A 144,179-nucleotide genomic window follows, 5' to 3' on the forward strand; every position below is an offset into this window, starting at 1 on the left:
TGTATTGAAAGACTCAATATTGTTCCGTATATTTGCCCCTAACTTCATCTATAACTTCAGTGGAATTTCAAACAAGAGCCCAGCAGGCTGGCCAAGGCAGTCTGTCTTGGTCTGTGTGGTGCATGGGGGTGCTTCAGCCTCACCCCATATTCTAGGATTCTCTCAGTGGCATCTTGTTCTTCAATAGTTGTTAGTTGTTCCCCTTATGAGGGAGAGCAAAGTCAGGAACAACCTCTGCCTCCCTCTTGGTTACCTTCTTTAGGAAACTTTCTCTGAAAACTCAGTTTGGGTCGTCTGTCCTTTCTGTGCTGTCTTTTCTTAAATTCTCATTTCTGGCATCAAAGTGCTTAAACCACTTCATTGAACTGCCAGTTGACTTGACATCATCCTCCCCAAGATCATAAACTTTGTGAAATCAGCCTCTTATCTATCCCCTGTCCCCAGGCAGCCTTCTTTCATTGTCACGAGCAACCCCTTGGGTTTGTTGCCACTGCGCCCCACTTTTTCTTGTCCTTCCATCATGGCTGACTCTTCTGACTTCTTTATCTCTTTATGGGGGGCAGCCTCCCCAGCCCATCTGGGGAGCTGGTTCTTCGTGAGATACTCAACTAGAGCAGTCAGGGGCCTCTTAGTGTGCCTGGGTCACAATACTTTTAACAATTGCATAATGGTGATCATGCCCCTTTGTTGTCTAAACCAAGAATAATGAATAAGGAGGGGGAGGAAGAGAAGTAAGCATCTTGAGAACTGCAGCTAACAAAACTAATCACAGGGTGAAGGGCATAGTTAAATGGTATTACTTTTTCTTCTCCTGGTCTCTGAATCTATGCTTTGGCTCTTTCTTCTTATTAAATCTTGACATTCCCAAGGGTATCATGGAAAGCGTGTCCCATAGGGAATTTCCAGCCTCCATCCACATAGTCCTTGTCACCATAGCAGCTTCTGGGCAGGTCTCCTATGTTCCCAAAGCCCGTGTACAGCTGTGATGAGGGGCTAGAAACGCCACTTGTGGAAGGCGTTCCTCCCCATGGTTCCGCTCACCCACAGCTGATGCCCCTTCTGTAGTCCGGGGCAGCTCGGGTCAGAGATTCCTGCCTGAGAGCACCACAGAGCAGGATTTTAAAGCACCCAGGTCACCATTACCCACCTACAAACATTGGACTCCATTCCCTATGCATCTTGGAGCAAACTTCTTTTTTCTACTCGCAGCACTAGAAAAAGATAATTTTCCCCTGAAAGGCCATGTTGCTTATAGAAAAACTTCTCAGAAACATGAAAAAGTTACAAGAAAATTAAGTGACCATTAACTTGTTTTGGAAAATCAATCTCAAATGCTTTGGGGTAAAGTTTATGATGTGTTTTTTAAAAAACACATCACCAAAATTTCACAGGAAGTCATGCATAGCTTTCGTTCTCCCACTGGCTCCCAGTGTCTATACTTCCTAGGGGGAACATCCCTTGAAATAACTTTGAAGTCTTTGACTAATTTACTAGATAAATCCACTGTGTATAAAATGGCATCTTTATGAGATAATGAATTAATCTCTAGGTTCCACTGGGGCCTGGAACCTTGAGCTTTGCTATAAATTATGGCACCTGCTGTAATTCTGTATCACACACACAGGATGGAAACATTTTTTTCTGAACTGATGAACTGGGACTGAACTAACTGCCTGAAATATCTTTTTTTTTTTTTTTTTTTTTTTAAAGATTTTATTTATTTGACAGAGAGAGACACAGCGAGAGAGGGAACACAAGCAGGGGGAAGGGGAGAGGGAGAAGCAGGCTTCCTGCTGAGCAGGGAGCCCGATGTGGGGCTCGATCCCAGGACCCTGGGATCATGACCCGAGCCGAAGGCAGACGCTTAACGACTGAGCCACCCAGGCGCCCCGCCTGAAATATCTTCTTAAGGTTTTAAACCAATTATTTCTTAATATACCGAATATAAAATTATTTTTATGTTAGGTCATTTATACAAACATAAATTGAAAATAAAAAACCAAACTTTGCCACTGAAGTTTGATAAAAGATGAACTTGGAAAGAAAAATTTTCAGTATCAGACATTGGTAACCTACTGTCATTAAAATTTGCAAGTCAAAAAATTAGCTACAAAGAAAAATATGGACAAATTATGACCTCTGTATAAAATGACACATAAATTGTTAGATGATAGCTGATCTAATTCTGGATTAGCAAAGACACATTAATTTTGCTGTTTCACTCCATAAAGGAGGGTTGATCAGCACATCATCAAAAATAATAGGCTATGTTAACAGTGTGGGGAAAAAAAAAAAAAAAGGAAAAGAATAGTAGTTTTAGACCAAAACAGAAGCAACAGAGAGAGCTTGCTTTATTTTGGCATCTATTTAGTTAATGAAACATATAGAATAAAAAAATTAATCATGTTGGAGAAAAATCAGATGATAATCTTTATCCTGGGAAGTGTCTAAGATATTTTCATTAAGAGACACTATCTTCTACTTCACAAGATTTACAATGTGCTTTCCTCTTCAGAATTATGGGTTTTGCTGTCTTCTGGGAGAGGGAGGAAAGCCCATTCAATGCCCCCAATATTTCTACTGCATTATCTAATTTATAGCAGTAGGCCTGTGTGTGATTGCTGCCTACTATTTCATTTCCTAGGATTTCTCCAAACTCCTTTGAGGGTATGACCACAATCCATTATATTTTAGCCCCATCTTGATGACTGTTGCCCATAGGTATGGGGTTAGAGGACATTCATGCCCCCAAAAATGACTTTGCCAAGTCTTACCACTTGCAGCTTGAACAGCATCTTCTCATGGTTCCCTGTGTTCAGTCCCAGCTACCTAGTCAACCCTGTAGAGATGGATCATGTCTTCACATGTGTCCTCTGCTCCCCAACGTGAAATCTCTCATCATTACTGAAACATGCCTCTCTTTTACCCCCAAGGAGCTGTTCCCAGAATGTTCTTCTCCATTTGTTCCATTGGCAAACTTCTACTCATGCTTCAACACCCAAGTAATGCCGGCTCCTCAGTGATGCCTTCCCCAGCCACCCCAGGCAAACCTGCTTCTCTGGCCTGCCACTTCCTTTTGCTTGCCTGTATCCCAACACATATGCTGCCGTGCAGCCTGGCCCCACAGGCTCCCTGTGAACCTGCGTCATCCTGTGGCCCACTGCTCACAGCATCTGGCACACGGGGTGCTCTGTAAATGTTTGTCCTTCAAATGAGTGGTTGAAAAGAGACGGAGGGCCTATAGGTCTAAGTTTTTATAATATTAGAAAATATTTTTAAAATAATTAAAATATTTCCAACTATTTCCTTACCATAAATGTTGTGATATTTAAGGCAGTCCGAGTTTGAATGACAGCATTTACCGCTGTTTATATCGTAACTCATATTGCGTGCTAAAATTTTAATTATTGTTAAGCAGTGAATTCAATTCTTTAGATGCATGCACCCTCCCCACCTGGAGTGTTTCTTTTGAGTTTCTGTGTAATCATTTCATGGATGGTACATTTTGTTGAGTAGTAATTCTGCCAGATCCTATTTCTACCTTGACTTGGTCACATGTGGGCATGTGACTCTGTGCGGGTGTGTTAGTAGGTGGGGGCTGTGAAGGTGATGAGGGAAAATGGTGGGTGTAGACGAAATGTACATACAAAAGGCAAGGTGCTGGAAGACAGGGGAGCCTAGGGGCACATATTCCTTCCAGGTTGGCAAACCCACTCTGTACTCTCATAGCGACCTCTCGACCTCCTGCACCCCACCTGACACTACAGAGAGGGGTTTCTCATCCTTTACCCCTTTTTGTTTCTAGTGAGTTGATGTGAATACAAGGGTGTACACTAATTAGAAGGGCAGACTTGCTAAATACAGAGCAATGATCATCTAGTCTGTGTCTAAGTCTCTTTGTCCAGTATTTATAATGAGATGCTCTGAACAGTACCTACAATTATTCTCCATTAAACGTGCTGTTGTTGATGACTCCTCTTGGTGATTGAACAGTCCAGGACAAACATGAACACTTGTGGGGTACAAATAATGGATTGCTTCTTTGACAGCAGATTGACATTCCTGGTGTCTCTATTACATGTTCTGCTCCGATCCCATTCTGAGAGACAGAGACCGGATTTATACCCAGTGCCTCACCCAGGATTGTGCTCATTAATATAGATTAAAACAAATGACATCTAGGGGCTCCTAGGTGGCTCAGTAGGTTCAGTGTCTGGCTCTTGGTTTCGACTTAGGTCATGATCTCATGGGTCATGGGATAGAGCCCTGCATTGGGCTCTGTTGGGCTCCGGGCTCAGTGGGAAGTCTGCTTGAAGATTCTCTCCCTCTGCCCCTCCCCCATTCGTGCATTCTGTCTCTCTCTAAAATAAAACTTTAAAAACAAAAACAATATATAGAATGAGCATGTGTAACACTCTCGCTTCCTACATCTGCCCCTAAACAGTAGTTGTTTTCCTTCTTCTGTGACCTCTGGACTCCTTCCCATTTTTGCAAATGATCACGTCCTTAACTCCTTTGTGACAGTTGCTTAACTGGGAAAATATTATTTCAAGTACTGGTGGGATTCGCTATGTTGGAATCACAGTGCTACCTATTCACATTAACTATTCTGTTTTCATCATTCAGAGGTCATTTTTAGAAAATAGAATGTAAAGCATTTTATTTCATATGCTTTAAAATCTAATCACCAATTACTTCAAATGACTTACATGTTCAACTCATGTTTCTAAGGAAAGCATGACTGCCTGCCTCTTCATTTGTTCTGTCATTGCTCATTAAACTGTGCCATTTCCCTCCATTAGGAAGACTAAGGGGGAAAATCTCCAGGTGCCACTAGTTAGGAAACTATTCCTGGGGAATCAATAGCCTCATTTTTCTTTTGCTCCTTTCATTTAAAAAATACTTATCTAGGGGCACCTGGGTGGCTCAGTCGTTAAGCGTCTGCCTTCGGCTCAGGTCACGGTCCCGGGGTCCTGGGATCGAGCCCCACATCGGGCTCCCTGCTCCGCGGGAAGCCTGCTTCTCCCTCTCCCACTCCCCCTGCTTGTGTTCCCTCTCTCGCTGTGTCTCTCTTTCTCTGTCAAATAAATGGATAAAATCTTTAAAAAAAAAAAAATACTTATCTAGTGAAAGAGAAACATTTCTCGCTGCTGGTGAATATAGTTCCCAGGACTTCATTAAACCAAGTAATAGGATCAGTGTTTAAATGATTAAGTAGATACATAAGCTTTTACAAAAAAGAAAATCTAATTAAGATAGGGCTCACAGAAATCAAGACACTAATAATTAACCTAAATGACTACATAGGTCTATAAGAGTGTTATGCAAATGTGAGGCCGTATTAATATACACAAGCAATGATGCAACGTTTTGGTGAGTTTTTGGGCTAGAGGTACCCAGTGTGCCCTGCCTACTTGTATGTAATACAAGTACGTCATACATACTGGAATAAAACTACTTTTTTCCACTCATCTTTAACTTTTAATAAACTCTCTGTACTGTTTCAGAAGCTAGAAAACAGGCCAACATTCCTAGAGCTTGCATTCCTGGTGACAGATTATTTCAACCCAGCAAAAAAGTCCCACTCACATTTGCCAATAAGCACGAGGCACACAGAGGACCAGTACACAGCACTGCATTGCCAGTGGGCACTTTGGCATCTGCCCACAGCATTCTAAACTCTTTCCCATTCGTAACATGCCTGAAAAACTACACATGGAGCAAAAAGTTTGATAAAAATATATTTAAAACAAGCAAGAAAAAATAGTTTCAGCCTTAAGGATAACTTTCATCATTCTTTTAACCAAGTAGAGTTAAATTATACGTAAAATGATTTCAAGTACCAACTTATAAAAGATGTGATAAATCAAAAAACAAAGAACCAGAGAACTCTTTTTTTTTCAGAAAAATGTATTTGCAATTCAAATGTTCATATAAAAAGCATAAATTTTAAAAAGTTCATAGATGTGTGTTTTTAGAAGTGCTATGGTTTCCCCATTCATTGCAATTACATTCCAAAATGTGCAGGGTGGTCTACTCCATGCTGCCTTACACTTGGGTCACACAGAAGTCACTCTCATCACAACCTCCCCTGAGCTGTTATCTTCTGACAGATCTTCGTGGGGCCTCATCCGATTGAACAGATGCAATAACACGTAGCCACACTGAAACCTCGGGGAAGTTAACTGCGTTGGGTGGACCAAGTTCCTGTTCCGCAGAGCTGTCAATGGCAACCATAAAGTCCTGCTTGTGGAAGACTCTCCCCGGCTACTTTCTTCGATGTCTGTGGCTTTATCATAATTTAGTACATCCCAGTGTAAGTTAACAGCTCGCCAGCGCTTAAATACTCTGTAAACTGCAGCTCCTTCATGGACAATGAGACCTAAAATTCAAGGAAAAATAAAAAAAAGGCCGGTCATAATCAAAAAAGTTAAAAATGTTATTTTGTATACAAGTAAGGGATTGAAAAAAAATAGTCAATTCTCTGTTACTCGTCATCGTCAAAAAACATGGTATCCTGACTTCTCAAATATTATGGCTAATGGTAAGCTACTTTCCAGATTACACAGGAATAATCAATATCCAAAGAATAAGAATACACTAACATGCACAAAGCAAAGTTCTCATGAATATAATTAACTTGCCCCATCACGGCTGAGAACATACCTTGGGCACTTATATTGCCTTAAGAGAATCATTAAGTTTATTGATTCTTTCATCATCTCTGAGTGCCCACCATGGGCCACGCAATGTATTGGGGACTTTGGTCTCAACTGGTAACTTAGTTTAGGAAAGAGACAGATATTAAAATCATTACCATCTTCCCAGTTCCTAAAACAATGTCTGACACATAGGAGGTATGATACACCTTTTTCTTACTTTTACTCTCTTCAACAATCCAACAAAAATGTATTTAGCACCCACTTGAGAGTTTCATGTATATTACCTCATTGAGTTTTCATTATGAACACATCCAGCATTTTACAAACAAGGAAGGAGCTCAAGAGCAGACAACTAGTAGCGGGGGAGAAGGGTTTCAGACCCAGGCAGGCTGGCTCCAGAGTCCTTGTTCTTTGCTCCTATATAGTAAATTGAATGATTACACATTTCTGAGACAGACTCTCGGGAAAATAAACAAGGTAATGCAAGAACCTCAGGGACCATAAACTGGCAGTGTGTAACTAGGATACATGGCTCCATCTCTACCATCCAGCCCAGATCCCGCCACACCCTGCATTTTTCACACAGTTACATTTCAGCATGTGGTCCAAGAGCTTTTGAATTGGTGACTGCTCACAAAAAGAAATTCCTTGGGGGAGGTCCCCTTCATTTGAGAAGTGAGAAGAAACTCTTCTCCTTCAGGAGGCTGAAATTCCATTGAAAGTCGGTAGAGAGATCAATAAGAGTCTTTTTTTAGATGGAATATGGTTTCAGCTCAAGTAGTGATCTCAGGATCGTGAGATTGAGCCCTGCGTCAGGCTCTGTGCTTGGGTGGGGTGGGGGGGATCTGCTTAAGATTCTCTCTTGCCCTCTCCCTATGCCCCTACCCCCCTTCTCTCTCTCTCTCAAATAAATAAATCTTTAAAAAAAATGTTTATTACGTAGTTGTTCATATTCGAGGGGGAAAATCCCAAACAATCTTAAAGTGCATTCTGAGAAGAATGGATAAACTGCATTGTGTGGATCAATGATCACAGCAACACAATTGAAGGGAACAAAGTCACATGCACTAAGATGGATAAATCTTAAAAGAGCAGAAATCTCAAAGCCACATTAAAAAAAAAAAAGTTTCAGAAAGAAATGATTGGGGTAAATCATTATTAATTAAAAAGTCAATAGTGAATCTATGTAAAAAGTATAAAAACATGCATAAAAATAATAACCATGAAAGGCATGATAGTGGGGAGCAAAGAAAAGAAACAAGGTCCAGGAGAGGCTTCAAATAGGCCATTTGACTGTATCTCTGATGTCACATTTTTTTATGCTGGGGGTGAAGATGTGGCTGTTCAACATATTCTGCATACTTTTTTGTGCCTGAATAATTCCTATGTTAAAAAATTACAGAGAATTAGGAAAATTTACCTAAGATGTATTGAGGCATAGACAACTCAGGTCGTGGAGACAAGTAGGGAGGTTACCACGTTGCATGTGGAGAGCAGAGCGGAAACAGTAATGAGAATATAGAGGGACAAAGTAATACACTTGACAGATTAAAAAAAATTGACAGAAATAGAAATGCAAGAGGCAGAAAGAATCAGTCTCATATTTTTAAGGCTGCATGAAGGGGTGATTGAAAGGATGATAGTTACCTTCCCATAGGCACAATGAGTAAGGGTTTTGAACATGGTTTTGTTGGGAGGATTACTTCATTTTTTTGTCAGCTAAAACAATGGCAGGTAGGTGATGGAGATACCAGTTTTTTAGAAGTCACAACTACCTAATACCAGAATTTAAGTTTTATATCACTCCCTTCCCAGGGGATAAACTTCTGACACTTGTGACCTAAAAGCATTCCAAGGATGTGAACATAGGCCACTAAAACATGCATGTGGTCCAATAAATAAAAATAGATAATAATTGTGGAACACCACCAAAATAATGAGAAGGAATGTAAACTTCTGTTAATCATAGCAATTGCAAATAATTGTTTTGATCAACTTCGTTTTCCTAAGGAATAATTGACACAACTGATCAGATATTTTTGGGAAATGGCCAAAATAAGTAAAGACTACCAGATTTTAATTGATGATTCTATTATTAGCCTTCTGAAATCTCTGTGGGCCATGATTTAACTTTTCTGGCTCTATTTTTCCTTATTAAAACACAACCAGAATACCTAATCTATACGTTCAGCAAGATAGTATAAAGATAAATTGAAATTCATCAATTAGAAAGCACTCAAATTTCCTTGAGATGGTGGTTCTATAAGCACAGGACATTATTATTAATTAAAAAGTCAATAGTGAATCCATGTGGTGAGAAACATTCATTCACACTAATCACAAAACCATTACAGCTTGCAACAGGTTCATTCTGGAGAAGTGCAGTGATGGGGGATGGCTTCACCCCAGGAAACCACTCATTTCACAGGATCCTATTCTTTTTTTTATCCATTTCCTTTAAGAGGCCAGAAATCAGATCATTTACTAGAGCTTAAAGTCACTTTCTGGGAATACATTCCTGGTAGCCCTTTTCTAAATACATAAATCTACCCAATGTGCACAAATAAATCCCACAGGTCTTTATAGTACATTTTGAACGGAATTTAGAGAGAGAGCTACTTGAAGTTTTCATAAAGACAGAGTCCTCTCGAATTTCCAGCTCCGTGTGCTGCTTAATTGCATTTCAAGTTACGAATGATGCTTAGATTTTGTTTTATTCCCCAGGAGCGTTCAGAATTACTCCTTGCCCTTTAGAAGCTTAAATTTTCCTGAAATAGGAGAATGCCACTCCACCCCAACGTTGTCCTCTGGAAGGTGCATTTTCCCCTTTCTTCTCTAAATCTTCTAGAATCGTAGCAAATGCCTTTTGTACTTGAGGTAATGAGAACATGTGGCTACACCCATCATTGAAATCCAAGAGTAAGGATTCATTTGACTTTAGCCCACATGCTGAAAATCCAACAATTAAAAATCATACTGCCATACTTTCTTACTGATGATCTTGTCTCCTCTTGTTTCACAACTGAAAAACTCACTTCCTCCAGTGGCTTCACTCTCTGAGTAATACCTCAAATTAAGCATTAAATGAATTTGTCACCTTGACATTTCAGGTCATATAAGAACAGGCTTAGATTTATTCTGAAATTTTTTTTTTTCATCTGAGTCACTAGACCTGAAAGGAAAAGCAATGATAATTTCTATAAAATGTAAATATTAAAGGATACTTTTAGGATACTTGCTACATTATTAATTGCATGGGTGTCAACAAGGTATGATTCATAGGAATTTGGGGTTTTGAGAGTTCAGTAAGTATGTGTGTATATGTGTGGTTGGCTGCTTTTTATCATTTCCCTGCTTTTTATCATTTAACATTTAATTGGAGCATCCCCTTATTGATGTGCAAAGGAACATTTTTGTTAGGGAACAATCTTCTTAAAAAAGAGCAAGTTTAAATGTTTCTGGTTTCACTGAAATAAAAGCACAGTGTACATGTATAGGTAAAATATATCCCAAGTTTGTAAGTGATGTGTTGGTTGAAATTCTTATATGATAGCAGAAAATGAATTAATTACCCAAAGAAATGATGGGGGAGATTATCAAGGTACAGATGCTCACAAGTGGGTGCACACACACATGCCACTTGTCCATGTCTATTTCAATACAAACAAATGATGTGTTATAATGAACAGAGAACTGTAAAATTTATAGTGAAATACAAACAAATTTTGATATTAACAACCAAACTACTGATCAAATAATTTCATTTCTTGTGTTACCAGTCTCAGCTCTTGTTCAAATAGATTTGGTTGTTTTTCAAAACTTAAATTTTTATCAAGGTTCTATTTTGTGCCAAGCACTGCACTAAGTGGTTTATTTGCATGATTTTCACTTAATCTTGACAGAGACTCTACAAATAGATACCATGATTGAACAATTTCATGGTTGAGGAAATTGAGACATGGAGAGATTTAATAACTGTCCAACATCATGAAGATATAAGAATAAGACTACAGATTGGAGCTCAAATGTGTCTACTTATAAACCTTGAGTCCTACAGTTGTATTCATGTTAAATTTTCAATGGTAAGGCAGTTTCTCCTAGTCATAGAATTAAGACCAACTAAAAGAGTCCTTGCTATGGACTGAATGTTTGTCTCTCCAAAATTCGTATGTTGAAGCCCTAATCCCTAACGTGATGGTATTTGGAGGTGGGACCTTTGGGAGGGTAATTAGGGCTATTTCAAGTCACGAGGGGGAGGCTCTCATGATAGGATTAATGCCTCTATATAAAGTGGAAGAGACACCAAGGAAAGGCCATCCGGGGACACATGAGAATGACAACCATCCACAAACCAAAATGAGAGACCCAACTAGACTGAACATGCTGGCACCCTGACCTTGGATTTCCCAGCCTCCAGAACTGTAAAAAATATATGTCCTTTGTTTAAGCCACCCAGTCTGTGGTATTTTGCTATAGAGGCTCGAACAGATGAAGACAGACCATGTAGATCTACATCACCCTCATTGAAAATATGAGTAAATTAAGCCCTGGAGACTGTCATTTGGGCAAAGTTAGATCATTAGCTGCCATTTTTAATATCCTTGTGTGTCACTGACACTATTATATCTCTAAGAGGCCCAGTGAAACAGCCCCTTCCTCCTCTCCCTACCCACAAGAAGAAAGTTGTTGAAGGCAACACTACAAGTGGTGAGAGCCTCATCCGGGAAGCTGCACCCACCCTGAGCTTTCCCAAGAAGTGCAAGGTCCACAAAGGAATAAAGACTGAAGCCCTGTGTGCTGTTCAATCAAAACGACTTTGGGAGAGCTAAAGAACTTGCAACGCACAGCAGATATTTGGATAGAAAAGGCTCTTGACTGTGAAAATGTACAAGATTTCAAGATTAAATTTCACCACTGTCCATTGTCAAGAGTTCTTTCTGTCTCTCTCCCTCTCTCCCCACCCCGCTCAGTGAAATTTACACATATTCTATAAAATACAACTGATGTCATTCAGAGAAGTCAATGTGCACCAGAAGCAGAACAGGGACTTTGGGTCCCATTTAATCCCACTTAAGAACAGTTTAGAGTCAATCTCATAAAGTGGACCCATTTTTGACTCCTTAATTTCTATTACTTGAAGACCAGAGCATGGTTGTTCAACGAGTATTAACTAAATAAGACTGTGGTCCAAGATACCCTTTGTAGTATGAGCTTTGCTAGAGTGTCATAAAATGCATTAATCTTCCTGGCGTATTTTCCCAATCTACCCCAAATTTAAATGCTCATGGACACTTAGATGTGACAGTAGACGTAAACACTTTAAAAGTCACTCCCCCATGGGCCATCTGGGTGGCTGTTGGTTAAGTGTCTGCCTTCGGCTCAGGTCATGACCCTGGGATCAAGCCCCACGTGGGGCTCCCTGCTGAGTGGGGAGCTGGCTTCTCCCTCTCCCTCTGCTCCTCCCCCCGCTTGTTCTCTCTTTCTTTCAAATAAATAAAATCTTTAAAAAAAAAAAGTCACTACTCTATTGTTGAATCTTGTTAATATGAACCTTGAAGAAATAAACATGAGTGATTCCTTCTTTGTATACTGAATGCTTTTTGTTGAACTGAACTATATGTGGAGCTTAGAGAAAAAAAATGCAAAAATATAAAACTTACAGAGATGAAAACTGAAAGACAATATAATATATACCGTCGCTGAAGTCACTAGACTCACAAGACAAAGCCATCATAAATTGATATCTCAAAAGCCAGGTCTCTGGGAACTACATGCCCTGATTATATACGGGGATTTTTGTGAAAATGTAACTTCCAGTGTTGCCCGTATCAGAACAAATAATGTAAAGAAATATCCCACATAAAATGCACTTATGTCTATAAAAGATGAGTTGATTTTTCCATTGCTGAATATAAATTATATATATATACATATATATATGTATTAATTCACAGATTTGAGAATGGCAGGCTAATCATGAGAGCATAAAGTTCAGGGGCTCAAACACTCAAACTATTGGTAAGAAAATCTTCTGTGCCAGAAATGTAATAAGAATAAGAATTATTCACGAACTTCCCACAGCACAGAAGCCCTTGCAACAAGAGGCTGGCTAATTTCCAAATACTGATGATCTGACCCACCCAGCCCCAAAGTAGAGTACGTAACAGTACACATGAAGAAAAGATTATTACAAATAGTGAAGACCCTAAGTGACTGTTCCTCTGAGAGTACACAGAAGAAAATTCACAGTGTCTGTCTTATGACGCTGCCACTCTCTCCGTCCTCCCGTCTGCTCAGTGAAGTCCACAGTCATCAGCCTGGATGCAAAGAGCACACAGGTGCTGGATCTTCCATATTGATGACGTCACTGCCTGGCGACTGAACGAGATGGCAAAACTGAATTTTAATAAGGAGTATAATAGTTTACTAACTGGCAGGGAGGGAAGCACACTCTTTTCCAAAAAGTCCTGACATAGGTTGAATTTGCTTCTTGACCTACCATCCCTATTTCAGTTAATGACTGTTCCCCAAGTCAATTAAGCTAAAACCTTGGAATCACCTAGACTCCTCTATCCTCTTGCACTAAATTCTGCTAATTTTATCTTCTTAGCAAATCTGTGATAAACCTGTAAGACAGAGACTTCTCCGGAATGATCACTCTCCTATATTTTCACAATGAACTATTATTAAACATGCTTCAAGATCCAGATTCTCTCATAATTTCTTCTCTGACCCACTCAAAATTAATCCCTCTCTCCTACCTTCTACCTCACCACAAGGAAATACCTGCACTATTTTCCTTATTACCTGTACTAGAATAATTTTTTTCTATGCCTGTGACCTCACTCAGCTGTGTGCCCCCAGAGGACAGGAGCCCTACTCCTACTTCAATGCTTGAAACACAGTAGAAACTCAATAAATCTTCACTAAATGAGAGGGAATGAGAAAGAGGAGAGTAGCCATCACTGGAATCTAAGGGATGACAAGGGTCTAGTCGTGACGGTGCCACAAACACAAAGATCTCAAGTATTGTTCTTTAAAATGGTAGAGTACTATCTTAAGATACCAAACGGAGACATTGAAACATGCGACAAGGACTCCAAGACTAGAGATGGAAGGGGTTTAGGAATCGGGACCTATGTTTCATACATATATGAGCATATGTATGTGTACACACACACACACACACACGAACGGGCACAGGATAGAAGAGCTAAAATTCTTTACAAGGACTTATTTTCAGTCCCAGTAAACTGTAGCCGACTCCTCCATGGTCTTTTTGGCCTGGTCATCAAATATCTCCCTGCATCCAACAATCATGAACCCAGCTAGTCACAAAATGACTACGCTCAGGTCATAAAGCCTAAGAGGCTGATATGGATTCTTCTCTGCTATTTCCAGGCGAAACAGGGAGTATAAAAGAGATTGTCCATTCATCTGACTACTTGCTGTTCTAAGAAGCCAATCCATCAATCAATCATTTTAATGATTTTATTCCTTAGTAGATAGGAGACTTCTGATCTTTCAATTACTAGCCCTGCCTCTCAAATCTGCCTTTGGCATAGTCACAGAACATTCCTCAAAAGCTGTAGACCTTGTTACACGTTATAAAACACATGATACACTGATTTTTTAAAGGATTAAGAGAATTCACTGGAGAGAAGAATTGTTATATCATCTAAGCTTCTGCCCAGAAGTACCTGTGAGAAAAGCCACCTATGGATATGATTATTTCAATAAAAGAAATGAAGGAATAAGCCCAATGCCCTTAGAGATGACAAAGATATCCTAGAGCCCTCCTATAACTGGGAGCATGGATTAGAACTAGTTTAATTTCAGCTGAATACAACTTCAAGTCTGTCCTTCAATTCATGAGCAGATGAAACACCTTCAGCAAAAGGGTGACGTCATATCACACAGCGACTAGCAGTGGACATAGTCACTGAATTTCAAAATCAGAAAATACTGGGTATGATTTCATCTAACCCCTTTGCTTTGGGGGATGAGGACTCTGAGGCCCAGAGAAGTGACATGGCTTGCCCAACGGTCCACAGTTAGTGCTAGAGCCCAGGATCAGAGTCAGACCTTTGATGCCTGGTCCAGTGTGCTTTATACTCTGCAAGAACTCAGACCTCAGGAGCCATCGTTGGCCAAAGTCAGCCCACACTAGTGTCTTCTTGGCCCAAGGGATATCTACCGTGAGCACAGTCTCTTCAGTAACACCCGAGGCTGGGATGGTAAGTTCTCCTCTGGTCTTCATCTTCAAGGGTACACTGCAGCATTGGGAAGGATTACAGTGACCCTCACAATTTATAGAAGTAACTCCGCAAACCCCAGTGAAACAGTATTGGGTTAAAAAACCCTATCAATGTCCACTTTCTGTGTTAAAGTTTTTAGAACTGGGACTCTACTTTGGTGGGTTTCCATTTGTTTCCCACATTCCAGTATATGGACTAAAAACAGTTCTTTTTTTCCTTTCCTAAGTAGGCTCCACCCCAACGTGGAGCTCAACGCAGGGCCCGAACTCACAATGCTGAGATCAAGAGTCAGATGCTGAACCGACTGAGCCACCCAGGTGCCGTGGACCAAAAAGAGTTCTTAGAAGAAGACTGTTACGGGCTTTTCCTAGTGGCAAGTAGAAACAAACACAATGTCTTTCTCCAATGGACAAACTGTCTACTGCAAACTCACAGAACACGATTTTATTAATCTCTAGAGTAAAGCATATATGTATTGGTTGTTCTATTTTTCAGGATGAGAATAACACTTAAAAAGATCTAACCTGAAACATCTAAAGCCTGTTTATCTTTATGACTGTAATAGGCTATCTCATCTTTGTTGGCTTTGTTTTTCATTTCTCTTAAATCATACAAGCAGTGGGTAAAAATTCCAAATAGAAGTGACCACCTAAACATAAATAAAATTTCTAACTCTTTGATTTCATTCACACAACCTCAGTAAGATTTTTTTAATTGAAAATATTAATGGAATTTTTAACCTGAAAATTAAAATGCTCAGACCTTAGCTTTCCTTAATATTCTAGTCTATGACCTAGCAACAAAATTCAAGGTTTAGATGTGATTCTTTACATACATAATTCTTTTTTTTTTTTTTAAGATTTTATTTATTTATTTGACAGAGAGAGACACAGCAAGAGAGGGAACATAAGCAGGGAGAGTGGGAGAGGGAGAAGCAGACTTCCCGCTGAGCAGAGAGCCCAATGCGGGGCTCCATCCCAGGACCCTGGGATCATGACCCGAGCCGAAGGCAGACGCTTAATGACTGAGCCACCCAGGCGCCCCTACATACATAATTCTTATTAGGAAATTGTGTCACCCAGATCAATGGAAAGAGATTGCTCTTGGGATGCTGAATTAAATCTTGCCCATTCTCTACTAATATTTCTGTATGTTCTGTATGGCTCTATTAATTTAGAATACATGAGTAAAGACTTCACAAAGTGGCTATATTACTTTGGGTTTGGGGGGAATTTTTTTTTCTCCATTTCTGATCTAAATTCAGCTCCCCCATCCCTCCAAAAAGTATTTATTCCTGTTGTTATGCCTTAGGTGTTTGAGACACCAACTGACGTGGTTTCACTTCATGAATAAACATCTTGTAAATGAGCCATTCGAGCTCAGCATATAAGAAGGGGTATTTACTAAATAATAAATAGAATTAACTGAATCACATAAATATTCTGTCACAGGGTCTGGCGCGACAAGGTCTGGATTCCAATCTCGGGTCCCTCTTCCAATCTGTGAGACCCTGGGGGGACTACTTAATGGTGCCTCATCTCCGAGATGAGAACAGCAACCTATACCCAGTAAGGTGTTGAGGATTAAATAGGAAATCTGAGGAAAATCGCTTCGCATAGTACCTGGATTAGAAAACATAATCTGAGATATTACTGCAGTATGGTCTTTAAAACCTTATTTCTACATATCTGGAATAAGATACGAGCTCCATTTCTGTGCTCATCTCTGTGCCTCCTGAGTTGTCTCCGGCTCCCCTCCAGCACCCCCACAGTCCCCAGGCCTCTGTGTTGAGCACTGACGCATCATCAGAAGAGTGATCATGTTCACGTTCTCTTCGGTAAATAAAGTTCTTGGCTGCAAAATAGTCTGAAGCCAGGAGATCCCCAGAGAGGCAGGTGTTGGTTCTGAAGAACAATGTCCAGGATTTTAGGTTAAGGGGCCGCCTCTTCATGTCACGGTTCCCTCTATCACACAATCGACTCTGATCTCTCCTCCCAGGAAGACTTCCCGCTCCGAGCCGGTGGCCTCAGTACTCACCCATCTCCGACTGGCCTAGGGACACACTCAGATCTCTCAAAGGCTGCTCAACTGTGCGTGAGCCTCGCGTATTTAAATTCCCACAACTAGGAATTCCCGCATGTGTGATCCCATGAGCATATGGTGCAGCCACAAGAGATAGCCATCCTGGCCCCTCAGCCACTCTCAACCATCACCCATGATCTGTCCCCTGGTTCCTGGCTCCCCTCAGCCCTCTCGACACACACGACTTCATGTTTCGGGCCAGTGTGGATGACCCGACCATGACCTGAGGTGCATGACCCTTGCCCTCTGCTGTCCCTCCTTCACTCCAGTCTGGGCCCTTCCCTTCCAGAAACCATTCCAGCTGCAAGCTTCGAAACTCTCCCACCTGGTGTGGACAACCACCGCCTCCTGGGCTTCTTACCCACTTTCTTAGTCTCAACGCACCCTCCTCCACCTGCTGAAGGCCAAGCCCCTGGACCGCACATTCCTTCCCAGTTGGCCACTTCTTTCTGGCTCTGGTTCCTTCCTCAGCAGCGAGAAAGCACCCCCCACCCTGTAATCACTCTCCCAGCCCTGGAGGAGAAAGTCAAGGCTGACAGTGCTGCTCAGGCTCCCTGCAACTCTGCATCACAAACCCCATTTCAGCCCAGCCTCAAAGTTCCCCTGTCTCCACCTTGCTCCTCATCCCTAGTGCAACAAAAATACGGAGCGATGGGGCCTTGGGGATCGGGCCACCCTCATTCCAGCCTCCAGGGGGCGCTCTATCATGCCCAGTGCAGGGCCCAAAGCCCTCGGCAGCTGATCTTCATTTTTAATGCTCCCCTCAGACCCTTCCCCACATGGTGCCTTGAGCATACCACCAGTTTGACTGAGAAACGGGAGGTCTTTTGCCAGGAGCCCTTCAGCTTGTTCCGGGAGCAGCACAGGCAGCTGTGCCCACTGGGCCCGCTCTCCTCCTGCCTGCCCTTCTCGGGCACCATGCCCCTCCTGGGCAAGGCCAACCCCTCCCCTGCGTGCTGGGTGCTAGCTCTGCATTCAGACAGGCATCAAGCTGTCCATTCTTCGGTCTTTTCTCTGGTTTCTTCTGGATCTTTCTTCTCAGCATTTGTCCCTGCCTGACTCTACCATTAAAACAAACAAACAGATGGGGCGCCTGGATGGCTCAGTCAGTTAAGCATCTGCCTTCAGCTCAGGTCATGATCCCAGGGTCCTGGGATCGAGCCCCACATTGGGCTCCTTGCTCCGCGGGAAGCCTGCTTCTCCCTCTCCCTTGCTCCTGCTTGTGTTCCCTCTCTCGCTGTGTCAAATAAATAAAATCTTAAAACAAAACAAAACAGAACAAAAACAAAAAAAAACCCCAGGAAGTTTTCTCAATTCCACACCCAACTCTAGGTTCTGCCCTCATTTAACTTGTTCAGCCAAGATTTGTTTAACCTACATTCTGAGCCCCCTTCTGCCTGTCCCAGCCATTCTCAGCCTTGTGTCTATGCAATCAACACCCATACTGCTAAATCCAGTGAGTACACTTTGGCTTAATTCACCTACTCTTGACCCGGCATCTGGCACTACTGACCATGTGTTCCTCCTCCCCGAAGTTCCCTCCTTCCTCCTCACCTAGACTGACCCACTTTTTTCTCCCCTGGTTATGCTCCTCTGCCTGCTCTTTGTGTCTCTGTGTTCCTCAAACTGCTGTTCATCTCGCCCAGATCACTTTCCCCTGTAGACCGCGGCTTCAACTACCAGATGTCAATCTCCAGCTCAAATTCCTATCCTGAGCTCCAGACCCCGATATCCAGCCACTTCCTGGCCATTTCCATTTGATTCCTCAGAAATTCTGCAAAAAGAAAATGTTCAAACAGAACGTATCATCTTTTCCTCCCATCTGCCAATCAGCCTCTTTGAATCACACCTGATGGCCCCTTTCCTTTACCCCCCACTTCTGCCCTACCTCTATTGATTCGATCACCGTTATCTTGTGATCAACCTTTTTTAATTCCAGCAGCTGCCTATCTACCTTAATGTAGGGCCTAATCCTTTGCCTGGATTATTATCTTCTTGCGTTCCCAGCATGCCCTCCGCGCCGCACCCCCCACCCCTTCAACCTCTCCTAGCTATCATTGCTCTTTCTTCAACATCACGCTGACCAGTCACACGTGGCAGACCACCCTCCAGGGGTTCCTGAGCTTTCAGAGTTGGGTCCCACACCCATGTCCCACCTACAGGATCCCTGTAGACAGTCAGACCTTATTTCCTCTGCTACTTCCCAGCAAGCATCTTTTGCTCTTGTCACACCAAATTCCCTATGAGTCCTCAAAAATACACATTTTCATGTGTTGACAGGTTCAGGCAGCTGCCTCTCTCTGGCCCCTTTCATGCTCTTCTTAAAGTTTAGCTCAAGATTTCTGCTCCCCCCCCCCATAGATGGTGCTGCCGCTAAGGATGGTTAACCAACCTTCTCCCACCAGCTCTCACAGGTGTTTGTCTCCTGACACCTTCCATTTTCCATTTTAATCGTTTCTTCCCCTGTCTCTCGCCAGCAGCTGGAGAGCAGAGAACATGCCATATTCCAGGCTCCACAAACCTCTTCTGGGAAGGACCAGACAGTAAATATTTTAGGCTATGTGAACATTATGGTCTCTCAATGACGAGATTGTAACTCCTCATCGACAGCACATAAATGAATGGATAGATTTGTATTCCAATAAAACATTATTTATGGGCCCTGAAATTTATATTTGATGTAATTTTCATATGTCACAAAATAACATTCTTCTCTCAATATTTTTAAAAATATTTCAAAATGTAACAACTATGCTCAGATCATGGGCTGTTCAGAAACAGGCAGTGTTTTATTCTGTTCTAGTAAAACCTCTACCCTGCACTCCAGACTTATAAATACACCGTCAACACTCAGCAAATGTTGGCTTCATGGATGACTGGTGCCCCTTCGGCTCAACTGGTCCCCGCTGGGAGAGATGACTGAAAGGGTCACCTTTTCTCTGGAGGAAACAGAAGTCAACAGCACGAGCATGTTTGGTCTGCTGCTCTGTTAACCTATGTCAACGTTTCTCCAAAAGAGCTTGAACTTCCCAAGGTCAAAGGAGAGGAAGGCAATGGGTTGTGTTTTCTCCCACATGAGGAGGTCTAAAGAGTTCATTTGCTTTGAGAGTCCATTTTAGACACTGCACTGAAGGGCAAGTAGCAAAAACAAGTCCTTCTATTCTATTTCCTGGGTTTTAAAGGCAGCAATATCCCTGATAACCAACCATGATAATAATCTTCAGAGAAATTGGTAAACATCAGTGTGGTTAAGGCATAGAAAAGCCTCTATTTTGTACCTCCAGAGTAAAGTGATAACAATGGAGTACTTCTCAAAGCATATAAAAGATGAAGATTTGTTTTTCCTCTGACAGTTCTGAATTACAAAGCGCCTCTCTGCCCCTCCCTTGGAGGGGCCTGACCGCGATGTGCTCAGAAGTGAGAAACGTAAAGATCAGAGGATGGACTCCTGCTTCGGACTCTTTCTAAGGGAAGTTGTGGCATTTCCTGGGGCATGATGCGGGCTAAGACACGCTGGAGTCAGGAAGGAATGATCGATGCTTGCAAAGGAATCCTACTCTGTTTAAGAAATGATTCCAAACGGGCTAGCAGAGCACGCAAGTCTGGGAGCGGTCGTGGCCACAGTGGTACCAGACCCCGCGGAGTGGCCGCCCTCCCAAGCCAGCCCTCGGCCTGGGAGGAAGTTTGAAGGGAAACCCAGAAGGGCTCTGCGCAAGAGTAGAAGGAGGCTTTTGTCCTCCCTGCATTGGCGGCGAGACCAAGTTCTCGACAGTAGCCAAACTGTGGCACTGGAGGGATACAGATGCCCCGTCAAATTACTGCTCGGGAAACGGAAGCATTTCTCTTGGAGCGGAGGGGGCTGATTGTCTTTTTACGTCTGGAGGGAAAATCGTGATATGAAGATTCAAAAAGGAAGTACTGGACTAGTCAACTCTCCCAGCTATCCTGCCAACCAGTGTGTAACTTGAGCTGCCTTTTCCACATGCCTTATGATTCACGCCGATGCATCCTATCAGTGCCTCCTAGGCCACTGGGCAGCCACCAGCAAAGCCTCCTCCTACAATCCCTTCTGGGGCAGCCCGAAGCGCCACCCACAGAATGCTTTCGGTAGCTCAGATCCCAGACTTGGGGGGGGTGGTGGTGGTGACTTAGGTGGGAGAGGGTGCAGGCCTGTGAAAGGCTCGATCTGGGCTCCCAGTGTTCTGTGATTTACAAAAATCTACATATATTTGGGGTCTTACCATCAACTTTGCTGACAATTTTGAGTGGGGTGGGGCTGCCCTGCTCGTGGGGCCCTGAGAAGAGGTGGGGGGGGGTATTGGCGGCTGACATCTGTCCTCCCCACTTCCCGCAGAGGAGGCCCACCCAGATCACACTGGATTCTAGAGTCGTGGCTCTCCCACTCCACCAGGCATCCTCAACCCCTCTGTGCAGGACAGCGTCTACACGGGCCCTGAAGAACGTGGGGAACAGGACTGTTCTCTTGGTAATTGTACATTTTTCGCTCGGAACTTTTTGATAGATTTTATATCTATCCATAAATATTTTGTCTCTCTACAATGACCCAAAGGCTGCCCATTTTATGAACTTTGCCTAAATTTCTCTTTCAAACACACTCATCCGTATGGTTGATGGCCCTGCCTGACGACGCGAGAACCAAAGGCTCTCCTGTGGTCTCCAGCAAGCTTATTTTCTTTCTGCTCTAAATTATGGCACATTCCAACTTCCAATGCTAATTTCTTTCAAACTCCTTAAGTAAATATGTTGTTTTTCACAGAAAATACTTCAGGAAATATTGTCAACTTCTGAATCATGCTGAGAAGTGCCAGAGAGCATGGAAAATTTTAAACAAGAGATAGTCCAAAAGTCATTTTATATTTTGCTTGGAATGCATTAGAATTCTTTTTCCTGAGTTGATTTACTTTCTTAATCATGCTTTGCTTATGCTAATTGGTTTATATTTGTTGAAAGCGAGCCACAGGAAGGAAGACAACCTAAAAGCATCATTTTAGGAAGAAACAACCTGGGCATGAAACAGACCACTGGCCATCTGCAGTGAGAAGAACTCATCTGTGGTCACCGAGAGTTGGATTATCCTGAAATTCTTGGTCAAAATTCTTCACTTTTCCTCATATAATATCATACAATTAGAAAAGGTACATTTTAAGTTTCGTGTCAGTAAAAGGTTCAATCATGTGTAACTTTTAGCTGCTCTGCCTGGTGGGGTAAAAAAAAAAGCACAGTGAAGCAGTATCGAAAGTAAGAGAGAAATATTACCTTGGCTTTTTAACATGTAAACATATGTCTAATATAATCAAAGACCATAGGAATATTTGGGATTTATTTTTTGAAGTTCTATAATGAAATGTGAATATATTACCAATGGGTAACTCTACCTACTTTATTTGAGTGTGCCCAAAAACCTTGAGCTAGACAGATCACCAACTATGAAAAACAGATTTTTCAAAACTAATAGCTATAAGAATTCACATGAATTTTTAAAAATTAATTAGATTTAGACTAGAGGAAAATAAAACCTGACATTGGGGAGTATGAAATTTCTGCAGAAGGAGCATTTTTTTTTCAGTATTGACTGTAATTGGTACATTAAGGAGAAGTTATTTTGATCTGATCTTCATTCAAGTATATATCAGGTTATTTTTTAAAACTCCCTAATCTCTGCAGTTTTCAAAAGCAGGACAACATAAACAATCATAATATACTTTATTTCGTTATTTCAAAGGAGCCCTGAGAGGGATTTTTGGTTTCTGGTGGGTCCTTGTGCACGTCAACTCTAACCCCGTGTGCTTGTGTTTTAACCTGAGAAAAAGAGTAATAGGGAGAACAGGCAATAATAGCCTCAGTACTTTAGCCACAGACCCAAGTGACAGAGGAAGGCAATTTTCCTAAAAGCAATTTCTGGGAGCACTGTCTACATGAAAAAATAGAGAAGTGAAACTCCTTGAGTGTTTAATGGTATCATAGATGGGAGAAACTGGTCCTGAGTTCCTTACATGTGTGGGGGAATGCGGGATGTCTGAGAGACAGGGATCTCTGACCTTGGCCCTGTCTTCTGACTTCATGTTCAGGAAGAAGAGGTGGAGTATTTACAGGGCAGAGCTAGTCTGGGCCCCTGCCTACCACATCCCAATAGATGCCAGGCAGGACGAGCTGCATTAAGAGCAGGGCTCAGTGTGGATGTTCTTATTTTCTTAGGCAAAATTACCCCACAAACCTGAATAGTTAGACAGACTTTAAGGAAAGCACTCTAATGGTGTTAAATATAGCTCAAACTACCAATGAAAAGGTCAAAAAATGGATACCCATTTTTGTCAAGGTGTGGGAGAATGGGAATTGTCATCTGTTTGGGGGGAGGGCAAATTGGCAAAGCCTTTTTAGAGAGCAAAAATGGGGCATGTACTTATTACTCAGCCCAGACTTTTCACTTCTTGGAATCTTGCCTACGGAAATACTCATTGGCAACATTGTTTCTAATGGCAAAGACTGGTAACAACCTGAATATCCATCAGTAGAAGAAAAGTAAATGGTTGGACATCCATTCTAACAGGGAAAGATCGCTAGGTCATGTTGTTGAATGAAAATGACTTTTTTTCAACAATGAATAGTATGATCCCGCTTATATTAAAATACCTACGTGTCTGTATGCCCATATGCATGTAAACCCAATGAAAAAGATCTGGCAGATACACACCAAAATGTTGGGGTGGGGGAGACCATTCCACAAAGAGAATGACATAACAGAACGGGCAGTATGAGTGAAGTGGTCTTCTTTTAAACTTTATATATTCATAAAATGGGCTTATTTCAATATGTATATGTTTATACTATGTGGACAATTAAGAAAAAATTTTTTAAAAGAACAAAAGTGATCTAAGTTTTTAAATTTTATAAGCATATCTGGTCCCTTTCCTTGGTATATCAGGGAAGATCAAAACATTTTCCAGATATGGAGTTGGCACTAATTTATAGTGTTAGTGAGATTAGACATAAGCAATGCTGTCCCTATTTCAGGAATCCCACTAAAGTAACAGGGTTTCAGTCTTATTTTGTTGCTTCAAACAAGAAACAGAACGCACCTCATCAGGTTCTACCAGACACTGAAATGACTCGGTAACTTTTTAGAAGCAAGTTAATCAAATGACTCCCTGTCCTCATGGCTGACTCTCAGTCATTTCAGTCATTACTAAATGTATTCCTCGGATGGAACAAGCTTCCTCTGAACCACACAACCAATGAAAGGAATAGCCTTCTATTTTCTCAGTGTGCGAAGTACGGAGTTAAGAACCAAATCCCGAGCCCACAGCCTTCCGCCATGCATTTGCTCTTCATCTCTGGGTTTGCTAATCTTCCTTTGTCCACTGTGCAAATCTCAGGAGGGAGCCAACACCAGCTTGCTTTGGTTATTCTCCCTAAATTACTGCCCTGGGCTAACACAGCTCAGTGATTTAAATCCTTTATATTAGTTTCCCTGGTACACAATCATAGTTGGAATGCCAACTGTTTAAATATTTAAAAGAGCTCCCCAAGTATAATATAAAGTTATCTCTTTGTACTTCGAGTCCCTTAAGACACGTCTCCCTTTCACGGCTCTCTGTCTACCTCTCAGCCACCACCCGCACACCTTTAACACCCTTCTCTTAATCCTCTTCAGTTCATTCTTACTTTCTTCATCTGTCTTGGCACAGAGCTTCTTTGTTATTTAGGAAATGCCACCTGTTTATACAGGTGAGGGGAACTGTGCTAATCAAACCCTTACACATTATTTAATTTGAATCATCATCCAGGATCTGTGCTGTCCAATATGATAGCCACTAGCCACAGGTAGCTATTTATTTAAATTTAAGTTAATTTAAAGAAAATTAATTTTAAAATTCAGTTTCTCTTTCTCACGAACCACACTCAAGTGCTCGATAGCCAACTGTAGCCAGCGGCTTGTGTCTGTGGCACTGGGCACCAGACGGACATCTTTATCATTGCAGTAAGTTCTCCTGGACAGCCAGATCCAGACATCTCAACTCTAAAAATACCTCGACCCCTGGGAGAATTCAAAACTTGAATGGCAAGAAAAAACTGAATCTTGGGAAAGCAGAAAGGGTATTAATTAATAATAATGAATAAAAGCAAAAGACAAATTCACTATGTGTAGAAATGAGTAAACAGATTTCCCCAAGTAAATACATTTTCTACAAATCTTTATATTCTCTCTTTAACAATCCAGCAATAATCTCTTCCTAAGCACTACAACCACTGGCTGGATTATAACTTTTTTTTTTTCATTCAGGAATAAGCTTCTATGGATTTTCACAATTATTTTTTAAACGGAACATTTATGAAGCTCTCAGTCTGCTCCTTCTCATTTAGGTATAAACAAGTTTGAAGAGCTTGAGCAAACAGGAATGTGGGAATGTTTCCAAGTACTTTAAGGCCCTCTGAATGGGAAGCCAATTTTACATCCTCCAACAGTGACAAGGGGGCCACCTCCCCACTTGCTAAGCATCTACTCATCTGTCAGTTTGCTTGGTTATCACTTCCCCTTGAAATCTGCCTGGAACCACCCCCACCTTGCATGCAACACCCCAGCATTCATGTCTCCCCACTTTATCCAACTACCACCTCCTATGCATCCTTCCAGAACCGTGTACAGCCCACCGTCTTCTCATGACCTACTGACACACCTGTCCTCCTCTGTGGCTGGGAGCTCCTCATGGCCAGGAAAGTGACTGGCCCTGACTTGTATTCCCAGCACCTAGCACTGTGTTTGACACAAAGAAAGTTCTCAATAAATATTTATTAATCTGAGCTGAGCAAACTGGACCCAAAGTTATAAACATGCTTTCCACCCTAACTCAGACTCTTTTTTTTTTTTTTTTTTCCACCCTAACTCAGACTCTTAAGTCCTGCAGTGAGGGGTATTTGAGGTATAATCAATGTAATCTACTTTGTTACTGTCTACATTTAATTTAACAGACATTTGAATTCAATTGAAATGTCAGCAGGAGCTATTACTGGTTATGATCCAGTTGGCTATTGATAGCCTACTTGTATTTGCTAACTTGACTATAGTAGTTTCTCAACTTCTTGAGAAAAAAATAAGATTTTCTCTGGGCCCAAATAGACCATTTAATGTGATTACCAAGTCACAGGAACAATGCTGTTCAATCTGAATTCTTAACATTTTTCAAAATACAAATAAATCCTTAAATGATGAAATATGGATTTAATAAGTCAAAATGTAATGAAAGGTACTGTCAATATTTAAAACTTCAATAAAAATTCACTCTCCAAAGTGTAAGCCAGCAAAATATCAATTGGCTTTTGTTCTTACAAAACTTAACTTTATAAAATGGGCAAATACCCAAATTTCAAAAGGGAAGCCCAAATATGTCATATTCTGCCAAAAAATCATTAGCTCATATGCATGTGCTTTTAAAACCAAAATTTAATAATTTTGATTAAAAGACTGGCATTAGCAATCAAAATTTAAGACCTAGTAACTCAGCACTAAATGCAAGCTGTGAAAACCAGGAAAGTGAGTTCCTAAACAGAATGTGTGTGTGTGTATATATATATATTCCTCTCTAGTGCTGTAATGATATCAAAGTCAAATGGACTCTTTCCCTCCAGGCTGAACTGGAAGCCTAATGGTTCCATTGTTTTTTCATCTCTCCTTTTCATATCAAAGAAATACCACATTTTTATAACATTGATGTTGAAGGACTGAATAAATACGATCTATCTCTGAACTTACTGAGGAATTTGTAGAACAATTTTGTGACTCTCCTTTATTTAGAGCAATACCCTGGAAATTATATTTGTATAGAGACTTAGCATTTCCAAATGCTTACAAGTGTATTATTACATTTAATCAAATTGTTTATATACCTGATTAGCTCAATTATTCAGGCAACATCTGCTCAGTTTACATATTACTCATGACATCCCCCCCCCCCACCCCATGTCTTTTTCCTTCCTGGTCTGAAATGTGATCATTTTCTTTCCTATTAGTCTTGTACTAGTGGCAAGGGAGGAAGGAAAGGAGAGGAAATTCAGGCTAATCCTATTTTAAAATTTATAGAGTTCTTTTAGAAAAAAGTCACTGAGAATATTAAAACTTCTAGTTAAATTAAGGGTCTGGTGAGTAGAGGCATGAATTTAAATGATTTAAACTATTTTAATATTTGTGACTTATTCAAATACCTTTCATTTGTAACTTCCAATTAATAACATAATTGTTTATAATCATTATTTCCTCTATTTAGGCTTGTGTGCTAGGGATTATTATTTCTGTCTTCATGGGTGAGGAAAGAGGACACGGAGAAACAGCACTGATCTGTCCCAGCAGGGGCCCAGATTGGAAACCAAGTCAGGGGATCCCAAATTGCACCATTCCCTGAAACCAGTGTTTCCCAAGCTTTAGCACGTGTGAGAATCTCAGTGGGCTTGTGATGCGCAGATGGTGGGGGGTGGGGGGTGGGGGGGTGTCCAAACCCTGAAATTTCTGATTTGGCAGATGGGGTCGGGCCTGAGAATGTGCATCTCTTAAAAAGCAGCAGCGGGGCCACACTTTGAGAACCAACTGCTATAAACCATGGCTGTCTCTCTCAGCTCTTTACAGCCCACTAAGCTGCAATGCACATCAGAGCAGAGAAAGTCTCCTCGAGACCCTGTGGGCCTCTACGTCCCTGCCCCCCACGGCTAACCAGACGCCATCACAGTGCCAGTGACGGGCACCTCACACACCCCACATCAGTGCTGCATGAGTGGGCTTCCGTTTTCTCATGGTCCGGGGGAAACAGCAGATTGGCCAAGAGAAACGTGTAAGTAACCTTTTCTGGTAGGATCTGTTTAAGCTAAAAGGTTTGATCCTTTATCTCGTCTAAGCCACTGAATTTATTAACCAAAACAAAGAAGCCCAAGACAGAAAGGAAAACTGACCCCTGGTCCCCACCCCTTCAAGGAGCACTTACGCCCTCGAGGAATCTGAGTCACATCGCCACGAGGTAAGCCTTCCAGGAGTCTGTGGGTCCTCTCCCCAAATGCACAGACCACCACCACCGGCACTGTCAATGCTTCCCCGGCTTGCTGAAGAGGGGCTGATTTGCTCTCATTCCGTAGAAATGAATGACTGTCCTGATTTTGCCCACCCCCAATCATTTCCACCATTCCTCCTTCCTTTCTGTTGCAAAATAAGGCACCTTAAATGGACATTATCCTGTTCATTTTTTCGGACTCCTTGGGAAGAGAGATGCTATGCTTTTTTGAGGGAAGTGGCCAGATTGTGACACCCCAGATAGGTAAGTAGTTGGAGAACCAAGATCACGTGAATCACAACATTCTATACGAGATCCCACTGATGAAAATATAATAGCTGCAAGAAATGGATTACTGACAGTTAATGTGTAACGTCATGGTCTTACCTATGCACACTAGATCCATAAAACCATACATTCCATAGCAGATTTGAAAAAGGATGTCCTTCCTCTGCCACACTGCATAGGGGCTGAAGGCTGACCAAAGGAGCCAGGTCACACTCGCTATTAAGAACAGGGATCCTAGGATTACAGCAATCATCTGAACTTTCTCAACCAGTGTTATAGAAATGCTTTGCCACTAAAAGAAAAACAGAGGCATGTGAGAAAAAGGTGCTGCGTTTAACTTAAAAAGAAAAAAAAAAAACACATTTTCAGCCCCATGTTTCTCTCCATCATGTTAGACCCTTTTCAATCTGATCAGCCCCCACATGAATTTTTCCATTTCATCCAGGATATAAAAAATAGACAAGCAGGTAAAGATTAATGAATTGCCTTAGCTTCATTATTTTCCGTAATTCACCGTTCTGCAAATTTAATCTAGTTTTATTCCAGATAACAGTACTGGGAGTGAATGGCTGAAGAATATTTAGTACCTGGGATCACATTATTATCTTTCACACATGCATGAAATTAAATACACTCTGAAGATATGTGTTGAAGACTCCTCTACTTGGAAACTTATTTTGCTCTTTAACACATTTGGCTACTGCAAAAAGGGGAACTGTTTCTTGTTTTTGCAAAAAAAAAAAAAAAAAAAAATGTAAGCAACAAATAAATAAGTTATGTAAGAACATCAGTTAAAAAGTCGTTAAAGTAACACACTAGAATTTTAAGGGAACTATAAGATTGTACATTATCTGTTATTGGTACATTTCATATACTCAGATATCACTGAACTTTAATTATCTAACAGGTAATCTGTGAAGCCATTTTTGTCAAGATTTAGAATTTGTAAACAAACAGAGTACCTTTGAAATTCACAAACTGTGTAAATACCACACTATTCAATGGGGAGAATAATTTGGTATCCTAAGTATCGGTATTTGGGAGGATTTTACAGTACAAATGATCAAAAGTCTTTCAAGGGTGTTATCAACTTGAAAGAATTAATTAGTCATGTTCTCCCTTTTGCATAATTGAGACAGAAACAAAACTAGAATTGCTATTACGGTTTGTCAGTAAACAATGAAACTCAAAACAACCTGCACAGTTTCATTCTGTGTGAAAGAGCTCTGTAAAAACAAATGAGCTTGAAAAATCAGTATCCATTGGGTGAATCTGATATTTCCTTAAACTCTTTACTTACCTTTAAGTCTGAATATGTGCATCCCAAATGGCAAGTCTATCACCACCCTTCCCTCTCTCCCTCACTGCTTCTGTCTCTCATCATAAATAATTTACTTATCATATTTAAATATACCCTTTATCCTGCATATTCATGGATATTGTTAAATTCTACATTTGTTAAGGATTAAATATCAAAATGCATTTGAAATATTTAATTCTCTAAAGTCATTTATTTTTCCTTTAAAAACTTCAGAACCAAATGATAGTTTGGCGGAATTCTACAAGAAGGGTATTTCTAACAATTTTAATATGCAGATTCACTTGCTGAAAAATGGCTTTTGCTTTTATAATTCTGGATGAATAATAATTAAATTTGTCAATATATCTTATCATTACAATTGAATCAATTTATTTCAATTATGTATTTGAAGTTTTTTTTTTTTTACTAGTTTCCTGACATAATCTTAAACATATTAATTTCGAACTGCCTGGCAATGGAATTTAAAGCCATTTTAAATTTGGTGTCACCGAACAAGTATAAAGTGTCACTATTTGTTGGTTTTTAGTCTCAGGGCTCATTGAAATCTGCATTAAATACAACAACATGGTAAGCAACACAGAAAACTACTTCCAGCTAACATCCATCCCAGATGGATGCTATCATGTCTATATGCATTGTTACTCTTTATCAATTTATTAATTACATCAGATAGATGAAAACAAAGCATACTTCTAAACTTATGGGGCAAAGGTACACAAGTTATGTGTGTGTGAGAGAGAGAGATTTTCACATGGTGAGCCATATGTTTCAAAATACATAAGCCTGAATCATAAGAGTCTTGGGTAAGCAGCAGTGAGTTAGGAGGATTTATCAAGAATGGTACGGGGGTGTCTGGGTGGCTCAGTTGGTTAAGCATCTGCCTCAGGCTCAGGTCATGATCTCAGGGTCCTGGAATTGAGCCCCGTGTAGGGCTCTCTGCTCAGCATGGGTCCGTTTCTCTCTTGTGCTCTCTCTCAAGTAAATAAATAAAAATCTTAAAAAAAAAAAAAAAAAGAATGGTCTTACTGATATCTACTTTCCTTTTCCAGAAATCCTTTATGTTCCACATTCATCCTGTAATTTTAGTGGAGTTAAATTTGGACAGCTCAATATTGTACAATTAATTATATTTAGCTTCAGTTAGGCTTACTAATTAATTGATCCAAGACTGCCTGCATGCCAATTTAGAAAAACATGGTGGTCACAGGCATATGTGATGAGGTCCTACTAAACACTCAGGGGTTCGGTGAACTGGTCAGGATGGATGGATGAAGCTGAGGTGTCTCCTGGGACACAGGAAATTGCGGTGGTTCACATCTGAGAGTGAGCATGACTGCCGGCCACACTGGGCCTGGAAGCTTCTGACGCACAAAGCTAAGCTGTTCCTTGGCAGGGAAGGAGAATGAGCAAAGGGGCAGACTTACCAGGAATAAGAAATACTGATGTTTCACACTTGTTTGAGGACACCAAATTTAAAATGGCTTAAAATTCAAATACCTGGCAGGTTGGAATTAAACGTGTGTTTTAAAATTATGTCCTGAAAGCTAGGGGAAAAAAGAGAACAATTCTCAATTTCAGTACACTGAGATGCTTATTTATTATTATCATAGAAATTATCTTTTGTGGTAGACATAGGAAATAATTTGAGATTTTTGAAGCTTATTTCTCAAGAAGGATAAACTGCTCAAAATCTACAATAAGCTCCCTGAAATTTCTGGTTTTATATCACTCCAGTAATAACGCAAATATGCCAGTATGTCTAAAAGTGCTGTGATGTTCTTCATACACTGATGAATCTTAAAATTAGCACTATTTCACTGAATAGCTAATGAGGGCAAACCATTATTGAACCCAAATCATTAAACTGATTATGAACATAAGGATTTTCCCTTTGAATGCTGATATCATCTTGGTAATTTCTTTGCCCATTATATAATGCTCTTTCTTACTGTTACCATTATGCGAAAAAAGTGGGATTATTCACATTCTTCCCCTAGGAAAAATAATGCTGCCTTCCACCACTAGGAAACACCCACATGACGCCTTTGCCCTGGGAGGTACACATTATCTAATGGGCTCAGCTTCAAGAAGCTGTGTTAATGGACCATTAGCTTAGACAATAAAAATAGAAGATGAGTCTCTCCGGGCTTCTCTCTCTATCCCAATGGTATCCAAGGCCTGGATTTCAGTCTGTAAGATATTTCGGAATCTTGAACAGAATTTGTCAACTGCTGAACATACTTTTCACCTCTAAAACTTAATATGCATAGATGTATGTTTACAGGTATGTGTGTATGTATGTGTACGTGTGTATGTATTTATTTAAATTTCTTTCCAAGTTTGGAAACGTAAATCCTATAACAATAAGCAGATTGACTCTAAATAATTGCTATTATTTATTTCTTTCCATAATATTTGAATATGTTTGACTTTTATATTCCTGAAAAGATGTTCACTTCTACAAAAATTATTGGATGTATTGTTAGCAAAAATAACAATCTTCTGAAAGTTCATCCTCATTTGGTGTATAGAAGTAATTTAAGGATTACAGCCTATATTTATATAGGATCAATATGTCCCAGGCACTTTTCTAAGAGTTTTTTTTTTAATTAATTTAATCCCCACAACAACTCTGTGAGGAAGGTATTATTATTATCCCCATTTTAAAGATAAGTAACCTGACGCAGAGAGAGGTCAAACACTTTGCCCAAGGTTACACACCTAGTAAGGAGGAAAGCTGAGATTTAACCCAGGCAGTCTGGCTCCTAGGTTCATGCTTTTATGTTATATTTATATTATATATTTATATATCCTTGAACAACACGGAGGTTAAGGATGCCAACCCCCCACACAGCCAAAAACCCATGTATAACTTCTGAATCCCCCAAAACGTAACTACTAATAGCCCACTGCTGACCAGAAACCTTAGCAATGGCAGGGGCACCTGGGTGGCTCAGTCAGTTGAGCATCTGGCTCTTGATTAAGGCTCAGGTCATGATCTCAGGGTTGTGAGATCAAGTCCTACATAGGTCTTGAGCTCGAGCTCAGCAGGGAGTCTGCTTGGGGAGTCTTGCCTCTACCCCTCCCCTCCCACTGCACACACACACTCTCTCTCTCAAATAAATAATAAATCTTAAAAAGAAAAGAAACCTTAGCAATGACATAAACAGTCAACTGACTCATATTTTGTAAGTTATATGTATTATATCTGTATTCTTACAATAAAGTAAGCTGGGGGGGAATGCAAATAAAATCATAAGGAAGGGAAAATACATTTACAATATCATACTGGATTTATCCAAAAACATCCATGTATAAGTGGGCTCACGTGGCTGAAACCTGTGTCGTCCAAGGGTCAATTGTACTATATAATAGTTCTACTGAGCTCTGATGACAATGAACTACATACACCCCATCTTTGCAGTGACACCACGGTTTTCCTGGGAACAGCTTCAAGTCTGTCTTCTCTGGTCTCCTGAAATAGCTTTGCAGCTGGAGTGCTAGCCATGAGTCATTCCCTGATACCAAGTGGCACCCCAAGCCTACGTTCCTAATGAAAGGAGCCCCGTGAAGGAAAGCTACGTGTGTGGCTCAGTACATATTCCCAGCGCCTGGCATCTAACTGTCGCAGGAAGGATGAAAAGAAGGGATAGAGGGATATGACGAGGAAGAGAGGGAAGGAAGGAGTAGGGAAGGAAGGAGTAAGGAAGAAAGGGAGGAGGGGAAGGAGAGGGAGGGACATGTACGCTCCCCAATTCTGCTTAATCTGCCTCCCTGTATTATCCCAGATGCCATGTACTTTTCATTTTGGTCCCTCTCTGCCTTTGAGCATGTTCCTTTCTCAGCATGCTATGCCTTCCTCCCTTTTCTCACGGGTGGAAATCTCTCCCCCATCCATAACTTGCTTTCATGCCAACTCTTCTAAAAAGCCGTCCCCTCCTCTCCTCATGCAGAATCCCTCTGTCCGGACCCCATAATCGACTGTTTGTATTTCTGTTGAGTGCAGATTTTTTTCTTGCATCCCAGATGATTATCTCCCTGTTGTCCACAGACTGTAAGTTTCACGAAGGCAGAAGCTAAGTCTCACCCAGAAAATACTTGACTCCTTGTTATCCTGACTTCAGTTTCCATCATCTATCTGACGGCCACAATCTCATTCTCTGCACACCCATTCTGTCCTTCCTACGGGATCAAGTCCCAGCTCTGGCCAAACCACCACTGAGTAGAGAAGTGAGAATTTAAACTCCGATCTCTTTCCAAAGCCCAAGTTCTTTCTAAAATGCCCTTCTCTCTGCCTGTATAAACTGACATATCCTACATCTGAAAGCAAAAACAAACTGGGCATAATTATACCTCTCTAAAAGGTGTTGTTGTACAGTTAAGGAAAAGTCAACATATGCAAAAAGCAGTCGAGCAGAGCAGAGCCAACGCAATGGGACCAATTGTTTTCTAAATGGCGTTCTCGAATGAATACTTCTTCGTCTGAATGTTGCAGTTTGTTAAATGAATATTAACATTAAGAAGACAATCTCAGGGAGATAGATCTCTTTTATTTTAATGAAGTTTGAAAGGAATTAAATAAATTCACATTGGAAATTGTTTAATATTCTCATTATACACAGCTGTTCAGAGATGCACCAAGTAAGGTCCACCAGTCCTAAAAAGACACAGACAATGTACATGGCCCAGAATTGGGTATCACTGCGTATGAGGGTCCATGTCAGTGTGGCATTCTTCATGGGAAATTAAATAACTATCCCAATAATTACCACAGACTTCTTTGAAACCATGGCAAAATGGTTGCCTTTCCCACTGAAATCTAATTAATTAGCACAGATTTATAACTTCCTTCAGAGAAAAAAGGACGAAAGAATAAGCTGGGAATTTTCTTTAAAGAAATGATGGGAGCCCAAGCCAAGGTAAGACCAAGTCATCTCCTCATATAAATCACTTCCAGCCGGTAAGACAAGAACTGGAGAAAGGCATATACTCCATCAGGCCTCCAGGAAGCTATTTAGAAAGATGTACCTGTCATTCCGTTGTCTGAAATAGTTAAGGCACCTTCTCAATTTAGAATCCAATTTCCTCCCCGAAAGTAACACACACTCAGAGGGAATGAAATTGAACTTAAAGAAAGTAGATTCGTTCAGTTTGCATTAAATCCTTCATTCTAAAGTACTGTTTCACCTTTGTTTTTAAAAGGCAAGCCAGATATGAAGCATAAGCTAACAGATTTGTAGTATGATGATTTATGGCATGCAGAATGACAGGTGGGATTACTTACCAGTGTCACAGGAGAGAACACCTGCTCTTAAGAAATGTTTTCTTCAGAAAAATGAATTTAGCTAAAACCTATTTTCAATCATCTTAGATGGTGTTTAAATTGAACCACTATAAGTTGGGATTTGAAATGCTGGCAGAAAACATCTCTATGTGTAATCAATCTGACATGAAGGTACAACATTCAGTTAATTATATGCCCATTCTTTGTAGAGTTGTATTTATAGGCTGCATATTAAACATGACTTCATGGTTTGGTATGGGTCCTCTCTGCTAGAAAAACGTCTTCAGAAACTTATCAGAGATGAAATAAAAATTAGAGCAAAAAAATTTGCTTTGCCTGAGAAAGGTGAAATTTTTTTTTTTTTTGAGAAAGGTGAAATCTAAACAACTCAGATGAAATAAATAGAAAAACATGGAACTGCTTCTTTAAAATAATTAAGAAAAACTGATAAAACTCTAGTAAGGCTAATGAAGAAATAAAGGAGGAGATATAAAATGACTGCTCCTAGAGGTAAAAAGAGTAATAAGGGTATATAATAAACAACCTTATGCCAATTAAGTCAATAACATAGGTGAAATAGATAAATTATTTGAAAAACATAACATCAAAACTGACTCAAGAAGAAATAGAATGTATGACTAACCCTTTACAAAATAGTTGAACTTATAATTAAAAGCCTTCCACAAACAAATGAACAAACACCTCAAGGACCGATGGTTTTACTGGAGAATTTTATCAAACATTTAGAAAAAAAAATAACATCAAAGTTACATATACTCTATTAGAAATAAAAGAGGACAGAATAGTCCCCAACTTATCTTATGAGGTCATGCAAAACCGTGATACCAAAACCTGAAAAAGAAAAGAAAATTATAAAAAAAAAATTCCAGACTAATATTCCCTATGAGCATAAATGAAAAAGTAATCCTCTACAAAATATTAGCAAACCAAATCCAGCAGTATACAAAAACAATAATGCATACTGAGTGAGTGGGGCTTATCCTAGGTTGAAATGTTGATATAACAAAATGTCAATCTATGTAATTAATGATATTAAGAAACTAAAAAATAAAAGAAAAAGAAAAAGATCCTCTTAAAAGATGCAGCAAAATTATATGACAAACACTCATTCAAGATGAAAACTAGGAATAGAAAGAAAACTTCTTAACCTGAAAAGGGCATTTACAAAGACTTAAAGCTAGGATCATACTTAATGGTGGGAGGAAAGAAAGAATGGTTTCTCCCCTAAGATCAGGAACTGGGAAGAGATGTTCACCCTTATTACTCCTATTCACTAGGAACTAGAAACCCTAGTCAATGGAATAAGTCAAGGAAAAAAAAGGTATAAAGATTGTAAAGGAAGAACTATAAAATTATTTCTATTTGTAGATGACATGATTATCTATGTAGAAAATCCTAGGGAATCTACAAGAAAACCTAACAGAATTAGGAAGTTAATTTAGCAAAGCCTCAAAATACGAGGTCAATAAACAAAGATCAATTGTGTAAAATACCAACAGCAAAAAGTTGGAAAATGAAATTACAAAAAACAATACTACATAAAAAATACCATAAATCACAAATGACCTAGGACTAAAATTTTTAAAAAAGAATCTGCAAATCACTGCTGAAAGAAATTAAAGAAGACCTAAATAAATGGCACTTATGAAGACTCACTATTGTTCAGATAATTATTCCCCCCAAATTTAGGTTCTACAGTTAAAGAAGAAGAAAATAGTATCAGAAAAACAATGGTTTCTTGTTACTGTCTACAGTTTCAAATCAGAGGCCACTGGTTTAGAATGATTGCTAATCAGTTGATGTTAGCAATCTAATTTTAACTCACAGTGATTAAAAAGAAAAACAAATCTCCAAATCGTTGGTTGCAATCTCCACAAGAGTTCAGCAGAAAACCCTCCGGACTTACTTTCTTGTAGGGAACAATCTTTCCCACTGTTCCCTTGGCTGGTCGTAATGCACATCCTGCGAGGCACCACATCCTGGCCACAGAACATCATTTTGTTTAATTAAGATGCCTGGAACTAGATCACATGACCAAGACCAACAGAACAGCTGAGAAGTGGATGGGCAACTCCCCATGTGTACTAGGGGATGTCCTGAGGGTTTCATGTTATTGTACAGAACTCAGAGCACCAATGAAATTTTTTTCTTCCAGAAATCTAGAAATCCCAAGAGGTTTGACAAGCCATGTGCCAGGACTACAGAGATTGTACTCAATATGGTTTGCAGCGCAAGGAGAAGAAATTGAGCACTTCAAGGTTAAGGGCCACCTTGGGGGAGGTCCTGGGATGAGTGTCAAGGACTAAGTGTCTGGGACCTAAGATTAAACGAAGTAGGAGAGAAATTTTCTTTCCCTAGAATAAAGCCCCTGGAAGAAGATGGCCTCTAAGACTTCACTCTGGTAAGGAGGTTCTTCCCAGTTTTCCTCATGACAATTAGGCTCGATTGTGCTAGACATAAGAATAGGCAAGGCTACACTTTGACTTCAGGGTCAGGAGAATAAAGTCCTGGATGAATTGGGACAAAGATAAAACTGGTCCAAGGCCATAGAGAGCACCAAAGGGACCACAAATCCAGAGCTAGGTAGGCCAACATGACCAGAGAGTCTGCAAAGTTTGAAAATTTAGTTCTGGCGGCTGGGGGCAGGGGAGGGGAGGAAAGGAAATGAATCTAAAGTAAAGGTTTGGTTACTGAGAAGCAAAACCAGCCAAGCCCAGAGATGTGGAGTGGGAAGGGATGCTACATGGGAGGGGCATCTGTGAATGGCCAGGGACCAAGACACTAACTACACAAGTGAGATGAGCCTTCTAAAGAAATGCGTGTCCAGAAAAACCCCTGGAATAAAAGCTGTCCTTTATCTCGATGCCAAATCTTTGGAATAGGAAACTAAGTCCTGAAGAATATCCTATTTGGCTGTCTCCAGACTCACAGGATGATAGTAGATCAAAGGAGTAGAAGGTGTGAAAAGTTTTCTTATAAGAGATGAGTATCCTTTATTGGAAAGTTTTGTCTGAGAAAAATCTCTCAAACGACTATTAACAGAAGCAATGACTTTTGAACTAATAAGCATTACTTTAGCAACTATAGGGCACAGAATCCATGAGAAATACCAAAGATTCTGGATCTCACTTAAGATAAAGTATATTGATTCTCCCCCTTTTTCCTTCTTAATTCTTCCAGAACTGTTCCCTATCTCATCTCTCAATGTTCTCTCTTGTTCAATTGTTTTGATGGTTATAGAGTGTCATAATTGTCAAAGGCTTGTAAATCCACATTTAACGATCCAAAAGTTAAGATAAAAATACACTTTAGCTCTTCTGTGTTCAAGACCTTATATTGCCTTTTCCCTCTCTGTGTTAATTCTTTCTGTAACAAAAGCAGATACTATCCATTATTTCAAATCAGGGAAATCTGCTCCAAGTGCCAACTGTCTAATAGTGTTAGTCTTAGTAACTAGATTTTGCCCCATATGAATCAAAAGCGTGTCTCTATATAATCCATTTCTAGTTCATTACTCTTCTCAATATTCGATATTAATTATGTTTAAACACAGATTCCCCTGGAGATTTCTATCTAAGTAATTAGTAGGTGGTAATAACCATATTTATGTGTTTTCTCGACAAAGAGTTGAAAGCTACCTTTGTTAAAGCTTATTTAAACTCTCAGTGGACTGTTGCTGTTTTCAGTCTAGAGTTTGGAGCAGAATTTTCATGGAGAGAAACTATCTTCCCATTTGAAATATTTGAGCTCATGTCACCCAAACAGTATATTCTGGTGGTCAGAACAGCGCCCTTGGTAATTAGGGACCAGAGCATGAGGAATATCACCTCTTCTGTGGAATTTATGCAGTCTTAACAAAGTGACTTTCTCTTAGCTATGGAGAGGCAGCATCATGTGCTGGGACAAACAGACGGCTGTGAATTGGCTCTAATAACAAGTGAATTCTTCTTATAAGGATCTCCAGTGTTCTCTATAAAATGACATTTGACAAGGTATCTCAGAAGAATTTTGTCCTGACACTCCATGCTTTGCTCCCCTTCCTTAATTGGGTTCTGGGGACTGAACGAGTGGCCGTAAGACCATGAAGTCAGGAAGTGGCAGCGTCAGGAACAGGGAAGACACAGCCCATCGCACTGAGTACTGAACGCAACGTCTACTACATGTAACTGGGCTTTGCCTCAGTTCTTGGCCGGGGAGGCCTCACCATGAGATGACGCCACCAACATAAAGGTGTGCACGGAATGGCATCCGCTTTAAATTTCTGATGTGTATAAGTGTATCCCTTCAACATATACTTACCAGATGCCTGGTACATGCCAGGCCCTACAGCAGTTACTAGGCTGAGGAAAAATCCTATTCTTATGGGAATCACTATCTAGGTATTAAAAAGAAACGCAAAAGGCTTTTAGGACAAGGCAGCAGGTGAGCTGAGTTTGAAAGGATGGGCAAGACGCATCTGCCCAGTGGAGGGTAGGCTAAAGACGTGGGGAGAGATGGGAAAGGCAGACAGGAAGAAGCATGTGCAAAGGAGCTGACACATCTGGAAAATAGTGAGATTTTTATTGTTGCTGGAGAGTAGAGTCCATGTGGGCAAGTGGTGGCAGCCAGCTCCTGAGGGGCTCCCAGGATTGGCTGTGGAGTTTGAGTTTTATCCTCTCAGGCAATGACTATTAGACAATCACGAGAAAGAACCAGGTCTGAAGATGACAGGATGTCTCTGAGGGGTTTACCTGCCTGGCTCTGCTCTTGCTTCTGGTGTTTCCCAAAGAGGGACACAATGTATCCCATCCCACATGCTCTTCTGCCATGTGGCCTCGCCCATTCCCGTTGAGAAAGAGCATCGATTTCTCCCCTCCCTTGAGTAACGAATGCTCTAACCAGCAGAATATGGCAGAAGTGACCCTATATCAATTCCAAGCACAGACTTTAACTGTCATGCAGCTTTTCTTCTAAGAAGTGTGACCACCTCAAGACTGCCATGCCGTAAGAATCTCGAGCCATGAGAAGTTGTGGGTAAGGACGATGTCATGTGAAGAGGGAGACCAAAGAGCACTGAGGCACTAGACATGTGAATGAGAAGCTATCCTGGAAGTGGCGCCTCCAATCGCAGACCCTCAGCAGATACCACAGTGATCACAGACGAACCACCCAACTGAACCCTTTCCAAACCACAAAATCATGAGCAAAAGAAGATAGTTGTTTCAAATCACTAAGTATCAGGATAAGATTTTTCAACAGCAAGAGATGAGGGGAACCCCCCCTTCACTGATCACTCTTTGCATCGTGGTAACTGCGGGAGCAACAGGCTAAGAATCAGAAAACCAGACTCTTGGTCTGTCATCAACTCATTCCAGTTCCCCAACTTCTCGACCCTCCTCACCCCCACTTTTAAAATGAAGATTTCAATTAAATCACCTGGTAATGCTCTATAATTCCCCCAAATACTCCTTTTTACTATGTAACTTTACCTTCCCACTGTGCCTTTTACCCCTGCCCTTCTCCTCCCCATATTACCAAGGGGTCCTAAGACAAATTGTCCTTAAAAGCATGAGGGTTTCTTGGGGGTAATGGAAATGATCTAAAATTGGAATGTGCTGATGGTTGCACAAGCCAAAGCATTTACTAAAAATCACTGAATTGTGCATAAAAAAATAGGTGATTTTAATGGTATGTAAGCTATGCCTCAATAAAAACTTTTTAAAGATTTATTTATTTATTTTAGAGAGAGAGAGAGCTAGCAGGAGGAGGGGCAGAGGGAGAGGGAGAGAATCTCAAGCAGATTCCCTGCTGAGCATGGAGTCTGACATGGGGCTTGATCCCAGGACCCTGAGATCAGGACCTGAGCTGAAATCCAGAGTCAGATACTCAACTGACTGAGCCACCCAGGCGCCCCTGAATAAGACCATTTTTTAAGCCCTCAAAAAAGAATCCTTAAAATAGCAAAATGAGTGAAATCTTTTCAGCAATTACTTGCTTGGTTGGTGTATGCTCTTTTATTATAAAATACTTGAAATGAGTTTACTTTTTAATTAAATTTAATTCCTAGTGCAACACAACAGAGAGGGGACCCATAACGCCATTTACCCAAATTCACTCTGCTCAGCTTTTCAATTCCTAGAAAGGTACACACTGGATAAAGAGTTTAGATTCTAGGTGAGATTTGAATACAGGGTCTGATATTTCCACCTCTTTGCCATATGACTTTGGACAAGACCACAGGGACTCCCCGGCAATCACATCTGTGCACACCATGCTGTCAAAGCAGAGATACACTGCATAATCGGAAGCCACAGAAAGCATAGAGCAGGAGGTAACATGTGCCCTGGGGTTTGGAAGCATCAGGGGAAGTTCATTAGGCAGAAAATAAGGTACCAGACAGAAGACCCAAGTACCTGCCATTCTTTAGCTTTAGATCTGCTTCACCTTCACCTTATCATTCACTCACTTTTCCTAATAGTTTTGAGTTCTCCTCTTACACTGAGTTTTGCAAGCCAACGGCAGTCAAAGAATGACTCACTTAGCCAGTAATGTGAATAATCCAGTATAACATCTGGTTTCCGCCTTCAAGTAGCCCACAGTCTCTTGAGTGATTAGCCCAGTGCATGGCAAGCAGGGGGGCAACAGGTACAAACAATACAGCATGTAATTAAGCCACAAGCCAAGCGGAAGGGATTGTGAGTCTCATGGGGGGGGGGGGGTGGTGGATAGACACCGATGCAAGCTAAAGCAATCTAGAACGGCTTCCTGGAAGAGACAGGCTGGCCTGTGAATGGCAGGGAGAATTCGGAGATGTGAAAATCTGAGCTAAAACCTGAGCAACTCGAGCAAGGCTCCCAGGCAGGAGAATGAACAAGAGAGGTGCCCAGTTTTTAAAAAGGGACTGGGAATGCAGGACGCCGGAAGAACTGAGAAGTGAAAAGTGCTGTGTAACACCCAGCAGTATGACTCATTTTCTCCCTATAAGTCCTGTTGTCCATGACTATCTGTTTACACATCTGTCCCCCGACCCACCTCACTGTGAGCTCTCTGCAGGCAGGGCTGGACCTTCCCGATGTCAGAGTCCTTGTCACTTGGCAGTGTGGTGACATGCTGGCAGAACTCAAGAAACATTGGGTCAATAATGAGGTTAGGTTTTGCTTCTTCTCTTTATGTGCGTGACTTGTTCTGACAGCATGAAAAGATCCCAAAAGCCACTTTGACTTTCTAATTAGAGTGCGGTTCTCAACCATGGATGATTTTGCCCAGGGGTCATCTAACAATATCCGGAGACATTTTTGCTTGTCATTCCTGGAGATGGTGCTATTGGCCTCTAGGGGTTAAGGGGTCAGGGAGGCTGCTCAACATCCTACAACCTGTAAGTCAGCCCCCACAACAAAAAATTGTCTGGCCCAAAATGTTGCTAGTGCCAAGGTCATGAAACACTCTTCTGGTCTATTACACTTAAAACTAAAATATGCTGTGTTTGGACTGTTGGTGCTTCAGTTGTATTCTCTTCTGAGCAAAAGAAACGAGGGGGAAAGAGGGGGAAAAGGCCTGACTCTTTTCAAGATAATTGCACTTAGTTTCCTGGGAAACTGAACAGCAGAGACATCCAAGGTGTGCCACGGGTCAGCTCATCAGCCAGCAAACTACATTACATGGTCACTGAGTCTGGAAAATGTGTGAGAAATGGTGCAGAGAGGATGATGTCAGATGGCGACTAATGCACTGATACACACACGGTGCCCAGTTAAACACAAGCACACACTCTCTGTGATTCTGCAGGCAATCAGCTACATGTATATATTAGCACTACATGCTAATTTTTAAAATGAATGAGAGGTGATTCAATAAAGCATTGATGAAGGGGGGAAAGGCATGTTGCTTAAGGAAAGATTTCTTTGTAACATGGGAGAGAGAGATAGGGATGGATGGACAGAAGAAAGGGAGGGAAGGAGGAAAAGGAAAGGAAAGGAAAGGAAAGGAAAGGAAAGGAAAGGAAAGGAAAGGAAAGGAAAGATAGGTGGGTGATGGACAGATGAATGGATGGATGGAAAGAGAGACAGACTGAGCTACCCTCATCCAAGGCCATGGCCTTGGTCACTATAACATCCGTAATGCTGTATGGCCTTCCCACATAGTGTCTCCATACACCGTAATCACCCAGATTACTGGAAACTGTTGGCCTTTTCTAGTTTTGATTAGGAATTGGAAAAAAGCTATCCAAAAAGATTAGGATGGTGCTAATATTCTGGTACCAACCTGGATTAGGCCAGCTTTAGGCCTTGGAGAGAGGAAGCTGCCCTACAGACTAAACTCCTGTGTTGTAGAAGGAATAGCCCTTTAGACAGGAGGGAAAGGCAAAACAACCTGGCTCTGAGAGCAATGGTGAGCACAGAAGAAAAATGTGTCCCCTGGGGACCAAATTCAGCCTAGTCCAGCTCTGAACACACACAATTTAGAACTTGTCCTCATAAAAGCACATTTGGAAGGAGGCAGAACGCTCCTCAGAGGCCCTTCATTTTAAGGAAGAGAAGAGAGTGGTCCAAGCAGAGAAGCAGAACGTTGTGGCAAGGCTGCCGAGCTGGCCAACGGGTCGGGAACACGAGCACCAGCATGGGTCCTCGGCTACGGGGACTCCGGACATACCCCGAAGCCTCGCCCTTCCTAGCTGGCTCATCTTCTCATTCCTGTGGGCTCAGTACGATTCACTCTTCATCCTGCCGCTTAATAACTGCCACTCCAGGAGAGCCAGCCCGTTCCTTCCAACAGTGGCAGAAACCTCCTGCCCCGTGACCCTGGACCGTGGCCAGAGCCCTGGCTGCAGGTGAGGCTTTTACAAATCTGCACCTGTACTTCTTACGGAAGTTCTATCTGGAAAACATTCCTAAATAATGAGTGTCGCAGAAGGAATGAATAAGAAATTATCCTCCTGACAGGTGAACTGGCTTTGAAGCCACTTTACTAATGAACAAGATTTGTCTGCCAGAAGATGCAAAAGCAAATTTTCTAGCGTTTTCCCTCCCCGGAAAGATGTAGAGTGAAAAAAATCAACTAAGTGTTTTGAAGATAAGAAGAGAGCTTAAGGGAAGCACTATTGATATTTTTGGAAATCATATTACCATACGGTTGCTTTTTAGGAGGTTATGTCCCTAGTGAAGGATAATTTATTCTTCAACAAACTTCTTTGACAAGTTTTGCAACCGAAAGTAGGAGCACATGACCAGAGAGCACAGCATGCTTTGCAAATAGCAAAATAAGGCAACTTGTTACCCCCACATAATTAATAAATTATGAAATAGCTGTGATAACATTAAATGAGCCCCTCACTAAAAGAAATAAAAGCCTTTATCTGGGCATTTTAGGGCAAAGACCAGAAGAGGGCGGGCAGGCGTCGGGTTGTGGTGGTGGGTCCAGAACTTGGAAGGTCCTGTCTGGATACCTGCCAGGGAAGAGGAAGGGGACCTGTGGGGGGCAGAACGGTTCCCAGGGAAGGACAAGCTCCAGGTGCAGAAAGAAGGAGCCCAGAAGGTCAGATCTGTTCACTTGCAGAAGCCCCAGTGGCCTGGGACGGGGAAGAAGTGAGTGCAGCACGGAGAACGGCTACTACGGTGGTTCATGGTGTGATCTCTGGAAGCTGCTCCCACTGACATTGAAAATCCAGGAAGGTGAGAGAGTGGGCAACACAGAATGGGGCCAGTGTACGTCCCGGCAGCTGGGGCCCATGAGCGAAGTGTCTCTTCCACAGCTGCAGAAGCAGAGCTCTGTGTGAACAACTTGATGGAGACAGCATCTGTGTAGTGTGTGCGTGTGTGCGCGGCCACTAGCCTGTGTCCTCCCCCCTGACAGTGGCCAATGTCAGAAGCCTCAGTGTAGCTGGACCTCAGTGAGAGTCCTAACTGTCATTTTCTGTATAACGTGGGAAATGTGCTGGACATTTCAGAGCCTCATTCTGCAAAACAGGGATAATAATACTAATCTGTAGAAATGCTGTGAGCATCTCAAGAGATAATTTTTATAAAATGCTTAGCAGCATCTCTGGCACGTAAATGCTCCATGAGCAACATCTAGCTATTAACTGTGAAGAGGACGGACTTCCCAGAAACTCGCCAGCTGAGCTCTGAGTGAGAGCAAGCCCAGACACAGTTTATCAAATGCACAAATACAGCAACAACCCCCTTTTTTTTTTCCAGGACCATCAGTGTTAACTTATCAGTGAAGTCCCATTTGGGGACTATATTTTCTTTCTGGTTCTCTAGAAAAACTGGGCAAATTATATTCCTCTATTTTGTTACTAATTTATAAAATTTTAGAATATATGCAATTTTAAAGGCCCTCTTTAAAAGACAAAAGTGATACTGCAAAGAATTTTTGGTTGGGACACTAAGGGAGACCAAAGTCACATAATTCAGTATTTGTAAGATAATTTTTTTAAGGGGGAAAGGGGAGAGGGAGAGAAAGAGAATCCCAAGCAGACTCCATGCCCAGTCCAACACAGGGCTGCATCTCACAACCCTGAGATTATGACCTGAACTGAAATCAAGAGTAGGACCCTCAACTGACTGAGCCACCCAGGAGCCCCAGTAAGATTGTTTTCCACAAATGAATCATTAAATCATGTCACTGACTTAGAGGGATCAGAAGTAATGAAGAAGACCATTCATCCCATGTACTTTTGCATCTTTCCACCAGTGACACATGGGCTAGTAGTTGTAGGTGAAGAGCAGCATCGTCATATATGAAGTGTACAATCACAATACAATATAATAGAACCACATAATATAAAATGGATATTTATTTGGACTAGAAAATATCAGAGGTTAAAAAAAGTACTTAGAAACAATCTACTCCAAATTCCCATTCCACATAAACTGAGAACAAAGGTAAAGTGACCTACCCAAGATCACACAGCCAGTTAATGACCAACATAAGTTACAGATCTTTTCTGTTATTATTACAGACCTTATTTATTGTTATAATTAATAATAGCAGACTCAGAAAGTGGTGTGGTTTTATATTTCTAACCTCCAGCCTATGAAGTAATAGTTACCATACTCCTTCAGGTCCAACAAGAAGATAATTCATTCCATATCAAAAGCTGAGGAATTAAAGAACGATACAACCAGAAAGCGTGACTGTTACAGTATCTACAAGAGGAAATTGCTCATACCATGGCCAACACCTCCAGTAAACGAAACTCTTGGCAATATGTGATATATTTAAAATAGATTTGTCTCTGACAGACATATTATCTTTCCTTAAAATTATTAGCAGCTTAACATAATTTCTAGAAAGCTTTTTCTTTATGTATTGGATTGGCAATATTTGAGGTACCTCATGCTTTCTTTCTCTTTTCGTGGTGGGGAGTTGAGACTTTCATTCAAAGGAGCACATCTCTATCCAACATGTCGTTAACCATTTCAATGCAACAACCATAATTAATGTTAACTAGCGATCCAATGAAAAGTATGACTAAAATCTGGAACATTCCTGAGCATACTGAAGAAATTCACTACGTTAATGTTGCTCCATTTTTAAAAAGATAGAATTTTATTTATTTTATTTATTTTAATTTTATTTTTAAGTAATCTCTACATCCAACGTGGGGCTTGAACTCACAACCCTCAGATCAAGAGTCATAGGCTCATTTTTGAGCCAGCCAGGTGCCCCAAAAAGATAGAATTTTAGAAAGATAGGTTTAAGGGGTGGCCTGGGTGGCTCAGTCGTTGGGCATCTGCCTTCGGCTCAGGTCATGATCCCAGGGTCCTGAGATTGAGCCCTGCATCGGGCTCCCTGCTCGGCGGAAGCCTGCTTCTCCCTCTCCCACTCCCCCTGCTTATAGTCCCTCTCTCGCTGTGTCTCTCTGTCAAATAAATAAATAAAATCTTTAAAAAAAAAAAAAGATAGGGGGCACCTGGGTGGCTCAGTCGTTGGGCGTCTGCCTTCGGCTCAGGTCATGATCCCAGGGTCCTGGGATCGAGCCCCGCATCGGGCTCCCTGCTCGGTGGGAAGCCTGCTTCTCCCTCTCCCACTCCCCCTGCTTGTGTTCCCTCTCTTGCTGTGTCTCTCTCTCTGTCAAATAAATAAATAAATAAAAATCTTAAAAAAAAAAAAAAAGATAGTTTTTAGATCAGAGTCTGTCTTCTCCAGTTTTAAAAAAAATACATGTATTTGAGTGAGGATAAAAAAGGGCGTAATTAAGGAATGACACATATTAAAATCTCAACACCACACTGTCCTTGAGAAATTGTTAACAATATAATCCATTCTCCTAATTCTGATATTTTATATCAAGGGAGTATTTTTATTTTCCAAGGATGGTCATTATCTCATTTTTTCACAGTCACAGGGACCTTAGTTTTAAGATGAAAACCGAGCTTATACAACTAAAGAAAAATGGTATAGAAAGAGTCTAAAATCTGAAAATGATTTTTGGGGGTTCCATTTTTGTACTGATTATGTTTGCACATCATTTCCAACGTGCCCCTTTTCTGTTACTTCCAGCTTGTTCATCCCCCGGAAAACATCCTCATTCTTGGTAGAGTGGTCGTGTCTCCTTCATGTCCAGAATCTCCATGTTGCACAACTGGTGGACGTGGAGGACGTACTGGCATTGGGTATCAGGGCTGATACCCTAGAAAGTCTTTCTCTCATAAGCAAGAAGAAATGGCTGCCTTCATTATTAAGAAAATGAAATACAACATGATTCTCACATTTTTCCTAAGATTTAATTTACTTTGATTATTTGGATTATTGCTTTTAAGAATAAAATGCCTGGGGCCACCTGGGTGGCTCGGTCAGTTAAGCGTCTGTCTTAGGCTCAGGTCATGATCCCAGGGTCCTGGGATTGAGCCCCATATTGGGCTCCCTGCTCAGTGGAGAGTCTGCTTCTCCCTCTGCCCCTCTCCATTGCTCGTGCTCTCTCTCTATATCCAATAAATAAAATCTTAAAAAAAAAACAAAAACAATAAAACACCTGTGTGATGGAATGAAAACCAACCTCTGCTAATTGACCATATTCATCCGTAGCATTTAACTGCACACCATGGCTCACACCGTGGCAATTCTTTCACCCTTTTGCAGTGAATAAATTCCTGTCACCAGTGAAGTTCATGAATAGGATTATGAGTCTTGACTTGGCAGTAACATTTTTAATGAAGACTGAGGTGGAACTTTGCAAAGGGCATTTTGTAATAAGAATAATGTAAAGTGAAATATGTAGCCAATCTACTTATTAAGATAACATTTGTGAGTCTAATTTAAACCATTATTTTGCAACAAGTGCCCTCTCCCTCCCTAATTCATCCAGTTCTGTCATAACACTCTCACAGGGTGTGCACTTAGATTCTCTCCCTGTGTGTCCCTGAATGGCATGTTGCACGCGGCTGGCTTTCCCCTCGGCTGGGGAACACGGTCAGGTGCTGCTTCATGTCGCAGCCTCGTCGCTTTATGAGAAAAGAAGGAGCTCATCAGTAAATCTGAATCAAGAGCCCTGGATTGTGGAAAAGAGGACAGAAGCAACAACATGGAAGAACACTTTTTCTTAAGGAAGTGTTTTCAGAAAGCACGTACGTTCCCAGTGATCTAGTACTTTCATACACTGGGTGCGCAGTAAGAAATAAAAAGGTTTATACAAAAGTTTTATAACACTTAAATTGAAACTTGGGACTTATTTACATTTCTAGATTATTTTTCTAGGAAAATGTCAATATAAGCAATTCTGCTGAGACTGGTTTTGCATGGGCGTCTCTGAGAACTAAACACTCGTGTAAGCTCAGGTTGACTCACATTTCGCGAGGTTGAGAATCATTAGGGGTGAGATGGAAAAAGTTGCGTGTGGCATGATTCTAGCCTTTGGAACATGCATGTACTTAGTAATGACCGTCAGAAGAGAACCAGCAGGCAACAAAGAAAATCATCCTCTTTATGTTTAAGTATATCACGTCAATGAATGGCATTCTTGAAGTCAGTGTCCTGAAAGGAAGCATTTTGATCACAGGATGCTTTCTGACTATAACCACAAAATTGAATCCATCTCTATGAAATCAAACTGACTGCACTTCCGTGCTCAGGGCTGGGATTCTCTCTCACTAGGGTATGTACTATACCCACTGTCCTACCTTCATGACAGGTGCCCCTAGATATCTAACAGGCAACTGGGATTGCCTGCTTTTTCACGCTTATGATTTCCTCAAACAACTCTGAATATTTAAAATGGCTTAGTTCAGTGTAACCCCTACCCTCTAAATTGCAGAGAACTGTCATTATAGTGATACAGAAAAGTTTCTGCCACCATATGAACTTCGGAAAAAAAAAAAAAAAAAAGCAGTGCTGAGCTATTGACTACACTTTGTCCACCTTGATAAAGAGATCTTATAACAATGTTAGAGAAATTAATTTTTTAAAAGATTTTATTTATTTGTTTGAGAGAGAGAGCGAGTGAGCACACATGAACAGGGGAGAGGGAGAAGCAGACTCTTGGCTGAGGGGGAGACTGATGTGGGGCTGGATCCCAGGACCTGGTATCATGACCTGAGCTGAAGGCAGACGCTTAACCGACTAAGCCACCCAGGCGCCCCTAGAGAAATTAATCTTAAGGCTACTGGAATCATAAGTAAAACCTGCTATCCTATTGATTATGATAAAAAGTATTTTGGAATATTTTGAAATAAATCAAAGGTATAACCTCATTCATTGATGAATAGTTGCACAAAGATATCTAAACCTATGGACAAATATTAAAGAAATTGGATTTGTGTAAAATTCCCAAAGAACACTTTTTTTTAAAAAGATTTTATTTATTTATTTGACAGAGAGAGAGAGCACAAGAAGGGGGAGCTGAAGGCATAGGGAGAAGCAGATTCCCCACTGAGCAGGGAGCCTGATGCACAGCTTCATCCCAGAACCCTAGAATCATGACATGAGCCGAAGGCAGACATTTAACTGACTGAGCCACCCAGGCACCCCCCAAAGAACACCTTTATAACAGAAGTAGTTTTCTCAGAAACAGTGCCACCCCCCTCACGCAGGGGCAGCACAGGGATGAAAGCTCTGGGGTGCTGAGATTGCCCAGCTAGGACATCTAAGGAGGACAGAGACCATGGAAGAGAACCAAACTCTAACGCAATGTCATTCTGGTGATTAGAAGCACAGAGCAATTATAAATTACAAGTCAGAGGGGCGCCTGGGGGGGCTCAGTCGGTTAAGCATCTGACTCTTGATTTCAGCTCAGGTCATGATCTCAAGGGTCGTGAGATAGAGCTGTGGAACCTGCTTAAGATTCTCTCTCTTTCCCCCTCCCTCCGTCCCTCCCCCCTCTCCGACGGGACCCACGTGCGCACACACACACGCACGCTCTCTATCATAAACAAACAAACAAACAAATAAACAAATAAATAAAATAACAAGTCAGAAACACACTGAAAAGGACAAATGTGTAAGTACTGCAGCGGTGGGGATCTTACCAGAAGTAATAAGAGCAAGAGAAAGAATGAGTTTTGCAGCTGTTCTGTCTGAAAAGAATCACCTGACTTTACACAGAGAGGAGGGGGTGGTGATCAGCTAAGCACCAGGACTGCTCTGGAAATTTTCTCAAATTGATTTTCTTCAATACAGAGATAAATAAAATATGACTGGATCGACTGTGCTATAATATGGCTCATTTGGGATGCTGTGAATTATTTATTCCTGACTGTACCCACTCGGCATGTTTATTCACTAACCTTTTAAAGCTATCTGATAAAATGGTTCAAACTTTTCTTAAACTGATTTATTTGGGGAGGCATGCCTCAGAACTAGCTTCTTTCTTTGCTCTCCTGAAGAATTTTCATGTTAAGCATCCAGAGAAAACATCATGGGTCTGGAAGTGCTCTACACAAAGCCACAGAGCACAGTCCTGCCCCCGTTTGGACTGGTCTCTCAGGAAGGCCCACAGAAACTGATGACTGCTTTCTTTGAACTCAGTTGTCTTCCAAAATAAAGTAGGAAATAAAATTCACATGTTCACCCAATAACTTAGTGCTCACTATGTGCCTGATGCTGGGCATCTGCTGGTGAAAAGTCAGGGAAGTTCCTGCTCACGTGGTGCCTACAGAAGAGCAGAAGGCACAGACACTAGACCAAAATGGCACCAAGAAAGTCAGCACCTAACTACAAATCGTGACAAGGGCCATGAGAACCAACATAGCTGCTCTGAAGGAGGAAAGCGGGTTTGGGTGTTCAGGGAAGCCTGTTGGACCAAAAGGCACTTTCTCCTGAGACCTGAGGGACGAGTAAGAAGATGTCATTAGGAGGAGAGCAAGGGGACAGCTGTGCCTGGCAGAGGGCAGAGCCCCAAGCACCTGTGGCGGTCTGGAGGCACATGCATGCATGCAGAGGAAGTGACGTGAGAGGAGCTCAAAGCCTCAGGCACCGCCTGGGTCAGGCCGAGCCTGCGAGTCCTTTCGAGGGCTGAGGTTTTCTCCCAACATCACTGGGGAACCAACCACCAAGTGTTTTAAGGCAGAAGGTGATGCTTCTTTCATGGCCATGTAGAGAATGGATCCAAGCAGGGGAGAAACAGAAAATCCATTTAGAAGGTCATTCAACTGGTCCAAATAGGAGGGGGCCATGATTTGGGCCACATGGTGGCTTCAGAAGGCAGGTGAATGGAGGAGCAACACATTGAGGTAGGGAGCCTGGAGGAAGGCAATCTTTGAGGGGAAAGACCAAGAGTCCAGTTACAGACATTTAGATCAAAATTCCCACGAAGCATTCAAGTGAAGACATTAAGTAGGTAGTTGGATTTATGAAAATGAAAGAATTACCGTATTTGAAAGAGAAAGAAGAACCAAGATAAAAACCAAAAGGAAACAGAGCAGTAGGTGAGATAAGGGGAAGCAGGAAAGAGACATGAGAGCAAGAGAAGAAAGGAGGGCATCACCCCTGCTTCATGCTCTGACATGTCTGAAGACCCTCTTCCAGGTCCTAACTGGCTTCAGCAAGAACAGTTTCAGGAAACTAACAGAGGAAGAAGCAGCTTAGAGTGGGCTGAAGAAGGACAGGGAAGGGAAGAGGCAGAAACAGTGAGGGGGGCAATATTTTTAAGTGGAATGGCTGGGAAAGAAAAGGAGAGCAGTAGCTGGGTGCATCAGAGGAAGGTAGACTTGTCCACCATCTTGCTTCTTTTGTTCTTCTTAGAATGGGGATAGGGGACATCGGAACTCTACATTATTCTGGGGATAATCTAATGGAGAGGAGACACTGAAGAGTCAGGAAAGAGAAGAAAAACAACTGAGGAATAAGAGTCTTGAGCCGTAGAGGGGCTGAGCTCTGGAGCAGGAGAAGGATGGGTCCTGAAGAAGCTGACATTTCCTCTGGTACCAGGCGCAGAGAGAGCCTGCGGGAAGCATCACCCTCACATCCTTTCTACAAGGGACTTGAAAAAATTTGATTTTAATTTTTCCAAGTTCCTGAAGCCATGAAGGTTGGAAGCCTTGTGATTTTAAAATGTTAAAGGATGCCTATTCATGAACACAACATGTTTTGGGGATACTGAAATCCTTATCAGCCAACAAAACAATTATGTTTACTGACTTGCTGACAATACCATTTAAGAATGCTCAAATTCTGAGTTTATCCCGCCAATTATTCCTCCAAGGCAAAAAACCCAAGGCTCTGTGTTTTATTACTTCTATTTAAAGTAATAAAAACTCAACCCACAGATTCAAATAAACATGCAGAATGCAATGAAGCAAAATGAACTAGCTTAAAATGCATTACTAAATAACCCTTCACAAATGGTTTCCCCTAGGCTTTATGTCCATACGTGTGGTGCTAAGTGCTCAAGTCAAGGACACTCCCGTGCCAGCAGCCCGGTCCAAGGACAACAAGCAGAAAGCCTGCATCGGCACAACAGGCCATGAGCAGCCGTGAGCTGCCCAGAGCCACTGGGGTCCCAAGGAGTTTCTGGGAATGGGGTTTTTTTCTTTCCGTAAGTTCACCTTGGAAATCAAAAGCCCAACAGATTCATTTCCTCACTCATTCCTTCAACAAGTATGTATTGAACATCCGCTATGTGCCAGCCATGGTCCTTCGTGCTAAGAACACTGTGAAAAATAAAACATTCCTCGCCCAAAAGAGCTTTCAATCAAGGTGACAAAAAGAAGGAATAAGCAGGGAAAGGCACTCAGTGTGTATCTAGAATGTGGTCATTTCTCACCCCCTTCACCGCCACCCTCCAGTTCAAGCTGCTACCAAGTCTGACAGAATTATTACAACAGCCTCCTAGCTGCTCATCCAGCTTCCTGGCCCTGCTATGGTTTCTTCTCCACAGAGCAGCCGGAGAGAGAGTTTTCAATTACTAAGTCAGATCACGTTAAAGCTCTGCTCCAGACTCTCAGATGGCTTTCCAACTTAATTATGAATGAAATATAAACTTACACTTACAACTTAAGAGGCTGCACTACTCTCTGGCCCATGTGCTGTCACTCCCCTTAGGGTAGATTGCAAAAATGGTGATGATGCTTCGCAGTTCTACCCATCAAGGGGTGGAGCCAATTCCCCACCCTCTGAGTCTGGGATTGGCTGTGAGACTTGCTTTAACCAATAGAAAGTGGCACAAGTGACTTGGTCACGTGGAGAAGCATCCAATGTGGACCAGAGACAAGCCAACCTGCCTGAGGTCCCCAATCAGGTGTCAGCTTCCTGGCATCTGCCAGAGATGCATAAGTGAGCCTAGTCAAGACCAACAGAAGAACTGCCCAGCTGAGCCCAGCCAAACTGCCAACAAATGAGCCGCTAATTTTATGAGCTTCTGAGCATGGAATGACCCAGGATGCAGGGCCTGGGAACAATGAAGAGAATTATCAATATACTGTGAGGAAAGGGAGGAGGAAAATGAAAATGAGGACCTGGTATGTAGGGCCCAGGGGCTCTGCATGCAGAGCAGCTCAGGAGAGGCCAGCAAGGGCAGGGAGGGAGAAAAAGGATAGAGAGAGCCCTGGATGGCCTTACATGGAGGCATTTCTGGAACTTATTTCTCTTACAGAAAAGGAAGGCTGGTTCACACAAAGCTCTGGAATGATGGCTCAAGGGGCATCACCTACTAGAATGTGGCGGGATGATGGATTCACTCAAAGGCGAGTCTCAGTAATCTGAACAAAACTGGTCCCTCTTCTTTATTAATCCAGGAGAGGGCAGAACCGTGAGTCTGGGGGCAAACAACTGCCAACAAAGTTTGATGTTTGATAGAGCGTTGAGTCTGGAGCCCAGCATAATGGGTGACAGAGGACATGCAGGGAAGACAAGAGTATGTTTTCAAGAAGTGGAGCCAAAACCAGACTCATGGCCTGTTACCTTATATGCTCTATTAATAAAGATTTCTGCCTCCTGTAGGGAACGGTGAAACATGTTGCCCCAAGAAGACTTGCATCTAGTCACTTGAGTGCTAGCTACAGGCACTTCAGTGCTTAGGGGCATTTCATCTTAGCTGCACAAGCAAATTAAAATCCAAGGCAGCCATGATCCTTGAAAATGCAAACACCAATTTGGGGCAATGAGAACTGAGATTGCCCTAATGCAAATTTGTAGGCATGGTGAGAACTATCAGCTTTTATAAGACCTTCAAAAAGATCCCAAGTGCATGAATAAAACTGGTCTGCCCTGTTCAAATGTGACTTGAAACTATCTTTGTAGGAACAGTGTAAGAGACTTGTCTCCCTATCTTGCATATTACACTTTGAAAGAGTCTTGGTAACTATCATGGGTTTACAGCCGAGGTTCCCAGATTTTCTAGGTTCATGGAACTTTTAGCATGACGGTAAATTTTCTCACAATGCTCCTAGCCTAAAAGAATAGCTTGTAGCTGTTTATTGAGTGGTTGAATCCAGACAACTTAGTAAGTATTTATTCCCTAACTTACTAGCCATTGAAAAAAAGAATAGAGTAAGTGTCACTATTAAATGACTATAACTATGTATAACAGGACATGTGACCCTGCACATCTTCTCCAACTTGGGACCAAAATAAGACACTGCCACTTCCATGATCTATTCCACCTATCGTCGAGGGGCACTTGTGTTTTTTATTTATTTATTTATTTATTTATTTATTTATTTAATTTTATGTTATGTTAGTCATCATACAATATATCATTAGTTTTTGATGTGGTGATCCACGATCCATTGTTTTCGTATAACACCAGTGCTCCATGCAGTATGTGCCCTTCTTAATATCCATCACTGGGCTAACCAATCCCCCCCTCCCCCCCCAAAACCCCGTTTGTTTCTCAGAGTCCATAGTCTCTCATGGTTCATGTCTCCCTCCGAATTCCACCCCCCTTCATTTTTCCCTTCTTTCTCCTAATGTCCTCCATGCTATTCCTTATGTTCCACAAATAAGTGAAACCATATGATAATTGACTTTCTCCGCTTGACTTATTTCACTTAGCATAATCTCCTCCAGTCCCATCCATGTTGATGTAAAAGTTGGGTATTCATCCTTTCTGATGACTGAGTAATATTCCATTGTTTATATGGACCCCATCTTCTTTATCCATTCATCTGTTGAAGGGCATCTCGGCTCTTTCCACAGTTTGGCTATTGCGGACATTGCTGCTATGAACATTGGGGTGCATATGGCCCTTCTTTTCACTACATCTGTGTCTTTGGGGTAAATACCCAGGAGTGCAATTGCTGGGTCATAGGGTAGCTCTATTTTTAAATTTTTGAGGAACCTCCACACTGTTTTCCAAAGTGGCTGTACCAACTTGCATTCCCACCAACAGTGTAAGAGGGTTCCCCTTTCTCCACAACCTCTTCAACATTTGTTGTTTCTTTCCCTGTCCGTTTTTGCCATTCTAACTGGTGTAAGGTGGTATCTCAGTGTGGTTTTGATTTGGATTTCCCTGATGGCTAATGATCATGAACATTTTTTTCATGTGTCTGTTAGCCATTTGTATGTCTTCTTCAGAGAAGTGTCTTTTCATGTCTTCTGCCCACTTTTTGACTTGATTATTTGTTTTTTGGGTGTTGAGTTTGAGAAGTTCTTTATAGATCTTGGATACCAGCCCTTTATCTGTAGTGTCATTTGCAAATATCTTCTCCCATTCTGTGGGTTGCCTCCTTGTTTTGTTGACTGTTTCCTTTGCTGTGTAGAAGCTTTTTATCTTGATGAAGTCCCAAAAGTTCATTTTTGCTTTTGTTTCACTAGCTTTTGGAGATGTATCTTGAAAGAAGTTGCTGGGCCGATGTCAAAGAGGTTACTGCCTATGTCTCCTCTAGGATTTTGATGGATTCCTGTCTCACATTGAGGTCTTTTATCAAAGGCACTTGTGTTTCATCAGAGCAAATGCTGTAAATCTAGCTTCACAAATGTATGACATCATCAATGTGCAAGATCGACTGTTGAAATCTGAAACTCTGAGCTCCCTTGCGCTAGTAATTCACCAAGCGCCTGGCAGGTGGCGCTGTACTTTACTGTGCGTTCTTTGAAATTTTATAGTACCTGGTGGTGCCCTTGGGAAGTCTTGGGCCGGCAGTTCCCGAGCCAGGGATTTATACAATCATTAGTTTTTATCTAGTCCATGACAATGCACTTGGGGGAAAGATTTGTAATTAACAACAGAAGATGCAAACCCACATTTCGAAACATCTCTACTCGTTTCTAGGTTTTTAGCTTTTTGTCAGATATGATTAGATTTGTCGTTTTTTTTCTCCTAGAAATATGACTACACTAGTACTAGGAATGCCCACTTGGCCATGTTCTTATTGTTTGATTACGTTTGCAGTGTTATAATTTCTTTCAACCCAAAGTTTCTTTGCGGGAATATTTTTCAGCCTCTTGCCAGTTATGTGAAGGTAAAGTGGAGTTTCAAGCATGTACTGTAATCTGCAATATCAGCTCCACAGGGCCCTGATACCCGTGATATGTCACATTACCCCGAAGTGCAGTACGCGTGTGGCAGGAGGGGCGCCAAGAACTCCTTCTCTGAGACACAGCCGAGAGCACACTCGTGACCATCCCATGTTGGAACTGAGCCCTGGGTAATCCTGCTGTTGTGTGCACTGGGAATGACATATGTTACTACTTAGAACGAGGATGGCATGTGGTTCAAGTTCAATAAATCCTAGTATTATCATATCCTAGAGCCCTCAGTGCTGTACAGAGTCCCCAAAATGGCCCTCTGCCATGTGGCTTTTAAATGTTTGTTTTAAAGATTTATTCATTCATTTGAGAGAGTGAGAGAACATGCACGCAAGCAAGGGGAGGGATGGAGGGAGACGGAGAGAACCCCAAGCAGACTCCCCGCCTAGCACAGAGCCTGAAGCAGGGCTCGATCCTACAACCCTGAGATCAGGGCTTGAGCCAAAATCAAGAGTTGGTCGCTCAACCGACTGAGCCACCCAGGGACCCCTGCCATGTGACTTTTAAAGCATGGAACCGCTGTCCAGCAATGCTTGTGTGACCATGAAGACTCTAGTCCCAAGTCCAGCATCCAGGGATGGATTTGGAGCTTGGATAAGTACCCAAGACCTTACTGGTTGGTCATCCATGGTCACCTCTCAGTTGGTGAACCCTGGCTGTCCGTAGTTCACACTGACCACTGCTTCATTGCAATACCAAAGGGACCCATGTCAAGAAACCCAGGATATATGGCCTGATTAGGAGGAAATCTAGCTATGCTTGCTCTGTGAGAGAGAGAAAAGCTATATAAATAAGTTAGCAGAAATTTAATACAAGTCGCTTTCAGGTTCAGTTGATAAATACCAGTAGGCCTGAGGTAACCCATATTTTTACTTTTCTCCAGGAGAAGAAAGTTACAGCAAAGACATGATGCCCATGGAATCTGCCGACACTAAGTCAATGTGATGAGAATTTCCTCATTCTGATTTGTGGACATAATTCCCTGCCTGCACATCTTTAGAAAATGATCATTCTGAGTGTTCCTTGTGAAAGATTCAGATGAATCCCTTAACTTCAGAGTTGTTAGTTTGGATTTCTTAAACAACATCGCTCCAACAAACAGTTGCTATGCACTAAGCGTTGCAGCCTGGTGCAGTCGAGGAGAAATCGTTAATGAGCGAACAACGTAACATAAACCGGTGATGGTTTTAAGTGGGGGTGGTGGATGGAAGGGGCACACAGGGATCTTGACAGCTAGTAAAAGGAGAATCAGAAATGAAGATAAATTATTTTCTCATTTGCACAGTGCTCACCAATTCTATGAATTCACATGCCAAGAATGTACCATATAAATGCCGCTAATTAACAGCTAAAGCATTTACAAGAAAATGTTGGCAGATAGACTAATTTTTAACACATGAATTATTTTGTAATTTATCTCAAATTACAATACTTTGCATCTGGATTTAAAGTTCTTAATTGCAAAGCCCCTATTTGATAGCATTCTTGTTATAGCAGCTACTTTTTTTTAGTGCCTGACATAGACGTTTTATAAATAAGAACTAGCTGCTTATAAGAATGGAAAAAACAGCATCAGATGGTGGTCCAATATTTCCTATGGTGAGGAAAGCGGAAAGATATATTCTTCCTCTGGATTTCTCTTTGGTCCTAAATATTTGGTTTCAAATACTCAAAAATTTCTCATGTGGTAAACATGTAGAATTAAGATTCTAATTGCAGAGTTAAGATTCTAATAGTGCTGACATTAAATCAATTTGCCATATTAACTGTTCCCCATAATATGATTTCATTGTTTGTTCTAACCTTAAGAAATGGCATCTGCAAAAGTCCTGCTTTGGTTAGCACCTACTTATAATAGGCATGAACATTTTATAATGAGTCAAATTAAAATCTTGATTAAAGCATTAATATTTGCTTAATTAATATTTGGGGGAATATTTTTAAAGGACCATCAATCTTTAATAACATAAATTTACCTTCTTCTATCATCTCAACTCAGTCAAAGAAAAAAGCATCTTCCATGGTTCTTCCAAATAATGAATGGTGGAAATAATTAAAGTTGCATATAATTTAAAAATTAGATAATTATTAAAGTAGCGTGTCTAGAGTAACGGGTCAAACACTTCACAGGGCATGGTGAAAACTCGTAGGACAATAGGAATTAACGGATACGTGCGAACATTGGGGCTGAGTATTCAATTAACATGTGTTAAGGAGTCCCGGTTCACTCTAGGTTATGTTCCCTGTTGGGATTCAGACACAGAGCAGAGACTGTCATACTCTTCAAACATGCTGCCTTTCTTTGCATTCAGGTTAGAGCCATGTGGCTAAGTCGTCAACAGGATGTGACGGACCAGATGTTAGCCATACCAGGCCTGGCCATAAAGTCATCCTACATGTTCCTTTCTCTCTCTCTCTCTCTCTCCCTTCTCTTCCTTTGCGAATTTCTGCTCCAACCCAGCTCCCAAGACCCATAAGCTAGTGTGGCATGGGACAGAGGGGAGGGAAAGAAAGGCTGTGTGCCAAACACTCCTCATTTGCCCCTCCAGATCTCATTTCTGTCTTTTTCTGTCCTCTTCTTTATGAAACCATATTAGCTCCCCTGCCCTCTGACTCCTGGTTGGATGGGGCCAATGGGAAGGGCCCACAGGAAGTCAGAGGGAGGAAGTGGCATTAAGTCAGAGTATCTGCCCTCCCTGCTCCCTCCTCACCTCATCATGAACAGGACAGTGGCTACATTCTGCTACCCTCAGCTCATCTCCTCTTCCATAGCTATAGCTCTGAACGCATTCCGGGAGCTTTCCACCTGCCCTTCACTTCCCAGTGCCTACCATCTTTTTGGTTCTCTTAACCCAGCTCATATCCACCCACAAAACCCATTGAGTTATCCATGTGTTTCCTACCAGGGCTGATGCGGCTTCATGTAGTTAAAAAGGCTAATAAATGTAAACCCCAAGACACGAGGCAGCATGATCAGGCAAACAATGACGAAACAGAGAAAGTAAGGTTTTCCTCCTACTCAGACTCGAGGCACAATGCAGCCTGACTATTTGCAGGCTATCAGAAACACCCCCTTATCGCAGCCCCCCAGAGGCAGTACTCATGTGCCTGCAGGTGAAGTGAGAGCGCCCATCTCAGTCCAAATCTGGGCACAAGAGGCTAGCTGGGTACTTCTGCACAGCTTTGCAAACTGCTGAACAGCTAGTAACAGCCACGGCAGCCTCGAGCCCACTGAGAGAGCCCCTGGGGACACCCAGATATATACAGGAAAGAGGAGGAAGCCACTCGGGATCCCATTATAGGAAGGGGGGATGAGAGCCAGGGAAACAGAACCGAATGCTCTTGATGTCAGTCAGCACCTATGTAATTCTCAGCTGATGTGGCCTGGAAGATAATCTTTCTCGGAGAAGCTGGTATGGGAAAAGTCTCTGAGCAAAGAATGTGCCCTAACTAAAGAAACAACCTCCTTGGAATGGATTGTAGAGTTCACTGGTCATATGCCAAACTGGGTGTGTGTGTGTGTGTGTGTGTATGTGTGTGTGTGTGTGTGTGTGTACACGAGCGTGCATGCATGTGTGCGTGGAAGAACACCACTTTCAAATGCATATTTCAGAGCTTATAAAAAATAACTGATCCAATATTCAAAAATTTGGGGAAAAAAATAGGAGCAAGCTTGGCCATCTGTTCATACAAGTAATTCATAAAACATCAATTCCAGATGGATATTTAAACCTTAGATATTCACTTATTCTACCCTTCTGTGCCTCGTTGTTTTCATTTACAAGGTAGTCTCTTTTATTTTGTATGTAGAACCACTCCCCTCTCAACATTTATAATTTTACATAAAGAAGTCCCATTAACCCCTGACTAGCAAGGGCTGATGAGAAGATGAACTTCACTACCATCACTCAGTCCTTTCTGGGGCGAGGCAGAACTTATCAACTGTTGGCCACAGTTTATGCACTTGGCATGCGATCGCCGGGAGCCGGTACTCTGCTGCTCATCCTGGTACACTACTTTGTTTTCATTTCTTCAGAGTCAGATGTCTTACAAATGTAACAGTGTAGGTCGGATGCTCCAAAGACATGTATAGGTCTTTAAAGGTGTGGAATAGCTAGGAATGTTTTCTATCACCTTCACACTATTACCAGTGTTTCTTTGGTTATATTTTCATGGCACTGCTCAGGAAAGTTTTTTCTAGCATATAGTTTGTGCCCTTCATTTTTTTTTCTATAAAGCAATGTATTAGAATAAACCATTTTTAAAGTCACAGTTTACAAAGGGAAAAGTTGAATTTTTAAGTCAAGTGTTTTATATTGAAATAGCTATGTCAAATTTAATTTTTTTTATTTTCTAAAGATTTTATTTATTTATTTATTTGAGAAGGGGGAAGAGAGAGCGCACAAGCGGGAGCCACAAGAGCAGGGAGAGGGAAAAGCAGACTCCCCCCGCCCCAGCAGGGAGCCCAACCCGGGGCTCGATCCCAGGAGGCCCGGATAATGACCTGAGCCAAAGGCAGCCACTTAACCACCTGAGCCACCCAGGTGCCCCTCAAATTTAATTTTACTCAATATGAAGATGTTCAAATAAAGACATTTAAAATATTTATCTTAGGGTTATTTTACATTCCCATTATGCTGTAAGTAAATTATTTTTCAAACAACTTGCTAGCTCAGCAATACTTTATTTTTACACTAAGTTTCAGCAATCCCAGAAAAGATTTTATAAAAGTTAAATGTAGAATTGAAGAAGATATTTGCAATACCCTGCTTGGGTTTGTTTTCAGGTATTTCAATAGAGAAACAGTGATTTCCAATTTACATTCATTCTAATGAGTTGCATAATTCTTTTGCTTAAGGTCATTTTATGACACCTGTCCCAACCTACTTTTATCTGAACATGGCGCTGTGGGGATGTTACCAGAGTGAGGAATATTTATCAGTGAGACAAGGACCAAAAGAAAAATAAATCAAAATCACAAAGAGTATGCAGTCAAATTTGTGCTATGAAACCCAAAATGGCTAAAATTTCCATCCCTTCTCTTTTTTAGCACTTTAAGACATATTTTCACTGAAATTAATAGACAAAACACTTCATCAGTTACAGAGAAAATGAGAAGTAATTATTTATTGCTCCTAAGATTTTGTCTAAGTCCATTATGTAAATATAGGTAAAAGCTCATGTTAATAAATTCAATAATTATATCTAGATTTGATTTCAGAAATTTGGTCTACCTCTCAGCTAACAATTCATATTAACCGTGGTACAGAAGAAAATACCATAAATTCTAGGTGATCAACACACACATATAATAGGTATGTTCATATTTTTATTAAGCATTTATTAACCATTATTAGCCCATGTTTCTCACCAGTGAAGACCATAAGCTCTCCAGTAAGACTGACTGTGCACAGACCTTGAACTTGAATACTTCTATGCTAAATAAGCTCACAAATTAGTTATTGTGATACAAAATGTTGTGCTTGTGATATTTGGGCATTAGAAGTGGTTCTGCTGTTTCCAGGCTTCTGCAGAGCTGTGGGCTGTTATGGAATATAATCAATGCAGGGTGCTACTAAACAGAGGACAAATCACTCTTTGGAAAATAAAACATCCTTGGTTCTAGTTTTAAAAGAAATCTCCTGATGACGATATTCATGAAAGGAGCAGACATAAAAGGGCAAAAGGCAATAACAATTTCATAGATGGAAAACAATCAAGAAAGTACTATTAAAGGACATCAGGGATGCTGAAAATATGCTCCCAACTTGTAGTTACTAGCGTCGAAGACAATCGTCATCACCCACAAATCAACCCAGCATCACTGCCAGAGTTGAAACCAGAAGCCGACGCCAATCTCCAGATATGTTTAGGAGGCACCACATTTTCCCATCTCATTGAAATTCACTTCCTAAATCTTTTCCTATCTGGCAAAATTTATTTTAATCCATATGCCTGAAGGCTCATGTTAATTTACCGTGCAAATATGATCTGATGGATCCTTCATTTTAAATAGATGAAATAATGTTGAATATTTACACATGTCTTTAAATACACATTTTAAAGCCAGCAGGACCTTGATTATTCCATTTAACAGAGGATAGCCTGAAGAAGTAAATAGAAGGGAGGGGCAAATTAACATGAATCCACAGGTTCTATTTTTTTTTAAAGATTTTATTCATTTATCTGACAGAGAGAGAGCAAGCACAAGCAGGGGGAGCAACAGAGGAAGAGGGAGAAGCAGGCTCCCTACTGAGCAAGGAGCCCAATGCGATGCGGGGCTGGATCCCAGGACCCTGGGATCATGACCTAAGCCAAAGGCAGACGCTTAACCAACTGAGCCACCCAGGCGCCCCGAATCCACAGGTACTATTAAGGCAAGGGCTACAACAGCTAAAAGCAATTCTTTTTAAAAAGTTCAAAATACTACAGGCGCATGGCTGGCTCAGTGAGTGGAGCATGTGACTCCTGATCTCGAGGTTGTGAGTTTGAGCTCCATGTTGGGTGTAGAGATTACTTAAAAACAAAATCTTTAAGAAAAAAAAAAAAAGTTCAAAATTCGAGCCCTAAAGGCGATAACTCCTAATTCATTTGTAAGGAAGAAAGCAAACAACCATCATGGAAGACACAGCATTTGGTTCAGTAAGTAGTAACATAATCCCCATCAGAATTACCTTGTATGGAGAAATGGAAGCAGAAAATAGTAAAATTACAGTTTGTTGTTTATGATTTTCTAGACAACAAGAAGTAGATTCTGGAAATAATTTCAATTTTGAAATATAATAAATAGACAAATGTGGAATTATACTAGGACAAGGGTGAAAATAATGTATACTGTGGTAGTAGAAAGGGAAGAAAAAATATAAAACAAAATGTAATATTATCGGAAAGCAGTGTGAAGACCTGGGGGCATGGATAAAGAATAAAAAGCAGCAGATTGGGGGGACCTGGGTGTAAATCTTGTCTTTCAGTTATCCACTCTGGAATCATGAATGAGTCAATCCCAACCTTTCTGGGGCTCAGGTTCCTCTGGTTCAACCTGATGATCTATCAGATCCTTGTCAGCTCACAAATTCTGGGAATACTGCCATTTCACAAAGGACGACTTAAATAGAAAGCTCATTTTACTTTGTGCTTAGGAATGGGAATACATGTCCTTTTCCCCCCTAAAATTCCTAATTTCTGCCAACTTCTGATGGGAGATATTAAATGGTGGTGATGTGGCACCATTTACAAGAGAGTCCCAGTAATCAAGCCACAGATGCTCCAAGGTAGGGTGGAGTTCACCGACAGAACAGCAAAGAAAAACAGAGGTGAAGCCACTGACTGCAGTCTTCGAGTAGAGTCGAAGCTGGCTACAGAGGATTCCTTTCATCCCTGTGAAGGGAAAGTCCTCCCTGCAAGAGCTCAGAGCACCCTGACTTTGGCTGGGGAGGCTCCTCGGGGAACGAGGGAGAGTGCAGCAGGGGCAGTTCTTCTTCTTGCCTACAGAGCAGGTTTGCTGCTGCTCAGAACCAAGTATAACATGAGTTCTCAAGGTGTGTAAATGGTCCAAGAGCAAAGATAATGAGAGGAAATAATTAAAGAGCTGAAAAGGAGAAGGGGCAAAGTGTGAGGAGCAGCCATCCAGATACGTTCCTTTTGATCTGACAGTATCAGCTGCCAGGCCAGTCCTGTGTGCCCTACCAGTCCAACTTAGTACCTGTTTCAGGGCTCCATTTCTTGCTTTTCTAGGAGCTTCCACTTTGCATCCATCTTTGGCTTCTTCCTCCTTAAAGGAGTCCTCCTAACCTTCCTCCAGTGTCTGGATTGCCAGAACTAAGATGAGTCAATGATGGAAAGCTTGTGTACGGAAATCTGGTTGTATTAGGAGGGATTTTTACAAGCAAACTACTAGGATATGGAAAAAGTCTGAGTAACAGGAAAATAAGGGGCTGCATTTGGATGTGGGTGATTTATATTCAAAGTGTCAGAGGATACTATAGCATGATGAGCTAGCCTGGAGACTGAGAGGAAGACAACTGACATCTTATGAAAGGAACCCAAAGAACATTTTAGAAGACTTCTTAGAAGCTTCAGAAATATGAAAGAAAGGGGCCTCGGTGGCTCAGTCGGTTAAGCATCTGCCTTTGGCTCAGGTCATGATCCCAGGGTCCTGGGATTGAACCCCAGTTGGGCTCCCTCGCTCTTGCTCTCTCAAATAAATAAATAAAATCTTAAAAAAAAAAAAAGAAATATGAAAAAAGGTATGCCCTGCAAAAACTTGGATTGGAAAGATGAACAGTCAGTAGGAACAGAGAGAACAACCAGCTACAATAGGGATAAAGATAAATAACTGCAAGGAAATAAGACATAACAGGCAAATCAAAATTCACATTGCAGTAAGAAATTGACATTATCACAAACAATAGGAATAGATGCAAGAATCAAACACATGTTGAAAAAAAGCCTTCCTGGACTGAAAAAAAAAAGCAAAATTATTTTTTAAATGTCTCTTAAATACATCCTTTTGAAACAAAAGGATGAAGAAATATCCTAAAAAGAGACAGAAAACAAAAAACAAAAAACAAAAACAAAAACCACCACCAACAAAAAACCATTCACCTACTGTGGAAAACTAAAATGGCCACAATTAACCACTCCTCCCATTGTCTTTTGCAATGTATTTTGCGGTTCCTCCCATCAAGATGTTGAGTCCATTTCACCATCACTTGAATCTGGTCTGGTTCTGTGACTTACCTTTGCCATTAAGAATATCAGAAAAAAAAAAAAAAAGAATGTCAGAAATGTCAGAAATAGCTGTGTACCAGTTCCAAGCCTTTCTTGGAAGCCTGCCATTTGAACAAGCCACACTAGCCTGGAGACTGAGAGCGCCCAGCTGGCTTAGTCCAGGTCATCGGAGTCCAGTCAGCATGCCAAAACCCTAAGTGCTTAAATGTAAGAGATCTCGGGTAAAATCAGCAGAGGCATCTCTCTACCCTATAGTGGGCCACACAGGCATGAGAGAATCCACCAACCAAGACCAGAAGAATACATAGAGTACCCCAAAACTAACAAACAAGAAGAAAGGATTATTGTTGTGAGCCATTGAGTTTTTGGAGGGTTTTGTTAACTGATTTACCTAAAGAGGAACAAAAATTGTAACATGTGCAGATGCGCACACACATACCTACATGCATGCACATGCACATATCTACAAAAATATGAAAAATGTTGAAATATTTAAAATGCCTTTAAAGGAAATAAGCAAAATTCTAATACTCCAACGGATAATTTGGCAAAGATCTCTTTAGACAATTCACAGAAAAAAATACATATGACTCACAAACAACAATCTACTCAACTCCATTGATAAAATAAACAACTTAAAGCAAAGAAATGCCATTTTTACTATATTAAATTGACAACAAAATTTAAGGCTCACATAAATGCTGAGGTTGGCATGGGCAGGCAACCACACGAACACATGTTCTCCTGGTGAGAACATAAAATGGCACAAACCATTCTCATCAGTCTCACATCACATCTTGAGACTAAAAATGCTCACGCTCCTGTTCTATTTCTGTATGTGCAGTTTTTCAAAATAAAACACTTAGAAAACAAACCAAAACTTGGCACCAAAAAAGTCTTCATGCTCACCTATTAACTCTACTTCTTGGACCTGATCTCAATGAAATATTTATAAATATGGGCAACATTTGGTAACACAAGAATTTCAACAATGAGGGAGTGACTAAGTAAATTCAGGTATAGCCTGAATTTAAAAATTTTGTAGTCATTACAAAAACCACATGTAAAGAATATTTACCAAAATGGGAAAATAGGGCAATATAAAGAGAAAAACTCGATACCAAATTTTAGGTGTACACAGCAGGACTATAATACAATAAAATTATATGTGTGTATATTTTTATATGCATAAAAATATGCATATTTAAGACTAAAAGGAAATGCAAAATCATGCTGAGTAATCTTTATGCCCTCGGGATTAGGGGTGATATATCACACACACATAGTTTTCAAATTCCCTATACTAAGCATAATTAATTTTATAACTACAACCAATAAATTCACTTTTTTAATGACTGGTTACGGTTTTGGGTGAATTTAGAAGATATTCCTGGCCGGGTGCATTTTATAATCTTTTCATCAGTGACTACACACCGGACAGTGTATAAACTTAACAGCTTTGGGTCTTTTACGAAACTGGGAGACTTTATGAATTCAGAATGACATGATTAAATGCTGAGCTGATCAGAAGCAAAAAGGATGAGATGCAAAAGGGATCTTTGCTGGGTCATTTACAGAGGATAAGTTAATTACACAATGTAATAGACAACGAATGCAGGTGTGTCTGAAATAGATCTAGGAGTTAGTAGACCAGAAATCAAACATGAATGAAAAAGCTGTGTGTAAAATCAAGTGCATTACTGAAACCTAAATTGACAAGTAAAACATGAGATTAATTCCTCCCCACCCTACTGGTCATGTAGCGTCTTTTATGAATATCATCTACAGTTTTTGGATTCACAATTTAAGAAAAAAGATTCAAAGGAAAACATTATAAATAATAGTATTTCTTCAGAAATGAGATCATGTAGCTCCCCCCCCCCAAAAAAACAATGTTGAAAATATTTAAATCTTGGGATAGACGAAAAGTAATTATTACATAGCTGGCAATGCCCAGGTGGTCTACTGATAAAATGCCCCCCAAAAAGTATGAGTAAATCATGTGATAATCACATCATCTCCCTCTCTCTCACCACTTTCACCCCCACCCCCAAACAGTCATATTTTTATATTGAACATGTTCCCCAGGGCAAAGTGTGGGAAAAGATATCAAAGGCAATAAGAAAGAATGAAGGAATAGAGGGAGAGAGAAATCAGAGAAGAAGAGAGAGGTCGGGGGAGGAAGGAAGGAAGGAAGGGAGGGAGGTAGAATGATGTAATACAAGAAAATGTTTAAGAGATAAAGAAACAGATTGAAAGTATACATTGGATACCAGAAATAAATTTGATATATAACAACAAACATGAAGTTAGTAGACTTCAGTGATAAAGAACAATCCTTTGGGCATCCAGCTAGGAGAAAGAGATCAATTTATCTCGAAGGGAAGACATCGGCTAACCTTGGGCTGCTCCCCAGCAACATTCAATATGGGGACATGGCAGAAGGTGTCCAAAGTCCTCAAAGAAACTGAAGAGATAAATAAAAACCCTTAGCAAAATGACTAGTGGTGATTCCTGGCTGCATTTCAACAAGGAATGAGAGTTAACACCACCATGAGAACTAGCTCTAGAACAGAATGCAAATGGTCTGTACTGTAAGAAGGTACAAAGAGAGGAGGCAAAGGGCACTGATTGTTTCATCCCTTACAGCCAGGGCAAAACCATAGCATTTAAATCTGGTAAAGGAAAAGGAAAAGAAATTTAAGTATATTAAAAATATAAAGGTAAATAGAGAATAGCTAAAAAAAAATAGTATAATCAACTAAAATTAGGTAGTAGAAGGAAGGAGTAGAAAGTAGAAATAAGTGGAATGATACTTATTTCTTCATGAGTCTTGGGGGCATAAATAGATAATGTCTAAAAAAAATCATTAACTAAATATATCTATGAAGCTACAGTTATAAAGGTTGTTACTAAAAGAGTTAAGCCATAACAGATAGGAACTTTCCAAATAAGAGGAAAAAACATACAATAAAGCCAAGACCATATGATAAAAAGTTAAGAAATAAAAGAATAACATAAAATATGATTACAGAATTAAGACCAAGCACATCTATTTTATAAGTAAACATATTTGCACTATATTAAGAAATCAAGACAAAAAGACCCCCAGACTGGCTCCCAGAGGGGAAAAAAAACAGATGGTATGCTCTATTTAAGAAGCACCTAAAATAAAGTGACTCAGAAAAGTTGAAAATAAAAGATTGGGCAAAGACATGCCAGGTGAGTACCAACCACACCTTGGAATTCTGATCTAAATTTCAGACACACTAAATTCAAAGCAATTCGCACCCAATAGGAAAAAGCTACTTTAAAATTGTAGAAATTGCAATCCACAATGAACATCTAACAGTTATAAATATGGCATCACTGTTTAACTAGCAAAACCTATATAAAGTACAAAGTATAAGAAATACAGAAGTATTGAAATTTATCTCTTTCTGCAGAAGAATGATCACATGAATAAAAAATAAGAATAAAATCACGAGGCTGTTCTGACTGATTTATAAATGGAATTGCGTATCTTAAAAGAGAGGATGTGACTTCTTTCCAAATCCATGGAATATTTTGATAATTAATTATATCAAAAATAAAGCTTCAGTCAGAAATGAAATAAAAAATAACTCCTGCTCACAATGCAATAAAAATTAAAATCTATAGCAAAACCAGAAAATCAAGGGACCCTACCATCTGAAAATTTTTAAGCCTTCAAAATAAACTTTGTGTCAAAAATAAAATTAAAACCAAGAATACGGAATATGCAGACAATAGCAAAGATGGAATGCTCTAGATCAGAAACTCTGAGATACAGTTGTGATGTGCTCAGAAGAAATTTCACAGATTACACTACTTATATTAATAAATAAGAAACAAAGAGTCTTTTTTTCAAGTCAAGAAATCTAAGGCCAATACATGAAGTTAGTAGACTTCAGTGATAAAGAACAATCCTCTCAGCTCACCAAAATAAAGAGGAAAAAAAATTGAGATTATAGAAACAACCATAAATTTTTCATGGAATGTGTGAATCATAAAAACTACTGGGCTCCAAAATATTATAATCAATGTAAAAACCTAAATGAATGGATGACGTCGTCCATTACCAATTACAACAAATGAAAATGCAGTACATTTTCAAAGAATAACCCCTCCCAAAATGCGCCAGACTTAATCGATTTCACAAATTGATTTGTGAAATTCTACAAATCCTTAAAGGAACAGATAATTTCAATGCTATTTACAATGTACATAGAAAATGAAGGGCAGCTTTAGATTTCTTCTAAAAAACCAGCGTAACATCCCCACCAACATCTGAAAGAGACAACGCACCCACACAAAAAGAAACTACAGGCAAATTTCGCGTATGTTCTCAATGCAAAAATCTCAGAGTAAATATGCACAAGCTGAATTATGCAGCACAATGGAGCTCATAACAGGTGTGCAAGGAATGTTCAACATTAGAAAATATGTCAATATAATTCTTCACATTAGTAAGTAAAAAGAGAGAAACTTTATGTTCTCCATTAACGTTGGAAAAGGATGGGACAAAAATTTAGTAAAATTTAACATTTACCTATTTTTTTTTTAAGAGTTCTTTCTTTCTTTCTTTCTTTTTTTAAGATTTTATTTATTTATTTGACAGAGAGAGATTCAGCGAGAGAGGGAACACAAGCAGGGGGAGTGGGAGAGGGAGAAGCAGGCTTCCCGCCTCAGGGAGCACAATGTGGAGTTCGATCCCAGGACCCCGGGACCATGACCTGAGCTGAAGGCAGACACTTAACCACTGAGCCACCCAGGCGCTCCTTACCCATTTTTTATTTTTTAAGACACTTAATAAGATAGAAAAATATGGAGACATCACCAATATCATAATAATGAGTAACATACTATAATGAGTAATATAATGAGCATTTACAAAGTGCGTATTACATGCTTAGTGCTGCTGTAAGTGGGTGTGTACCTATTCAAAATTGTTCTTTTTCCTTTTTCTAAAGCAATGGTTAAATAAAGCAATGGCAGTGGGAATGAAGGGGGCAGCGGCCAGAGCCAATGCTGCAGAATTCTTGATTTATTCTGAAAGTTGAAGGAATCATCTAGTTGCCAAACCAACAGAAGAAGAAACATCCAGTCTCCCTCCCAGAATTCTTTCAACGCTCTTGACAAGACACCTTCGAGTCTGTGTATAAAACACCCTGCTTTATCTAATTACTGGTGTGTAACACATCAGATGGCAGACATATACATTCAGCATGCAAATATTTATTGGGCACCTGGTGGGTGCCAGACACTGTTCGAGGTGTTAAAGATAAACTGGTACAGATCAGCTGTCTTCATCCAGCTCACTTGCTGGTCCTAAATCTAAAAGCAGGAAGAATTTAGCCACATAAACCCTCTTTATTGGTAGTAAACACTCCCCAGATATCAGGCACTGAGTGAAATAAAAACAAAAACATGGCCCTTCTCTGAGGAGCCAACAGTGTCCACAAGGACGAGAAAGCTGTCTGGAAACAACAAACTATAAATCCTTCAGCCATGTTCTATTGGCAAAATCAAAGAAGGATGTCCTTGTTAAGTCATCAAACAGAAATGTTAGAGAAACACATCCTTTAGAGGCCTAAGAGCTTGGGATACGCTCGTCTACACATCACGTTCACTTTAATATTTTGGGAAAAAATGACATTTAAAAAAAAAAAAACATAAACTCTACTTTCCATTCACCTTGAAAATGTGAATTGAAACTCAAGCGCTGAGAAACACATGAGAACAATATATTCTGACCTTGAGCACAAAAAGTAGCATGGCCTCCAAAACATCGATGCTGTGGAAAGTATTTTCCAGTATCCAAGTTCTCCATGTTCATTACCTCATGGCACAAGGACCCCCTCAAGGCATTCAGCAACCAGGATGTTGCCTAATTTTTAGAGGAATTTCTTTTCCATCTTCCTGGAAAATCACTTTAATACAAAAATTTTAAAAGGCAAAACAGAGCCACCCTATGGTTTCCACATGACTTACTGCCAGAAAGTTAGAAGACAGCCTTGTGATCATTTTTAAGAGGAAAAACAGCAGATTCTATCTTAGTCTCACAGTATCAACTCAGGCCAAAATGACTAAAAACCTCACTGGAAGGAGTTGGCATCACTATTTCTGAAACCAAAATGATTATCAACAAGTAGTTAAAACTGGGGTGGGGGGGATTATTAAATTGTACTCTATTTTACAAAGGCAAGTCATTTCTAAGGTGAGATTGTTAAGAGGCAAAGCATCCAAGAATATACAATCAATCCTAACATGGTTTTCTGCATAATCTTGTGTGTACCTATGTCACCATCTCCTCCACTCAAGCTCATTTTCCTTGTTACAATAAGAACATTAAAAGCAATTCTACGCTAGGACCATTGGGACAGATTTCAAAAATCCTCCTCTGAACTCAACAGTGCCTTCAGCCAAGTAGATGGCTCAAAAGGTGACCAGATGACAAAATACACTATAGAGTACAACAGTGCAGCCTGGCTATGCCCTGAGGATTCGGACAGCCTACAAGCCCTGGACGCCGGGGTCTCAGTGGAGTGCGGTATGCTGTGCAATCTGGTGGACCCGGGGAAGTTCCCGTTATTGCTTCCAGGACCCTGACTTCCTCTCCTTTGTTAGCGCCATTCAAAGGGAAAGCACTGCTTACTCTCTACGCAGGTTACCTATGAATGCATACAGGCAACTAACATCAGACCTTAAAAGGGGGGAAACAGGGGCACCTGGGTGGCTCAGTCAGTTAAGCATCCGGCTCTTGGTTGTGACTCAGTTCATGATCTCACTGTTGAAAGATCGAGCCCCAAGTCGGGCTCTGAGCTGGGCATGGAGCCTGTTTGAGATTCTCTCTCTCCTCCCCCTCTGCCCTCCTTCCCCTCACCCCCGCCCAGCTCACACAGTCTCTCTAAAAAAAAAAAAATATGTGGGGGGACATCCTATGCCTCTCTCTCTTCCTTTCTCCTTTCTGGGTTCCTCAGGTTCCTTATCTGTCCTTGGACCTTCATACTATTTGAAGCTCCTCTTGCTTATCCCTTTGTTCTGTCCCTGTCTGACTCCTATCTTAGCAGAGTAACAGGACACCATGGAGGTGGAGGGAGGCAGGCAGGGAGGTAGGAGTTGGGTGGGAGAGGACAGCTGATGGGGACACATGCCTTGACCTGCCCTCTCTGCTTCTATTTCCCAGTTATTCCCTGTCCCTCCCACAACCCTAGATCTGACCCACTGGGCCAAGGCAATGCGGCTATACCATCTCGCCATCTTCCAGGAGCGGGCTCACGGCGCCAATGAATGTTGACAATCCCCTTTGGTTGATCTCTCAAGCAGCAAATCTACAAGAACGTACCCTTGGAAGAGAACTGTCCTACCCAAAAGCTGGGCCCTGGTTAGTATTCCAAGGAACACAGGCATTTTTCCTCAACTATAATTTAATCTTTTTACTAAACCAGAGAGACTAATTACACAATAGAGCAAGGTCAAAGAGAGAGAGGCAGGCGTTTGGGAGACTTTTGTTCAGATCTAGGGGAATGAGAACAAGGAGTGGGAATTGCAGTCAGAATCCTCAGGCCTTGGTTTGGGGAAGCACCCACTTCACCAAAAAAGCCTAAACATCCTGATAACAAAATCTCTTCAAAATACTGGTAGGCTTCGGGAGGTAATTTTATTTAAATGGACTGCAGTAGATTCACCTGTGCATGACTCCCCCAGGCTCAGCAGGGAAGGCTGTTCCCTCCCTTTTGCCTGAACCAATGGACTTGAATTGAAACAAAGTGGAATTCCTAGTTCTTTATCCCTGAACAAGTGAGACCTCCTTAAGTCTCAGTAGACCCATCTGCAAAATGGGACTGATAAAATTAACACCTCAGGTTCTTCATAAGAGATTAATGAGCCAATGCATGTAAAAGCACTTAATACAAAAAAAAAAAAAAAAAAAAAAGCACTTAATACATGAAAAACAAGCAGCAGATGTTTATTATTATTTCTCAGAGAAACTCAGAATGAACACCATAAAATGGGTTTAGTAAATACAAAAGACGAGAACATGTTCTTGAATATTCTCTAAACATCCATTAAAGCGACTGTGCTCTTTAAAATGGAATTTATCAAATTTCTCCTTAATGTCCAGATCATACATTCTCTCCCAGTGTCCCATCCGCCTCCACATACAATCACCAGCAGGTCCTCACTGCCCTCCCCGTAACAGAATGCTTCTCGACAGCATCACCCCACACACTCCCTATCTCCTCCTTCGTTCTCTACCATTAACTGTGAAACATGTGCTCACTTACCTTCTCTCCTCTTTATCCTATAATCCTACCTCTTGTTTTTCTATCAGCCTGTTTGATTGATTTGGGGGGTTTAGCTTTTAGTTAAAGCATGCATTTTGAGCCCTAATCAAAGCAACATATTGCAATCTGTTGATGGAGCACACAGAGGAATGCTCAGAGAGTCACACGGCTCCACACGCAGTGAAATTAGATCCTAGTTTAACAGCAGAGTGAGGCATTCGTGGTGCCAGAGTAAGTATATCACTTAGCAGTGCCAAACACTGTGATCAAGAGATGCTTTTCAGTTCGTTATTTGAATTTTTAGGCTATTAGGCAAACATTTACATTAAGTGGGAACATGGAGATCGCTGACTAACTTTTTCAGTCTTAATCTAGATTTTAAATGCCATGTGTACACAGCAGAAAACCTGCAAAATTAAGAGTGACAGCTGCCAGAAATGAGAAAAAAAAGATGGTACATAGAGCCTATGAGACAATCACTAGATAAAACCTTCCCGCTAGAGTTAAGTGTTAGAATTGAGACGTGCTTAAATGTTGCAGGTTAACAGAAGACAGAGGAATATGTTCAATTTAAAAAGTTCAAGATCTTCCACCCTTTGAGTATGGGCTGTACCTACTGACTGGTTTTCCAAGAGTCTATTATGGAGGGGGAGAGAGGAAAGGGTAACTTTACGGTGGAGAAACCTGAGAAACATGACCTTAAGCCAAGCAGTCAAGATCACCATCAACAGTGAGAAGCCGTGTTGACAGCATGTACCCCTCGATAGGATGTGATGACAGTGGCACGTCACCTAGACGGTCTTCCCCCCCAAAGCCCCACAATCTCGGTCTACCCAAGAGAAGAACAGCACGCAAACCCAAATGGAGGGACATACTAGAAGACACCTGACCAATAATCCACAATCTGTCAAGGTCATCAGCAACAGTGGAAGTCTGGAAACTGTCACAGCCAAGAGGACCCTAAGGAGACACAAACAACTAAACCTAATATGGTACCCTGGAGAGGATCCTGGAACAGAAAAAGAATATTAAGGGAAAACTAGTGGAATTTTAGTAAAATGTGAAGCTTAGTCAATAATAACACGTTAACATTTCTTTCTTCATTGTGACAGGTGTACCATAGTAATACAAAATGTTAACAAGGAAAGCTGAATGTGGGGGTGTACAAGAACTCTCTGTACTATCTCTGCAACTCTTCCATAGACGTAAGACTATTCTAGAATTAAAAATTGATCAAAATGTCAAAGATCACTAACAACTGAAAAAACTAAACTAATTGCTTTCTTTTTTTTAAGGTTTTATTTTTAAGCAACCTCTACACCCAACGTGGGGCTCGGACTTACAACCCCAAGATTGAGAGTCACATGCTCTACTGATTGAGCCAGCCAGGTGTCCCAAACACTAAACTAACTGCCTTCATCTCAAGCATTTTGTAGGGCTGGAATAAAAGGTAAGTTACATCCTATTGTTTGGTTTCTATATCCTCAAATTCCAGATTGGGCCTCACTTTCACCTTCTTCTTGTCCTCCATCTCTATCTAGCCAGCTGTCCCTCACAGGACCCTAAGCTCAGTCTCTTTCCTAATCCCTACCTTGACCTCCTCTCTCTGTTCTCTGGGAAGAGCTGACCCATTCATTGACGTTAATGTATCAAGACCCTGAAGTAATCTACAGTGCTACCTGGAATAATGTTTAAAGACAAAGAAGTGAATTTAAGGGGGAAAGGCCCATAAACTGGGAGGGCAAAGCAAGATTTTCTGGATTTTTCATCATGCCCAGGGAATGTGAGAGAACTCACTCTTCACCAAGACATCTGGATAGAATTTATAAACTAAATCTCAGTATCCTTGCCAGACTTTAAATGAAATTGACAACTAAAAGACTTTTGCTTTGTAGGTATCCACTTTCAGTCCAGCGGTAAGTTCTCGTTGTAGACTGAATTGTGTACCCCACAAAATTCATCATTCAAGCCCTAATCGCCAATGAGGCCATACTTGGAAATAAGATCTTTAGGAGGTATTAAGGTTAAAGGTCATAAAGATAGGGCCCTAATCTGATAGAAATATGACCTTATAAGAAGATAGCCCTCCATGGAGAACACAGGAAGAAGGTGGCCTTCTTCAAGCCAGGAAGAGAGCCACACCAGGAACAGAATCAGCCAGCACCTTGATCTTGCACTTCGCAGCCTCCAGAACTGTAAGAAATACATTTCTGTTGGTGAAGCCCCCCAGTCTGTGTGTTTGGTTACAGCAGCCCAAGCTGACTAACAGAGTTCTTTATGAAAGAAAAGGTGGTTTTAGAATACAGGACCAAACATAATTACGTTACCTAAAATGATACATGTGTTGAAAACATCAGTTTGTCAATATTGATAGAAGTATATTTGGGGAAAAATATAAACCATGTCCATTTTTTCCCCTTCTAGAACATGCCATTAACCAAATAAATGCAGAAAAATGTTTTTCTTCTTCATGAATATCACTGTTGCTACTTTTCACAGAATCACTCTCTAAATTTCAATATTCATGCAGTACATGACCCTCAGATGGGTGTCCTAGTAATGAATGTCCTTCCATTTCTAGATAAGATTTATCCACATTTGCCCACGAGAAATAATTATATACGATTTTACCCTTTTTTTTTTTTTAGGCCTTGGATTTTTAAGAGGGTTCTGTGTGGAAGCTTTTCAAGTTTCTTCTACCTAAATTCAATGAACATTCTCCCAAATTTCATAAATGTGGCTATCTTTCAAGAACAGCAGAAAATTGCTTGAGTTTGTCAATAATCAAAAGAATTGGAACAAAAGGTCAACCTCCTCAATCATGAGCAGGTGATGATGTTAATCTCACTGTTTAAATGTCAAGACTCAGTTTGTTTCTATCTTGTCAAAATAAAGGGCCAGGCAGTTTTCCTGTGACCTCTCACAGAGGCTTTCTTTATATTTACCACCAAATCATTCCAACTCAGGGAAGTTGATGCCTGTTACACATCAGTTAAGATCACAAATAAAAAAACAAGGTACAGTTAAGCAAAACCTTTAATTTGCTAACAGAATTCTATTTTTTTCTCTTTAGCTCTGATGGTTGAAATAGTTTCACAGCGAGTATTCACGCCAAGAGAGAAAGACGTCAACTCAGAGCTGGAGAACCCTCTCTGGTTCTCTGGTTTGCCACGACTTGGAGAAGAGAGAAAAGGCCCCTGGATCCCAGGAACCAGGACTCTGGGGCTCAGTCCACCAGCTTTATGACCCTGGGGGTTTGGAAGATGTGATGACTAAGGTACCTACAGCTCTAACAACTAAAAACCTCAAACTAATCCCAAGTCCTGATTTGAAAGACTGTGAGAAGCAGGAGAAACTCTTCAGGGTGGGCTGTTTCCAAGTTTTGGAGTTTGTGGCACAAGAGCTAAACTGGAGGATAATCAATAACCTCCATGTAGGCTTTCTGCTGGAATAGTTTAAAAGCAGTCCAGCTCGTGCGGAAATACAGGCTTAGCACTCACACGTTGTAAGCAATACAGCTCTTGCCTTCCATTATATAGTCCTCCGGAGGAGACTAGGTAACTGGAAATTCTAGTTTAGCTATTCCTAAATAACACCGAAAGACAGACAGAGAGACATAGAAACAGAGACAGAGAGAAGATGCTGTGTTGAAGTATAGCGGAGTGTCAATCCTGGAAGTATCTCAAAGGTCCTTCCATCAATATTCTCAAAGGAAGGAACGGTTCAAAGACCTCTCTTTCATTTGATACTGTGGTAGATGCTGTGTTTGAGGGGACTGTGTTTAAAGTAGGGCAATGCCACAAAAGAACAGGCTTTCACTGGGCAGTCTAGAGGGACTTTCAAGAACACCTTGAATCGGTACTTAGTTTTTCTCTGCTTTCTACCCATCTGCTAAGTGCATTACATACCTATTCTCATTTAATCCTCCAAAACCCTATGACCCAGTTACTACTATTATTTTTAATCCCTTTTGACAATGGAGAAAACTGGAACACCAAGAGGTTAAAAAGCAGGCCCAAAGTTACAAAGCCAATAAATGCAGAGACTCGAAACCTGACCCATGGGCTTATTAAACCATGCTCTTGCCTATAACGCTTCTTGGAAGAAATATCAGACCCTGGTTCTAGACACAGCTCAGCCACTAATTGTCTTGGGGAGCTTGGCTCCCTTATCTCTTCTTACCGTAAAGAGGGCTGGTCTGGAAGATCTTTAACATGTATGTTGGGTGACCATGAATCAGCCCCCCCCCTTAACTCAGAGGACCCATCCTAGACAGTGGAGTCTACTGGATCTATTTTTGCTAACTAAATATTGTGTGGCACACATAGCAATTCCAAACACTCTGCACGTGGATTTGCTGTGATTTGGGTTCGTTGTCTATGTCTTGAATATGATATGCATTCAATGAGCACATGTGAATGGATGGAATAAGCTACAGAACCCAAGGAGGAACAGCTGGTTCGTGGTTTACAAGACTGCATATTCCAGGAAACATCTACGTCCCCTGCAAGACCACGATGTGCACCCTTGGCCATGAGCAAATGTCTATAAAGGGAGTTTTTCCTCATCTTCTGCCCCTGTTTTATATTGCACACTTCAGGAAATATTAAGGAAAAACTGGGCGAAGATGCAATCAACAGCAGACCTAATAAATAATCAGAGTACCATACTTGTATCAGAGAAAACCAACTTGTATCATTAAATAAACACACACACACATATACATATATACTGAGTAAAAATACAAACTCATCATAAATGTAACACTATTTTATAATCCCAGGTTTAGATGATTTCCATACACCTGACAAAAGAATGGCTACCCAGAAATCGACCAAATTCAGTGGCTACATGGGATTTTCTTCTCCTCTTTCCTTTTTTCCTCACTGGTCTACACACACTCACTAACATTTGGCCACCTTTCCCTACCCGTGGCACCAACTTCCAACTATAATCAGTATTGACCCTCATCCAAAACCACGTGCACAATGGCGAGTTTGGGGAAGAGGGAATAAGCATCCTATCCTTCCATGACCTGTTCCCCACACCCCCTACTGAGTCTTCCCCAGCCGTGTCACTGAGGCACCTTGCTAGCAGGCCCCTCCCATCTCCTCACCCAGTGTCCTCCTTACCCCAGCCTGGCGCTGGTCCATGCCTCACCCCAGCCCTGACTGGCCTCAACTTCCAGGGCTTTCTTTTGAAACATAAGTGGAGTTTTTCCAGAAAGTCCCTTGCGCTCCTTGTTTTAAAGATCTAGGGTCCAAGTGAAATGAGGAGAAAAGGCCAAGGAAAACTGAGATGAGGAAAGAGCCCTTTCACCTCATGGATGCTTCCTAGTGAGGATGTGGAAGCGATCTCTCATACTCCTGGTGGGAGTATCAATTGTACAAGCACTTGGAAAACTTTTCGGTAGTCTCTACTAAAGCTATCTATACATACGCCCCATGACCCAGTGCCTCCTATTGCATATGGCCCCAGTTCTTCACCCTGCCCTGTATCCATACCAGTCACAAAGCTGGAGAGAGTGGAGATGAAGAGGAATATGTCTCCCACCTCCCCAGACCCAGAAAACAATTCACCTAAGCAACTTAATACATGGGGTTAAGCATACAGGCTAAATGGCCTCCGTGGGCAAGCCAGAGAAGCTCACACGGACTCTGTGAATGGAAAAGTAGTGCTATTTCCAAACAGGTTCAACACACTACCTGTCAGTGAGCTGGACACGGCCTTTTGTATCAGTGTAATGGTCAAGTCTGAGGTAAGCATTCATGCTTGCTTCCAGTGTTATTTACTCTCCACAGAGCTAACTCATCCTGAATTTCAACTCATGCTCACCTCTTCTAGAAACTTCCCTCATGCAGCCCCTCGCTATCTACCCCTGTTCACCACACTCAAGGCTTAGGCAGGGACCCCTTTTTAGCACTCCCACAGTGCCTTTAGAGATGTGTTTTCCACACGGGACTGTAATTTATGTGCTTTTATTCTCCAGTGGGCTATAAGCTCCTCCAGGCTGGGAGCTATAACTTACACGTGATTCCTAGTGTCAGCCTCATTGCTTCACACAAACGTTGTAGGAAGAATGCTGTTACCCTATAAAGCTGCTCCTGCTTCTCCAGCCAATCAAACTCTGACTCTGGTAAATGAATCAACTCAAGTGCTTCCCACTGTGTGAGACCCTCTTCGATCTCTCTTGCCAAGCTGATCTTTCCCTTCTCTGAAACCCTGGGACCTTGAGTTACTGTAAATATCTTCCACTACTCTACAACAGCCTCTTTTTTGCAAGTATCTTCCCAGCTGGATTTTAATTACCAATGTCCATATTTTAGCATTTTTTTCTAGCTCTCTCTATACATTCACAGATATGTTTAGATATATAGATATAGGTCTACCTATCTATTCAACCACTAAGTAGAACACACACAGGTTCTATAACCTGCTCTTTGTCCTCAACAATAGGTTGCGGAAATTTTTCCAAGTCAATACATTTCATTGGCTTCATAGTACTCCACTGCATAACAATTCACCAGCCCTTATGGATGATCATTTAGGTCTTTTTCAATATTTCTCTGTCACAAACAAGACTGAAACCAATATCCTCATACATACATCATTTCAGACTTGTATAATTATATCCTTAGAGTAAACCTCTTGAGGTATGATTGCCAAGACAAAGAGTTGAACATATTTTATTTTATATTCAGATAAACATTTCTAGACCACTCTCCAAAAACACAGTATCAGTTTATAGGCCCCAATCCTTTTCCCAGAACCACTCCCCCACCATACCCCACTCTTTGAGACTGATTCATTATTTTGTCTCCTAGAAGTACAAAAACCTGGCAGCCTACAGTCTTGCATCTTTGCCTTAAGAGCCTGTGTGTGTGTGTGCGTGTGTGAAAGAGAGAGGGAGAGAGAGATGGAAGCTATTGAAAGCCAATGTCAATTAGAATTCTTCCTCCCATGTCTCCAGTTATTGCCACAAGTAAACATTTCATATCTCACTCTTAACATTGCCAATAAAACATGAAAAGACACCTAATCTCCCCACTAACCAAAGGAATGCAAATAAAATAATAGTGACTTTCTTGGGGTTTTTTGTTGTTGTCATTTTTGGATGAAGGCAAAGAGTGGTATTCTTTGTTGATGTTGCCCATGAGGAAAAAGCACCAATGCCTATCCATTTTTTGGTTCTCTTTCCTAACTGCATTAGTTAGCACTTCCAGAATAACCTCAGATAAGAGGGTGCCAGCTGTGTATCTTAGTCATTAAGCATGAAGAGGTTTTTAGTTGAGCTTTATATTTTTATTTCTATTTTGCTCACAGCTCTATTATAAACAAATGATTCTTACCAAATGCATTTTGAATTTATTAAGATAAAGACATAGTAATTAACGTTCTTATGATGGGTGTGATGCGAGTCAGACAGTTTCTACTTGCCTACCCATCTGTCTAACAGATAAATTTTTCAGTTTTTGTCCAAACTTGAGATTTGTTCCAAGTTTCTGGACCAGCATGGAAAAACATAGTTAAAACACACATTCTGAGTATATATATGGCCTAAGAATACTAACAGTGTTATCAAGAGCCATGTCACAAACAATATCAAGCCCTGTTTATTAATTCATCTTAAAGAAACTAAGCCAAATTCTGGCAGGATCCAGTCGAATACCAAGAAATCCCAATTGAGGCGAGATAGGTATTAAGACCAAAAGATAAGACAGCCTACAAACAGCTCTCACAGCAAAATCAGGGATCCATTTCTTACCCTCAGTCAGAGACACAAATGGAGCCCAAGAAGTTTCATCACTCCCTCCCAAAATTGATGGAATAAAGTGCCCCCTGATGAAGCCAATGGCAGGAACTGGCATTGTTTCTAAATTCCGCTTCCTCTATTTGGCTAAGAATGAGTCTATTAAAATATTAAGATGTGCCGGTAAGTGGTATCATGCTCTCTCCTGCCGCTTGCAGCTGCTTGTGCTATCTTTAAACTAAATACATCTCTCAGCTTATTACGATGATCAAGTAGCAACCGTGTCATTTGGACCCCACAGAGCGTAAGTTACATTAACGTAATATGGTAATTTAGACTGTATAAAATAAATATTATGACACTAAATGCACACATTTTACAAGCAGTCAGTCATTCACTTAATTTCCTTTCTTGATGGACTGTCCAATGTTACACATATGGCTGGGCACTGTGGAGGATGGAACACTTACTTGGGTACCGGTCCTGCCCTTGAGCGCCAAGATAAAAATATGTGCACCATCACGGACGCACAAAAAAGATAAAGTGCTGTGGCAGTTGCAAGGCAGAGAAGATTACACACATGCTGGGGTGTTTGAAGATGACTTGGTAGACAAGTGGCTTTTAGATTAGACTTGGCAAGCAAAAGGGAACTTCTCGGGCGCCTGGGTGGCTCAGTTGGTTGGGCGACTGCCTTCGGCTCAGGTCGTGATCCTGGGGTCCCGGGATCGAGTCCCGCGTCGGGCTCCCTGCTCGGCGGGGAGTCTGCTTCTCCCTCTGACCCTCTCATGCTCTCTCTGTCTCATTCTCTCTCTCAAATAAATAAATAAAATCTTTAAAAAAAAAAAAAAAACAAAAGGGAACTTCTCCACTTAGGAAATAGAGAAGGGGCTTTCCTAGGTGAGAAAGGAGTGTCTTCAGCTCAGGAACTAAGATGCGACTCGTGGTTTGTGCTGGAGAAACAAGGGTAACTCTTTGGCAGGATCACAGGTTATCAGAAGCATGGAAGTGGGCGTACGTTTGGTAGCTGAGATGCGGCTAGCTCGAATAAGACTTCACCACCACGTTGGGAACATGAACGTCACTCTACATGCAACCAGGCGCTGCCGGAGAGGCACCTAAGAAGTTGTGTTTTAGGATGCAGAAAAGGTGAAAGTCTAAGCATTTTAGCAAATATTGCACACAAAATGAAGTGTGGTATTCTTTACACTTCAAGACACTTGTATTCGATAAATTGAGTATTAACTGATGGGTGTACCACTGATAGAATTGGTTATGGCAGAGACTGTTAGCTGTTGCTCAGGACCTATTCATTCCTCTCTTGTTAAAAAAAAAAAAAAAAATTCCCAAAATTCAGTTGGTCACAGGCTGACCAGAATGAACACCACACATTCCCTAGCTTGCCTTGAAGCTAAATATGATCATTGTTAGTCATGTGGCCCATATATCCCATGGCTCATGGGATGTAGTCTGATGTGCTGTGCACACCTTCTGGGAAATGGCCTCTAGATATTTGTAGACATTTCTAGAGGGATGTGCTTTCCTCTCTTTTTCCTTCTTCCCGTATGGCATATGGATGTGATGTCTGGAGGTGAAGCAGCCATTTTGGGCAATAAGATGAACTTGGGAATGGAGGTCACATATATCAGGACAATAACAGAGAAAGAGCTTGGACTCTGGCACATGGAGGACCTTCACAGCCCAGGAGCATCTTATCTGACACTTCTATGAAAAAAAAAAGTCCTCTCTCTTCTGAGGTTCAGATAGTTTAGATATCCACCACTGGCATCTAAAGCAGATCTTATCTGACATGGTTAGGAAGTAACACAAGGAACTTTCTGTACCTCCATGTCCATCAAATCTGTTAGTTTCACCTTAGGTAGGAGCTCAAAGAATTCTGTAAGGGGTGGAGCATGCCCTATTGGACAATCCAATCACACCTGAGAAACTACATCCAACAACTGGAGAAAACACATTCTTTTCCAGCACACATGAAACAAATGTAAAAATTAACTACATACTTGGCCAAAATTCAGTATCACCAAATACTGAAAGAATGAATTTATAACATCTATGTTTTCTAGTCACAAGGCAATCAAGCTGGAAATCCAAAACACAAGGATAATCCTAATACGGAGTTTAAATATTAATGGCATGATGATTTGTTAATTCCTATCTCCCAATTAGATTGTAAGTTATGTAACAGAAATTGACAGATCAAGCTGGCCAAAAAAAGGGGAAAAAATTTTTAATGATGTAAATATAAATTTTTAAAATTAATAAGCTTGATCTCAATAAAAACAAAGGATATGAACATATAATTCACAAGCACAGAGAAATACCAATGGGCAATACACAATAAACTACCTCGCTAGTAATCAGGGAAATGCAAATCAAAATAACAAGATACCACTTTTACGCAACATTAATAATTGATTTATTAATAATTAATAATTGGTAATTTCCCATGTTGGTCAGAATAGGGGAAATGGCCACTGTCCTACAATGCTGATGGACAGTCATATTCATATAGTGCTGACAGTGGGCAATTTGGAAGTATTTGTCAAAAATTTAATGGTACACATTCCATAACCCAACATTTCCACATCTGACTCGACTCTACAGTCATACAGTCAACGTGTGTGCAGAGTTCACTGCAGCATTTTTACTACGGTCAAAATTTATAAACTACCTAAATGTCCCTCAACAGGAAAACTGTTAAATAATTTGTTAGATTCATTGTGAAGAATATATACATTGGTTAAAAAATAATAAAGGGTCGTATGTACTAATACACTGTCAAGTGAAAGAAATTACAGAACAAGGCAGGTAGTAGGGAAAGAGAAACACTATAAATACACAGAATTTGAATATATATGTAAATGCATTCTTCAGACAGTCTTAGAAGGTGACAAACAGTCTTAACAGAGGATCACCAGGATTGTGGTAATGGATTGGCGGTGGGGCCCAGGAGGTAAATAAAAGGAGGGATTATCCGTTTTTATTCTACTGGTTTCTTTCCTATCTGAATTATTTAAATTTTAACATACATTTTAACAATATCACATTTTCCTGAATTATTTGTGTCGTTTAAAATAGTTTAGTAAATCATTAGACTTACCCCAAATCCCATAGTGATGCGTGGTGGCTCGTGAACTAGTATTCAGCCTCCCTCACTGATCATTGATTGGGAAGCGTTCTTTCTCTTTTCCTGAACTGATTTAAATATAATCCTGAAAGGGTTTCTCTAATACCTTCCTTGCTTTTTTCAAGCCCAGCTAGTATCTTTAAAATCGTCATTCTGAACTCTAGTTCTGACAATCCTGTAAATCTTGGCACAACTTAAATTGAAGCATCTCAGAGTAAGATACATTTTTCTAGACTGCTCATTCTCACAGCAGTTTGGGAAGGACATGGGGCAATGCCTCTTAAGCACTTTGGGAAAAGTGGCTGGTGCACCAGTGCTCGAAAAATGGCGGCTCCTATTATCAGGAAGTATCTCTAGAAATAGTCATTGTGGCGCAACACAAACTTTGTAACACGTGTGCTTGTTTCCCAGGCTCCTCCAAGGTTCAGCCGTGGTCAGCCTGAGAAAGTGTGTCCACGGGGAGGTGACCAAACATACTCTTAACCTCCTACTCCAGATCACTCTCAACCATCCTTAAGAAATACTTTCGGTCCTGGAAATGACATGTTGAGATTCGCTTAAAGTAAACACGTGTCTAATCTACATCACTTTCCATAGCTGTTTGCTATGCAATCAAGTCAGCTTTAATCCTTAAATGTCTGGAGGTCAATAAAGCAATATATTCATTGTACTGAGTTCTGAATGGGTTTACTATACAAAAGTTAAAAGAGGATAACTGTATCATTTCATTATGGTATAGTCACTTTGCTGGCATGGTTTGGTTCTGATCAGACATCTAGAAGAAAGTTCATTATCAGACTCCAACAGCATATGAGAAGTGAGCTCTCTCACGTCTGAAGTGCTAGACAAACTCAGACTCACACTTGATGAGGAGCTCTGTGTTACTTTTTATAACATACAACTGCACCCATGTAGAGTTAGCACCTTATCTGCAGTAAGGACCTTGTCTTCAAGTGACAAACTAAAACTGCCTTCAACTGTGGCCAATATTCTCTTAGTCCTTTCATGGGAATAGTAATCTTCTATGAGCATGGAGCTGCTAGGAAATGGTTTTAATGCAGAACATGCAGTGCGGAGACATTATCAATGTAAGTATTTCTCTCCTTACTCTCAATGAAACTTTATGCTATTTTATTGAAAAATGTCCCAATTGTGTACCAACCCTTTGCTGCAACATTGCCACAAAAATTAATATGCTCAGTATTTGCTCAAGGTTTAACTGCTGAAAACATGTTGTTGACCATGCAAAACAATTTTAATTTACTGTGTTTGTCATTTAGTACCTATGGTTTGGAGCTGAGAAAAAAGGCACTTAATAAGTAATATAAATTATTTTTCTTACTGTATCAAAATCTGATGAAGAATATTTTTCTAGCCGTCCAAACTAAAATATACACTAGCTACCAAGATATTGAACTGCAAATTAACCATGCTAATGTATGCAATTATTATCATGTTTGGCTTATTAAGTATTCTCTGAAATTTATTTTGGTCTAGAAATACATTTCAATTTTTGATAAGGCAGAAGTACTATATGTACATTTTTATGTAAAAGATATTGTTTTTATTTTATGTATTTATTTATTCACTTAAAATCCCCCACACTTTAACCCTATTTAAAATACATTTAATGAACATTATGGCCACATCATTGTCTAATGGAAGCTTCGTATTCCTATAGTCCCCAGTCCCACCAAAGACGCTTGGAAACCACAGTAGAAATGGTTTTCCCTGACCAAACATAACATTCCTTGTACCTTTTGCCATGCTCTCATGGACTATTTGATAAAGTTACCCAGTCAAGGAGGCAAGGACAGTGTTACAACCAAGTTCTTCGATGATGAGTATTTACACATCATTTATTTTCAGTAACTAATAACGTCATATTTTCTATGCATCAAAACAAGAGTAATTGTGGCCTCCTTGATCTGGAAAGTGCATGCCTGTGAGTCCAAACAGTATTTGCCTAATGCTCACTGTTAGTGCTCTTAAAATGCCTGTACCTCTAAACCAAAATTATATTTCCCATTTAGAAAAAGAAAACTCTACTTATCTCTCCTTTTTCCTTCCTCTGTTTCTTTGATGTTTCCAGTTATTTCCAGGGTAATGGAGCCTTGCCTGGGGATTCACAACCAGCCAGAGAGACTCATTCTCCACATCCCCTCCCACCAGTGATGAACCTCAGTAGATGGTCAGTGGCTAGTTACTGCTTAATTACAGTTCCTCTGGTTGTTAACTAAGAACTCAAGCTGCTTGGAAAAATTTTCTCCCTCAAGCAAGATGACTTGCCATTAGTAAAACAATCAGTAGTAATTAAAAACCTCATTTTCAAATATAGTTCCTAAGTTTTACATCAAGAAAACTACTTCTCATCTAAACTCTCCTTTAAAATGCTGCCCTAAGCAAAATAAAAGGCCCTCTTTAAAAAAACCTAAAGCCAAACCAAAAAAAAGCCAAAATGCAATCACTGTTTTTCGAATAACAACACTGCTCCAATATTTATGAATCCAAATAAAGGATTTTTTTGTCTTGCTGACAAAAATATCTATAAGATATTTAATCATCGATATAGTGCAAATATTTTGGCAGAGACCACTAGGTGCTATAATTATCTTCAATTTAAACTTGTTGTGCCCAGATAGTCAAATGGGCAATCAAAATGTGAATGCACTCCCTAAAATCACTTTAAATGGATTTAACATTCTGCTTGAGTTCACATACTTCACACTCTTAAACCATTTAAAAAGTGGCTATTCCAAAATCTCTGAACAGAGTAAAATTTAACTCCCCCAAATTGCAAAGTGTAAAAAAAAGAAAACAGAAATGTTTGATTTAATCAAATCGAATCAAATAGAAAAACAGGCACCTTTTTCGAAACAAATCAGGTGAACAATAACAGATGTCAATTAACTAAATGGAACCTGGGCCAAATGTATTTTCAAACAAGATGCAAAAAGTAGAGAAACATCTCTAACGTGATGGAATTCTGTGCACCATGAGACACATTTCAAGAATATAACTGGAGTTAACAGGAAACACTAGAGGGCAGAGTTGCATAGTGAAGTTCTTCTAACTCTAATTGGAGAAAGGGATACCAATAGTTAGATACTTGCTCAGATAAATCGTCAAGACCTGCCACTAACTGACTTACTTTGAAAGACTTTCAACTTTTAATAGATGACCTAAATTCATCCACTACAAAAGGCAATCAAGCAAATTCAGGAAACCTAGATAAGGACTCCATGGACAATATTTATCCTCAGCATGATCTATCTTCCCTCTTGCATGTGTTGATAAATATAAATCTTACTCCCCATGAAATGACCATCATTTTTCTCCTGAATAAAGGATTCTTAGTAACCCACTTTGCTTATGGCCTTTGAAAGCCAAGGATTGTAAGTTATGGATGATATTTCCCATCAAATTTGGGGAACTGATTATTCCATTTTGGTTGACTAAGTACCATAAGCTCAAACAAAATGTCTCCATATTATTAAAAGTTTTCTGAAGAGACAGAAGGAGTGTTCACCCTTCAAAACTCCTTTATATTCATATTCTCTGTCAATGGCAGAGATTTAAAAAAAGGGGCTGCGCAGGATCTCGTTGCACTGATTAATGGAAGCCATTTATTCCAAATGGATTTTGGAAGCCCAGATGTCAGCTTCTGTAGCTTCAGAAGCAACATAAAAAGTCATTTCCCCTCTTTAAGTCAATGTGTGACTTTCATAGTGGCCAACTCACGTTCAGTATCTCCCAATTATATTACCTTGAAAATCACAGCCTCAAACATTCATTCTCCAAATAGCTAAGTTTCCTAGATGATATTCAATGAGATGATGGAGCTTCTCTTTAAAATAATCCACCTCAAAAATTTTGTTTTTCAACACCAGGAGAAAATCGGCCCAATATTCATTTTTACTTATTTTATTATCACTATACTTATAAAAATCATTATTAAAAATAATTATAATACAGGGGTGCCTGGCTGGCTCAGTGGGTGAAGCATACAACTCTTGATCTCGGGGTCCTGAATTTGAGTCCCACATTGAGCATAGAGATTACTTTAAAAAATAATTATAATCCAAAATAGCTGAATTTCTCATATATCACAGTTTTTATTTTAAAATCCTAACCCCTTGATAATTCTGTAGATGGAACAATGAATAACTCAAGAAGAACAAATTGAGCATCTGTGACTCTAAAATACATCTTCACTATCCTTCTTTTCTTAATATCTGATTGTACTCTTTTTCCTTGCTCCTAAATAACCAATATATTGAATCTTTACCATGATATTTGGGATATTACAATGGATTAGGAAATTGGCCACTATCAAGGCTTTTAATATATTGATGCAAATTATAAAACTATAGGCTATAAATATTGGCCTTGCCAGTTCATAGAAAACTGAAACCCAGAATGAAATGTGTTTCAGTGGGAAAATTAGTCATAGTGAATATTCATTTATATACCCTAATTCTAGAAAGCCATAAATTAAAAAATTCTGAGAATCAAAGTCAAAGATCATGGATTGGTAAGCCTTCCCTGACCAACCTACCTAAAAATTTAACCATCCCTTCCCAAGATTTCATATCTCTCCTTCTTTGCCCAGTATTTTTTTCTTTAGCACTTATCACTAATTTTCTAATTATTTTATTTAGAGTTTATTTATTTATCCCTCTCTGGATTGTATGCCCTCTGACGGCAGGGATTTTATTTCTTTTGTTTACTCTTTTGTTCATCCCTAGTCCTGGAACAGTGCTGTCAATTAGTAATTAAATATTTGTTGTATTACTTAAAGAATGAATAAACAACAAATACAAAATCTGGCAGAATTGTATGTGTTACAACTCTTGTTCTAACGAGGTTAGAAGTCTGGGATTAATAAAGCACCATCACATGCCAAGAACTCTGTAAATGTTACTTGATTTAACTTTCCCCAAAACATGATGAAATTAAGACCTATGGCATCACTGCTGGTCACATAGCTTGGTAAGTGGTTGAGCTAAAATTTGGACCCTGGTCTGCATATTGCTAAAGTCCACACTTTTTTCTATTATATCACACTGACCCTCATATAATCTCAACCCCTCTAGAAGATGTGTAACAAGTTTTTTAAAGGAGGGGCTTAAGTTACAAAAGCTAATTGTGTCCACAAACTCATACTCGGGAGGCTCTGGAGACCTTGGAAGAAGCAGTTGAATATTTATGAATGGCAATCAGTTTCCCCTACTTACTTGAAAAGCACAGAGTCCCACAACTCCTCAATTACTCACACCAAGTCTCAGGTGATTGGGGAAAGAGAAGATAATGAAAAATCACGGTTTCTTCATGATTATGGGAGAGGACAACTGCACAAATACACGGGTTAACAGAAGATTTGATGGGGGATTTGAAACACATAATCTCGTTTAGCACATAATCACCATGATTGCAGAATCATAGACTCTCCCTAAATTGATAACTTCACAAAGAAGCTAGCTCAGTTAGGGAGATTTGTCTCTTCTCCCCCATTCACTTATTCAATCATTTATTTATATCAGTATGCACTCATGGATGTTTATATTATAGTTTAAGTTATAATCCAATACTACATTATTTATTCCATTGCTCAAAGTATTCCCGATTTAGCCATTTCAGGTTGGCCTTTATATTGCTTTGCTATGCCTCCATCCTTTTGTTTTTCAAGCACTTCTTTACTTTCTGGTACAAGAGACTCCAGCCTCATCTTGTGTAAGAACACCATTTTGTATGTGACTGGTTCCCTTTATTGGAAAATGGTATTGGAACCAAGATCTGATGCTAGGTGGGTTTATTACTACTGGAGTGTCACTACCATTAGGCCCTCTCAGCAGACAGAGCTAGGAAATGGATGTGTGTATACTAACCCATGCATAAGCACATATCTATAAATATTTATATCTATCTTGAGCAAAACATGAATTTATACTGATGTCTCCAACTCTAATCCAGGACCACATGGCTCATTCTAGCATGCCCTGTTTTAACCACTCAGTTTATTTCCAGTAGAAGTATTAACATAATCTATAATTACCTAGTTTTTAAAATTTATTTGCTTACTTATTTACGGTCTATCCCTCATCATCAAGGATTTAAAATAAGAAGCAGAGGTTTACCTAACTCTAGCTCTAGGACCCAGAACAGTGCCTGCTACATAATAGTGGTTAATTTGTTGGATGCATGAAAAAATAATCAACAGAAAACTATTGATTATATAATTCTTAATAGGAAATAACAAAGATAGAATATTTTGAAGCTAACCCCTGACATGAGTAAAATCATCTTCTAGACCAAAAATAAACACATATTAATCCATCGCTATGCCCTGTTATATTAATAATCTCCACGCATTCATCATCACTTAGCACTGAAATTTTCCCTACGAGCAATTCAAGGAATGGTTGGTGTTTTCCCCCTAAAGTTTACTGTAGTAGAGCTTAATCATGTCCAAAATGAAAGTAGCATATTCTATCTCAAATTTCCTTTTCTGTAACAGTAAAGTGCAGGTCAGAGAGAAGAGGCAGGCAGGAGGCAGAGATGAGTCACCCACTGGTACATGTTTCACCAAATTACTCAAAAAGTTCTCAATACCCAAGAGCCTTTTCTTCCATAGTCTAAGAACCGTGTCATCCAAAGCTACCCAACAAATTTTGGCACAATTACTTATTATCTTGTTGGCTTAGCATTTTTTCACTTTAAGATTTTATTTATTTATTTGACAGAGAGAGAGAGAGAGAGCATAGGCAGGGGGAGGGGCAGAGGGAGAGGGAGATGCAGACTCCCTGCTGAGCAAGGAGCCTGATGTGGGACTTGATTCCCAGGACACTGGGATCAGACCTGAGTCGAAGGCAGATGCTTAACGACTGAGCCACCCAGGCACCCCATTTTTTCACTTCTTTATACTACTTCTCAAATTGCTGACAAGTCTTGTCTAGATCTGAAAATGACTTTAATAGAAGCTATAGCAGTAGGACTGACAGTCCACCATAAAAGTAAAGGAAACAGTTTCGGAAGGGATGAAAAGGTGATTTTATATTCAAAATTTTCTTTCAACTTCCAGGTTTGAGCTTGGGCATGCTTGGTCCTAGAGAATACAACAAGGGTAAGGATCAATAACCTTTCCTCTCTAAAAGGACTGGAGCTTCCTCTGACAAGCTCCCATCTACCTGCTCCCACTAAAAATAAGGGAAAATGTTTTCAAGAAAAGGAAGAAAAAGATGGAATGACCATAAAACAAGTATTTACTGAATGCTGAATATATTGCTAGTAAACCCTACGCTCTGTTCTACTCTACTATAAACTCTTTAAGTTCTTTATTTTTTCTTTAAACTAATAAAGAGATTCCTCTTACATGCATATTCATGTAAAAAAACTGCAAATGTAACATAGAAAAGAAGTTAATACTGGGGGAAGCAGTGAGGGGAGAGAAAAGAGCAAAAGTATTTCCTGGAATATTCTGGAATATTCTTTCACAAGAATATAAGTAAAATTCTCTGATATTTGTGAGAAACGTTATTATTTCTAAAAATCTTTTTTAACAGGCTGAACAAACCAAGGCGAGCCTGTATGCATTTCTTGAAATAGTTCCTTGTTTATTTGAACTATATTGTAACTCAGAGTCATGACACAAATGAACGTCAAGGCACAAGTGCATGTCCATATATAACAAAGGAGTGCCCAGAGGGTTCCTGTAATTAGAGCTAGATGCATATGGGAGGGCCCCCTGCGCCCAAATTAAGCTTTGGCCACTTGCACATAATTAGCATACCAAAATGAGAAACAAAACCAAAAGGCATATTAAGGCAATGACACTCTATTACTATGATAAGGATACACTGCCCAAGTGTTATCAAAGTGAACTGTCTTTTTTTTTTTTTTTTTAAGATTTTATTTATTTATTTGAGAGAGAGAGAACGAGAGACAGAGAGCATGAGAGGGAGGAGGGTCAGAGGGAGAAGCAGACTCCCCGCCGAGCAGGGAGCCTGATGTGGGACTCGATCCCGGGACTCCAGGACCATGACCTGAGCCGAAGGCAGTCGCTTAACCAACTGAGCCACCCAGGCGCCCAGTGAACTGTCTTGAAGAGATAAAAACTGGAGAGAGAGCATGGCTTTTAGACAGTAGTTTCCAGAGCATACCACACCTAAAAGGAAGGATGGAATAAGAAATGTCTCCTCAGTAAATTCTCTTATTGACTTTGCCTATATAGAAATGCTTCCAGGTTTCTGTCATGTCTTCCCACGTGACTGCTTCCTGCTGAGGCCATCCACCTCTACCTACAACGGACATCCGTTTGGCTAAATCTTGTAGAACAGCTGTTGAATTATAAGTTATGCTCACAGGGAAGATGCTGTCAAATATCCAAGGACACAGAAAGCACAAGCCACAGTGCAGTTTTTCCTGGAGAGACCTCTGAGTCTACCATCCATTTACTTGTAATTGCAGGCGACCATCTCCCCGCCGGCTGCTCCGAAGGGTCAGAAGCACACACGCTTTGCCCTCAGTCATACCACATTCTACCCTGACAAGGTCCGAAAATAGAAGGAAGCCAAGTTTATCAGTCACATCACAGCAAAGCCACATGCCAAGCAGGAAATGAGCAAGGAAGAAACAGTCTGTTGCCTTGCTACATCTCCCTGTGCTGGAGTATTGTTATCACCGGTGGAACAGCACATGTGAAGTTATGTTACAACTGTACAGACATTTTGTCAAAAAAAAAAAGTCACCTTGTTTTCTGTCAGGTGACAGATTCCACACCAAAAAAGTTCTACCAAGTAGACATTCTTAGCAGCTCGTCGATACCCATGATCATACAGCAAAATTTCCAACAAATTATTCAAATTCTCAGAACAAACCCTAGATGAAATTCTTCAACCAGTGACAACCTCAAGAGAGCACGCGTGTCCCACATGGGTAATTCCACATTCACAGAGTCTCTTTTCATGACATTTTATTTTGTGAAAAGAGCAGACATGTCTCTCTGGAACCTTTTTTTTTTTTTTTTTTAATTTTAGGTTTTAAAAATAGATCCCTCTATTACTCTTAAGGCTTTTTCCTGTGGTCTGAAGAAGCGAACAAACTTTGCCCTAGCACACTGAGAACAGAATTATTAGAAGAGCAATTTAAGAACAAGTGGAGAACTAACAGCCAGCAGATGGCTGACGTGTGAGCAATGAATGCAACTTGTTTTCCTTAAGACATATTCTCACTGCATGAAGATGAACATGACCCCCATGGTTCTGTTCATCTTAAAAGACATTCGCTTATGCATTCATTCATTCATTCATTCCACAAGTATTCACTGAATGACCACAGAGTGACCAGAAAGAGAAGTTTTCCTAAGCTATGTTGAGCTGTGTTAGGAAATTTGTTCTAAAACCCTTCCCATCAGCTTGCCCCCCTAGAAGGCAAGCTTGGAAACCCCAATCAAACTAAATATTATTTTAAGACATTCACAAGGGGGTATTCTAAGCATAGCTGCTGGGTTGCAGATAGCCTGGAAGGACTTGCTTTAGGAATGGATCTGCGAACCCTCTCTAAAATGCATTCTACAACTCAAGGAGATGAGATGGTGGCCTAGTCCAGGGACGCTGAGGGCTTATTCTGGGATGTCTCTGCCTTCTGCTTCTAACTTAACTAAATCTGCTCCTGGAAATGGAGACTTTGAGTCTGATACAACCAAGAAACGGTTTGGAAAAAACAATGGTTTTAATATTTAGTATTAAGAAGTTAATAGCATTTTGTTATGGAGCTGCATGCCACCATTTTCTGAATGATACAGGTTTATGATGATTTCACTCAAAATTACAAAGAAACACATACAAATTTTGGGACACTTCGCCCCTTTCATTTTCTAAGAGGTCAGAAAACACCTATGTCCATGTCAATACTCAATTTGTGTAAATCAGGGGTTGGCAAACTTTTGCCAAATCCATTTGGGCCCAATCCAGCTCAACACCTCTTTTTGTGTTGCCCACAAGTTTTTAAATTTTAAATGGTTGGGGTTGGGGAGGGGGGGAGACAAAAGGAAGATATGCTTTCCCGACACATTAAGGTTACATGAAATTCAAATTTCAGGGCCTACAAGCGAAGACTTACTGGAACACAGACACACTCATTCCTTCATACAATGTTTCTGACTGCTTTCATGCTAGGACAGTAACTATAATATTTTAGGCCCTCAAAGCCTAAAATATTTACTCTCTGGCCCTTTATAGAACAGATGTTCTAACCTCTGGTTTATATAACAAGATAAATATCATCAGGTGAAGACATTCTGGAGCCATAGCAAGGTTCCTCTACCCAACCACTCCCAAATTTTCTTGCCACCATAAATTGCTTTGACCAAAAAGTCTGCCCAAGCTCCACCCCAGCAGGGGGTGAGGGTGGGGGTTGTTTCTTCTACAGGCAGCTGGGTGGGGGGCCAAGAAAGTAAAGAAGAGAAAGGTATCAAAGTGGAAATATACTTTAAAAGAGGGAGGGAATGTACCAAAGCAAATGTGTGTAGAAGACAGTTTTGAAGAGTATCACCCATCTGGGCAACACCATCCCCAATCCTCTTTCAATAAAGGGTAGAAGCCCACACCCACACACAATGCCTAAAGACTCCATCTCTTTTTACTACCATCTCAGAACAGAATTTGCCTTGAGACAAATTGTAAAATCCCAGTACATGTGGCCTATACAATAAGTAAGATGGCTTATAAGTACACAAAGTGTAATTTACATATTTTATTCAGCAGAGAATCATTAATCTGTTCTAGTGAGTAAAATGAAGATTCATGTGTTTTGGGAATTAGTAAGCAAATGAAACAAAAATAATTTCAAAGGCGAGCAAATTGCCTCATGATGTGTTCTTTGTTTATTTTGACATTTTTAATTACCTATAAAATATGCCAACATATGCATTTAAACATTACATTTTAATGTTGTTTCTCAATTGTTCAGGCACGGTAATGAAAAGCTTCTCCTCAGCTTGCCATTTGCTAGCAAACCTACAGAGAATGTTAGTAAGAGCAACAGTTAGAAAAAAAAGGGGGAGGCTCACCACGCCAACCAGGTTGTACGCATGCAGACATTTTTAAGCTATAAAATGCAAATGCCTTGAAGTATTTCAAATGACAGCACACAATACTGCTAAAGTTCATGCTCTGATGTTTTCTTATTACATTTTCAGAATCACAGTCGATTTTCTAGAATAACTTGCCAACTTCTCCTAGTGCATCAGCTATATCGTGAGAATGACTACATCACTTCTGAAGGTAGTCCGCCCCTTTCATGCCACAGCCCCATTTAGGGAAATGATGACTCCAGGGTCCCCAAAAAGTTAAAGTTCTATAAACACTTTACAAATAAGGTCCAGAATATGAGCCCCGAGGAGCCTACCTGGTGCCAACTTCCTCTCTAACTCAAAACTGTCATGATGAGTGAGCCCCAGGGTTTTAAGAATTTGGATAAAAATGAAAAACACTCCCAAGTTGTTCTCCCTCTCAGAAGACCTTCCCATCACTCTTCCTGCTATGAGAAGACCTGTTGCGCACAGCACACTGTAGGTGTTGAAAGGAAAAGCCATAAGGGGAATGCTGATAAAAATGTGAGAGGCTAGGAAAAACGTCCAGGGGCCTAATACTCACAAAGGTATATGGCCCACAGGCAACGCTCAATGCCGTCCAAGGAAGATCCTTCCTAGTCCTTTCCTTTGGTACTCTACATAAGGGAGGAAGAAGGAAAGCTGATGGAAGCCACTATTCACGCTGACCGATGCTCTGCCAACTATCTGTGTTCCTACAGGATCGCCCTCCCAGGGATTCTGGGGGCCTCTCCAACCTCCCACTTGCACACATCCCACCCAGCAGAGGGATTTCCCAAGCGTAAAGGAATGATGCCTGAGAAGCTGAGCAGCACTGCTCTGTGCGTGGCTACCTGTGGAAGCATCTCGTAACTCCGATTAAGACCCGTGGGGAGGGATATCTGGACAGTACGCATGCTCTTGTGTGCTGAGATCGTCATATCGCATTACACCCCTGAGTTTTTTAAATGCTGATTCTTTCATTATTTACGAAAGCAAATTTGTTCAGACACTGAGATGGGCTCTCCCAGAAAAAGCGGGCGGGGGGGGGGGGGGGGGAGGGCGCGGTGGTTAAACATCCAGGGAAAAAGAATGATCTGGAAAAAGAAGTCCTTAACTTCACATTGGTGACAAGAGATTGAAGGACACAACAGGGATCCATGAACCACTGAAGGTCCCCATCTGTTAGCTGAATGAACAAGTAATAATAATCAGAGCCAACATTAAAATGGCACCTACTATGTGCTGGGCACGACACTAACCACTTTACGTATATTATGTATTTAGTCCTCAAAATAGTGGATAGAATAGGTGCCCTTATGATTTTTAAAAGATGAGTTAACTGAGGGGCGCCTGGCTGGCTCAGTAGGTAGAGCCTCAGACTCTTGATCTCAGAGTCACGCGTTCCAGCCCGATGCTGGGTTCAGAGATCACTTTTTAAAAATGAGCTAATGAGGCACAAAAGAGTTAGGTAAGTCGTGCAAGGTAATACAGGGAGTACCTTCCATTTACAGTGTATTTTTCTATGTTTAGGCAGTGCGCTGTCTTTTATAACAAGTCTTAAGTTTCCCATACAATATATTACCAAATAAATGTTATCTCTTCAAACATCTATATTTCTTGAACAAGTACAGAAAGCATTCATAAACCTGAATATAGCTTAATTAGTTAATGTCACCAACATCTCAAGATAAATTTGATCTTATATATTCTTAGATTCCACTAATTTTATACCATACTATGAGATTCAAAACAGAATTAGCTTTTACTCTTAAAATATTATTAGTGCACCATCTTGAATATGTTAATCAATAAAATAGATTCTGCAAGTAGGTAGGAGGGTAAATGCATGTTAATTACTTGGAATGTCTTAATTAACTCCTACTGCTAATGACACAGCGATTAAGATTTAAGTATGTTTAGAGGATATATCAGTTTTCTACTGGGTCATGTTGCTGAACATCACTAAAATCCAAAGGAATGGGGAGTTTTAGACCCAAGTTTTCAAAGGCCTCTAATATTAAAGAGATAAACAAGTAAAACTAAAGTTTTAGACTCTGCAGCACGAGCCCCCCCCCCCCCCCACACACACACTTGTTTCCTGGTTAGCTGCTCCTTTCCCTTCTTTGTCTCCACATCCCCCTGAGCACCAGGAAGTACCTCATGGTAGTAATCACTTCTGAAAGTGCTTGAGGGTATGCATCAAGCATCACTCCATACATTTTTTTAAAGCTTTCTTTATTTCTGAGCGCTGGGAGGGAAGTTACGGTGGTGCTTGGTGACCTATCTGGGCTTAACAAGTACTTAATGCAGAGACCAGGGTAGGTAGATAGAGCTATTTTTAGAAGCTATCTCCTATTGTGAATTAAAGACAGCCACTCTCTTTCAAAGGACAGACTCCAAAGGTGAAGTCTATTTTCCCTTCTCTTGAATGTGGGCTGGTCCTGTGACTTCCTTTAATCAAGAGAATACAGCATACATGAAACTGTATTACCTCCAAGATTGGGCCTTAAGAGATCCCAGCACTTGGACCTCAACCGCATACTGTGAAAACTCCAAGTCACATGGAAAGAGAACTGAGGCCCCAGCTGACAGCCCCAGCTGCCTTCCAGCCAACAGCCAGCACCAAGAACAAGTCATATGAGTGAGCCATCCTGGATTGGAGCATCCTAGTCAAACCTCTGGATAGCGATGGCTCCCGGCTGACACCACATATGGAGAGGAACCTTCCAGCTGACCTCAATCAACCCAGGCTCTGAAGAGATCATAACTGATTGTCGTTCAAACTACTAAGTATCTGAGAGGGTTTGTTACACAACAATAAATAGTCAAAAACTTTCTAGACCATCTTAGAGACCCAGGCTAAAACCAGTTCCTGAGTGACTCAGCTTTGCACAGGACAAGCCATGATAGGCCCAGAAATGGCTATGATGCAATTCAGAACACTTTCTAATATGGGCATGGAGGCTAAGACCATGGACCTCAGAGCCAGACTGACTAAACTTGAATCCTGGCCTTGTCCTTGACTAGATACGTACCCAGTAGAAATTAGGTAACTTTTCTGTCTCTGTCTCAGTTTCCATTTGTGTAAAATAGTGATCATTCTATTCCCTACCTCACAGGTTTGTTATGAAGATTAAACATCAGTATCAGCATATGTAAAGCACTTAGAACAGTGCCTGGCACAGAGTAAGTATTCAGCAAATATTCTCTATTAATTATTTATTCTCTCTTCTATTCTACATCCAAGGAACCACCCACTCACAGCTATGGAGGTCTCTATACTTAGGACAGAGGGATAGGGAAAGTGATGGGGTGGGGGGTGCCAAAACATACTTCCTGTTGGATCCTATACCATGAAGAAATGGATTTCTGCCGGGTCATAAAACCATGAATGTGATAAATGTGACATCTGATCGGCCTCACAACAGCAAGGGAGAAAACCAAAAATCAGAGTAAATGCTCAGTTTGTAGGTGATCCATAACAGAAATGTCAGGCAATTAATATAACTTTATCTGAGAATAAATTGCTCCTAGGTAGAAGAATCCACACTGTAGGAAACTTATAACTGATTTCCACTCATTAGGAGTACTGAGTTTTTTATACATATAACACAGTCCTGGAAAGTTACTTTCTTGGGCATGATCTAAGCTATCATCATCACACTCATATCAACTTTGTTTCTGAATATTATTTTCTAATTCACTCTAACAAACAGGTCACCTTACAGATCAGGGTAGTATTTGCATATGTCATAATAAAATTAATTCTAGTATATTAGTAAACACTGGGTTAGTTTTGGGGTTTGGGTTTTTTTTTTTAATTTTTTGGTCATATCATACACACACTTTGGGGAACTGCTTTTGTTAAAATGATATTGAATGATTTGTTTTATGAATGAAGCAAAACATAGTAGCAATCAATTCATTTTGCTATAGAATTAGTAAACAGTACTTTTTGCCCCAGCTCTTTGTCTCTTCTCTATTTTAAAATTATATCAAAGACCTATTTCTGTTTACTTCAAAATGAATCATCCCACATGAGTTAATATATGGTAGCCATAAGTTTCTGAAATACTTAGCATTCTATTTGAGCTCTTGAACATCTGGCCACAATGCTTCTCATGGGACTTTTCACTGGAGTTCCAAATTCCCCCTTTCTCATCTCCCCATGTTTCTAGTCATAGAATTATTGTACATCCAATGATACTACTCTTATCCTTATATCCAGACATGATTCCATCTGTTTTTCAGGACAACTATGATAGATCCATAAATTGATACCCAGGTAGTTCAATCAATTAGAGGTTCTGGGAACACGTGTCAGGTTTGTGCCTGTCTTCAGCATGATAGCATCACTTATCCACATTAGTTATTCTTCTTCTCTCCAAATTATTTATAAGCCTTTGGTCAACTTGAAAAAAATCCACACTTTTCTTCTCATGCCTGCTAATCATGCTTTAAATGATGACTATCAGAGATGCAAATTAATTGCAAACCATACGAAGGATGCGCAAATTAAAATCTATGAAATTTAAATTATTAATGCAGTAGTAATTCAGCTTCCAGGTTCCCTCTGCAATCCCTAACAGTTGCACCTATTTTATACTGCTCAATGCAAACTACATTGGTTGATTTAAACAGAAACAAGGGACACTAGATCTTATGACTTTCTTCCCCTCCTAACTTTTCGATCCCCTTCCCCCTCTTCCTTCTACTGCATACTTCATTTCTGTTTTGAACCTACTCTTTTATGTCTGCTTAACTTTAGCCCCAAGTCACTACCAGATCTCATCAAGTATACACTATTCTGCTTTAATATGTCATTCTTAATATTTTGAATTTTACATCCCACCAGTCTATTCAAAGAATCTGAATCAGTTTCACCATGAAAAAACCAAAGCCTATTTTTCCAAGGGCATTTGTAGGGTTATGGGTATTGTGTTTTATGTGATTATACACAAAAAGTTTAAGAATACACACAATTTCAGTGGTATTATTGAGAGTAACTGTTGGAAATACTTCTGCATCCACTATGTAAGTTGAACACAGCAAATGAAAGTAGCTAAATCTTCCAAATGCATCACATGAAAAAGAGCCTAGTTAAGTGAAAAAAGTTTTCAGATTAAAACTAATAGATTTAACTGAAGTTTCCAGACTAATAAAGTTCAGCTTTACTTGTATGTGTCTCCCATTAACGAAGCCCATCCTGGGCTTCAATGCATAATTAACAAGAATATTATTAAAATAAATTGTGTAATATTTCTAATTAATAACTAGTTTAATTGAAGTATAAGTTTATCAACTTGCCCTTTTAGAAACAAAGATGGGCATAAGTTTATCAAAAAGCAACAAACTAATAAAAGAAACCACTTGAACAAAATGTCTCTTTAGTTTCTCAGATAAAAATGTCACAGATTTCTCCAAGCACAACTCAACAAATTCTAAATCTTGGCTTTATTTTATTTGCATAAAATGTTTGTAAGTAGCATATGTAAATATCCTTAGTAATAACTGAACTCAAGTGCACACATGGTTATCAAAATCATTTCAGGGTAAAAAAAAATGTCATGGATGTTTACCTGGCAAGGCTGTTTCATTTTAATGGCTATGACATGGTATCTGTAACAGCAGAGCTCACAGGTCCAGGAACCCCTCTCGCTGATCCACTTCAGCAGGCACAGCTGATGCGTATACCGAACTGACCCATCACAGCGGCAGGGGTTTAACAATTCCCCCTGAAAAGAACACAGCCCATGTGAATATTTATGCTCATGTCTCTATTTAAAAAAAAAAAAACAAAAAACAAAAAACTAACACTTGCTTTCTTTTCTTTCAAAGAAGGATACAAACATCAAACTCTCCGAGAAAATAAAATTAAATTTTTATACCTCTGATGGGAATGAAACTGAAGTCTTAAAACTATTTCAAAGGTATTACTGAGAGTTATGACATAAATGTTCTACCCACATACAAAATGTCTGCAAGATATAGCTCCCAATACCCTTGGGGGAAAGCTGTACTATGAAATCTCTTTAATAACTTTTAAGTGGATGGTCAGATGCATTTCCTCTGCAGTTATTCTTAATCATCGCTAAAGAAGAAATGCATGGCATCCCAGAAAGTAGCTTGCAGTAGCATTATGCTTTTATTTTTTTCTAAATGTAGCATCATAAATATTGACTTAGGGCACTATATTCCTGAAAGCCTGCATATTCTTACCCAATTTCCTCACCTTTAAAAATATTGAACCTAATGTTTTCTCAGACCACACATTTTGTAAGAGATAGGTTATCCTTTTGTCTCCATGATTACTCTCATATAAGTTTGCATGCACCTCTAATGGAGTTTTTAATTTATGTTCCTAACGAAATACATTGTTAGCTAAATAGGCTTGCTTTCACAAGGTCAAAGTACATTCCTATTTCTCTTGTAAAAACTATAACACGCTCTTCACATCAGTGAGATTAAGTCAACATAACTTGAAATATGTAAAGACCCTGCCCTTTTTGGTTTTGGCATGACTCACCCCCAGTTTGTATTCTAAGACTATCTGCCTCAGGATACATTTGTAGAAAGGGGGACATAGGTTTGTTTCTAAAATCCATTTAGCAATTCACAAAAGAGATACTTAGGGCATGATCTTTAAAGCACCTGAGGAATGCGTAACTGCAAAACCAGGTAGGAAAAAAAAAATAAGTGTAGATCAAATTAAACCCTTCATTCGCCACCGGGACATTTTCATCTGCCTTCACAGCAAGGGAAAAGGGAACACAAGTAGCAGCCACTCAGTTGGCCGGACCAGACCAGCCGGGTGGCGAGGAAGCGGGTGGCGAGGAAGCGGGAGGCGAGGAAGCGGGAGGAGAGTGCTGTCCGTGGTGCTGAAAGGTCGATCCTCCAGGGCAGGAGCGGGTCCAGTCCCGACCAGAGCCCACGGCCAGCTGCTCCGAGGTCCCCCAGGGCCTTACCTGCTCCGCGCCCTGGAAGCAGATCTTGCAGATGGGCTGGTGGTGCTGGTGCTGGTGCCCGGCGCGCTGGTCGCCACCGCCGCTGCTGCTGCTGCGGCTGCTACACACCGAGCGCGTCTCGGGCTGGTCGCCGGCGCCCCGCCGCTCGCCCTCCCCGCCCGCGCCGGCCTCAGGCTCCGCGGGGACGCCCTTCCCCGCCGCCGCCGCCGCCGCCTCAGGGACCGCCGCCTCCGGAAGGCGCCTCGTACCTTCCCTGGAGTCGCCAGCCGCCGACACCTCCTGGCCGGCGGGCGGCAGGGGCGCCGGCGGCGGCGGCAGCTCGTCCGCGCCCCGGCGCCGCGGGACCACCTCCGTCGGTGGCTCGTCTGGTCCCGCGGCGCGCTCGGGGGACGCGGGCGGCGCGGGCAGCGGTGGCAGGTAGCGTGGGGGCACGGGGACCGAGGCCGGCTCTCCCGGCGGCGGCGGCGGCGGCGGAGGGGGAGGCGACGGGGGCGGCTCGGTGTCCCCACTCTCCGCCCCGCGGCGCAGACTGCCGCTGAGGCCGCCCTCAAAGCTCATGGTGGTGCCGCCGCCGCCCTCCTGCCAGCCCAGCTGGCGGGCCGGGCTCGGGCAGTAGCCGAAGGCAGAACAGAGGGGGCGGGAGGACAGAGCGAGGAGTGCAGGGAGGGAGGAGGGTAGAAAGGGGGACCCGGGCGCCAGGGGCTGGGGGGCGGGACGGGGAGGGGACGCGGAGGGCCCCGCGGCGGCGGCAGAGGCGGCTGCTCCGCGGAGCCGCCGGCTCGGCTCTGATGGAGGCGGTGCCGAATTCGGCTGCGCGTGAGAGCCGCGCCGCGGGGCGGCGGGGGGCAGGAGAGAGGGAGGGGGAGGGGGCGCGTGCGCGCCCTGGCTGGGGTGCGGAGACCTCGGGCGGGAATTCAGGGAGGGGAGATCCCCGAGCCACCTCCACGGACCCCGCCCCGGAGCAGCTCACGTCGGTTCCGGGGCGGACTACCCCTCTCCAAACGGCGCGGCACTGCGGCTCTCGGGAGTCTGGAGAGGGGGGAGGGGTCTGAGGCCATGGGTCCAGAAACCGTTACTGGGAAGGCAAGTGGGATGCGGCAGCGCCGGGCTGGGTGGGGCCGGGATGGTCGAACCCGAGACCCGCGTGGGAGTTGGAGGTCGCAGGCTGGTGCCCTGGGCTCGCTGGAGCCGGCTGAGCAGGGGTCAGGAAAAGGTGCGCGAGCCCTGGACACTGTAACCGCCGCTGCCCGGCGACTGCTCCCAGCCCTCTCAGAACCTTGTCCCTCAAGGGCACTCTCACGGATCCACCAGAGCCCTAAAGACCGAAGCCTCTGGAACCTATAGCCTCCCTCTGTCCGTCTCGCCCCTGAATCTTCCCCGCGTCCTCCTCGCCCCCTCCCTCCTGCAGTGAGTATCCGGCTTATTTGTAAATATCTTGGTGACTTTGTCACACTATCTTGGGTCATTTCCTGAAATGGTTCCTCCCAGTGAACCCTGGTGCCACGTTGTGTGGCGGGTGATCACTTTCATCCTTGCCCTTTTATAAAGGGCTCGAATGACACCTCTCCTCCCGGAGAAGTGGCTGTGTCCTCGGGCCGTGATTTTAAGCACCCAAAGCCAGTTCTCTGTACCTCCACTCCGCAGAACCTCTCTGGGACTGCTCTTTGGGCAGGGCAAATTTCCCCTGTTCTTTTCTGAAAATAAACTGCCATACCTGCAGGGAGCTGGACGGAAAAGAGTGCACATGCAGAGTGGTTTCCAAATCCGTTCAGTGTAAACTCACGAAGCATTGGATTTATATAGTGCAATGTGCCTATCCAAATCAATGGTGATTTTCACTATTCTAACAATTTAACATCTTTGGCACAATTGACTCTCTCTGGGCAGGCTTTCTGGGCTGCATTTCATAGCTGAAGACCCAGGAACAGATAGGCAAAGTAACTTGTTCAAGGTCACCGGACTATTAACAAAGAACTTTTGAGCTCCCTGACTTCAGGTTTTCCGGCTCAAACACCCAATGATTTTTTTTTTTTCCAATCCTCTAGCATGTCTCCTAAAACAGTATGTTTGATGGTGCTGACTCCCATTAATAGATGCTCTGAAACGACTGAGGTAAACTACCAGCTTAAATTAATTTGTCCATTACACATTTTAGCAGTAAAAAGTATATATGGTTAAAAAAAAAAAAAAAAAAGAACAGTCCCAGCTCTTTTGACATAAACTGGTTTGACTGCAAAGCAGAGAAAGAAGGTAGTAAAGAAGAGTTCAGAAATGCTTTGTCACACACAAATGGTCCTGAATGAAATAGTTCCCAGGAATGTCCTCTAACACTTAGCCCTCCTCAGACTAGCTTATTTTTGGTAGTAGAGTGGCAGGCATATTTTTAAAATAATAATCCCTGAATGCTCTCAGAACTTATCACGTTGAAGAAATGTGGTTGTAAGATATGCTTTCATTTTCAGTCTGCACCTGTCAAACTACCATTGCCACATTTGTATACTGCCACAGTCTTATGGTACTCAGAAGCCTTGATCCTAAGTTACTGAATTAAAAGCTATCTGAATTGTCTTTTAAAAAACCCCTAAATAATTCAATTTATAACAACTAAATTTCTACCCAGTGTGATAAAGTCCATTATTATTTGAAGGACAGCATCAAAGCTGTGGATTCTGTATAAAAACAATGTGGAACGATTCAGACAGCAGAGTAGCATGGATAAAGGAGGAAAGAGCCACAGTGCTAGATGTGTCCTCTTGGTTGATTGTTTCTGAAAAATAATTTCAGTAAGAAGAAATTAACTTTCACTGATACAGTGAGCAGCCACATAAGAACATTATATTTTCCAGTTTCTATGACCTCCAAAGCTGACCCGTCCCTGAAAAAGGGAAACGTATTTGTTCGTGATCCTTCTTCAGTTAACTCAGTGAATCTTAAATGGATCAAGGAAAAAAGACCTTCGTAACTTTGAAGGATTCTCTGCTGTAAAAATATAGAACATTGGGGAACACAGAAAGGATGAACCACTCTAGTTGCTGGCATCCAAGTGAAAGAGATGACAGAGACACAGACATCTGATAACATCAGGGCACCAGCAGCCACTGACAGGCATCCAGTAGCCAAAATGCATCTACCAACTGAAAAATGAATGAGGGGAGAGGCAATTCCATCAATTTGAGCAAATACTGAAAGGCACATCCAACCTGCTTCAACCTATATAGAGAAGAAAGCTATAAATAACATAACAAATGCTTGAAGGCTCCCTTATGTCTCCCTCCCCTCATGCACAGGCGGAGTGAAATGTATCCTTCACCAAAACAGGTCTTTATTATGAAGTTGCAGGCCCTTTAGATACCAGGAGTTTCTTGAGCTGAATCCAAGAATGAAGGAGAGATTAGGAGGGGACCAGGCAAGTATGTCCCAAAGAGTTACTTGGTGATATTAGTGGATATCTTTAGGAATTCTTCTTGAACTTCCCTTGTTACCACATCCTGAATCTGTCATCTCGGGTCACTTCAGGGATTTTAGATAGAAAACAATTCAGGCTACACCTAGGTCAGAATGGTTTCAGAATGACCTTGAAGCTAGATTATGTGTGATGACCTTGAAATGCCCTTCAATAGGAGGGTTAGCCATTGGAGAGTTAGCCTGGAGAGCACTTCAGAATTGCTTTTCAATTCTTTTAAGTTAAATTCTTCAAGCTGTTCCACAGTTGTACCCTTGGCACCTTTGGGGTGCACTAATTTGTTTTGGGGGGGTTAGCTTTTCTTTCCTTCAAATTCCTTCTGTAGTTTTTTTTTTTTTTTTAATTTATTTATTTGATAGAGACACAGCGAGAGCAGGAACACAAGCAGGGGGAGTGGGAGAGGGAGAAGCAGGCTTCCCACCGAACAGGGAGCCCCATGTGGGACTCGATCCCAGGACCCTGGAATCATGACCGGAGCCGAAGGCAGACACTTAATGACTGAGCCACCCAGGCGCCCTCCTTCTGTAGTTTTTATTTATGCCATAAATCCTGACATTTAGTTTAAGATAGTCTTGCATTTTCACAAAATTATTTAATGGAGACATTTTTTTCTTTCCCAAACTGATGACAAATGTTTTTTAAGCTATAGACTATGCCGTATTTGTAAATATAAATTCATAGCAAATATTCCTTATACATATTAAATAATTTAGTGATTAAAAGAGGAATAAATATATGCAGGGACACATGGTAGTGGTTACATATTTTTGAAAAATGTTTCAGAGAATATTTACTTGGATGGAGTGCACTAATTTGTCTCTGTGGTCACTGAGTACAATACACAGAATTCTCAATTGCTTTCAAATATCTAAGAGAAAAGAACTCTATGTTATAGAGCAATTAGGTTATGCTGTATGGGTGGGAGGGTGATTTTTTTAAAGAGGATAGTGAAGTGCAATTTGTGTATTGTGAGTATTCAATGCAGAGTGTAGCTTTGTGGTACATCAGTACTAAAACAGTGTCAGTATCCTTCAACACAATGATGTGTGCAGAGCAGTCCACAATTTATATCTCCTAGTCTAACCTCTCCATTGAACTTCAGACTCACGAATCAAAGTGTCTTCTTGACTGCTCTACTTAGATGCCAAAGAGTCATTTCAAACTAACCCGGTCCAAAAGCAAACAACATCCCAAACCTGCTCATTTCCCAATCTTCATTATGCTAGTAAGCTAGTCGTTTGTTCATCCAGTTACTTAAGCCAAAATCCTTGGAGTCATCCTTGACTTTAATTTTTCACATCATACATTCAGTGTATCAAAAAATTTCTTTCAGATGTACTTTCAAAATATACTCCAAATTTTACTACTACTTTTCACCACCCCACCATCCCAATTCGAACTACCATCATGGTGCTCCAGGAAGATCAAAGTAGCCTCTCATCACCCTGCTTCTTACTCTTGAATCCATCCTCTCTAGCAGCCAGGATGATCCAATTCAAATGTAAGCCCACCCCTACCCAGTACCCACCAATGGCTTCCCATCATACTTTGTGCAATATCAAGAATCTTAACATGCCCTGCAAGTCTTCAGTCTAGCCTCTGGATACATCTCCAAGACATATCCGTATCTTCCCTACCACCCCATCCCCTTCCCTGTTATTCATTCCTACTACACTGAGTTCCCAAGCTTATGATTTCCCAAGTACACTCCCTCTTCACTGCTCTTTCCAGTCATTTTGGCTCTCTCACTTCACTCAGATCACTGCTCAGCGGCACCTCATTAGAAAGACCTTCCTTAAGCTTCCTATCGGAAGTAATGTTCCACTGCCATTTTAACTATAACCCTTGCCCGGTTTTATTCTTTTTCATATCACTACTCAACATTATATGCAAGCATACCTTGTATTGCACTTCACTTCACTGTGCTTCACAAATCTTGTGTTTTTTACAAACTGAAGAGTCGTGGCAACCCTGCACTGAGCAAATTTGTTGGCATCATTTTTCCAACAGCATAAGCGTTTTTGTCACATTTTGGTAATTCTCACAGTATTTTGAACTTTTTTTTTTAAGATTTAATTTATTTATTTGTCAGAAAGAGAGAGAGCACTAGCAGGGGGCGCAGCAGGCAGAGGGAGAAGCAGGCTTCCCATTGAGCAAGGAGCCCAATGCGGGACTCTATCCCAGGACCCTGGGATCATGACCTGAGCCGAAGGCAGACACTTAGCCGACTGAGGCACCCAGGCATCCCTGAACTTTTTTTTAATCATTGTTATATTTGTGATCAGTGATTACAACTCACTGAAAGCTCAGATGGTGGTTAGCATTGTTGAGCAAAAAAGTATTTTTTAATTAAGGTATATACTTTTTTTTTAGACATAATGCTATCGCATGCTTAATAGACCACAGTATAGTGTGAACATAACTATTATATGCACCGGGAAACCAAAAAACTCATTAGGCTTACTGTATTGTAATATTTGCTTTATTATGGTGGTCTGGAACCAAACCCACGGTATCTCTGGAGCTATGCCTGCATTTACATATCGTGTGTATTTTGTTTGCTTCTTTTCTTATCTAACATCTTCCACTGAAACACTGGCTCCATTGGAGACTTGTTCACTGCTCTGTCCCCAGTGCCTAGAACAGTGCCTGGTCAGAGTAGTGTTCAGCCAATATTTATTGAACAAATAGATGAATAATTCAGTCAATCAGGCAGGTAATCACTAACCAGCCTGGGCCTTTAAGGCACTGTGCATCTGTTAACCCTAGTTCCCAGGTAGGATTGCAATCTGTAGGACAATGAAGGATAGAGTGTACCATATAGCACATTTTTTTCATTGCTTAACCAAAATAACTAAAATTATGCTGTTCTCTTAGCAATTTGTAGCTAGTTAGTCATTTGCTACCATGTAGAAGTGAAATCAAAGTCTTGACTGACCTTTGATGGGGAACAGAATACACGACACCAAAATAATGTCATTTTGGCATGTGTATTATTTTGGAGTGAAGGCAATCAAGACCCAGCAGATTCAAGAAAAACTTTTACCTCTCCCTTAACTACCTAAAGAATTTAGAAAAGGGGCATGGCCCAGAAAGAGAACTATTACCAGAGGTAACTTTTTCTAAAAGTTAGGTGGCAAGGCAAACATCTAATTACAAAACATCTGCCCTTCATATTGTCCTGTGACTTACCCTCGTCCCTCCTGATGCCCGAGGCCCCTACTCCATTCCTTAGCTCAGGATGGCCTGTAAGCCACAACAGCATCACTTGCCTTTGGGTGTCCTGTTTTATGGGGCTCCCATAACTACATAATTAACTATGTTTTTCTCCTATTAATCTGTCTCATCTTACTCTAATTAGTAGACCAGCCAAAAGAACCTAGAAGGGAAGAAGGGAAAATATTGCTTCCCCTACACCTTGATTTCACATTCAATGAAGATGTCAGAAATCTGAAAACGCACGCCACTGGTCTTAAAGGAAAGTGAAGGAATATGGATGGATGGACCTCCATATCTGACCAATCTAATTGATCACTCATGATGCACCCCATGTGATTTTATACAACACTGTATTCTAGCATTTATCAGTTCTACTCATAAGTTTGGTACCATACTTTCCTTCAAGTCTTTCTATCTCTGCCTCTTCCATCTCTCCATTGTCCTCTGTTCCTGCTGGGTCGTCTACTCCTAAAGGCTTCCAAACCTAAGCTGACTGGCCAGTCCTCCCTCTACCCTTCTTAGGTGCCTTGATCCTCACTAACCTTCTCTGACCTGTCATCTCTCAAAGAACCTGGTATCTTCTCTGGACACTCAACAGATATCTAAACTCTGCATATAAAATCATCAAAGGTATGAGATAATTAGCTTCCTAATTTCTACCCAAAACCCTTCCTATATCTTCCCCCAACACTCTGAGACCTTCAAAACAATAAAATAATATATGAAGGGTATGTCTGATTTGTAAAGAGTCATAATGCATTTTAAAAATTATAAAAAAAAAAACCACACACATTATTTTCTTTCTTGGTCTTGCTACCTTGAAACTTGGTAATGCAGAAGGGATTTTTACCAGACAAGTTGAAGGCAAAGAAATATGTTGAATTATTATGTACACTGAATATCCTAAACCTGACTGAGATCTGGAATGCAGTCGAATCAGCATAACCCAATAGGGCCACCCAAGCTTTCGAAGGACCTGGAATAAAGCCAGCCCTGATTCCCCTCAGTGGAAAATCATCTATTTTTATACCAAACTCACACGTTAAATTAGATAGATTTTTTAATGGCTTTTATCACATTATGCCTTGCATTGTGGTTAGGTATGCACTTATTTAGATTTTTTTCACTCTTGTGCTAGATTGTAAGCTACTTGGAATTCAAGTCTGTCTGTTTAAATGGACCTTTTCTCTAAGGCATGTACTATGATGGCTGATATTAGTGGGAACTCAATAAATGTGGATCAAATAAGTAAATATTAACTGAAATCTTATTTCAAAAGAAATATTATTTACTTTTTAGAAGTTTTTGATAGAGTTCCATAAATAACTTAAAGATAGCTACATTTCCATGATGTTTGGATGGAGAGCAGAAAATTAGTTTGCTAAACAGACAAACTCTTCTACGGATACCTTTATCAGAGTCCCTAAGGATCAATCCAAGATTAATAAGTACAGTGAGGGGCAGCTGGCTGGCTCAGTCAGTAGAGCATGTGACTCTTGATCTTGGGGTTGTGAGTTTGAGCCCCGAATGGGGTGTAGAGATCACTTAAAAATAAAATCTTTTTAAAAATTAAAATAAATAAATTAATGAAGTAAGTAAGTACAGTGAAACACCCATATTTTTCTTCTCCTTTTCCCTGCCCACTCTCCCTCAGGACACTTCTTTTAACCACCTGGGCACCTGGTCAGTTTCACCACCATTCTGAGAAGAGCAGAGCCATGAAGCCAGAAACATACAAGGATGCTATGCTGGAGCCTGGCTTCAACTGGGTACTGACCTGAGCCCTGGTTGTTCTCCGCATAGAATCCTAGGCTCTCTCTTTCTTCTACAGGAGTACTGGTCTGCACTTATTCCCCTTAGAGGGTCCTTGATCAGACAAGAGGAGGAGGAAGCTCCATGTTTACACCGGATCACAAATTCCATGTCCCACCTCCAACCCTACCCCAACCCACCCCTTTTCCAGACTTTAAAAGTTTCAGAAAATGACCGTGACTCAGTCTGGATCAAGAGCTGCTGACCAATCACCAAATTTAAACTTCAACAGAATGACATGGTTGGTATGGCCAAACAGCAACTCCTCAAAGGAAGAGAAATGCTGTTTCTAGGGAAATGACTTCTTGACAGATAAAAACAGATGCCAACCTTCCCTGCATCTTGGAATTTGACTTCTAGCCCATTTGATTTACAGTACTTGTCAGCTCCTTCCTCCTGTCCCACAGAACTCCCAACCTTAGCTCCTCCCAGCTAAGCCAACAAGATGACACTGCACTCCAAAAGATACTGAAAGGCAAAAACCAAGAGTTTTAAACTGCAGCTGTATACAAGGCTTCTTAAATGCAGGGAGTTTTGAATAGATGGACTAAGTTAATATAATTAAAAAGTAATTTTTGATGCTATAAACATGAGCTCAGTATGCTGGTGGGTGGGGGGGATAAGTGGATGGGGGAATTGGAGGGTCCCACAAATGACAGGCATTACCAAAAAAGGATTGAGCGCAAACCACAAAACATCATATTTTGGAAAATTAACAATTACCAAGTGATAGGTTTTTGTGTAATGGATTTTGAGAGATGGATGGACCTGACCTCAAAAGAGCCATAGCCCAAATAAAAAAATAGGCACACAGACATACACATGGTATGCAAATTAGAAGTTATGGTAGAAAGATTAAAAGGACGATGGAAGTAGAGATATAAACAATTCTGCATGAGAAAGATGGTTATCCTAAGAAAAAGTTTCTCAGAGCGGGTCATTTGAACTGGGCTTTGAAGGCTAGATAGGAGCGTGCCAGGTTTGCTTCCATCTCAGCAACTAACGAAATCAAGAGGCTAGAGAAGCTGCTGTGGATATCAGACTTAAGTATGAGGACTGTGGAGACAAGGAAGGGTGATTGAGAATATGATTCAAGTTCCTAAGAAATAAGGGCAGTAATAAGCAGGATAAAAGTGAACCTACTACATACTAAAATACTGGAAGAGGAGCACTCCTTCTGTTGGAAAAATAATCACTATAGAAGAATTAAGACCATTTAATTACCAAGAAATCACTATTCTATCAAATGCGACTTAGAACCACAAAATAAACAAATCAGGGCGACTGGGTGGCTCAGTTGGTTAAGCGACTGCCTTCGGCTCAGGTCATGATCCTGGAGTCCCTGGATCGAGTCCCGCATCAGGCTCCCTGCTCGGCAGGGAGCCTGCTTCTCCCTCTGACCCTCCCCCCTCTCATGTGCTCTCTCTCTCTCTCTCTCTCATTCTGTCTCAAATAAATAAATAAAATCTTAAAAAAAAAAAATCAGCCTCCAGAAGACCACTGCAGCCCACCCCAGTCACATTTACTAATGCTTTTACTTTCCTATCAAGTGAAACCACTAGATCTGTTATATTTGATTTTAAATATAATCCTAATACCTATGCTTGATTTCCCTACCCACAGCAAATTACAAATAACAAATTTAGAAATGTCAGCAGAGTAGGAGCTTTGTGAAACAACAGCTAACGTTCCAGCTCTCCTCCCAAAGAAGCAGACCCAATAATTTAAAGATCTTTGCATTGGGGCACCTTGCTGGCTCAGTCGGAAGAGCGTGTCACTCTTGATTCCAGGGTTGAGTTCCAGCCCCACGTTGGAGGTAAAGATTACTAAAAAAAAAAATAATAAACTTTTTAAAATAAGGTATAAAGATAAATAAAAATTACAATCTTAACAGTAAGAGTTCATTTAAGAGCAAACGGCCCTACATGCAGTTTACTAAGCCACTGGAGGTATGTTTGCCTTGTAGCCTTGCATGGTCACTGGTACTCATAATGAAGGGCAGGAGTCTCCAAGAAAAGGTTACAGCCTGGCAATCTGCAAAGAATGATGGGGCACGTGTTCAGAAGATTCCCCTCCAATATTGTTAATTACAAATTTCTACCACTTAAAGTAACCAGATTAAGAAGTTGGGTTTTTTAAAGATTTATTTATTTATTTGAGAGAGAGAGTATGGGGAGGAGGGGCAGAGGGAAAGGGAGAGAGAGTCTCAAGCCGACTCACAACCGGATGCAGGGCTTGATCTCAAGACCCTGAGATCATGACCTGAGCCAAAACCAAGAGTCGAATGCTTAACCAACTGTGCCACCCAGGCACCCCTAAAAAGTTTTCTTAGACTCCTCTGGGCAGCCCTCTGTGTCCCCCTCCCAAGTGGGCCAGGGATCACGCAGGGCCCTTGTGAGCCTGGGAGCACAGCGCCCTCCTCTTACTCTCCTCTGCTTATCTCTCTCCACCATCAGATCATAAATTATTGAAGCGAGATCATTTATATACATATGAAATTTATGGTCTGCTCCCAGTGCTAAGTACAAATGCATTGGTATGTAATGGGTAGCCAAAAGAATTTTATATAATGAACAAGAGAAATGAAGTGATTGTAGCACTTTTAAAGAAGATTTATGTTAAAAATGAATGAACCTTTAACTACATGAACAATTCTCTTGCACTTACCAATGATAACTGAAATTGATTGATCATTTACTGGGTCAGGCACCGTCTCAAGCACTGAACATGTGTTAATTTATTTAATCTTCACCACAGTGCTGTGGAGCAGGTGTGATTATCCTCATTCTACTGATGGGGAAAGTAAGGCCAGAGATAGTGAGTGGTGGTGCCCATTCAGGCAGCTAGTAAGCCGCAGAGGCCGTCGGACTCCCAATCCCAGCCCCTGAACTACTCTGCTATATGCCTCCCATGCTATCTAATTCATAGCGGACCAAAAAAGAAACTTCTTCTGCTAGAGGTGACTAAGATCATCAGTGTAGCTTCACCACTAAAAAAAAAAAAAAAATCCTCCGTGTTTACACATCCTTCTACCCTCGGCTTCTGTGAGCTGGACGCTTCTGGATTCCGTATATGAGTGAGATCATAAAACATTTGTCTTCCTCTGTCTGACTTATTTCACTTAGCATAATATCCTCAAGGTCTATCCATGTTGTTGCAAATGGAAGGATTTCTTTTTTTTTTTTAAGGCTAAGTGATATTCTATTGCATATATAGGTCACATTTTCTCCATCCATTTATATATCTCGGCTATCGTAAATAATGCTGCAGTGAACATGGGAGTGTAGTGTTAAAAGATACACAGAGGCATATTAAAAAATGTTGAGTTTGAGCAAAAATCAATACTGATCTGGTAGCACCTGATCCAGCAGATAGAAAGGAGCTCTGAGAGGCTGTATGAAATGAAAGACTGACAGGCAGACGAGAGCAGGAGCAGGAAAAGTTAGACTGGTCAAAAAAGCAGGTTGGTTATTGCAAGGTCACTTTCCCTCAGCGGCCCGCGGGGGTCTCTACGGCAGACAACCTGACTGGTGCTGATCAGGAGATTCCTGATTGACAGGTTTAAGGTTCCATTTCTGGGAGAACAGAAACTGCAATTAAGTTTTGGATTGTGATGTGGTGTTTAGCATAAGAGACTCCTTTTGGGGCCTGATGTCTTGTTTTTAATAGAAGTAAACTTGACTTTCATCCACATTTTCACATCTCTGCTCCTGAGTAGCGGGGAGTGTTGGGATAGGGTGCTGGGGAGGTGGTGGGTGTTAGGTGCCTGGCCTTTTGAGGTGGAGAGAATGAAGTGTCATGGCCATACTCTTTCACAATTGTGTTTTGATGCCAGTGGCAGAGAGAAAATAACAGAAATGAAGGGTCATTGAGTTGAGTAAGTACGATACTTCCTAGGCTCTTTTTTTTTTTTTTTTTAAAGATTTTATTTATTCATTTGAGACACAGAGATACAGAGAGAGAGAGAGCATGAGCAGTGGGAGAGGCAGAGGGAGAGGGAGAAGCAGACTCCCCGCCGAGCCAGGAGCCCGATGTGGGACTCGATCCCAGGACTCCGGGATCATGACCCGAGCCAAAGGCAGACGCTTAACCATCTGAGCCACCCAGGCGCCCACTTCCTAGGCTCTTACTATGTACTGCCTGAAAAAAATATCCGGGTGTAAAAAAAAGGCTATTCACTTTCATGTTTCAGAGAATAATTCACTTATACATCATGATTGAAAAATGGCAACACAAGCCTAAAACTCTCCCTAATTCTGTGGTTCTCCATAGGGAGAAACTTTGTCCACTTGTATCTTCCATCCCTATGGGATATTTGTCCATCCTGGAAACTCTAGAGGCTGCTTTTAGGCAACTGGCTTGAGCAATGGAAACTTGACCAAGGCCGAAGGGCCCACAGTGACCCCTGAGCTGAATACAGACAGGCCCATCGGGCAACCCACCCAAAATATCCACAGGCCCTGACTAACCAAGGGGTTACTTACAGGTGCAGGCACCAAAAAAAAAAAAGAAAGAAAGAGAAGAAAATTACATGCGTCCTCATACCTCTTCCCCTTCCTGCTTTAGATGAGACCCCCACCCACTGCCTCCTAGCGGACAGCTTCTCCCCTGCTGTCCTGCCCACCACCCCCTTGCGGTGGATTCAATAAACTTCTAGCTCCTTTGTTCTGCCTTGGGTGAATCCTTTCATCACCCTTGCTGCTCGCTTCCACCCTACTGGGTGGCCCCACATTTGGGGGCCCCTGTCCGATTGGGAGAGATACCACAGAGACAGGTTGGGGTGTCACAATCAGTGGGCAGTGCTTCTGGAAAGGAGTTGGGTAGAGACCATGGTGCTGCTGAATCACCGACCACACACAGAACAGCTCCCTCAAAAAAAACCGTCTGGCCCCAGATGTCAATAATGCCAAGGTCCCACCCCAAATAATTGCAAAACTCTTCTGAAAACATGAGTATAGGAGAAATAGTTAAAATTTTAAAAGCAACACTGAAAAGGAAATTATAAACTACACAGAGAAGGATATTCTGAAGTTTCAGAAGAAGTAAAAAAAAATGAGGAGTTAAATATTAAAGTTTCTTATTTTTTTTTTAATTTTGAAAGAAATAGAAACAAATTAGGAAAGAAGGACAAGGTCCAAAGACTAATTAGACCAGCAATGCATAATACAAGAACACATGCTTAAAGAGCTAACTAAAATAGATTGAAAGTAATGTATGTTTGAAAGGTTAACTCCTCACAAACTGGTGAGAGTCACTTTTGGCTTATTTTTCATCTTTTCCAGTGAACAAACCTCCCACTGATTTCAAAGAAAATTTCGGTTTTGACATTAGCTTTAAGGAAGCTAAAAGTTAGACGTGAAGAATTAGGAACTCACAATAATTTAGACTTCAAAACTCTGAAAATAGAGGGACATGCTTATCTAATTTATGCTGAAATTCATGTACTAAACAATAAATATTTTGATGAAAGCAATGGGAAAGACACCTGTATTTGTAGGAGAGGCAGTAGTAACAAAAAGGAAAAATTCTACTGGTAGAGGAAAATGTAATCCTCATAAAATGGGTTTAAAAACTAAAACACTCAGAAGAAATCCCTAATCATCAGACATCATGTTAGTAACTCTTAAGATAAAAAGAAAAAAAATTTAATAACATGGTATTTTTTCAGATTTTTTATAAGAAGGGGAGCCAAACATGCCACCGCAAAATATGCCTCTTTGGCCTAAAGATTATCTTGAGCTGATTTTTTTTTTTTTTTTTAAGAAAAATCAGCCACAGCAAAAGCTCTGGAAAATAAAGAGGTTAGCCTTTCATAAAGGTCATTTACATTTAGGAGGGAAATCTGCATGTGTAAGGGTTTCCCTCTGGTACCAGGAGGATGTCTCTAAATCCCATCGCAGAATCTTGACAATGTAGTAGGCTTCAGTTTAGATCTACATAACAAGCCTCACCTTATTTCCTGAGCTTTTCCTGGTCACCTTCCCCCCAGCATTGTTCTGTCTTTAGCTTTAAGGTGATGTTTGGGGGGCGGGGGCGGTGTATCTCCCATGTATATACAGGATTAAACTTCTGTTTGTTTTTCTCCTGTTAATCTTTTATTTTTTTGGGGGGGGAGTTCTCAGCCAAGAACCTATAAGAACAGAGGGAAAATTATCTTTCCTTCCCTACATATGTTATTTGTTGAAATTTTGAAAAATACGGAAAACAAAATAGAAAAAACTGTGACGGCTGATTCTATTACCCAGGCCTAACAAACATGCCTTTGTAGTGCCGGAGCTTTTCTGTCCATTCCAGAAACCCCTTCCTGGGAAGGGTCTTCAGTAAGAGCAGGAAAAGAGACATAATCTCCATTGGAATAACAATGCAGCAGAGAGGGAGTCAAAAGGGGGTCTCTGCCAAGAGAGCAAAATTAGGGTATGCGAATAAATGCTTTCTTCTTGTTTCATAAATGCTTCTCCCTGAAGGGCTGAAAGCATCCGAGCCCTTCCCCAGTAGCCTCGGTAAAGACAAAGAAGAAGAGGGGTTTCTGTGGGGGTATTTGGGGGGGGGGCTGAGCCAGAGAGAGACTGACTGAGTTCTATAGGAGGGGACACAAGGACCCAGAACACCTTTATCGTAATAGGAACACCCTTAACAGAATATGAAATCTTCTCCATAGGCTAGTCTTTAGGAATGCATACTTACCAGAAAGATTTCCTTTAGTGAATCAACTAAGCCCTATAGTCCTCCCAAACATTACAGCTCAGCTAAGGGAAGTCTACTCTACAGGCAGTATATTTTGATCCTTTTCTCATATCCTTCTAAAATATACTTTTTTAAAAAATTTTTTTATTGTTAATTTAATCACCATACTAAAATATACTTTTTAACGGTGAGATTAATGAGCGCAAAAGGCAAGCTGACACCCCACATACCACCCCCGCCCCCATCGAAGGTGCAATGTATGTGACATTCCTCAGGCACAGTGACTGCCCAAGAACAAAGGGCGGGGAAGAAACAAATGGTAAACTGATAAGGATCGCAGTCCTGCAGGACATGAAACTCCATCACAGTTTGTAACTGTCTTAATGATTTACAAGTAAAACACAAGCTTAATAATAGCCAGACCTCCGGGAACCTATAGACTTAATTTCCTCCAGCCCGAACGTCAAGTTCCCCTCCATAGGATAGAAAACCCTATGTAATCAGTCACTCCTCACAATCCCAGCACCACTCTTTCTGCCCACAGGTCCTGTCCCTGTGCTATAATAAAACCACCTATTTGCACCATGAACTGTCTCAAGAATTCCTTCTTGACCATTGCGTTCAATGACCCTGCATCAAGATGAACTACATTATATGGAGGTCCCGTTTATTTTTTTCTCCTAGGACATTTAGAGTATTGATCATTCTTTTCATTTTTTCTGTGTTTGTCGTTTATTTTGTTTTTTATATTTCAATAATATTTGTGTAAGCATAAATACAGAAATTTTTCTTTGTGTTTTCTGATGATTTCCTAAAGAAGAATCGCTACATGAGAACAATAGGCCAAGCAGTATGGAACAGAAGCCGCACTTATGTTAATGATAGAAACAGTACAAGTGTAAAACCAAGCGACAGTCACTCTTTTGAAGCACCAAAATAAATAAGAGTCCGTATTTTCGGATGGTAACATTGTTAATTCCATAACAGCATCTACGATGCCATTACTGTGGTTCTGCAGGGCTTAGCTGCCTTCGCGCTTGACACATTTGCTTATGACATGATCAGTTCCGTGGCCTGAATGTTCACATCTGTTTCCTTAACTTCCTTCTCTTCACTCTCCTCTGATTCAGTTGGAGTCTTTTTCTTGAATGTTCTAGACAGCTTCACCTTGAACTTTGAATTTCTCAGCATCTAAAATTACATTAAATGTCTCTTTCCAAAATACCTTGGATATAATTATTTTTAAAGCGGTAGGGTTGTTCATATTTTGAATGTACTTTATTTAATAATTTAGGTTGTCCATTGTTTTTTATAAGATGTTTCTACTAATACATTTTGTTTGAATATTTCCATACAGAAAGTCTCTAGAAGTAGAAATCTAAAATAAAAGATAGACAGCATCGTTTAAATTTTGATAGATGCTGTCCAAATACATTGCAAACTGGTTTATTAATTTATCTCCCACCTATCTGTTTTCCTTCAGCTCCAAAAGAACAGGATATAATCCATCTTTTGAATATTTGAAATTATAATGTGGACAGAGAGCACATAACTAGTCTTCTGGTATTTACTTGCATATTCCTGATGACCAGTGAGGTTGTGTTACTTTCTGTTTATTGTTCATTTTCTCCCTTTTCTGTGAATAACCTATTTATATCTTTTGAATGTTTTTTTAATTTTGAGTTCTCTTATAAGTGTCTTTGTATAGGTTGGATACTAATCCCTAATGTTACATATGTAGCAAATATTTTTTTGTTCTCTCTGTTTTTTTCCCCTACATTGTTAACACCCTATTATTTAAGGTTTCTTCCGTCATCTTGTACTTCCTTAGAAAACTACTCTTTTCATATAGATTTTCAAAGATGATACAAGGTTTCACATTTTATTTAAAAAATATTTATAATTATGTCCTCAAGCCTAATGTTTTATTTGTGCTATCTTACTTACGACTTCTCAAAAACTGAAGTTTTGATTCAATTAATTTTATTTTATTTTTGTTGTTATTGCTCTATTTTGAAAACTATAAATAATTTTTGGAAGTATTTCCTTGGCAGAAACCCACTGAGTGCTTTCATTCAATTCTAAGTAGAATGTAATTTCTGTTTTTTTCCTTTCACTTAAATAGTATTTTTTAATGATTCAAAAATTTTCAAGGACAATATATTTAAGAGAAGAGCATACTCTTTTATCATTTATTTTTGCTTTTATATCATTGTGGATTAAGGACATGATCAGAATGGTTTTTCTGCTTTGGAAGACACAAGATTTTCTTTTTAACCTGGTACTTGTGGTGAACATTTGTAATTTTTTCATAAGTGCTTGAAAAGACTTCATATTCTTATTTTGTTTGGTACAAAGTTATGTATTTGCTGAACATTTTTCTCTACTCGATATGCTGATTTTTAAGATAGCTCTGAAAATCCCCTAATAAATCTGTTGGATTTGTATTCATTTAGCTTTATACTGAAACTCTCTGAACACGCTAATGATTATTATTTAGCTTATTCATTATTATATTTATATAATACACATTTATATTTTATTTGTAAAGTTTTATATCTTTTCATGTAATAGATATATATATAGTGTTTATATAAACATATATGTAATATATAATGTAATTATAATAATTATTTAGCTCATTCTATTGCCCAATTTGGTTGGGAATGATCTTTGTTTAGTTTAAGTTTTCCATTCAATACAGCCTTTGGCGCTGAATGGGGTGTGGGGAGGGAGGGTTGAGGGCTGGAGGAAGGGAGACAGGAAAGCATGGAGAAGGGAGGCATGAGGACACACAGACCCATAGACACAGAGCTAGACTGGCTCTCCATGTGTGTGGTCGTGACATCACCATATCCCTGAGGGTCTTGGAGACGTGGGCTCCTAAGGCACCTTGCATCTTGGCTCTTGGAATGCTTAGGAGCTTCTCATCAACAGTCCATCCCCAGAACTCCCACATTACACCAGCATCCTGGGAATTAATTTCAGAGGCAGCTTCTCTCTAGGAGTGGAGCTGGGGCAAGAGAGCTCTTCTCCATCTGTTGCCTTTTCACTATCTGGCATACCACGACATCACCACAGCCCATGCTTTCTCCCGTTCCCGGTAATTTTTTGGAGCTCAAGTTACAGTGTAGTAAGGTTGTAGGTTTCTCAGTTCTGTTAGCATTTACTATCAATCTATTGCCAATTGCTTTCTACATTCCAGAATTTCCTGTTTTATTATGCCCTTAGCACCCCCACTGGCTTTCCAGTATCATATGGGTTTACTTAGATATTTGTTATATTTTAATAGGGTTTGAAAAGAGAAAGTCTTTTTTATGCCTCTCATTATCTAAACAGGACCAGAATTCAAAGTTCTTTATATAAGAAATTTGCCTATGTTCAGATTTAGGCTCTGTCACTTACCAGCTGGAAACTGAGGCAAAGTACTGTGCCTCAGTTTCCTCATTTGTAATGTGTGGATAAAAGTACATGGTGGTGTCATAAAGAGACATCTAGAACACTCCATAAATGCTAGCTGTTGTTATTTTGTTTGTCATATATATTGTGAGTTTTCTTTTACTTGTAATAGTGTATATTTATATATGTGTAAATACATGTATATGTATATTTATGCTTTTCAATAGTAAAAGCCAGCACTTATATAGTGCTTACCATGTACCTTTTTAGCCCTTCACATATATTAATTTATGGTTCTGAAGAAGAAATCACAATGGCAATTAGAAAATATTTTTAACTGATAATGAAAACACAACCTAATAAAACTTATGGGGTGCTTTTCCCATGATGTTTCCTAATTAGCTATTGTTGGTGCCTTAAAGATGTTTTAGTTTCTGTTCATTTATTTTGAATCTGGTTTCAATACTGAGCAAAGCCTCAGGCAGCGGTCTTATGAGCTGTTACTTTATTAGGAATTAGCATTCCAGGGAGTAGGAATGAGGCACAAGGGGGATGAGGCAGGGTTGTCAGGAGAGTCCACGGGAGCCTGCCTGCCTGCAGGTGGGCTTGCTCAGTGCTTGTGAGCCAGCCCTGGGGACCTCTGCAAACTGCTCCTCTCTATGGTCTTTCTGGGGGAGGGGAGGGCAAGGAAAGGGAAATAGTTTATCTCTCAGCTTCCATCTTCTTCTTTCCATCTGGGATATTAGCCCTTCAGTTCCCAACCTTGGCAGAAATCCAAGTCAGTAAGTTGGCCTCTCTCCAGAAGCTTGGCCCCTTACTTCCAAGGGGCTTCTGCAGTCTCTGAAGTCTTCAAAAAAGAATCTATTTTTCAATGCAACCAGCTTTTGTTGTTCTCACTGAGGCACCACTCAGCCACAAATTCTACCACTGAGGTCAGAAGTAAAAGCTCACCTATATATTTTGATATGTGATTTTTCTTTCATCGTTCCCCCCCACACACATACACACCAAGGAATCAATAGTTTCAGTTTTGGTTAACTCTTGACCTAAGAATCATTAAGAAGTAGTTAAGTATTTTAAAAATTGGTTTTCCATTGCTTCATAACAAATTCTATAAAACGCAGCAGGTTAAAACAACATATGCGATCTCACCATTTCTGTGGGTCAGGAATCTGGGCACAGCTCAGCTGGGTGGCTCTGGCTCAGAATCTCTTCCAGGATACAGTCAAGGTGTCAGCTGGGATGGACCTCATCTCAAGGTTCAACTGGGAAAGGATCTGTCTCCAAGCTCACTCATGTGTGGTTGCTGGCAGGATTCCATTTTTCCACTGGATGTTGAACAGAGGGACTCAGTTCCTCCCTAGCTATTGGCCTAAGATGCCTTCCGTTCCTTGGGAGGTGGCAGCTCAACATGGCAGATTATGTCACTAAATGAGCAAGTGACAAGAGCCAGAGAGCAAGAGTCCAACAAGCCGGCAGTCAGTCTTTTGTAACCTAATCTCTGAAGGGATATCCCATCACTTTTATTGTATTCTATTTATTAGAAACAGGTTTCTCAATCCAGCCCACACTCTAAGCTTTTTTTTTTTTTTTTTTAATGATTCTCCGGTTGTGTTTGGAAAAAAAGCCGGCTCACCTCTACAGAAAGTGAAAATGGCAAACACCGCACATTGAGCGCCTTCCCAGTGTCTGGGATACAGGAACATGATCTACACTTCCTCACTCGATGCACCACTGCAGACTTTGAAATGAAAGTCACTTGTGGGAAGAAGCTGGGGGGCAGTAGTGGGAGCAGGTACATCCAAGTACCAAGAGAGCAGGAAGAAGGACCATCCCGGATCCTGCACTCAGTCCTCCTGCCTAACGCTGTGCCTCCTTCCTGGTTACCAGGACTCCAAGCCTGAGTCTAGTACTTCCTTACAGCTACTGTGAACTAACCACTATTTGTACATAAATTCTTCTCTCTGGTTAAATGACCCAGCGTTATTTTCTTTAGCTTGCTGGGAAGAAATCTGAAGGCTAGAACGTCCTCATCCTTGTTAATTCCATGTCCTCTAGGGTCTTCATCCTGATCAGCGGCTCTCCGCTTCTGCTTCTCCTCCTTTCTTTGCATTTTCTTTTTGCTCATTTGTATTGCCTTTCTGTCCTTTCCCTGTGTATTCCGAAATATTTGTGTTCTCTTTCACCTAATGATTTTTCTGCAGTACCAGTTAGTATTCCAATGACAATTTTATCTCCATAATTTTATCTTGACATTGTTTTCATTCCTCTCTATCTCATCCGGTTATCTTTTATTTCCACCCACCTCTCAAGTATATCCCTACTCATGCAACGCTGGGATTTTCATCTTGTCATCAGTCTCTTATTTCACAGAATTCATGTACTCCTACACTTTATTGAGCATGGAAGCAAATGTTTCCCCAAATTAATCTCTGTTTTTCACAGTAAATTTTTTTAAAGATTTTTATTTATTATTTTAGAGAGAGAGAGAGAAAACACACACACAATAAGGGGGAGGAGCAGAGGGAGAGGGAAAGGGAATCCAGCAGACTTCCCACTGAGTGTGAAGCCCAATGAGGGGCTTGATCTCAGGACCCCGATATCATGACCCGAGCCGAAACCAAGAGTCCAACACTCAACTGACTGAGCTCCAGGTGTCCCCACAGAAAATATTTTTAAATGGAGACTCATTTCCTCTATCTTAAGTGCTATGCTCTTTATCATCTGAAATGTAGATAGAACCTTTCCAAAGATCAACTCTTCTGTGGTCAGATTCCACTGGAGTGTGATCACTCTCTACTGGTTGCTGCTAGAATCTTCTGGGGTTTCACCTAGAAAGCATGCCTGCATGCATGGCTCCTAGCAAACAGTTTTTAAAAATTTAGATTAAATCGAAATTCTCAGAACAAATATGATATATTCTTTACAGTGTTGACTCTCAGGCAGGGAACTTCAAAAGTAGAATAGGTTGCTTATAAAATAAATTAACGATATGAAAAAATTCCACCACAACATGATCAACGTCAACTGACAAATAGGAAACTGCAAAAAAATATTGGCAATATTCATGGAAAGGTTAATGTCCCTAATTATATAAATACATATAATGGTTACTATAAAAATTGATTTATTATAAATTATTAATAAGAAAAAGGGGCACCTGGGTGGCTCAGTCGGCTAAGTGTCGGCCTTTGGCTCAGGTCATGATCCCAGGGTCCTGGGATTGAGCCCTGTGTTGGGCACCAGGCTCAGTGGGGAGCCTGCTTCTCCTTCTCCCTCTGCCCCTACCCTCCCCCCCCTTGTGCTCTCTCTTTCTCTCTCTGTTTCACTCTATCTCAAATTAATAAAATGAAAGAATATATTTAAAAAAAGAAAAAAAGAATCCTATGCACACAAAGGTCATGAATAGGTAATTCTCAGAAAGGAAATATAAATATTTTTATTCTTATGAAAAGATAGTCACCTTAAAATAAGAGAATTGCAAATGAAAACTACAATAAGATATCATTTCTTACCTATCATATCACATATCATTTGGCAAAATTCTGTGACACACTGAGTGGGCAAGGGTTTGGTGAAATAAGCACATGATACATTGTTATTGGTGCTATAACTTTTATATAATCTCTATAAAATTTGTCAATATGTATTAAAATTTAAAGTGTGTATATCTCAGCAGTTCTGCTAGAGTGCTTTTATCCTACAGATATACTTACACATGTGCCTAAAGACAGTGTAGTAGACTATTAATTGTGGCATTTTCTATGGCAGCTAAAGATTAAAAAAAAACTTAAATATCTATCAATAGGAAAATGATAAAATAAATTATAATACATCATATAATGGAATCCTATGGAACACTGAAAACAATGAGGAAGCACCAGTCATTGTAACATAGAATGATTGCCAAGATACGCTGGATACAGTGGGAAAAGAAAACAGGGTGTTTGAGAGTGTTTATATCACGTTATCATCTGAATGAGAGAAATAAAACAGAGGCACCTGCCTAATGTTTGAGTGTGCACTCACTATCTCTACAAAGGTACAAGAAACAACTCAGATTGTTGACTCTTGGAAAAAGCGCTGTGGGACAGGTGAGCAGGGTAGAATATAAGGCTACTTTTTACTATATATCCTTTTGTAACATTTGATATTTGACCATATGCATGGTTAAATTGCATTTCAAAAATACAACAATTAAGGTCTTAATGCGGGTGCACAATACAATTACCTATTTTTTATGTACAAGTTTTGTTTCAACTGTTTTGCTTGTTATTTTTAATGCTAAAAATTGAGGCAGGAATAATATGGCTTTTATAACCTCACAGGTTTTGATCCTGAGATTCTCAGGCGATTTTGTAAACTGAAAAGAGACTATTTAAAAAAAAAATGGAAGCAACAGTGTCTGAAGAGGTATTTTGACAATAAATTCACTGGATAGTAAAATAGTTTTGAATAATAAAGGGCTGATGCTCAACTAGTGGTCCTTTGAAATTAAACTTGATTCAGAACTTGAACCGATTACATTAAAAGCGTCTGTTCAATCAAGAGGATATAAGCCCAGGGCTCCGTTTGTGTGGACCCACAGAGCACATATGGTACATTCCTTGGCTTCCTCACAAAATAGCAGGCCTTTGATCTTTCCTCTGAAATAATTTCACCTGCGTTGATGATTTCACATAAAAAAATAATCTTGGTCTTAATCTTGCATTATCTTTCATTTCTTCCTCTTTACCAGTTAAATTTAATTGCTTTTTTTTTTTTCATCCAAATGGGAGTTTTCTCTTTATTCAGACTTCTGGACTGAGTTCATAATGTGCAGTTAATCTAGAGCAGTCTTTAAAATAGTATGCCAAGATTATGAGAGGATTGGAGTTTTATGAGTAAGTGTGGCTGCTTCATTTGTAATATTGTATTTGGGAAAAAATTAAAAGGCCGTCAAGTCATTTTTCTATCTAATAGACCAAGAATCAACTGAGTTAAAAGACAGACACACACATACCTTCTATCTATTGGGGTGGCCATGTTCAGATAGTTCAGAAATGTTTTCACTCAGAATAAATGACACAATATTGGTCATAAATTTATAATTGTTGAGAAAGGAATTCAAGTTCAGGAGGAGCATATTAAACCAGTCTCTCTACTTTCGTGCAGATTGAAATTTTCCACTCTTAAAAAAAGTGTCAAGTGTTGCTGACTCCAGATCACCTAGATTTATAATCCCCTCACTGCTCCTGACGGTATCTCCTCCTCTTCCCTTTCTCAGGAAGGAGGAGGAGCAGACGAGGTTGCTCCACGAGAGATTTTCAGGAGATTTTCATTCATTCAACACATATTTCCTGAGGGTTTCTGTGGGTGGCTTCTAGACTCTGTTCTAAGCTTGCCAACCACAGTGTAAACAAAACAAAGTTCCTGCCTTCACAAGACTAAATCCTAGAAGGGAGGGCAGTGACTAAGCAGATCATCATACAGAACTTCAGAGAGTGACAGCTGTCTGTCTTCCATTGCTGTTCAATCCCAAAATTAGTAACATAAAATGGCAACCACTTCTTTGCTCATGATTCTGTGCGTTGGCAATTTGGGCAGGGCTCAGCTAGGAACAGTTAGCTGTTCCAAGCCATGTCAGCTGGGTTTGTGTATTTACTTGTAGTGAGTTAGAAAATTGTCTGTAGGCTGGCTGGTCCCAGAGAGCCCATTCACAATCTCGGAGGCTTGGGTTGTAGGCTGGGATACCTCAGTTCTCCACCACCTGGCCTCTCCAGCAGGCTAGGTCACGTATTCAAATGGTGGTCTCAGAATTCTAAGCCCAGCAAGTGAGGGCAAGACCTAATACACAGGAATTTTAAATCTATGCATGTGTCATATTTGTTATTCCGCCTATTAGCCAAATACGTCACTGGAGCAAGGCCAAAGTCACTAAGAAAGGTGAATGAACAAAGGCATGAACACAAAGAGGAAAATCATTGCACTCATTTTTGTAAAAAAAATATTTATATATGCATACATATATAATATATAATTATTAATATTATATATATATTTCACATATATCATGTACCAGATTCCAGATCAGGCATTTTCATGCAAGTCACAGGCTCTCATGAGGGCCTGCTTACATTTTGCTTCTACATGTCTCAAAATCTATTTTTTTTTTAAAAAAGGAAAAGTTTTCTTGCTCTTTGGAAATGCTGCATTAAACAAAATTACGCAATGATCATTTTCATTAGCATTATTATCAGCATGATTCAGGGCTTGCCGGGGAGTTTAATATGCCACCATGCAATGGGAATCCCTAAACTGGGGACTTTCCCTTATACTTCACAGACTTTTTTGACCACAAAGTATCTCCCAAGGCAGATGCTACCTGATTCTGACAGTTGTTGCTGTCAAGACTGTGGATCCCATATAGCTAGATCTTCCAGGCTTTCAAAAGAAGCAAGTTTTTTTTAAATTTAATATGAAATTTCTAATTTTTAGATATTGACAACTTGTTTAAATGTCTTTTAAAAATTCGTTTTACTTTTTTTTTTAATAAGCAAAATACAACTGCAAATCAAATTTGACTGGTTGGTGATTTTACGTAGAGGCCCAAGGAGCCTCTTGGGAGAGAACTTACGTTGACGGAAGGCAGAGTGGAGGCTCGGAGGTTTGGCCTCACAGGAGACCTGGCTTTAAGGGGAGGGCAACACAAGAATGAACATAAGCCAAAGAACTGTTCTCTATAACCTCCATGGGTACCTAGAGCTCAGAGAGTGAGTATCTCTGGTGAAAATACTGGTGGCCTAAGCTCAGTGACCTCAGCATCAGTAAAGACCCTAGGCCATTGGGTCCCAAGGAAGCAGCAGGAGGGGAAGTCCAATTCTTCCTGATAGGCCCACCTGTCACTGATTTGTTGCTTGTCAGTTGTACCAGAGATGGGGGAGAGGCAGTCTTCCCTCTTGGGTTTTCAATTGAAAGCACACTTTTTCTATAAAGCACATTGACTGGTTCCATTCCATTCCCCATCTGCATTTTATATATATTCTGGATGCCACCTTTTCTAGCATTAAATGCTGCCCCCCTATATCTGTTTTATGCTTCCATCTCTGTTAGAGTAAATTGTACTTCCAAAATTGTGCTGTCCACATGCCCTAGCACGAGGTGACCTTGCCAACCCCCCATCAACAGGTAGAGTCTAGTCCCTTCCCCTAGACTGGCTTTTGTGCCACCTCCTGGAAGCAGGACGATGGGGGAAAGTGACTGTGTGTGGCTTCCGCCTTACAGTGGCTGCCTGTTTCTCTTGGGCCCCTGGATCTAGCGCAGAATTTCTCGACATCAGCACTCTCAACATTTTGGGCTGAATGATTCTTTGTGAGGAAGAGTGGGTGGGGGTTGTCCTGTGCATTATAGGATGTTTAGCATGGTGGACCCTCTGACTAACCCATGTGCTGACTGAGGACCGCTAAGTAATCGCAAAGTCACCAAAAGCAGAAGGATCACCCAGCTGAGCCACGCCTAAATGCCCTGCCTTCAGAATCTGTGACATTTACCTTTCGAAAGGCTGCTGCTTTAACCGCATATTTGGGGATAGTTATGTAGTGATAGTGACTAGAACACCTACATAGATGGAAGTGAAATGTAATGATATTTTGCTATTTTAAGAAAAAAGGAAATTAGTATCCATTGGTTGGCCTTGGATGCTCCTTTTAATTTTTTAATTTGCTATACAGCAAATGAAGTTGCTCTCACTCATTTAACACATATTTATTGAGGACCCATCTTTGTGCCAGGAACCAGGTTGGACCCTAGAAACGCATAAATAAACATAACATTTTGTAATTGTTGTATCTGTATAATTCCCTTCACCTGTGTAATTTCTTGCTATCTATCCAACCTTCTCAGTTTTGTGAATTAGTGATCTTGAAATGACCTTTACACTTGGGTTTCTCTCTTCTTCTCATTCTAGTCCCCGTCCTGGAACTTACTCTTCCTTCCCCCTTTTCTTCCATCTTGTCCTCGTTAGGGCCCAATCCACCTCCTCCACGAAACCTTGTCCTATGCTTTAGTCAAAATGATTTCCATCTCTTTTTCGCTCTTTCATATTTTTCCTCTTCTCCTTGCACTCCAATAATATATATGTATAGTATCATCTTTACTTGATATCTGGCCTTCCTTCCTACTTCACAGAGAAAACAGAACCCACAAGCATGGAATTCTACTGGCTTCTAGATTTCTGAGTCCACAAAAACATCTGCATCTATGATGCAAACCACAGCCATGCCTCCTGTATTAGGGCTCTCCAGGGAACAGAACCAACAGGAGATAGAGCTATAGCTACAGATAGGAGGAGATTCATTATAGGAACTGGCTCACACAATGATGGAGGCTGAGAAGTTCCACAGTCTGCCCTCTGCAAGATGAAGCACAAGGAAAGTTAGTGGAATAATCTAGACTGAGTCTAAAGGCCTGAAAATCAGGCCGATGGTGTAAGTCCCAGTCTGAGTCCAAAAACCTGAGAACCAGAGGTACCCATGTCCAAGAGCAAAAGATAGATGTCTCAGCTCTAGCAAAAAGAGAGTGAATTCGACCTTCCTCCGCCTTTTTGTTCCAGGCAGGTCTTCAGTGGGCTGGATGATGTTCCCACATCATCCCAGCCCCACCCCACAATAATGAAGGCAGTCTTCTTTACCCAGTCTACTGACTCAAATGCTAATCTCTCCTGGACACACTCCCACAGACACACCCAGAAACAACGTTTGACCAGCTATCCGTGTACCCTTTAGCTCATTCTAGTTGACACACAAAATGAACCATCCCACCTCCTTAGTTGCATTTTCATTGAACAAGTTGTTCTGTCTTCAGTTGAAAGCCATGCCTATCTCTGCTCTGGACCCATATCTCCCCTGCCTCTGCGAGCTAGAGTCCCTTTTTCTCTGAAATATTTCTCTCTGTCTCTGTCTCTGTTCCTGTCTCTCTCCCATTAGCTTCAGCTTAAACTAATTACCTGAAGCCTCTGCCACTGGCAAGGGGAGGTGCTTTCTTGATTCTATCTCTAGTTCTATTCACTTTCCTTCTTGTTGGAGTCACCATTCTTGAGAGTTCTCTCCAGTTACTTTCTCCACTTTTTAAGCCCTCATCCCTTTAACATGATACAATGTCCTGCCTCCTCATCCCTATACACAGCCTTCATCCTCATCCCTATCCCTACCCCACACACATTCTAAAACTTCTCTGCTGAAGGTGGCCACAGACTTCACCATTCCAGGCTCCAAACCTTTGCTGTCTTCAACAACTGCCCACTTCCTCCTGCTCACAAATTCCTAGGCTTTCCAGAATACAGCTCTCTCTTTATTCTCACAACTCCTTCTTGGTCTTTTTTTTTTTTGAGGGGGTTCTTCTCTGTTTACACATCAGCGTTAATATTCTCTTCTCTTCTCACTAGTTCCTGTTTCTCATGCTCTCAGATACTCCCGGAGCTTCTCCAGTCACCCAGACAGCCCCTGATTCAGTGATTCCCAGTCCCAGCCACTCTGCTGAGCCCTAAACTCACAGATTCAGCTGCTTCCTGAACATACCCACTTAATTGTCCCTCACATAGGTTTAAGACCAAACTCATTCTTTGCCTATTTAAACATGTCCCCCCTAAGGTCTCCATCTTGGGGAATAGCACCACTCTCACGGGAGCATCCAAAAGAGCCACCATACCCTACCGACGACTAGACCCTAAGGATTCTGCCTTCCTTAACTTAGCTCATGTCCATCAACACTGACTCTGCCTTAGTTCAGACCCACATCATTTCTCCCTTGGACACTTGCAGCTGCCTTGTAATTAACCCCCATCTCCAACTGCGCCCTCTCTCCTAAGCAGTCTCCACTCTGCTGCCAAATTCATCTTTCTAATATAAACATTTGATCATCTGGATGACATGATGAAAATCTCCCTTGACAATAAAGTCCAGGCTTTCTGGTCTGGTCACTGCTCACTTTTCCCATCTGACCTCTTGCTGCATCATCCCCTACTCATTTGCCACACCAAATATGTTTACAGATCCAGGAAGACATCATCCTCTCTCATGTCTATGACTTGCCAATGTGATATTTTTCTCTATTACTGTTTTACTTTCTGGTATATCCTTCTAGCTTACCCCTTTCTTAGTTGGCTATCGTTAAATTAGTTAGATTACACAACTATGAGCAGATTATTGCTGTATTTAGAAGATTTGTTTGTAACCCAGCAAAGCAATGAAAATATCAGAATTTAGGTATCTGGCATTTTCTGATTATTAAAATGATTTGGTGTTAAAATACATTTATCATTTTTATCCCCACATACCTAATGTTTCAAAGCAAGTTTAGCAGCTGATATTATCTTATTTATCTACTCAGTTATTCTCTTTCTCCCCACTAGAAAATATGCTCCACGAGGCCAGGGATCTCAGCTGTGTTGTTGCTGTAGATCCCATAGGCCTACAGCAGTGCCCAGAAGAGGGTAGGAGTCAATCCTTAGGTGCCGAATGGAACAGTGAATAAATGCTCAATCTTCTGATGCCCCCAAAGGAGGACAGTATAGGATCATCTTCTCTTGTGACCCAACACACCCAGGTTTTCTCTATTTCAGCAGGTAAAACAGAATATTGTGATGTTCCATAGCCCTGTCTCTTCCTGCTGCCACCCTGCAACCTTATTGTCACCTCCTTGAAAGCAAGGACTGTGTGTCTTATGTCTGTATTTGCAGCTTTAAGCATAGTGCCAGGCATGTAGTAGATGTGCAAAATATGTCTAAAACAATTAACCCTGTTGCCTTTTGTACGGGAGCAATCTACACGCATTCTTTGTCTCTTGTGCTGGCCCGCCAACACTTGGAGAAAAGGAATTCTATCTTCCCAACCTCTTTCCTACTGCCTCCTACCACGCTGTTCACATTCTAAACACACAATAAATGTTGGATTACATTACCATTAGTGTTTCATATGCTCAGATAAAACTAAATGGTGTTCATCAAAAACAACAAGATGTTCATTTTTCCAATGCTGACCAACAGCATGATGCCATGATGCTGAAACAGATGGTTAGTTGCAACTTTTATAATGATATGAAACGCATTCTTTCCAACAACAAATTGCTGTAGAACTTTTGGCATCTAGTCCACACCTAATAGCCTGCATTGTTTCTGTTAGGATTTTGTGCTAAGGTGCTCATTATCTTCAGTCAGGACCTCCTAGAAGGATAATTCTCTATAGCCAGAGTGTCCAATCTACCACAACCTGGATAAAATAGCCTATAGAAGGATTCAACTCCCTTTGTTGCCATTGCATGCTCACCAAGCCTATGCATTATTCATTTGTTGGGCTATAGAAAGTAGAAAATTTCCTGGTCTGCCTTCTGGACAGTGTTTACTTAGTCCTGAAAAATTCTGACTCTGAATCTCTTCTTGTAAGATTTCACATCTTTTGGAACATTACCCCTAACCTACTAAAATTATAAGCATGAATGTTTATCTTACAGTGGCTATCACTTAAAATTTTTTTAATATTATAAACACCCTTACACCTAAAATGAGATTTGGGAAGAAAAGAGGGTTTTCATATGATTTTGAGGAAAGACTGCTTCAGCTGTTGGCTAATTTCTTCCAAATCATGTTTAATTTTTTATAGTTTCTAACGTATATAAAGACATGTTCACTTTCACTAATCCAAGGGTTAACATAACATATTGATTATCATGTAGAGGATATAAATTCCAATCACAGTAGAGTTACACTCTACCAGATTAGATTCTAAAGTCAGTCAACATGATTTGGCAAAAATCACATGTAAAAAAATGACACAATCACAATCACCCAAATGAAGGTAGGCATTCTTTCTCTCCCAATCCAAGGCCCCCAGATCGCTCTCACATTACCACAGACTGCTGTTTCATCAGTTCCACACCAAATGAAGTTCCTGACTTGCATATAAAGCCACTTAGTATGAATAACATCTATCTGCAAAATAAGAATCATTTTCAGCAGTTTAAGATGATCGTGTAACCAGGGCCCCCAGGACCAACAACAGATTCGTCTTCTTTTTCAATCTCATTGAAGGTACATGGTCTTTGATGGAATAGCGAGCAGAATCATCACAATGTTCTATTTCTTTCTCTCTCTCCTCCTCCTCCATCTCCTCCTCTTCCTCCTCCTCCTCCTTCTTCCTTTCTCTCTGAGATAATTCATAGAAATTAAACTCACATATTCTGTGTCTACACTGGAAGTTTTCTTAACTGTTCTCAGTAGCTTATTACAAAACCAACTGTAACCAAGAGCTTATCAGTCTACGCACCCCCTTCCAACAGTTGCCCATTTCTGATCATCATAAGTGTGATTTCTGTTCTGGAGTTCTGAACTCCCTGTACCCTGGTCATATAAGAACAAACTGGATTTGTCTATTTCTTCCAGTTTTTAATGAACACAAAAGAGATTCCTGGTGGCATTATCTGCGGTTGTATTTTCAGGACACGGTCCATTTTCTCACAGCTAATGGCATCCCTGATGCTATACATCTGAGGAAATATGTTGGGTATTTGGGGTATGGGAAATGGTCTGTTCACTTACAACGGGGGCTTCTTTTAAGAGGTTTTACGTTCTATCTCTGAGGATATACTTTAATTTGCTCCCTAACTGAGCTTCTACACATTTAATTAAAACTTCATCTGGCATCTAGCTGTGTCCAGCTCTCACTGAGAGGTCCACAGCAAAGACAAAAGAAGGGCAAGAATTTTTTTAAAAGAAAAGTAACGTGAATAAGATTTGAAAGTCCCCACAGAGGAAGTCGAGCAGAGGGGACAGGGCCAAAAATACACGATCTCTTTAATTCTCTCTACCGCCTTGAAAGGTGTTATTTTTCCCCCATTTTATAGAGGAAGAAACTGAGATTTAAGATATTTAATAACTTACTCCAAGCCACACAGACAGTAGGTGGTACAACAGGGATTCAGACCCAAATCTGTCTGGCTCGCACACGCTCAGCTTTCATTAAACCACATAATTAGTGCTATTCTTTTTTTTTTTTTAAAGATTTTATTTATTTATTTGAGGCAGAGAGAATGAGAGAGAGAGAGAGAGCACATGAGAGGGGGGAGGGTCAGAGGGAGAAGCAGACTCCCTGCCGAGCAGGGAGCCCGATGTGGGACTCGATCCAGGGACTCCAGGATCCTGACCTGAGCCGAAGGCAGTCGCTTAACCAACTGAGCCACCCAGGCGCCCAATTAGTGCTATTCTTGAATCCCATGGTTTTGCCTTTGTAAAAAAGATACTTATTTTTATAACACTTTCTTCCTGATCAAGCCACAAAATTTGTAACTACTGATTCCTTTCAAAGATTTCCATACAGTAAGTGAGTTTGCTAGACCACTCCAGCTTCTGAAAAGGACTAGAAATCTCGGATAAAATACAAAACAACAAGAAATCAATTCTTGGACCAGGAGGGAAGGTCAGAAGAGCACACAGTGCAGCCTTTGTGCTCAGGTCTTTTGCCCAAACAGATGCTCTAGAGTTTTTGATTTTATAGCCTCGGCGGATATAGGGGATAGAATATAAGGTCCAGAGTCGGCCCAAGTGCAAGTCCTAACAGGTAATGGTCCAAAGGAAGATGAGATTCCAAAGGATTACACCCTAACATAGGGAAAAACCGGAAAACAAGACTCTACCCCCTGATTCGGGGTACTGCAGGGAACAGCAACTGTCTCAACCCTTGGCTCTGAGCAGATCACAGGGGAAAAAAGCCCTGAGAATTTGGAGATACCAGTTGGTCCCTGTGAGAACATCAGCCCTAATTCAAACTACCTGTGATATCCCAAAAGCCTCAAGCCAAATAATCATTGAGAATCCGGGTTTTCATCCAGTGAGGATACCACCTGACGGAAGAAATATCTGGAAATGTTTGGGGAGTTTTTTGAGTGCTCATTATTCCTGGGAGCACCACAGGCATTTTTCAGGTAGAAGCAGAGACATGAAACCTCTATAATAGAGAAATGTCCCACCCAAGACGCTAATAACACACTCCTTGAGAAACACTGATTTCACGTAGATAGATGGGCAGCACCCACAGGGGGTTGAAAAAGCACAGCGGTATTTGCCTGGAGAAACCCACTTTATCTCAGATTTCACATTTTTTCACAATTCCCAAGGAAAAATAAAATCAGAGTCAATAATAACAAAATAAATAAGAAAATGAGGCACAACCTACAACTGACACATTCCCCCGACCCTCCCACCAGGCTGGTTCCTGAATAAGAAAGGCAAGAGATTCTAGAGCGTCCACCCACCAAACATGCTTGCCACTGCCAGCCTGGGGCTGGTGGCTGAGCCTGACCCTCCCCACACCTGCACCAGGCCCTGCTGGGCTGGAGGGCAGCCTCCTGCAGCTGATACTAGAGGATTCCGCCCCAGGCAGCAGCAGCTGTGGGGTCGGGATCAGAGGGGGAGGCTGAGTGGGGCACAAGGGCTCAGGAGAACCTGTTCTGGAGAGGCAGGAACCCAGATGTCCACTGCCTCAGAGTCTCCACAGAATAATTCTCTCTCTAGTCTTCTGCCAGGTAAGGAGAGGTGGAATCAGGATCAAAGGAAGGGGACCTGGGGGTAACTGATCTCATAAATACTTGTAGACAACCTCTGTCTTCAACTCCAGGCAAACCCTATTTTCAGAGGTATACGGTGCTTTCCATTTATAAAAACTGTCATTTCTAGGCTTATATGACTTGGCTTTCCGTTCCCAGCTTACATTTCGACTTCCTGGACAACGCTAATTCAGTCACCACCTGCATCTCTTCACACTGGACCTTCAGAGGCTCCACGTAGAGAGCTTGAAGTTAGCCAGTGGGGGACTACTGACACCACAAGAAGAGGCAAATGCTACAAATCAGGGTTTGGGGTTCCCTCCCGGAGAGAGTTGGTTCTTAAACATTTAACAGCACACCACTGATGGCAAGCTTAGTTGTAAATTTCTCCGGCCCTCAGTCTGCCCATCCGTAAAGTAGGTATAACACTTCTGCTTTTCTTTCTTCTCAGAGATGTTGAGATTTACCCAAGATAAAGACAACAAAGATGTCAAACTATTCAAATGCTGAGTAACTTTTGACAATATAAATCAGTTTTTATAATCAATGACATTGATTATTAATGACACATTTCCTATCTTTTCTGAGAACAGGACAGAGACTGGACATACATAATCCTGGCTGGCTCATTCATAACTTGAGGAAATAAAGATAATAAAATAACATTCAGAGCACGGAGGACCACAGGGGAAGGGAGGGAAACCTGAAGGGGGAGAAATTAGAGAGGGAGATGAACCATGAGAGACTCTGGACTCCAGGAAACAAACTGAGGGTTTCGGGGGGGGGGATAACCGGGTGATGGGTATTGAGGAGGGCACATGTTTGTCATGAGCCCTGGGTGTTATATGCAACTAATGAATCATTGAACACTACATCAAAAGCTAATGATGTACTATAGAGTGGCTAACTGAATATAATAAAAAAATAAAAAATAAAAAAATAAAGTAATACATTTGCAGCTCAAAAAAAAAAAAATAAGTGAGTAAATTCTCTACCCATTTTCTTTAGCAAACTGCAAAAACCCTTGAGCAGAACCATGGAGAGAAGAAAACCAAGTTGCTTTTTACTACCCTCCACCCTCTTCCACTCGTAGGAAATTCAAAGAATTTCTTTCTGAAAGATTAAAACACCCATCGAGTCTGAAGGTGAAAAAAACCTCCAGCTGTCTGCATAATACATTATTCTTTATATCTGTATACAAATATATTTTACAAAGTGAATCATGTGCCTTATTTTACTTGATTCTACTAACATCTATTTTTATTTTAGAGCCCAATATGACCCACACCTTGCCTTTTTCCCCCTTTCCTTACATATAAAATAGAGGTTCTCTGATAAAATATGGTCTGAATTTCAATTTCAAGTACCAAGTAAGGATGCACAATGACTACATTTAGATCCATATCTGGGGCTTTGTGCTCTGTGCTCCGAACACCTGAATTAACATCAACTCTGTGTCCCTCATTGAAAGTAGATGTTGAATCAGGACAGCGTGGATATTTATCATCGTGAAAAAATATGTGTAAGGTAAGCAATTCAGGTAACATTAGGAAACTACTAAAAAACACAGGCTTTTGTAATTTATGGCGTGCTTTTGAGAACATGAAAGCGGGGACAGACTTTGTCCCCTGGGCGGGCCTTTCAAGGACAAGTCAGGGCACAGACCCAATAAGCAAGTCAGGAACGAGCATCAGGAAAGAAGGCAAGCTTCATGATTCGGGAATTACTGACTTTCGATCTTGTTTCTCTCCTAGGGAGAGAATTTTACTTGAAGACTAGATTCAAAAGATTTGTTGAAACATATTTCTGAAGACAAATTTGCACCGAGAAAAGCCAAGAGAAATATGTTTTTCACACATAAGGAACAGCCCCGGAAAATTTGTAGGGAGAAGGGGAATATCGAGATCTGGAGAAAACAAAGTCAAGAATATGCATGGGTGAGGGAAGAATGAAATTTGACCGAAACAAGGAAAAGCAGGGACTCCAAGGCAGTTAGGACGCATCACTGAGTACCCCACGTTCATTTGCCAGCAACTCAGTGACAGAGCTCTATGACTCAGCTCTTCACTTCGACACCAGGGGACAAATCGCCAAGGAAGCCCATGAAGAAACTGTCTCGGCCCCACAGGTGGTTTGTCCCACCTCCCTGTCCGGGTGCCAGTGTGTGCTGGCCTTCCAGGACTCCTCCCATGGCTGATCTCTTTAAGATTCATCTCTGATTTAGAATGAAAAGCTTCGCCTAGGTAGAGGAATTTCAGGCATCACTGAGTGGTCAAGAACCATTTTTCACCCAAGCCCATGGAAACGACTGCATACCACCACTTGTGTATTCCACAGATGTTTAATCTCTTGTATCCCTTGAGGCAGGCCCAAAAAAGGATAACTTGATGACTTACTCCTTTTAGGGTGAAATCAATGAAACAAACACTCAGGGTGATAAAAGAAGCCTATTTCAAAGCTGGATAATGTCATGGGCACCAGCAAACCCGAGGGACTACCAGGGATCTTCCTGGAGAAGAAAAGAAGGAGGGTCCCCTGTCCTTTAGTGATCCTTGGAAGCCTCCATGATTACAATCATGGCAATCATCTCTTCATTTTTTCATTCATGGAACAAATATTTACTGAGCAGCTATCCAGTGTCAAGTCACGTTCATACCACTGGTTTCCTGCAGTGAACAAGGCAGAGAAGGGACCTGCCCTTGCGGACTTTACATTACAAGTGAGGGAGGAAAACAAGCAAACACACACAAGAGAAAAATGTCAGATGGAGACAAAGTGCCTAGAGAGACCCGATGTGATAGAGCAAGACCGTGGGACTATGTTAAATCGCGCGGCCAGAGGAGGTCTCTCCAAGCAGGTGAGGTTGAAAGTAAGCAGGTGGGCGTGCGCGGCCGTAAGCAGCAGACGCGTGAGGCCCCGGGAGAAAGCGCATCAGAAGGGGAGGAACTCGGCGTCGTAGACACGGGAGGCGGCGGCTGTGGCTGGAAAGTGTGTGCGAGCCGGGAGGGCGTGAGGTGGCAGTGGAACTGTAGCCAGAGGCCAGATCACAGAAGAAGCAGTTGGGTTCCATCCTGACTGCGATGGGAAACCGTTGTGTTGGTTTAAGAAGGGAAGTGAGGCGATCAGACCTAAGTGTTTACAAACCCCGCTGGCCACGGCGCCCAGGGCAGATTATAAGGTGTCAAGAGCGAGAGCAGAGAGGCAGAGGAAGGAACTATCCCAGTGAATGAACGCTGACCATGGCTTCGATGGGGTCGGCGGCAACAGTGACAGCAAGCGGCGGTCAGGTTCAAGACGCATCTGAGAAGTGCCCTCCATGAGTGCTGCTTGTGAACGGGACAGGACCATGTGGAAGGAAAAAGTACATCACGAACCTTCTGCTGGTGGCTCCCGGCCATCTTTGGCATTCCTTGGCTTGTGACTGCTTCCCCCGACTTCCTGCCTCTGTCTTCTCCCGGCTGCCTTCCCCCTGTGTGTCTGTGTCTCCCTCCCCTTATAAGGACACCAGTCATAGGATATGGGCTCACCCTCATCCAGTGTGACCCCACCTTAACTTGATGACCTCTGCGAGAACCCTGTTTCCAAATAAGGTCACATTCACAGCTTCTGGGCGGAGGGGACTTTTAGAGGACACTGTACAACTTAGTACAGCAGCGGAGGGGCCTGCCCGGTTGTCTTCCAGAAGCTGCTCTCTCTCGAGGAACCAGAACCACACAACACACGTGCAGGGAAGGGTGTCATCCCAGGCCCGTGAGGCTCAGAACTGTCTCGTTGTCTTGTGAAGCAGGGCACTGCAGTGTGCTGATGGAGTGGTGTGTGGAGACTCCACCTGAGAGCGTTGGGGGTGTGTGCAGCGCGCGCCTCTGTGTGTGTGTGTGTGTGTGTGTGTGTGTGTGTGTGTTTCCAGAGCAGGAGCGACAGATGGGGAGAGGAGAAATGGAACACACCTACATCAGACTTACATCTCAACTATGGAGGCAACAGGCGGCATCAACATGTGTTATAGCCTGAATTGTGTCCGTCCCCGACCCCAGCTTCATATGCTGAAGCCCGAACCCTCAATGCGACTGTACTTGGAGACCGGGGCTTTAGGGAAGTGATTAAGGTTAAATGAGGTCCTAAGATTGGGACCCTGATCCAACAGGATTCGTGTCCATACAAGAAAAAGACACCAGATCCCTCTCCCTCTCTCTCTTCCCATGTATGCACAGAAAGAAAGGCCATGTGAGGACACAGTAAGAAGGTGGCTGTTTACAAACCAGGAAGAAAGACCTCACCAGAAACCATCCCCGACAGCACCTTGATCTTGGATTTTCAGCCTCCAGCAGTGTGAAAAAATAAATGTCTGTTGTTTAAGCCACCCAGACTCTGGGAACTTTTTATGGCGGCCTGAGCAAACCGATACAGCATGTCTTCATTTCAGCTGTAATAGATAGGAGCCAAATGCCCCCACAGACATACAGGAGAGGGGAGGGAAGGTTCAAGGTATGGTCCTATCTTCTAGAAACACATCTCTTAAATCTTCATGACAGAGCTTCTGACTGGCTTACAAAGGATTTTTTATTAAACAAATGCTTATTGTGTGTTTATTATGTACAATTCACTAGTAGTATTGCTAAATACAACTTGCCTTTCAAGATTCAGTGGAGATTAGTGGACTTTGGTCTGATCCCAAAGAGAAAGTGGCTTTGTTGAGTCGCTGTGTGCTTCCCCATTTCTATGCACTGAATGGAAATCACGTCCACCTTCTGGGATGATGATTTTGAAGAGATGAAAAACCAACCTGTGCTGTGAAAGTAAAATGGTATTAACCATTTCTGGGAAAATATGATTTGTTTGTTTGTTTTTTAACTTGTAACAACATTCTACGCACTATAGACATTGTTCCTCATGCTATCTCCAGCAACTGAAAACTAAAGTTGTTTCATCCTCTCCCCTGTGTTTTCTAGCTTTCCTGCTATCCCAAGCCCTCTTCCATAGGATTGCCACATGGGGAATTATTTTGACCCTTGGTAACAAGTGTAGAGGCTTCATGCAATTGGATTTCACAGTCCGTATTCATTTTAAGCTCTTCCTGGATGGTCTCCCTGAAAAAACACACAGATAGGAACCAAGGGGTCACATGGAAGGTCTCAGGTTTTAACCTCTTTACTGACAACCTGGAAGAATGTGAAAATACCACACTAATGAAACCTGATTCTAAATGGGGAGTTGCTACAATGGCAGAGGACTACTTTGAGGAGAAAACCACAGAGTCACTGAAATTCACATTGGCAAGTCACCATCTAATATATTGGAGAACTAAGAAAGAATTCAAAACAGGGACTGTTGATGGATGAGTGAAGTCAGTCAAATATTAATGTCCTAAAAGGCCTGAGGGTAATGGCGAAGTTAATCGTGCATGGTTGCAGAACTGAGGCGAGCTAAAAATGATCCGTGCTGCTCTGTACAGAGAGGAAGGAAAATGTAAGGGACTGGAGACATGCAATCTAGAATTCGCAACTGTATCACTTGTGTTATTCCTTTGGAAACTCCCTCAGTCACAGGCAAGTTAAAGGCATATTTCAAGGGAAGAGTGGAAGGAGAGGATGGACATTGGGAAAAACGAGTTGAACGGAGGATGACAGCAGATAAAGAGCAACTGGCTGCATTCACAATTATTCAGGGTTACAGATAGCGGTGTGGCTCAGCAGGGAAGGACTTTGAAATCAGACTGGTTTTGAGTCTCTTATTTGGCCACTTCTCAGTTGACCTTGGGCAAATGGTGGAACTCTCCAAGTCTCAGTTTCTGGGTCTCAAAAAATGAAGTAATAGGAATATTTGATTCTCAGGGTTGTTTGAGGAGGGAATGAGGGAGTGCTTGGCAGAAATTAGTACAACTCAAGCCATAAAAAAGATTCAAATCTTCGCCATTTGCAACAACATGGATGGACCTAGAGGGTACTCTGCTAAGTGAAATACATCAGACAGAGAAAGACAAATACCATACAAGTTCACTTATATGTGGAATCTAAAAACAAAACAAAACAAACCAGAAACAGACTCAGATACATTGAACAAACTGATGATTTGCCGGAGAGAAGGAGGGACCCTGTGAGGAGATGGACAAAACAGGCGAGCGTAACAAAGTATAAACGTTCAATTATGAAATAAGTGAGACACGGGGACACAATGTATAGCATAGGAATATAGTCAGTAATATTGTAACAACTTCGTGTGGTGACAGGTGGTAACTAGACTTATTGTGGTGACCATTTCATAGTATATAGATATTGAATCACTATATGTGCACCTGCAACTAATACAATATTACATGCAATTACTCTTCAATTAAAAAACCGAAATTAGGGGCGCCTGGGTGGCTCAGTCAGTTAAGCATCTGCCTTTGGCTCAGGTCATGATCCTGGGGTTCTGGGATCGAGCCCCGCATCGGGCTCCCTGCTCCGCGGGAAGCCTGCTTCTCCCTCTCCCACTCCCCCTGCTTGTGTTCCCGCTCTCGCTGTGTCTCTGTCAAATAAATAAAGAAAATCTTTAAAAATAAATAAATAAATAACAGAAATTAGTACAATCTCTGATATATAATTTCTCAGTGCTAATGACAACAAACAATAATGATAATCCACATGTCATTAGGTTTTTTATATTAATCTACATACATTTTTGTCAAAAGTTTTTACCTTCTGTTAGTGATGATTTTTGCATGTGAATTTTCCAGACATGACATTCAACTTAGAGTTTCCAACAATTCAACAGCCCCTATGTTGGCAGAGTATTCATTTTAAGTAGCTTACTGTCCCCCATCACTTTCTCTACCACATAATTCTACCATCTGTCCTCCCATCCCTTCTTAATCAGAATAACCCTAATAGACAGTCCTGGATCTAGTGATTTTTCAAAACATGAGAATACGGAATGAGAACCAGATGGTAAATTTGAGCATATCTAGGACAATCATTTTTTTTAGCTACAAAAACAAAACTAAATAGTGGTTTCTCTTTTTTACACATTGGTTTCCCTGGCCAGATATATCCTTGACCTCTATTAGATGACATAAAATTTCCATCCACTCATCAAGTAGCACATACCTCAAACTATAGGGTATCAAAGAAAGTGTATTTTGCTTGAGCCATTTGAGAATCTCACTCAGGTAGTTGTTTTCTGTTGCCTGTATCGATCAGGTATTTTCTGTGATTTTAAGTTGAAGGGCAAATGGGAGATATTATTTTTAAAAAGATAAATATTTGAAGAAAATTTAATGGGAATCAAGGGGAGAAGGGATGGACAGAGTGTGCTGATACACAATTATGTAAACGACCAGGTTAAAGAGTTTCCTCCTTGAAGTCTGCATGCTGATTTACAGCCTTTCCAGAGGCACTCAGTGATGAAGTGTGTTCCCATAAAGGTCCTTTTCTGAGGTTAGAACCTGGTTTGCCTCCTTGTAATCTAGAGCCTACTGTATTAATTAACAAGACCAAACACATTCCTTTTTCAATTGAAAACTTGTGCTCCAATGGCTTGATCAATCTGATAACACTAAAAAAAAAGAGAAAAAAAAGAGAAAGAAAGAAAGAGAAAAAGAAAGAAAGAAAAAAAAAACATTCTGGTTTCGACTACTTCTGAGAAAATAAGTGAATGACATAATACTTCCTTACATAGTGCAGATATGTCAATTTCTTTTCAGAAATTGGACATTTTTGAAGAGTCCATAAAAACTATCAAGTAGATTCTGGCAGAGACATTACATCAGGATAATAGGTCAATCGTCTCAAACCTTTCTGCGTCATCTTGGATTTTAATTCCATTGGAACAATTTCCTATACTTTTCAGCTATTTCCACTAAGGCACCAAACTATTTTTTATAAGTAATTATTAAGAAGTTTAGAGGTTTTTTTTTTTTTTGAATTTCATTAACTCAACAAATGTCTCCCTTTTTCCCTTACTATGTGTCTCCATAGACAATGATGTTTTCACACTTAGAGTGTTTTTTATCAGACATTCATTTTTGCTTGAAGGAAGGGTCTTCCTCAAGAAAGGGGAAAAGTAGCACGCTCCTTTTCTGAAAATATAAACATCAAAAAATACCATGTTCTACTTGGGAATTCAAACACATTAAGAACCCTTTATTATTTAGGGAAGTGTTTTCCCAACATAAAAGTTGCTAATATATTCCAGATGTGTATTTATTAGCCAT

At 40.9% G+C, this 144,179-nt stretch overlaps 1 protein-coding gene across 1 annotated transcript; it reads right to left on the bottom strand.

Annotated features, from left to right (window-relative positions):
• Positions 1-5,470: 5,470 nt before the first annotated feature.
• On the bottom strand, positions 5,471-103,425 carry MARCHF11 (membrane associated ring-CH-type finger 11). Its single transcript, XM_032415276.1, has 4 exons — positions 102,841-103,425; positions 101,455-101,610; positions 28,441-28,633; positions 5,471-6,382 (listed from the first exon to the last, which is right to left on the bottom strand). The coding sequence occupies exons 1-4, from the start codon at positions 103,396-103,398 to the stop codon at positions 6,060-6,062; spliced, it is 1,230 nt and encodes a 409-aa protein (XP_032271167.1). The 5' UTR covers positions 103,399-103,425; the 3' UTR covers positions 5,471-6,059.
• Positions 103,426-144,179: the final 40,754 nt, after the last annotated feature.

Source organism: Phoca vitulina, unplaced genomic scaffold (genome assembly GCF_004348235.1).
Source record: "Phoca vitulina isolate PV1807 unplaced genomic scaffold, GSC_HSeal_1.0 scaffold17, whole genome shotgun sequence".
Lineage (NCBI taxonomy): Eukaryota > Metazoa > Chordata > Mammalia > Carnivora > Phocidae > Phoca > Phoca vitulina.

What these genes read in the sequence shown, in the direction of transcription:
- MARCHF11 (XM_032415276.1), bottom strand. Translation starts at nt 103,398, where the DNA reads ATGAGCTTTGAGGGCGGCCTCAGCGGCAGTCTGCGCCGCGGGGCGGAG. An exon ending in GCTTCCAGGGCGCGGAGCAG is followed by an intron (nt 101,611 to 102,840) that starts GTAAGGCCCTGG and finishes TGTTCTTTTCAG; the next exon opens with GGGGAATTGTTAAACCCCTG. An exon ending in TATGGATCTAGTGTGCATAG is followed by an intron (nt 6,383 to 28,440) that starts GTAAGACCATGA and finishes CTTGAATTTTAG; the next exon opens with GTCTCATTGTCCATGAAGGA.